Genomic DNA, 144,179 nt, shown 5'->3' on the forward strand with positions numbered 1-144,179 from the left:
AGCATATGGTTAAGGTCATGCGTCTATATATGTGAATGTAGTGTTTAATTTTAAAGTGAGTATGATAAAAGCTCAACTACGTACTGGTTTTTAGAGGTTTTAAATTTTTATTGTTGCCTTATGTATGTTAAAGTTGTTTTGACTTACGAAACTTGATCTGTAGAAAGAACGAATACGGAAGGGTTGTCTTAAAACTGTCATAAGTCGAGTTCTAGAAATGATATTGCTGTAATTCCAAGTTGAGGTGATAGCTTGTCTTCTTACGATTCTAACGATAGGTCACACGCCCAAAACGACCAAGTAACGAGTGAGATATGACTGTTTTACGAAAACTGGACGGTGCTGAGAACTGCGCCGATACTCGACCGAGTAGTCCCTACTCGGCCGAGTATCTTTTATACTCGACCGAGTATTCCATATTCGGCCGAGTAATCTCTCCGTGATAATACTTGTTTAGCGTCGGAGTCGTGAACTCGGCCGAGTAGTCTCATACTCGACCGAGTAAGGTCTACTCGGCCGAGTATTCCCAATACTCGACCGAGTAATCCTTCTGCGACAATTGAGTTTGCTTCTGGAGTCGAAAACTCGACCGAGTAATATAGTTACTCGACCGAGTACCTGGTACTCGACCTAGTATGTTATGTACTCGACCGAGTACCTGGTACTCGACCTAGTATGTTATGTACTCGACCGAGTACCTCATTGGGCGGCCACTTTGAGTCGGTGGCTATGTTCTTACTTTTGTTTTGAGCCGGTGGCTATGTTTTTACATTGTTTTGAGTCGTAGGGTATATACACATATATGTTTTGGGTCTTAACGCATTCTTTTATATGTGATACGGTCTTGATACGTAAGTTACCGAAAGTTATGACATGGAGAATGACGGCTTATGAGGGACATGTGTTGGGTAAGGAAGACATGTGTTAATGTGGTTGTGAAGGATAGTGGAAAAAGAAAAGGGAAGAATGATAAGCTAATCGAGGTAAAGAGCATGTTTTGTGAGATATGATGAGTGATATAGTCGTGTGTTGAGTAGTATAAAAGTAAGTGTATATGGGCAAGGGTGATGTAAGTGTAAAGAAGCATGAGAATGAAAGATTGAGATAAGGGATACAAATAGTGGTATATTTGGATGTGTAAGGATTTATGGAGGAAGACAGCTAGGATAGAGTTGGTTAAGGATATATGTAATGGAAGGTTGTTGTAAGAAGATAGGAAAGAGAGGTATATAGTGAACTTAAAGGAAGTTATGTCGCGATGTGGATTTGTAGATATTGGCTAAGTTTGGGAAGTTGGAATATCAAGGGGTGAGCCTAGTGTGTAATTCTTTGGACAAACGGTATGAAGTGAATTTTGGTTTCTAGAGATGCGAAAGGGAGATACGACTAATTGAAGAGTAACTGTTAGTGCGTGGACTTGATGGTGACAAGGGTGAGTGTGAAGCAAGATGAGAGATGAAAAATGATAAGAAGAATGATAAGATATTGATATGAATTAATGGAATTAGAGTTGTGGAGCTATGGAAAATAAACAAATGACTAAAGAGTTAGGTAGAAAGAGAAAGGAGATGACTTATTAATTGGCATTATTGAGTAAAAAGAGGGAAAGAGGGATGGAAGTAAGTTGAGAGAACGTTGATCGGAGTTAAGGAGCATAAAGGTAGGAAATTATGAAATGTACGATATCCCCACTAGAGGGTGTGAGTTAATGGTTATATAGGAGAGCAGGACGACGTGTTAGCCGTGAATTTCGAGGTATTAAGGGAATAAGAAGCTTGTGGAGTGTTGCAAGATCTGAGATTTTGGTGGAGAGTTAGGTAGCGATATGATAAAGGATAGAATTGGGAATAGTGTTGAGGTATGTTTTGTTGATGGATTGGATGTTCGTATTTGGGATGATAACCAAAGAGAGGAAACAGATTGTTATATTAAGAAGTGATAGTAAGAGAGTAGTCACATGAAGGATGTTGGTGTCATAGTAGTGTCACTAGTGGCTGAGGATGATGTTACTTTAGGGAAGTTAGTTGTTCTAATGAGGTTGATTTTGTGGAGGTGGTTAGTATGTCTGGTTGTGAGGACGTATAAGATGTGGATATACGAGGTGTTCGTTAGTAGTTGAGTATTAAGGGTATGGTTACATTTGGCAGGGGGTGATGGATATGCGAATGGGAGAATGTGTTATGAGGGGCATACGAGTTAAACTCAAGCGAGAGGTAACCTTTATCGGGGGGTAACTTACGTTATCAGGATTGACTAGTTGGATGTGATTACGGGTCTATGATATGTGTAAATGTTTGTGTGAGGTTCTGACCTCACAAGAAGTGGTATGGTGTGATAATTATAAAGTTGTTATATGAATGTTTTGTAATTTATGTTGGGTACGGTATTCTAATGGAATGAGGTTCAAAAGGTAATAATTTGATTGATCTGGCATGGATAGTTAAAATTTTATGTGTATTGATGATACATGTTTATTCCGTGAAATGGTAAGGATGATGTTCATGAGATTCTTGTCAGTTTATTCCGTATAATATGTTGTGTTATAATCTAGTAAAACGGTTTTGAATGAGTTTTCTTGTTCGAAATGTCATACTGAGTCAGTGTTTATGGGAATTATATGTGATTGTGATGATTATCGATGTGGTTGTTGTGCCTCGAGTGGTGGTCCGGGCATGGTACTTCATGTTGTGATGCGGCCATTTTCGCACTGCGGTGCGGCTGTTGGTGGCGGTGTTGCCATGCCGTCACCGGTTGTGGTGGAGTAGGCGGGATGATTATGATTCGAGTTTCGACAGTACATACCAGTTATACATAGATTGTTGTTTTGTTTGATGTTGCTCCCTGCGAGTTTCAGTTTGTGCAGATAGACAGTTGTCTTGTTATTGATGTTTTCTTTATCAGGTCAAGTTTGGGAATGAGGGTAGAGTATGATATGAAATAGAGTTGTATATGTTTTCGTTGTTGTCATAGTATAGTGATATTCTGTTGATGGGACACGGTTGTGAGAGGTTGTTACAGTAATTTTGATCTTGTTCTAGATAAGGCTTTAGTAGACATGGTAATGGTAAGTGATTTGTAAAACATGTGTGGTAATGACCTGAAAGATGCAGGTGGTTCATAATCCTTTGTTGAGACAGTGAGCGTAGGGTGTTGGGGAATTAGTGTCATGTTAAGTTATGTATGAGTTTTGCGGTAATGAAGGAAAGAACTTGAGGATCTAGTGTGAGTGTACGTAACGAGTGTGGATCGTGAGTTATGCTTTTTGGAGATAGGTGCTTTACATAGAGAGATATGTTGTATTGCAGTAATAATGGAGAGTTAGTATGGTGATTTTGCTACGAGTTTTATGGTGTAGGTCAGGTGGTGTGCCGAATGAGTTGAGGTATGAAAAATGTTTAAGTAAGAGAGCCTTGGATATATACATGACGAGTGTTTAGATTATAGGTGGTTATCTTTGACAAGCGGTGGTGATGAGGATAATGAGACGATATAGCTAAGATTTAGTATTAGTAAGTTACGAGGACGTAACATTTATCTTAAGAGGAGTAGGATGCGATAAAAGAGATTTTGATGGTTGTGCATATGGTAGTATAATTGGAGGTAGAGTGTTGGTGTAGCATAAAGGACGGATATTTGTTTTGATTGATTTTATTAAAGGTCATGAACGTGCTTGTAGTAGTTCGATGTTCAGGAATGAGAGAATATTTCAATAGTGTTGACAGTTGGATGATGATGTTATGAGTGTGAGTAAACTTTGAGGACGAAGTTCCTTTTAAGGATGGTAGAATGTAACATTCTGTTTTGATGGTTGATCTTATTTTGTGGATTATCTTGGTATTGAGTTGCTAGTGAGTGTTATGGAAGTGAGATAAGGTTGGCAACATTATTTTGTGGTTATTCGATAATATTATGGAGTCTATATCGAGAGGATATGTTATCTAGTAAGCGTGGTTGGCGGAGTTAGTGTTAGGTGTTCATGTTTTATAGGTTGGGTTGGAACTTCGGGGACGAAGTTCTTTTTAAGGGGGGAAGACTGTAATACTACGGATTTTATAGGCCGGTACTCGACCGAGTATGGCCTACTCGGTCGAGTAAAATGTGTTGGTATTCTGTTTTGCTTCTGCCTAGGAATACTCGGCCGAGTATGAGTAATACTCGACCGAGTAGATGGTACTCGGCCGAGTATACTCGACACTCGACCGAGTATCCGGTCTGACGGGTAATATTTCAGCGGTTTGATTTGGAGATGATTAGGGTTATATTAAAACGTAAATCAGTTTCTAATTACACTGTTCCACAACATATCACTCAACGACACTCTAATCTTCTCCAAATCTCTCCCTATGGTGTGGATCGTTCGTGAGTCTAGTTCATCTTTCCTTGTGTCGATTGTGTCGGTAAGCCTCTAATTTCGTAAGTTTCATTAATTGGTCTTTTAGGGTTTTGCCCTAATTTGTGATTTGGGGGAAAGGGATTTTGTGCGATGTGGTAATTGGAATTATATGTGATTATTGTATGTAGGTGACGGTGTCATGAGGAACTGCTATTGATTGCTTATGTGTGCTTGGATTGCGAAAAGGTAGGGTTTCTCCTACTCAGTACTATTAATTGAATGAGATTGCATATGTCTTATAATTGTTGTTATCTGCTGATCATCTAAAGTTGGGTGTTGTGGTGACGGTGTTTGTGTGGTTGTGTTGTGACGGTTGTGGTGTTGTGACAGCTGTGATGCTGTGTGTGTGTGATTGTGGTGGAGTCACTTGCGGGAGTGGCTTCACACCCTAATTCGCCCTCCGTGGAACCCGTCACGGGAGGGGATGTGCACATTAAGGGACAGGGATTGTTAGTCGCTCGTTGATGAGCTAGACTTGGTGGGGATGGGCTGCGGTCACCCACTGGCGGAGTGGACTACCTGTTGCGATGGGTAATCTGGCAGGGCTACACACTTTGGTGTGTAGTCGGTTACTATGGAGGATGATCAGTCGGTTACATTGTTTGTTTGTCTTATACTGATTGAATGGTACTGACCCCGTTGTTGTTGTTTTGTAAAACCTGCGGTGATCCATTCGGGGATGGTGAGCAGACTTGACACGTATTGCATTTGGTGAGCTTGGGCAGTCATGGGGAAGTCGTCATCACCAGTTGTAGTATCGCAGCCACGAGTCTTAGCTATGAGTTTGTAGTTGTCCTCAGTTGTATTCACTTTATTGGTTTTGGTTTGGATTTGGATAGTTGTAAACATTAATACTTTATAGTACTTCTAATAAATGTGTTTAGGACGGACGCTTTTGATATATAATAACCTCGGGCAACCGAGATGGTAACAACCTTTCATGCTTGGGTAGTCCTGGTAAGGTACCTTGGTATGAGGGGGTGTTACAGTGACGATCTTGGTGATTGCTGTTCCAGGTAGGGTTTCCCTACTATGTATTAATTACATAATGTGTGGTGATTGTGCTGTAGTTAGTGATTGTTGGTTGATTCAGACGGTTGTGATTTCATATTGTTGATTGTTTCAGACGGTTGTTGATGTTGTATTGTGGTTACTGTTTAACTGTCTGTGTTCTTCGGGGTGCATCCCTGGCTGAGTGGAGTCACTTGCGGGAGTGGCTTCACGCCTTTGATTCGCCTTCTATGGAACCCGTCACAGAAGGGATGTGCACATTAATGAACATGGGTTTATCGCTCGATGGAGATGAGCGGGGCTTAGGTGGGAACGGTTGCGGTCCCCCACTGGCGGTGTGGAGTATCTGTTGCGATGGGTACTCTGGCAGGACTACACACTTTAGTGTGTAGTCAGTTATGTGGAGATTGATTATGGAGACTGGGGTTTGATGTGACGATCGAGCTGTTTGGCATTTGTTTTATTGTGATTTGTATTGTGTAATTAGTACTGACCCCGTTTAATTGTTTTAAAAACTGTGGTGATCCATTCGGGGATGGTGAGTAGTTATTGAGCAGGTTTGATATGATGCATATGGGCTAGCGGGGATGAGTCATCACTTGCAGTTAGAAGAGTCTTCCGCTGTGTCAGACGATGTCCTTAACTGTTCAGTTTTGCTAGTAGACAGTTTTGGATTTGGTTGTATTTTAGTTAACAGTTTTGAGTTTGGACATGTAATCACTTAAACAGTATTTTACCTTTTTAAAGTACGTTTCTTCATTGTCTTATGATGATCATTGCCTCGAGTAACTGAGATGGTGACGTTCCTATACCTGAGTGGTCCTGGTAAGGCACTTGGAGTATGGGGGTGTCACAAGAATTGCCCGTGCCACAGCACGGGACGAGCGGACCGAGGGAGGACTAGCAAGGAGGATCCGCGCATGTCCCTTGGGAGTAGCATTTCCTCAAGTTTTCTTAGGGTCTTAATAGTCATTTAAACCCTTAGTAACCCTAATCCTTGTACTTAATTTTAGTATAAATACCCCTTTGTATTACCTAGATTAAGAGGCAAGCTTATCAACTCTTAATACTCTCTTAATCCTATCATAATTTAGTCTTAATTTAGTTGTAATACATTTCTCAATATTAATCACATCTTAATCTTTCCTTAATTTCTCTATTGTTCTTCCTTTGATTTGGGTAATTAGAAGATTATTTGGGTTTATTTGGAGGATTGACAACCTTCCATCAATCATCAAGTACTTCTATTATTCTTTGCTTTATTATTTGGAATCATCTTCATAGGTATAATTCCTTTTTAGCCTTGTTTAATTATTGTCAAACATGGGGATTGATCTATGCTTAATCTAATATGTTCTCATAATTAATTTGTTTGCTTGTTGTGATTTCAACCTATGCACATGTTATGTTTGATGAAATGCGAGCCTATGAATCCTTACATTTTTTTGTCCATCCCTTATCTCTTCAATGAGGCTTGTAAGATATAAACCAACTCGAGCCTCATTAGACCATGCATAGAGTTGAATAGGAAGGATTAAGTCGACTTGTAGGTGTTGTACAGTCTAGACGACTCGCCTCCAGGAACCAAACCTTCTTAGGGATTGTAAGATATACACTAACTCGACCATATCACAACAATAAGTGCTTGCATCTAATTGAGAACATGTTTGTATGATCTACTCTCATGAATCTCCTATGAACCCATGACACCCTAGTGCCTTTAATCAATTGTTTACAAACCTCTTTAATTGCTTTGCTTTGTTTACTTTACTTTACTTTCATTTTGTTGATTAGTTTAGACTTCTTCTCATCTCAAACCAAATTTGTGACACCTTAAGACATAGCTATTTGAAATTTAGAATCCTACATCAATACCCGTCCCTTGCGATCCGACCTTTACTTACCTCTTTACTAAGAGTAGTTTGTGAAGTTATAAATATTGTTTTAGTTGGTAGCTTTTGACGACGAGTTTGAATCCACACCAGACTTGTGACGATGTGAGTCTTGGGATGTGTGTTACTCGATCTAGCTGAGGCTACTCGATCGAGTAGCTTGGGAACTCCATCGAGTAGTCGCCACTCGATCGAGTAAGTTCGTCACTCGATCGAGTAAGGGGTTTGCAGCGGGGAATTATAAATCGTAAACCGTGAAACCCAAATCATTTCTCTACCTTTCTTCCTAAACCTAAATGCCGTCACTCCTCTTCTCCTTCACCATGGTTCACTTCCTTAAGGTATTTGTGGGTTCTTATACCTTAGGAATGGGATGCTTGAGTCGGATAGCGGTCTTGACGCCGAATTGCTTTGTATAGGTATGTCGTCATTATCATCATCGTCATCCTTGTTTTCAGTTATGGTTGCGGTAGTAGTAATAAATGGTTATGATGGTGGTTATAGGTGGTTTTGCTGGTTGATTGTTATCTTATGATCGGACGCGGAATTGCTGCGGTTGGCTAAAGGTAGGTTTGCCTACTCAGTACTGTTGATTGTCTAGAGGGTCTATCGTTGGTATATAATTGGATTAGTGTCACTGTTGATGATTGGTTGTGGTAGTTGTTTAACATTGTGTTGAAATAGGAGTTGGTGATTGTTGATTGTATAGTTGGCTGTGATTGTTTGTCTGTGGTTCTCGAGGTGCTTCCTCGGCTGAGTGGAGTCACTTGCGGGAGTGGCTTTACGCCCTTGATTCGCCCTCTGTGGAATCCGCCACAGGAGGGGATGTGCACATTAAGGAACATGGGTTTATCGCTCGGATGAGATGAGCGGGGCTTAGGTGGGAACGGCTGCGGTCCCCCACTGGCGGTGTGGATTACTGGTTGCGATTGGTAATCCGGCAGGACTGGACCTTCGGGCAGTCAGAGGTGTGTGGTTGGTTGAAGGAGGTTGTGTATGTATTGTTGTAGTTGTGTGTGTCTGCTTTTGTACTTGTTACCTCAGTTACTGACCTTGTGTGGTTCTGTTGTGTTGTCTTTCTGTGTTGTGTCTGCCGTGATCCATTATGGTGAGCAGTCAGTCTTAGCAGGTTGGTATATGGATCATAGCTGGGTCCTTGGAGGGACGAGTCTATCACGAGTCATGGCAGAGATAGTTTCATCTAGTTGATAGTTATCACGGGTGACATTAGAGACGACAAGTGCGAATGGCGGCGCTCAATTGTATAGAATTAGTTACGCCAATTAGGCTGTCGGAGATGGGCGTGGTGGTCGCCTGATGAGGTTGGTGGTCATGGTGGGTGGCTAACGGTAGTTGTGGTGTTGGGCAGGTGGCTGCTGGTGGAGGTTCACCGACGACTAGCAGCGTAGACGACGCGTAGTTCATATGGCGTAGTTTGGATGAATTTTTCTTTTTCGTTTTTGCTCAATGTAGTACTGTACATTGTAACTGCTTACATTTTACTTTTACTTTGTTTTTCTTGTTCACAAATGTATTCCATAGTATACCAGTACGTTTATGATTGTAGTAGATTTATTTGTAAAATAATTTATTAAAGAAGCATATAATTTATCCAGGCATTGCATAATTATTTGTGGTATGAAAATTATTTATCAATGTAGTACATGCCTACATGGTTAACATGTGAAATTAGAGAGAATAGATTAGACAGAAGTTAGTGAGAGAGAGTGGGAGGGGAAATGAAAGGGTATAATTGTCAATAGTGTATTACAATGAGTAAAATGTGTACTGCGAAAATTAGCCCTCCTTTTAATAAAGATATAATCTTTAATCATTATAATCTTTTTTTTAACTAAATTATAGTCTTTTAATTAAAATAAAACAAAATTAAGATAAATCTAAAATTCTTATATGAAAAATCGATAAATTGATATTATTAGTTTCTATAAAAAAAATTACCACGTACTTAATTCGTATAAAAAAAACTATAAACTAATATTGTTAATTTTGTGACAACAAAAAAAATCTTTAAATTTTTTTGAGCAAAATTATAAATTGATTATTAGTTTTGTGGGAAAAAAAATTCAGTAAGATACACATTTCATAACTTTACTCAATTCTTATCATTAGTTTTCTATTTCATCTTCTTATCCTCATATTAAAATATGAAAACCTAATAATATATCTATTTTAAATCTATAAATAATGCATCCTCAATAAACTAAAAGATTAAGAGTTACTTAGTTTTTCCCACTCATTTGATTGACAAAAAGTGGCCCCACATTGAACAAATCAAGATGCTGCATTGATTGACAAATGAAGTTGGCCCACGTTGAAAATATCAAAGATACTGATAATATATTTTACAAAATAACAAAATAAAAAGATAACATACTGATATTTTAAAAACATTAAGCATCTCTCTAAAATATTTTGCAATAATATTTGTGAGAGATTCTATAATCAAGAGTGAAAGTGTTTTTAAGATAAGACGGCTTTAAATTAGATATGGTAATTTTTTGTTCGTAGCACCTTCGTCACCGTCATTTATTTACCTATTTTTATTATTTTGGGAGGTTTTATAATCAAAGCTAAACAAACGAATGACACGGAAGAAATATAACATTTGCTAATTGTTTTTGTTGGGCTTTTAATCTAAAAGTTTCGAAAATATGATATATAAAAAATTTAATACTCATGACTAACTGTTTAATAATTCGGCTCAATCTGATTTGATATAAATCTCACGATATTAATGCCTTTAATAAATATAATGCTTTTAATAAATATAATGATATAATAACATCTATTTTCTAAAATGAAGTTGACAAAATAATCCAAGTAAAATTCATTTTTTTATTCGTATCAATAATGTTGATCTTTCTATTTTATTTCTTCCAATACGAAATGTTATTAATATGTCCCCTCAACAAAAAATGAGTTGAAACTACTACTTCGTATTTTAGTGCAAACATCTCTAACAATGACATCTAAAAAATACTGTGTTGTACCACGAGAGCTATACTAGTTATAAATTAGGGAGATTTAAAACTATTTTTAAAAATTCAAAAACTAATTATTTATCCCCAAACGTAGAAGTAGGTATTTACTACTTCTACTTTTTAAAAAAGAGTGAAAAAAAAAAAAAAAACTGGACGAAAGTACTTAAGCCAAACATATAAATTTTATAACAAACCGCTTTTACACAGTTCCTCGACTATACAACTGGATGTACAATTTGTAAATCCAAGGTTATTTTAGTCTTTTTTCAATTACTTTTGCAAAAAAAAACGAGTAACATAATCTAATTTTCAATCCAAACCCCCTCCTCTCTAACTGTTTCCATATTTTTCTAACTCCTCTCCATCTCCGTTCCTCCATCATCCAGTTATTAAATCAGCTTCTCTCTTCAATTATTATAATTAATTGACTATGCGTAACAAATCATATGACATGACTCGTGAGCATCATCTTGAAAGAATTATTTAATCCAAAATTTCTAATGCATAAAAAAAGTTGAAACTCGTATTATTTTTACATTAGCTCGTATTTTTTTTAAATTAGCTCGTATTCTTATGTGCTCGTATTTTAAAGCTCGTAATCCTTTTAAGCTCGTATTCGTTTACATTAGCTCGTATTTTTATATGCTTGTGTCGGTCTCGTAAATCTCGAAGGACTAGCTCCGTCTAACCATCCTTTTAAGCTCCGTATTTTAAAGCTCGTAATCCTTTTAAGCTCTCTTTGGTAGACGGCATCTTGCAAAAGGTGTAGAGCCAAGACACTACGATTTTGGTGTGTCTCGGCCGAGGAGAATAGTGAGGAGGCTAGAATCCTAGCAAAGTACCTAAGGACGGCATTTCTAATTTTCGCGGAACATTCTTTCCGCTACTAAAATCCGTCCTCCGGGTTATTTGCCTCCAAAAGGCACTACGGGAAGCTAAGTCATCGTTGGATTGAGCCGGCCTATACCCACACCAAGGACATATTTTGAAATCGAAATGGCGGCCGAAGTCTTCAAAAGTCATACGGCGTGAAATTCCTCCTAATTGAAAGGAGACAGTCGATTCTCTATAGTTAGGAGCGATAACCGCCTCGAAAGTAGCGACGAATTTCGACGCAAGGCCGGGGTATGTTTCGACATTCGCATTAAAACTTTTTGATATACCAATTATACTACAAAGAATTTTTATCTCCTTATTTATGCCCATACTATCCATTGTCTCCCCACAAGCCCAGCGAGTCGGTTCCCATTTCTTTTCCACGAATTTATTAAACAAAGCTAGTCGTTTTTTATCGCTAAAATAAATACCATACTAATTATTAGTGAAACTAGGAGGAGTATTTACCTTTGAACGAGATGATAATGCTCCCTTTTAAAGTGCCCTTTGCCTTGAAGTTGCCATTTGTTACCCTTTCCTTAGCTTGAATAACCAAAAAACTTACTAACCTTGAAGCTTAGACCCCGGAGACGATTATGTAGCCTGAACACCCCGAAAGAACACCAAAAATTTCAAATTTTTCACCCAATGCACCACAATAGCCTTAGAATGGCCACCAAGCAAAGAAAGTGGGAAAAAACTGAGTTTTCGAACGAAGGGTATTTTGGGAAGTAAAAAATCCGAGTAGAGGAAACTCGATTTTTTTTATGGGATCTAAAATTAGAGGTAGTAAGGATCACTTTGGTGAAATTTAGGAAGGATTTGATGAAGGGAAGTTGGCTAAAATTGAAGAAGAAGGTTGAGTTTGGTTGGGTTTTAATGGTGTTTTGTGCTTTTAGGAAAGTGGGAGTGATATGGTTGAAAGAGGTAGGTGAAAAATGAATAAAGTTGAAGAAAATAAGGGGATTAAAGGAGAAAAAAACGGACAAATGGAGCTTGTAGTCGACGGAGTGAATTGTACCCGTTCGGGTACAATTACGCCCGGTCGGGTACAATTTTGCCCAGTCGGATATCTTGCCTTTTTTGTCCGTTTTTCGAATTTTAACATGCAGCCGAGGGAGTTAACTTGACCCGGACGGGTACAAGTTTCACCCGATCGGGTACAATTGTACCCTCCCTGGTATAGTTAGGTCCCCCGGCTTCAAAACAATGAAATTTACATCCTTTGAAGGCAAAATAACACCCTTCTTTAGCAAGTCAGCTTCCTCAATCAAAATTGTAACCCCTCTAGGTCACTTCCACCTATTATGCCTCCTTCTACTTTGCCCTTCAAGTTAAAAAGCAATCACTCGGACTTATGAATGCAACTACATGTGACAATATATTACAAAATAACACACTTTTTTTGTTTTTATGAATGCAACTACATGTGACAATATATTACAAAATTTAAATTCTAATGGAACCTATTATTTCAAGAAGTGGTCTTCGGTTGAATCTTGTGTCGGTCTCGTAAATCTCGAAGGACTAGCTCCGTTTCCCCTTTCTCTCTGCTCTTGAATTTCTTTCTTGAGCTTTAGTGTTCACATTAGGGTTTCTTGGGCCACCCTTAGGGGGTTGGCACCTCCGTTGGAATTCCGAGACAGTATTTCCCGACCAAGACCATGTTTTTGAGATGAAAACTCGGCCACTTAGATGAGGAAAGTGGACCATTTTTGTTAAATGCATTCTATTACTTGCTTATGTGCTTACATGTTGGATGCATTGCATTTTTCTTGCAAGACCCTACTTGCCTTACGAGTCGTGCTTTACCTTATAAGCACAACTACGTGAGTTGAAGGGGGCATTGAGTGCGCTAATACTCATTCGGTTATTACTAGTAGAATAAGTTTAAGCGATGCTTATATTGTGCATACCGCTTCTCTATGCTAAGGACGGTGTGTCCTCAATCTAATATTTACTCGAGGATGAGTAAAGGTCAAGTGCGGGGCGATTTGATAACACCGTTTTACCCCTCATAAATGGATGTTTAGGACCCTTTTTTGTCGCCCCTTAGCTAGCTTAGTATGTCACTTTAACTTGTTTTAGCTAAATCCGTGTCACTCCCACCATGCCTTGCACAAATGGTGTTTTCGAGCTTTGTTACTTGCTTTTGTTGACCTTCTTGTAGGTACCTTGCTCGGGAGCTCATACGGGACGAAGTTGGAGCGGAATTGGCTTGAAGAAAGGAAGCAACAAGGAGGAATTGCAGCCGAGGGAGTTGACTACACCCGACCGAGCACCTCAATACCCGACCGGGCACAATTATACCCGGCCGGGTATCTCTCACCCGTTCTGTGTTTTTAGCGTTTTTAAGCTATTTTTAGCGTTTCACCCGACCGGGTGTACTTTGACCCGACCGGACACAATTGTACCCGACCGGGTATAATCCACTCCCTCGGTAGTAGTTTTCGCCTTTTCTTGTATTCCCACCTACCTTTTTGTACTTCATATATATAGTTAATTTTCCAGAAAATTAGGGATCCAATCCTAATTTGTGAAGAAGATTTGTATGGTGAAGAGAGGAAAAACTCAAATCCTTTTGTAGCTTGTTAATAATTCTTCATCAATCAAGATTATTTTTATTGTTCTTCATTATTATTCCTCCATGTCATAGTTTGGTATTACTTCTTTCCTTTTCCTTTTTCTTCTTTGTTCATCAATTGATTTCATTGCTTTCTTTTAGATCTCATTTGGCAAGTAGTTGTTGGGATTTAATGTTTGTTGGTAGTTTAGTCAAAATCTCTCTCTTGTTTGTTGTTCATGCTTTTAATTGAAGTTCTTCATATAAAGCTTGCACCTTTGATTAGATTTGATAATCTTTGTTCCTTTCTGAATTAATTCATCCTACTTTTAGTTTAATTAATAGATCTCCTTATTTCATATAGTTGTTGCATGTTTAATTTTAGAAATCAAATTGTCACCATGTTTATTGTCAAAGTTTCTATCTTTATTAATTGTCTTGCTAGCACAAACATGAATAATGAGTAATCTCTTCACTAGGGTGTGGTTAGGTCTAGCATGAGTAATTAACATGCTTGATTCCACCTAAATTTGTAGTTAAGGAGGAAATTAGTGGAGTTTCCATTGGAATTTGCTTGTTTGTGTTTTGATTGCGATTTTGGTTGGATGGGTACCCTTGTCCACAAATGGGAATTGATTAGGTGCCTAGTTGACTACACTTTTACATTCCTTGCCAATCAAGGTTGAACCCGGGAGGGAGAACCTTGAAAGGGCGCCTTTTGGGAACCGGGTTGACTTTCACCTTTGGGAAAAGGGCTAGAAAACCCGAGAATTTATCGCGTTCTTAGTGCCTCCTAGCATCGAGTCGTGGATTTTGAGAATGGCGCGCGTTTTCGGGTCTTAGAATTTTGCTTAGGAGAGGTCCGAGTCACGAACCCGGGAGGGAAATGAGTCGGGAAACCTAGTGTATTAATATGCGTCCGTGAGGAAGTTATTAAAGCAAATGAGAGGCGTTTTCCCCCACTAAGCTACCCCTAGGCGATAAATCTATGGAATCAATGTGTTACTTATGAATTTTTAATGACTTAACCACGCCCTAGACCTTTCTTTAATTGATAAAAACCGTATTCAATTGCTTGTTTCTTTATTTTAGAATTTACTTAGTTTATTTACTTCTATTCTCTAGACTAGTTGTTAGAGATAATATCCAAACTTGATTTTATTAGACTTAGCTAAATCGTTGAATTATAACAATAAGTACTCTACTTGCTCCTCGTGCATTCGACCCCTAAGTGCTATAACACACTGTGCGCTTGCGGCTATTTAAAACTTCATCATTTATATATGCTTTATTCTTAGTTTTTAGAATAGAATGTAGATTAGATTTACTTATTGTTATTTACATTTCCTTGAGTATTTCAAAGTTGTATTATAATTTCCATTCAAGCATTTGTTCTTCAATTCCAAGTTTCATTTCCTTTGTTGAGGTAATTCTATTTCTTGTATTGTTTTGTTATTTCCTTTGTCATTTCCATTATTAATTAGTTATCATATTTACCTTAACATTTGTCATTAGTTTAGTTTATATTATGCAAGAGTAGTTTACTTTGTCTAGGGAATAAGGGAGCCATGCATGAGTAGCAGTTGCAATTGTTGAAATAGGATGTTTCAATATCAATTCATTGTTTATTTAACATGCTTGCATTATTTGTTAATCTTTGATAAATGATCACTGTCTTAGATTAAATTTATTAGTTCACTTTTATAAGTCGAGAGGCACGAAATTAAATTAGACTAAGCATGTTTTAGTAGAAAACCTAGCATATCGAGAGCTCGTTCGGACCCGTTCTATGGTTGACAATAAGGCCGAGAGGTGGTTGTCTTTAAGCCTAAACAATTAATGATCTTATCAAACTCTTATGTTTAACTTGAGCATTTACATAATTTGGATGTGTGACCCGACCTCCCTAGACTCTTCCTTTATTATTATTGTTTCATAAACCCAACCAAACCAATCGATAACTGACCTTGATAGAATTAACACCATAACAACTTATATAGCAACTCCCGTCTCCTTGTGTTTGACCCCTATTACTACATTCATTTTTGTCTAGGGTATTTATCTTTGATTAGGTTACGATATCCTATCACACACACACACACACACACACACACACACACACACACACACACACACACACACACACACACACACACACACACACACACACACACACACACACACCTATCTCCATAATAACCTTCACCCACACCCTTCTATAGTTCATAGTTAAAGTCAAAAGCTTAAGCTGGTGGTTGGAGTCTCAAGATCAGTTTTATACTCTAACATACTGCAAGTATTCTTGAGTTTAGTTTACATCTCGCGCGCAACTGAGGCCAAAATCTTCCTCCAAATAATAACACCCCGATTCTACCTTTTTGCGAGGGATAAATTTTAAAATTATGAGATGTTTTAAGCTTAAGACAGGGAGTACGAATTGTAGGTGGTTGTCTTGAGGTACTCTCGTTAATTTGAGCTGCCTTCCATGTCCGGGGGTATGATTCATACTTCGTAATAACACCGTTTTCCATGGACATGGAAAAATGATTTTCTTAGAGCCCTAATTTCCCATTGTTAGAGAATATTACGTAGAATATTATATGATGATATTAAGATATCAGAATAATATTGTTATATGAAATAACATTCGGGTTAATAAAGTTACGAGATTATAGGTTTAGATTAAGTGTATGTCTAAGTACTATATATATGTCGTCTTCTATTATCAATGTAACACGAACGAACTATCAATATTACTACGATAATTACTTTTATGCAATTCTCCTATCTCCGATTCTGATATGGTATCAGAGCCTCGTGCTCTCGAGGACTAAAATATAAACTTCCGCCGCCTGCCGGTGGGCTAATGAGTTACGAAGCTCACCGGCGGATTTTCAATAATTTACTTATTTGTTTTTTTTCGCTTAATTAAAAAAAAACAAGAAATACGAATTGCTTTTTATCCTTTGTCAATGTTACCGTACTTCAGTTCAATGTCCAGTAACCCCATGGCTGTTGGAGGGATTTATGGTGGCTTGTGTCATTTCCATATTTATTGACTAGTGTTTGTTTTGTATTGCTCAAGTATTACACCTACTTCTGGGCATACTGCCTTTATTCCGTATTACTTCCGTTTGATGAATTTTTGGTCTAAGTTCAAAAAATTGCAATGTTCTTAACATTAAAAATCTCAACGAGTTCGAAAAGATGCGACGTTCTCGTTTAGGTTGTATTTTATTGAATTTTGAAGAGTTTGAAAAGAATGACGTTCTCTTCGGATTGATGATTTGTGTCAGGTTCGAAAAATTGCGGCGTTCCTGCCAATGACATTTCAATAAATTCGAAAAAAATCAATGTTCTCGTTTCGCTTGAATTTTGACGGGTTCGAGAAGTTATGACGTTCCCGTCCGACGAAGACCGAAGAAGTTTGAATATTTCTTCTTTCATGTTATTGATATTGTGCAGACCCATGAAAATTTTGAAAAATTACCATGGGTTTGACGGGGGATGTTGGAGAATATTACGTAGAATATTATATGATGATAATACTATATCAGAATAATATTCTTATATGAAATCGGGTTAATAAAGTTAGGAGATTACGGGTTTAGATTAAGTGTATGTCTCAGTACTATATATTTGTCGTCTTCTATTATCAATGTAGTATGAACAAACTATCAATAATACTACGATTATTACCTTTATGCAATTCTCCCCTCTCAGATTCTGATACCCATCATCATGTTCATTCTGATTGTAGTCTTGAAAATGATTGCCATCTTTTACTGTTGTTACCCAGAAAGAAGGTGGAAAGATGAGGAGCAAACTAATTTGGGTAATTGTTGTATTGGTGCAATTAAATGAGGGTAATTTTGTAATTTCTCTTAAATCGTCACTTAACAAGTCGGGAAATAAGAAAAATGATGTTCGGGTAAAAATACGGTGGTAATTGGGAAATATACAGACAACAAATATACAATGAAAGTTGGAAACAGAAGAAACAAATAAAATTTGTTAAAAGCATGACGTGCCAGACATATCAGTCGGAGTTGACTTACATGGTAATTTGGTCTTACTGCATTCGTTTTGTGTATCTCATTTTATTTAGTCCACCATTTTTCTAAGAAGAATAACGATGTTGAAGATGTCGGATGGAACCATATCCGATTCAAAATCTTTCAAAATAACATGGTAGAGCACATTGTACAACTCATTCCATACTTGCGCACCAAAATGGTCAGCAATCAAAGCTTCTGTGTAGGATCTTGTGATTTTTGCTAAGCTTTCGGCTCTTAGTCGGGCGTCGTTTATTTCATTTTCAACGTCATCATATACCACCTCTAGATGTTCAATTGCAAATGATCCCTGTTCTGATACAATTTCTTGAATTTCATCTTTACAGGGGTAATACGTGGGTAGGTCAAAAGAGTCTAGTTTCTCCGCTTTGATCGTTCCCTGTGTACATAATGGAATTATATTTTTATACGAAGTAGGTTTCTTTAACATAGAAGTAATTAGTTGCTTCCATTTTAAAATGTTCTTATCCATTAAAATTATGACCAAAAAATGAAAACAGTGTGAATGCTAAGATGTGAGAATGAAACACCATAACCACTAGTCTACCACCACCCCCACCACTACCACCCCTATAGTTTATGTTAGACCACTAGTCTGATCACTAGACCACCAAAATAAGCTTATCATCATTAGTTTTATTTTATACTAGTTTTCTCGCAATGCATGTATATGTACGTAATACCCCGCCTAAAACCTTACATCAGAAACGGTCAATCAAAGTAAATTTTCAGGCTGTATACTTGGCCAATAGATCAACATGGCTCCTTTCCGGGCATTTTGGTCTCACTCATGAGTATCATGGAAATATTCCTAAGAACTTGCTGATCCCATGACTAATCTCCATCAGATACGTCTAAATGTGATGTTCTTATTCCGGCCTTTTGGGGGGGGGGGGGGGAAGGGGGGTGATAAGTGCATATTTTATATATTTTTACCCCCTAAATTAGCTCCATTTTACATGTCTTATAGCACTTATCATAGTGTTTTGAGCTAATATTTGTCATTCTAGTTGCAATTGCTTGTTTCCATATGTTTTGTAGGAGTTTAAGCTTTTAGGAGCCAAAATCCAACAAAAATGCAAGCTAGAGTGCAATGGCTAAGCAAGACCAAGCATTGGACTAGCATGGAGTATTTGCATGGGTTTTGCATGGAGAAATTGATGGATTAATGTGTGTAATACAAATGTTGTCAACAATCAAAGTCAAGCCCAAATTCAAGTCCAAGTCAAGGTGGAAGGCATAAGATTCCAACATACCTAGGATGCTAAGGATTAAGGTCTTAACCGGGTGATTAATCGCTCAATTAATCACCAACATAGGATTCTACCAAGCAATTAAGTGAGGAAATAAGAGAATTAATCCGGATAACCACGCCCCCGATCGGGGATGGCAACCCTGATCAGGGTTGGCTGTTTCTAGGTTGTTTACGTTTCATTTCCCTCCCCTATATAAAGGGGAGGCACTTCATAGCTGAGGGCATCTCATCTTACACACGTCTTTCATACTTTACAATAGCCTTAAGCATACTTTCTCTCATTAGTTTTTATATTTGTTTTCAATATTGTCAAGCTTGTAGTTATCAAACATTTGGTTCTTAATATATTTCAAGCATTTGGTTCTACTTTGTTTCTTCCATACAAGTTCATTTCCACTACACTTATAGTTATCAAACATTTGGTTCTTAATATATTTCAAGCATTTGGTTATACTTTGTTTCTTCCATACAAGTTCATTTCCACTACGGTATTTCTATTTCTATTTTACGATTTTACATTTCTCTTTAGTTTACGCATAGTTTATCATTAGTACTTTATTTATATTACATTAGCATTATATTTTTATTACATGTTATATCATTTAGTTTATATAATTCATACAATCATGTTTCGCATTTCTTACAACAAAGTTTATAATTTACATTTTGCCATGAGTAGCTAAATTCCTTAATCTAGGGGCTAGGGATGCCATGCAATATCAAATATGAAAATGTTAAAATAGGTTGATATAATATTGTCTAATTGTTTCTATCGCATGTTTGCATCGTCACGTTTAATCTATGTTTAAAAGGCCTTAATCATCGATTAAGTTTGTTCATTCGTTCTAAAAGTCGAGAGGCACGGAATTGAATTAGACTAAGCATGTATAGTAGGACGACCTAGTCATGGACGAGAGTTTATCTAGGACCCGGTCTATGGTTGACACTAATACCGTAAGGTGGGTGTCTTTAAGCCTAAACAATTGACAATGTTATTGATATCGAGTTTGACATGATCATATTTACCTTTGCATGTGTGACCCGACTCCCCTAGACTCCCTTTTATCATATAGTTTTCATATTAATATTTGTTAGTCATCAACAAAACAACAAACGAACCCAAAACGAAATCGACCTTGATAAGAATCTTTCCATAGCATTTCACAACGCAATTCCCGTCTCCTTTTGTTCGACCCCTATTGCTACATTAATTTGTGTCTAGGGTAATTATCTTTGCATAGGTACACGATAAGCCTATCAAATTTTGGCGCCGTTGCCGGGGAGCACGGTTTTATTGCGTTTTGAATTGTCGATTTTTATCTTGTTTTCTTTTGTCTTGAGGAACACTTATTCCTTGAGACCGTTACTTATCATTTTCTAGAAAGTGTTGTCTTATGCCCAGGTCCTCTCGTAGTGGAGAATTACTTTCACCGGATTCCAATCCCGAGAAAACCTTTAGGAGAAGACGACATTTTTGGAAGGAAGTGAAAGAAGCTGCTTCTCCCGAACAACTTGAAAGTGCTAGAAAGTCTTACTTGGACGATCTAAAAGTTCTTGAAGAGGAGGAGGTTTCAAGTTCATCATCACCACCACCATCTCAAACTAAAAAGATGGTGAAACTTTCCGATCACTCAAAGCCCACCGAGGCCATGCTTCCGGCCGGTATCACAACTACTCAAATTACCGCGCCGGACTTCGAGATCAAACCGGCTTTCATTAGCCTTGTGGAGAGGAAGCAATTTGGGGGAAGTCCTTTGGAGGATCCCAATTTGCATGTGCAAAATTTCTGCGATTATTGCTCCATGATCCGTCAAACGGGCGTCACTCAAGCCCTAATACGGGAAATACTTTTCCCTTTCTCTTTGAAGGACAAGGCCAAGCTTTGGATCAATAGCCTTGACCGCACCACCATGGGAATCACCAATTGGGAGACATTGGCTCTTGCTTTCTATCAAAAGTTTTTTCCACCGGAGAAAACTCAAACTTTGAGGAGCCAAATCACCGGATTCTGTCAACAAGCTCTTGAGAGCTTATTTGAGGCTTAGGAGAGGTACAAAGAGCTACAAAGGCAATGCCCACATCATGGGCTAGATGATTGGTTTCTAGCTATAACATTCTACAATGGATGTTGTGCCATGTCCCGAAGGATTCTTGATTCCGCCAACAATGGGCGGTTTGATCAAATTGACACCGATATTTCTCATGCCACGATCGAATCTATGGCGCTCCATGATGCACAATATGTCAATTCCTGAAGTGTGCCACTCAATGGTAAATAAGAATCCTCCGACAACTCCATCTTGCTAGCTCAAATTGCCTTACTCCAACAACAATTGGCGGAAAGAGATGCTAGAGATTCCCTACAACAACTCAATGCCGTGTCTTCAACAAGTGAAATCATTGTTTCTGATGGTTGCGGAGGTGCGGGTCATTACACCGCTCATTGTCGAGCTACTATTGAGGAGGTAAATGCTTTTCATGCTTTTAGACAAAGTTCCTATCGACCGGGTACATTTTTCAATACTTATAACCCGAATTCAAAATTCCATCCGAACTTGTCTTATACTAGCAATAACGTGCTTAACCCTCAACCCCCACCACAACAAAATTCATATGTCCCTCAACAACAAAAGTATAATCCTCCACCGGGTTATCAAAACCAACAAAGGCAACCACAACAAAATTACCAACAAAATCCACCCCCACCTCAAAATGGCCAACAAAATAGCCAAGGAGGAGGTAAACTGGAAGCTATGATGATTCAAATGCAAAGGGATTTTTTGGCACAAATCCAAAAGAGTGATCAAGCTCACAATGCCGCAATCAAGATGTTGGAACAAAAAATGGCTCAACTAGCCTCATCTAGCTCTTCAAGGAAAACGGGTCAATTACCACCTCAAGGTGAGCAACCAAATGCGACCGTTAATTCTATCTCCTTGAGAAGTGGTACAAGCTATGATGGACCCTCCATGACCTTGGTTGACGAGGTGGTTGTTAAAAAGCCCAAGCTTGGGGGAAATGACAAAAAGAAGGCTAGTGAAGAGCCTCTTGTTAAGGATCGTGTACCATTTCCTCATCGGTTATTGATGCTAAAGAGAAAGAGCAAGCTTGATACCAAAGATGTTGAGCCCCCTATGCCCAAAGAAGGTAACGAGGTGATTGTTGATGAAGTCTCTCCTAATGCCAAGGAGAGTGATGCCGTTTAAAAGAAGGTGGATGTTCCCATGGAGAAAGAGAAAGTGAAAGTGAGAGATGTGGAGGATGCTCCTCCAAAGGAAGTTGTTCAATTAACGTTTCCTCATCGTCTAGCAAAGCACAAGGAGGAAGGTAAGTTCGGTAAGTTTTTGGAAGTTTGTAAGAATTTGCAAGTCACCGTCCCATTTATATAATTGCTTAACCAAGTCCCCTCTTACGCAAAGTTTATGAAGGAAATCCTCTCAAAGAAGCGATCCTTCAATGAGGTTGAGACCATTGCTTTCACCGAAGAGTGTAGTGAACTCTTACAAAACAAGTCTCCCCCGAAACTTAAGAACCCCGGTAGCTATTCTATTCCTTACACTATAGGCACATATACCATTGATAAGGCCCTTTGCGACCTAGGTGCTAGTGTGAGTGTCATGCCATATTCTATTTGTGAAAAACTTAACATGGGTGCTTTAAAATGCACAAGTATCACATTGCAAATGGCGGACCATTCTTTAAAGCGACCCTTAGGTATCTTAGAAGATGTGCCCATCAAAGTTGGCAAGTTTTACATACCCGTTGACTTCCTCATACTTGATATGGCCGAGGACTCACAAACCCCAATTATATTGGATAGGCCATTTTTACGCACCGCGGGTGCGCTAATTTATGTGAAAAATGGGAGGTTCACGTTAGAAGTGGGTGATGACCGGGTTTCCTTTAACAAAAAAACACCATTAGAAGCCCAATGTTACAAGAGTCTTGTTATTTATTTAGCACTGTGGACCCTCCTAATGCCTCTACTACGCTTGGATCCTTACTAACGGATCCATTAGAGGATGATATTGGTTTTGTTTGTTTTGTAGGTGACAATGCTAAGGGCACTATTGCTAAGAGTGCCAAAAAAAAAAAAGGAAATTTTATTTGAACAATTTCAAATGGCTACGGAATGCGAATATAGCTATGAAATGGAGCTTGGTTGGTGGCAAGCGCAATGACGAAACTTGATCAAATAGCTTCTTACATCGTTCGGGACGTTAAACCAGCGCTTCTTGGGAGGCAACCCAAGCTTTTTAATAGCTTTTATTTATTTTTGTTTTTAAATTTCTGCAATTTAATGTTTTTCGTAGATTAGTAATAAAATACTCGACTTGACGATGTTTCTTTTTGTGATTTATAGGTGAAAATGAAGAAAGGAGATTTAAAGGAGAATTTGGCTCGCTTCCCCATGCAAGACCCCGTTTGGGGACGTAGTTTTCGAAAAACGGAACGGAATTAAAAGAAATACGGAAGCGAGTAAAAAAAACCGAGGACAGGTCAGCCCCGATCGGGGTTGCCAGCCCCGATCGGGGGCGTGGTTTTCTATTTTCCTGCGTGTTATTTGGAGGAGTAAAAAAAAAAAGAAAACATTTGCTATCAATCTCGTACACCCAACGGTACTCCTCTACTCTTCTCCTCTCATTTTCTTCACATTTCTTCACTCAAAATCACTAGGAAACATCTTGTTCTTCATCATTTTGCAAGATTCATTCATCATTAAACATCAACAAGTAAGTTTTCTTCCCTTTTCTCTTTAATTTCATCCATTTCAATCAATTTAATCAAGTTTTGCAAACCCTAACTCAAATTGGGGGAATTTGATTTTGTGCTTATTTGTACTAGAAATTGATTGTAGAATGCTTTATTCATGTTTATAGTATGAATTAGTTCACTAATTCGTTCTATTATGTCTATTTGGATGAATTTTGGTTTGCCTTAAGATGAATTTTTGTCTTAAATTTCAGAAAAATGGCACCAAGAAGACCTCCTACCCAATGTGCTTCTAAGAGGAGAAGGAATGATGCGGAATCCTCCCGAGCTGCGGAGGATGTGCAAATGGAAGAGGACCCGGAATGGCAAGACCCGGATTTTCCCGGAGTGATTTTCAATTCACAAAAGCAATATGACAGTTGGGTCATCCTAAAGAGCAAAGGTATAAAACCAACTAAATTTATCAACCAAGCTTCTTTAAACAACATTGGAATTGAAAAGAATGTTAAAGCTTTGTTTAAAAATCTTGGTATGAAGCATTGTTATACAATGGATTATAAGACCTTTCCCGAACTCACACTGGAGTTCTTGAGCTCTTTTGAGTTTCATAGGTCTAGAAAACCCGGTTTTGTGCTTTTTGTGACCTTCCGATTGTTTAATGATGACCATAGAATGGACCTAGCGGACTTCGCTAATATCATCCAATTGCCCCATAGAGACTTACCTACCGAATCACCCGAGTCTTATAACCTCCTTTTGACATGGAATGCCATTTCTCACTTTCCCTTTCAAAGTTGGGACCATTGCCCACATCAATACATACATTACCCCGACATTCGGATTTGGCAAAGGAATATGGGATGGACCTTTTTGGGAGAAATGAGCCTCACTCGGTGAGGAAAATTGAGGTAGAGATTTTGGGTGCATTCTTGAATGTTAATGGTGATGATACATGGGGAATAAATATCCCCTACCACATTGCGGTCCACTTGACCAAACAATGTAACCCAAAGAATAGTTGTATTGTCTTAGAAGGTTTGGTTACAAAGATTGCTCACCACTTGTGTCGATTCAACCAAGAAAACACCAACTTGAGACCATTGCTTGTGTCTAGGGAAAAAGGGGTTGGGCTAGATTATGAGTATTTTCTTTCTTGCAATTGGTTTAGGGATGCTCACCCTAACATGGCTTGGAAGATAGGTAGGCAAGACTCCATTCGTCTACCTGAAGAAAAGAAAGAAATTAAGGCTTTAGTTCACACTAAGCCCTATCATGGGAGTGCCCCTTTTACTAGACCGACTTACCACTTGGATCTACGAGGTGAGCCACGTACCACCGTTGAGCGGCGTGAAGGAGGTCAACCCTCTCAAGCACGCCATTCCACCTCTAGTGTTCATTCACCTTCTAGTATGGAAATGATGGAAATGATGCGAGAATTGAACTTAAGTGTTAATACAATTCGTGATGACCAACGACTTGCTTTGCATCCAATTTATGATAATTTTGCTAGACAAGGAGTAATCCAACCCGAGGGGCCACACCCTTCATTTTATACTTATCCTCCGGGTGGATTTCCTCCTCCCATCCCCACTCCCCCTCCTAACATTGATGCAGGTACTTTTACTACATATGCTCCCGGTCCGGATTTTTTGTGGTTCGGATTATGGAGTTGAGGCATTACATGGAGGATATGGTGGATATGGTGGCTATGGAGGGTATGGTGGTTATAGTAGCTATGGTGATAGTCTTGGTAGTGGCCAAAACATTGGTGAGTATGTCACTCCTCTTCAAGAGGATGATTCTAGTGGGAGTGGCCAACAAGGTGAAGCAAGTGGAAGTGGTAAGAAGAAGAAAGGGAGGATGGAGTTCAACTTTTGGCCCTTTTCTAAGTTGAATTATGAAGAAATCCCCCGAATTCATGCTAGCTTTGCGGGAGGCTAGCAAGTCGAGTAAGTTTTATTTGCTTTGCATTTTAGTTTAGGTCTTACAACCCATTAAATATGACCTCTAGTCCTTCTTGTTTTGTGCTTTGAGCTATTTTTATGGTTTAGTTGGGTAATTTGAATTGTTGCCACATTGAGGACAATGTTATGTTTAGCTTGGGGGGATATTGCATTTGCATATAGTGTAGATTGCATGTAGTGTAGAAAATTTGAAAAAATTTTGAGAGAAATTTTGTGCTTTTTGCTTGCTTGTCACCTACTTTCCTCTTTGCTTATCCTAATGATAGCCTTTAGCTAATGATTTGTTCTTATATGATGGGATAATTGCTACATGGGGATGTCTTGACATAGTAGGTGGGAGATGGAAAATGAACCGAATAGGCTTGATCTTGACTTTTGGCAAGCTACAAATTGGTAAGGTAGAGCCTCTTTAGACCGATGCATCCATATCCGGTCTCTCTTAGGTGAGTGTAGGTGTCTCCTTATGATGTGTGTTTCATCAAAACGCACAAGTATGGTTCTCATGTCATCTATTTGTAAGCATGCATTCATTTGTTATAGCATTTTGGAGCCATTCACATGATTACATGAATATATTTGCCTTCTTGACCCCTTCACAAACATTTTTCCCTAGCTACATTATAATTTGCCTACCTTGTTGAGCTAGTAGTTTTGTTTGGTCTTGTTTGGGTGCTCAATTGGGATTTGCTTCAAAGTTTGGAAAATCATGTGAGCTTGGTCTTAATGCTCAAGAAAGAAAAAAGAGGAAAATGGAAGAGAAAGATGATGAAAGAAATGATGGAACATTGAGAAAAAAAAGTTGAGAAAAGAAAAAAAAAGAATGAAAAAAAAGGCATAAAAATGAAATGAAAAAAAAAACGAAGTATGAATTGAAAAGAAAAAAAAAAGAGAAGAAGAAGTTGATGTGAGAAACTCTTATGCATTAATTACATATTTTGGAGAGTTTTCTTATAATTTGAATTGAAAATTGGGTTAGAATTGGGATTGAGCATCCTTGCATTTTGTTGTTGCTAGCTTGACATTAGCTCCACAATCCATAATTTATTTGTTCCCCCTTCTTACCCATTACATATTGCCTTCTTCCTACCCATTTGGCTTCTTTATCATGCTTGCATTTGATTGTTTTAGCTTACTACTTTTGATTGATTACCATATTAGATTGTGGGCACATTATTATAAGTCGAGGATAGTTGAGTGTTTATTCACAAAATTGTCCTTTCACATCAAAATGAGTTTGAGTGCCCCGTGAGAGTCCATAAGTCAAAAGATCATGCAAGAGCTTAAAGGTTCATTTCAAGTTTTCCATGCTACGCCGTCATGTAAATCTTATCCACGTTTTGCTTTATTCCGTGCCCATGTTGTTTCGGGTTTCTAAATCATTATGCTTAGCTTGTTTAGGATATTGCAATTGATGGGATGTGGTTTCTTGCTTGGGGACAAGCAAGGGTTTAGCTTGGGGGAGTTTGATAAGTGCATATTTTATATATTTTTACCCCCTATATTAGCTCCATTTTACATATCATTTAGCACTTATCATAGTGTTTTGAGCTAATATTTGTTATTCTAGTTGCAATTGCTTGTTTCCACATGTTTTGTAGGAGTTTAAGCTTTTAGGAGCCAAAATCCAACAAAAATGCAAGCGAGAGTGCAATGGCTAAGCAAGACCAAGTATTGGACTAGCATGGAGTATTTGCATGGGTTTTGCATGGAGAAATTGATGGATTAATGTGTGTAATGCAAATGTTTTCAACAATCAAAGTCAAGCCCAAATTCAAGTCCAAGTCAAGGTGGAAAGCATAAGATTCCAACATACCTAGGATGCTAAGGATTAAGGTCTTAACCGGGTGATTAATCGCTCAATTAATCACCAACATAGGATTCTCCAAGCAATTATGTGAGGAATTAAGAGAATTAATCCGGATAACCACGCCCCCGATCGGGGCTGGCAACCCCGATCGGGGTTGGCTGTTTCTAGGTTGTTTACGTTTCATTTCCCTCCCCTATATAAAGGGGAGGCACTTCATAGCTGAGGGCATCTCATATTACTCACATCTTTCATACTTTACAATAGCCTTAAGCATAATTTCTCTCATTAGTTTTCATATTTGTTTTCAATATTGTCAAGCTTGTAGTTATCAAACATTTGGTTCTTAATATATTTCAACATTTAGTTCTACTTTATTTCTTCCATACAAGTTCATTTCCACTACGCTTGTAGTTATCAAACATTTGGTTCTTAATATATTTCAAGCATTTGATTCTACTTTGTTTCTTCCATACAAGTTCATTTCCACTACGGTATTTCTATTTCTAGTTTACGATTTTACATTTCTATTTAGTTTACGCATAGTTTATCATTAGTACTTTATTTATATTACATTAGCATTATATTTTTATTACATGTTATATCATTTAGTTTATATAATTTATACAATCATGTTTAGCATTTCTTACAACAAAGTTTATAATTTACATTTTGCCATGAGTAGCTAAATTCCTTAGTCTAGGGGCTAGGGAAGCCATGCAATATAAAATATGAAAAATGTTAAAATAGGTTGATATAATATTGTCTAATTGTTTCTATCACATGTTTGCATCGTCACGTTTAATCTATGTTTAAAAGGCCTTATTCATCGATTAAGTTTGTTCATTCGTTCTAAAAGTCGAGAGGCACGGAATTGAATTAGACTAAGCATGTGTAGTAGGACGACCTAGTCATGGACGAGAGTTTCTCTAGGACCCGGTCTATGGTTGACACTAATACCGTAAGGTGGGTGTCTTTAAGTCTAAACAATTGACAATGTTATTGATATCGAGTTTGACATGATCATATTTACCTTTGCATGTGTGACCCGACTCCCCTAGACTCCCTTTTATCATATAGTTTTCATATTAATATTTGTTAGTCATCAACCAAACAACAAACAAACCCAAAACGAAATCGACTTTGATAAGAATCTTTCCATAGCATTTCACAACGCAATTTCCGTCTCCTTGTGTTTGACCCCTATTGCTAAATTAATTTGTGTCTAGGGTAATTATCTTTGCATAGGTACACGATAAGCCTATCGGGGGGGGGGGGGGGAGTGGGGGGGATTTTCTACATGGTACCCCCGTCTTTTTTCCATTTTTACGTGGTACCCCTTGGTTTTAGAAAACATTATTGGTACCCTTAAATTTAATAAATTGTTCGTAGTATCCCATGCTCATAAAATTTGAATTTTCTATCGGCTAAATTTAGCAAAGAAAATATATTAAAATTGAATGAACGAAATTTATGATAGTAGTTTGACAAATTATTGCCAAAAAATCAATAAAACGTGCATAAATCAGACATTTAAAAACGGCAAGTTATTACATTTTGGGTATTTTAAGAAGTTTTCATTAAGTTCAGGGGTACCACAGATGTTTTCAAAAGATGATTGGTGCCACATAGAATTTAAAAAAAAAAAACAGGAGGGTATTACATAGAAAAACCACCTAAAAAATTACACTTTATTAATATGAGTAATAGTGTAGTATTTTTTAATCCCTTTAAGCATGAGTTATTAAAACTTGTTAACTAACCTTTTTTTTATTAAGTACCTACTTAAAGAACATCTTAAGTTAACATGAATGGAGTATTTACACAATATATATGAATTTTTAATTTTTAGTTTATTACTCACCCATTTAAAATTGAAAGACCTTGTTAATTTTCATATTTCACCATATTGTATTGTGATTTGAAAAAAAAAAGAAAAAAAAATAAATCTCAAAACTAATCAAGAAAATTAAATAATACATGAATTATATATTTAAATAAAAATATTTTTGTGACCTCAAAGCTAACGATTTTACTTTATAAATTTTCCCAATTTTTTTGAAAGAGTTTTTTTTGTCACGAAATTAGTAATACCAGTTTGTAGTTTTGTTTTAGATATTTTTTTCAAATACTACCTTATATTAGGGGTATTTGTAAAATAACTATCTTTCATTTTATATTTAGTTTTATACAGCCATTTCATTTTCATTTTTTCACCGCAACACTAAAAAGCCAAGTTTCCAACGTTATCTTTCTTCTATTTTATAAAAAAAGCGATCTTACTTTACTCACTTTTCTCAGACAACTACTTAATGCTCTTCTTCTTTGTGAAAAAAATACGAGTACATAACTTATTTTTACTAGGGAATTAGGGATGAGCAAAAATATATGACACAATTCACGATAAGATATGCGGTTTCACTTAAACAAATTGTCGTATATACGATACAGTTTATATAAAAACCGTATCAGAAACGTATCGACAAAATCAAAAACCGGATACACAATATTTATGAGTTCTTCTTAAAAAGAAAATACAGGTGTGTAACCCCAGAATATCGTGTATACCAATAAATCGGTCTTATTTTTAATTTTTTTTTTGATAAAATGTGAGAAATTTCATTAATAATAATCACCAAATACATTTTACAACTATCAAAATGGTTTTAGTTAAGCATATATGCCATATTAGCTTATATCCCTAGTTTATGAAGTCAAACTTGAGAAAAAAACTTAGTCTTATTTCTTTTATATTTATTTTTAAGTTATTTACTTTTATACTCGAGTACATGTGAATACTCTTTAAAGTATTAAATAAAAACTATAAAATCACAAAAAGAAATCTAAAAATAAATATAAATTAACACAAGTGAGATTAAAAACCAAATATCGTATATACGATTTTTGTATATACGGAAAAATCGGATATACAAGAACCATATATATATATATATATATATATATATATATATATATATATATATATATATATATATATATATATATATATATATATACGGAAAATCTTTCTCGGATAAAAATATACTTAAAAATGTGATTCTAAAAACCGAATATCCGACACGATTTGATCTAGAAATATATTCTTATGTTCTTTCATATGCTTTTACACCCAAATTGATTTATGTACTAGTATAGATGCATGCGCGGTATTTCAACACCATTTAGTTTATAATGTATTATATTTATAGATTTAAAATTGATAGATTATTAATTTATATTTTAAGAAGGATACAAAATTGAAATGGAAAACTAATCAAAAGAATTGAGTAATATCATAAAACGTATATTTTAATGAAATTTTTTCACCACAAAACAAACGATTTCAATTTATAATTTTCTCAAATAGTTTTACAGAATTTTTTTGTCAAGAAATTAATAATATCAGTTCAAATTTTTTTTATACGAATTAAGTACGTGGTAAGTTTGTTTTTTTATACAAAACTAATAATATCAATTTATACTTTATAGGATTTTCATATACGAATATTTAGATATATATCATTATTGTTTTATTTTAATTAAAAGATTATAATTTATTTAAAAAAAGATTATAATGATTAACAGATTAAATATAACTTTTTCATTTGAACTATTCATATTAGAAAGTTTGTATGCCAAATTATAGTTGAATGAAAATGAGGTAAAATCGATAAAAATAATTAAATTAGGGAAAACGAAATGGCATATATAATGCAATATTATTTTATGAAAATCAGAGAAGTAATTTAGGAAAATAAAATATCCAAATTAGATTAAAATAATAACATAAATTGAATCAAATGAACACATAAATAAGCCAAATTAATGAAATAATGAATAAAATCGATAATAAGATAAACTGAGGAACAAAGAAGAGAATCTAAAAGTGAGTGAAAACTTAAATAAAAAAATAAAAAAAATATATGGCTATTAAATGAAAAGAAAGAAAATCAAATAAATAATAATATCAATAAAAGGAGAACTGAAGGGGGAATAATAGTGTGAAAATGAGAGGTAGCGTAAAGAGGAAAAAAAAGTGTAGCTTAGAAGAAAATAATAGATTTGGTAGGGTTTTGTAAAACTAGGAATGAAAGTTAGATTCTAGCGACTCAATATCGAAATATTGACCAAAAGTAGTTGTACTAACTTATTTGGTAGTGTTGCAGCAAGAGATACGAACATATGTTAGTATAAAAAAAATGAAAGGTTGTCGATTTATAAATACGTCTACATATAAGGCTCGATCAAAATCTAGAGAATTAATTAAAAATCAAATGTCGAAAGTTGGGTAGTATGGAATTTGGTGCCTCGATCAAGTATGGTCAAGCTCGATAGAGGAACCTACCTGGACCGGGTTTTGTGCTTTAGACCGGCTATTTCTTCCCTTATTTTTTCATATTATTATTTGCTTTCATTGTTATTTCCGTCTCATACCGCATTCATTCTCTCATTCATATTCAACTCTTCATCTCTAAATCTTCATATCATCATCAAATCTTCATCCTACTTTGTGCTAACTTGCTTGCTAGTGGATTAAATCACTCCTTTGTGCTTATTTGTGTATTTCATTTCTCATAATCACTCAAGTAAGTCCCGTTTTTTTGCCCTTATTGGTCCAAAAATTTGAGATTTTATTGCTTAAATCTTGTGTTTATTGCCTTGAATCTTCCATTGCTTATATACAATTGCTATTTCCTTACTTTTAGCCCTATAATTGATGAATTAAAAGTCTAAGTTCGAATATTTGGGAATTAGGGTTCATAATTCCGGGTTGATATTTGGCATTAAATTGGTTAGAAATTGTGTTTATTTGCTTGGAATCTTCACTTTTTGTTATATAATTGTAATTTCCTTGCCTTTTACATGTTTTATGTGTGATTTTCGACCTCAAAATCGAATTTTCTGACTCATGTGGTCTTAAACACGTGGACTGTTTTGGCAATTAAATTGGTTTGTGATTATATACCTATATTTTTACAGATATGTCGAGTAGTGGACAAGGTAGCAAGAGGCCACGGGAGAGGCGCGCTCCCGTTCGTCAGCCGGTGGTAGTAGAGTCTTCCGAGGAGGAAAAGGAGGAGCTTTTACCAATAGACGAGTTTCTTTTTGTTGAATTTCGCGATAAGGAGCAAAGAGATAAATTTATGGAATTGATGACTACAAAAACCATGCTTCCAACTAGGTGTGTGAACCGGAAGATTTTGCGCATTATGGGTATTGAACAGGCTGTATATGATATGTTCTATCAAATTGGGTTGCAAGGTCTATTTCTTCTCTATGAACTCTCTTATCGTGCTTTGACACATGAGTTTCTAAGCTCTTATGTCTACTTACCCTAAGACCACTTGATTCGATTTCGATTGTTAAATGTTGAACGTTCCATGACGTTTGATAAGATTTCTGAGTACCTAGGCCTAGATAAGCATTCTGATAGAGATTTATATAATGCTTCTGGCTTATCTGCTGATGCGTGTCATTTATATGATGTTTTACACCTTATTTTACACGCATTTCAGAGCTCAAATATGTAGTTTATGCTGCTATTTTCCCTATTTCCGTCTACTTTCGTGTTTTTGTGTAATATTGCAGAAACGTGAAGAATTCAGCGGAAATCGAGCCAAATCCGTCCCCGAGTGCTTGGCATAGGATTTGACATGAAGTAGTGACTCGAGGGATGAACTTGGTGCGCGTTTCAAGGCCTAAAAGATAGCAAAAGCATGGTTGCGTACAAGTTGCAAAGCTTAAACAAGCGAAGAAGTGCTTCTCGACATTGCATGCTGCTTAAAATGGCTATATCTCTAGTTCTAGATCTGAGAATCGAGTGATTCTAATTGGAGGTGAAAGCTTATCCTCTTAGCTTTCCAACGCCGCGTAGAACACCTGATTTGACCAAGTAACGAAGAAATGGCAGCTGTTTTAAGATCGGTGCGCGCTGCAGAATTCGTCAGAATGCATGCTGTACAGCACCATTGGTCGATCGACTGGTCTCTGTGGTCGATCGACCACATCACGACTCTGACGAGAGATTTAAAAGAACGAGAATTAAAGGATTTTAATCTAAGCCCATTTGTAATTAGGTTTGGAGAAGGAGTTACGTGATATTTTCTATATAATGTAACTCTTCCTGCTGCTTAAAGATCCATCATTCATTAGTTTAGTTTAGTTTTCGTCAATAAAATTTACTTTTCGCATTAAGCTTTGGTTCTTTCCTCTTCAGTTCTTCGTACGGTATTCTTCTGTTTCTTTGTTAAATTTCATTGCTTTAATTCTTCCGTAGTTTAGAATTGCTAGATAGGATCCCAAAGCCAATTTATCGTTTCATGTTAGTTAATTATTTAGTTAATTCAATTAAGAATTCAATTGCTTTAATTGTTAATCTTACTGTTATTATTATCATTATTATGAGTAGCTAAACACCCTTTGCTAAGATGTAGGGGATCTATGACATAGATGGCGTTAGAATAGGTTACCCCGAATTAGGGCTTGGTCGATCGACTGGCTTAACTAGTCGGTCGACTGAACCGGTTAGTCGATCGACTGAGGTAGCTGGTCGATCGACTGACTTCGTGTCTGATTAGCACCGTATAATTCGTTAAGTGCAATATTTAACAATGAGACCGAGAAGAGACTTGTTAGATGCTTAGTTTTGACCTACCCGTAGATCGAGAGATAGGGAAGGGCATTAATTAATGAATTAAGACGACTAAATTGCTGAGATCGAGAGATAATGTAATTTAGGCTTTAGGAATCACTGATCGGGGCGAGAGCTAGCATTAGTGAGACTTAGGGACTAGTGGCATAGGCCGAAGGGAGCTACTAGTTAACTTGGACCGAGAGGACTTGTTTTACCCATCCCACACGACCGTATTTCGGACTTACCTAGGATTATGTGCCATCGCAGCTATAGTGAACCGATCGTCTTAGCATTTCTTTTATCATTATTTACATCTTTTGCAACTTTTATTTATTTATTTAGTTTTTGTTATTAGTTTTAGAATTAATTCACATCAAAACCCCCCTCATTGTTACCGTTAGACTAGAATTAATAACAACTATTATCTCCCTACCTCCCTGCGGATCGACCCTTACTACCGCTTGCTAGTAGTAGTTTGGTTTTATAAATATTTTTTTTGATACTCACATCGACAGGTATCAAATTTTGGCGCCGTTGTTTCTTATGCAGCGCTAGTTTTAGTTGTTTTTAATTTTAGTCTTTCTTTCTTTAGTCTCAGGGAACTTCAGTTCCTTGAGACCATTCTCATGTTTCATGTTCTAAGTTTTCCACAGGAAGAGGATGAAATCTTTGGTGCTTATTTAGCCAGACTTTGGGAGTTTATTGAGCCCAGACGAGATGCCTTTTCTGATCTCCAAATATGCTACACTATTGTCCGGCATATGAATGATCTTACGCGAGCATACCTCGAGTCTATAGGTAAGTGGGATTTCGAAGGAATCCCCGTAATTGAGGTATTAGAATTATTTAATTGGTTTGCTACTGAATCTCTTAAACCTTCTTTTTCTCTTCATGTTGACTCAGATGAGGGGGTGGGTGAGACATTAGAAACCAATCTAGGAAATGCTGACGGAGACATAGAGGAGACCATTAGCGTGGTTGACAATCATTTTTATGAGGGTAGTCTAGAACCCCTTTATGATTCTTGCAATGTTAGTGAGGACGATTTGGAGGCTCTCTTTGAGAACCTCCATCTTGACGAGTCTAGCGATGAGGAGAGTGATAGTCTAGAGGTTAAATGAGATACTTATGATGATATCGATGATGAGCCTATTTTAGGAGACCCCATTGACCCATTTGACTTTACTATCACATGCATTTGAGACGATTATCCACCTTCTCCCTTAGTTGACCAGACTCCTCCACCTCACATTTCATACCCGTCAGAGTATTTTAATTCTACTCGCGTTATTATTGAGTCCAATGCACCTGAGTTCGTTAATTCTCCACCTGTGGTTAACTTGAGCTTTTATATTCCGCCCTTAGCTGGAGGGCAGAATAGCTTTGTGGACAATTTTGGGAGATGTCATAGGAAATTTGTTAGGCTTAAATGTTTTTACATTTTGATTTCCTATGTTATTTCTATCTTATGGTGCTATTTACAGTTTTGTGTAGCACATACGCAGATGTATGATAGGTTGCTGAGAGCCTTGAGTTGTTTTGATTGGGCTCCATTAGAGTAAGCTGCTGAAGAAAAAGAGGTCGGGCGGGACCGGTCTGAAACCAGCGCTAGTCGGGAGGCAACCCGGATGTGATTTGTTTAGTTTTGCGAATAAAATTCGTAGTTGTTTAAAAAAATAAAAATAAAAACTCTTAGTGTGTGCTTAGTTTAATTTCCGTCTTTAGACTGTTACAATTGGGTTTAGCGCAATTTTGGGCGCGTTATTATGTGTATTTGCAGGTTTATAGACCTTGTTAGCTCAATTTATTGAGCTAATTCGAAGAAATCAGAACTTACAGTAGGTTTTCCAGTCGATCGACTGCCTCCTATGGTCGATCGACTGAACTGCGAATTCTAGGAGCTTCTGTTCCTGTTCACTCTGGTCGATCGACTGCCTGCTATGGTCGATCGACCGCCCAGCGCTGTTGTACCTGTTTTCGATCATTCCTCTGCTGTGTTTGGTCGATTTGCGGAGTTGAGGGAGTCTTTTCTCCACTTTATTCTCCGACTGTTTTCTGTTTTCTTCCGTTTCTTTATTTTACACATATTTTTGCGTTTAATAAATTGTTTTCTCGGATTTACGCGCGGTACTTTTGTTTGTCTTTTCAGGTACCTATGGTAGCACTGCTGGCTACTGAAACCTCCTAGCTTACGCTGGTTTGGGGAGGTTTCCTTCTACGCTTAAAGTCTTGTGAGTTTCCGAGTTTAATTTCATGTCTTATTTACTTAATTTATTGCAAATTCCCGTTTCCCTTTTTATTTCATTATATGATTTTGCACAATGGGGACATTGTGCGATTTGGTTTGGGGAAGGGTTTTGCGTTGCATTCATTTTGTTTTGCATTCACGTTTAGTTTTCGTCTTGCATTGTTTTTTTCATTTCCTATATATACAGAAAAATCCAAAAATTCAAAAAAATTGAAAAAATTCAAAAAATGCACGTTTATTTCAGCATATAGGTTGAGTCGGAACGGTAGTATTTCAATGATGACATTGCATTTGCATCTGTTTATGCCTAAGCCGTGCTAAATTGACATGTTATTAGTAGAATCATATGCATAGTCTACGAGTTTTCGTTAATTTATTCGCTGAACTTGAGACTTGACCTGAAATTTTGGCAACCTACTTATAATTTCTAAGGATTAGAGCTCATATAACTGGTGTCATTTGTGACCGGTTTCATGTAGATTGTGAGTAGTTACTCCTTGCATATCATGTATCATTAATTTGCACATTTATGAAATTCAATTGCTTTTTGCCTGCATACATTCGGGTTAGTGGTTGGTGTCACATGCAGGGAGGTGCTTACAATTTCGCCTTTATTTCATCTTTACCCATTGAACTCCACATTAGCCAAATTTGCCTGTTGACCCTTAGCTACATCCAAATTTAGCCTGCCTTGTCAAGCTAGTATTATGTATGCTTTTGCGGTATATAATTTATTGTGCCAAGTTTGGTCTGTATTGCGTTATTTGGAGATGGTAGAAAAGAAAGAAGGAGGATGAAAAAATAATTCAAAAAAAAAAAAAAAGAGTTGAAAAAATTCGGAAAAAAAAAAGAAAGAAAGAAAAATGATGAAAGAAAGAAACCGTGAAAGGAAAAGATGTTGTTTGTAGACGGTTTCACTCCTATGCTTTATTTACATTTATTGAGGAGTATTTTCAGTTCGGTTTGGTGAGTTTTGTGCCAAATGAAGGGCATTGTGCTTAATTCTATAGTTGAGTTGGAAATGGATGCTGTCATATGGTTTTGTTTAGGTACTAGCTTGATCACCTATACCTTCACATTTCCATAAAAGTTTTGCCTTTTCTCACCCATTGCCTCACTTTACCATATTTTTGTAAGCCCTCGGCTGTGATAGGACCTTGTTCGGTTGGAATGTATGTACGGTAGTTAGAATTGTCTATCATATTAGTTGCATGCATGATTATGTGGGTCGTAGTCTAGGTGAGCGGCTATTTCTCTTCTTCTCTTACACATATATGCTTACCCTTTGCTTCATGAGAGAAGAGTGACCCGTGAGAGTTCAATTTTAAAGGTCTTGCAAGGTCGACAGTTCAGCAATTTTTAACGACTACATAACTCGTTTGCATGATTCATATTGCTAATTGATTGTTAGTTGTTGCATTAAATTGGTTTAGGCTATTCGGTTTGCATTTCGCTCTGAGATTGAACTCGTTCCATTTGGTTTTAGGATCGAGTCTAGTTCTTGCTTGGGGACAAGCAAGGGTTTGGTTTGGGGAAGTTTGATGCGTGTCATTTATATGATATTTTACACCTTATTTTACACGCATTTCAGAGCTCAAATATGTAGTTTATGCTACTATTTTCCCTATTTCCGTCTACTTTCGTGTTTTTGTGTAATATTGCAGAAACGTGAAGAATTCAGCGGAAATCGAGCCAAATCCGTCCCCGAGTGCTTGGCATAGGATTTGACATGAAGTAGTGACTCGAGGGATGAACTTGGTGCGCGTTTCAAGGCCTAAAAGATAGCAAAAGCATGGTTGCGTACAAGTTGCAAAGCTTAAACAAGCGAAGAAGTGCTTCTCGACATTGCAGGCTGCTTAAAATGGCTATATCTCGAGTTCTAGATCTGATAATCGAGTGATTCCAATTGGAGGTGAAAGTTTATCCTCTTAGCTTTCCAACGCCGCGTAGAACGCCTGATTTTACCAAGTAACGAAGAAATGGAAGCTATTTTAAGATCGGTGCGCGCTGCAGAATTCGTCAGAATGCATGCTGTACAGCACCATTGGTCGATCGACTGGTCTCTGTGGTCGATCGACCACATCACGACTCTGACGAGAGATTTAAAAGAACGACAATTAAAGGATTTTAATCTAAGCCCATTTGTAATTAGATTTGGAGAAGGAGTTACGTGATATTTTCTATATAATGTAACTCTTCCTGCTGCTTAAAGATCCATCATTCATTAGTTTAGTTTAGTTTTCGTCAATAAAATTTACTTTTCGCATTAAGCTTTGGTTCTTTCCTCTTCAGTTCTTCGTACGGTATTCTTCTGTTTCTTTGTTAAATTTCATTGCTTTAATTCTTCCGTAGTTTAGAATTGCTAGATAGGATCCCAAAGCCAATTTATCGTTTCATGTTAGTTAATTATTTAGTTAATTCAATTATGAATTCAATTGCTTTAATTGTTAATCTTACTGTTATTATTATCATCATTATGAGTAGCTAAACACCCTTTGCTAAGATGTAGGGGATCTATGGCATAGATGGCGTTAGATTAGGTTACCCCGAATTAGGGCTTGGTCGATCGACTGGCTTAACTAGTTGGTCGACTGAACCGGTTAGTCGATCGACTGGGGTAGCTGGTCGATCGACTGACTTCGTGTCTGATTAGCACCGTATAATTCGTTAAGTGCAATATTTAACAATGAGATCGAGAGGAGACTTGTTAGATGCTTAGTTTTGACCTACCCGTAGATCGAGAGATAGGGAAGGGCATTAATTAATGAATTAAGACGACTAAATTGCTGAGATCGAGAGATAATGTAATTTAGGCTTTAGGAATCACTGATCGGGGCGAGAGCTAGCATTAGTAAGACTTAGGGACTAGTGGCATAGGCCGAAGGGAGCTACTAGTTAACTTGGACCGAGAGGACTTGTTTTACCCATCCCACACGACCGTATTTCGGACTTACTTAGGATTATGTGCCATCGCAGCTATAGTGAACCGACCGTCTTAGCATTTCTTTTATCATTGTTTACATCTTTTGCAACTTTTATTTATTTATTTAGTTTTTGTTATTAGTTTTAGATATAATTCACATCAAAACCCCCCTCATTGTTACCGTTAGACTAGAATTAATAACAACTATTATCTCCCTACCTCCATGCGGATCGACCCTTACTACCGCTTGCTAGTAGTAGTTTGGTTTTATAAATATTATTTTTGATACTCAAATCGACAGGTATCATCTGCTGTTCGATATTTTCCTTTGTTTACTGGTTTTGAGGATGCGGATGTCAGCTCTATGGCTTTGCTTGATGTGCAGCATGTCTACCTTAGGCTCTTATTGAGGTACTTGAGTTATATATTATTTGGGAGGCATGACAGGAGTAAGGGTCAGTCCTTAGAAGTGTCGATTTTGGCCAGTTACTTAAACCCTTATCAGGAGGAGATCTTCCAGTTTAGTCCACTAGCCCTTATTTGCCATGCCTTAGACCGCATGTCTGGGAAGCATGCAGATTTAGATTGTGGGGCTATTATTACTAGGATTGCACGCCGTTTGTGTGATTTTGTGGGAGATGCTTCTTATGAGCCTATGGAGGATCTTGAGCCCACGGTGGATGACGACTATCTACGTTATGGTATCTCCTACATTGATGTTCTTGGTGGTAAAGACCACTACTGGAAGGTGAGGGATCACTTTTACATGTTATTACCTAACCCTCAATTGCCAGAAATTTCACCTCTAAAGGAGAATGAGTCTCAGCAAAGACCTGCACCCGTTACTTATTTGATTGCAGATGAGCTTTTGGTTACTTTACCTGGTTCTAGCACTACAACTACCACTGGAGGGCGCCGTAGACAGCGCCGTAGACCTCCTACCCACTTGCCTGGTTCTTACCAGCCACGTCCTTCTGCTTCTTCTGTTGCTTCTACTTCCCACTATGGTTACCATTTCGATCCAGCTATTGAGAGAGAAGTGAGAGTTCACGAGGGTATTAACACCGCTTTGACACAGAGGCGGTTATGGGAGCAGATGGATGCTATCACTCTTTCTAGGGGTGGTCAGTATACGGGTACTACTCCGAGCTTTTACACTACACTTGGTGATGACAGTCGTGTTTTTCATCTTTATGGTATTACTCCTGCGGAGTATGGGCAGTTTAGTAGGGAGTATGGTGCTCTGGATCGACCATTCTACACTCCTATTCGGCCTCACCAGCTTTCTAGTGTGTTTCCTGAGGATGTTGGGGTCCCTATTTCTCAAAGAGGGCCATTTGGCCAATTTGCAACTTCTTCTTCTGCTGCAGCAACTGTTCCTAGAGGCGGCTGTGCTAGAGGCCGTAGTCGACGAGGTGGCCGTGCTAGAGGCCGTGGTGGTCGTGCTCCTGATCCTGAGTTGGATGCTATGTTCGCGGAGATTGATGGGTTTGATGAGGCCATCCATGGTGGCAATGCTGATGATGATGGAGCGCAGTAGTGACAGTTGATCACTACATCCCTCACTTTCCAGCTGGTTTGGGGGAGCTTTTGCTACACAGTTGGTACTATCGTTCCTTGTATTTATTTCCTTGTATTTCTTATTTCCCTCTACCCTTTGTTAGTAGTGTCCTTTAGGTTGCTGGATTTTTTGTGTGATTGCTATGCTCTAGGCGTCACAATGAGGACACTGTGAAATTTAGGTTTGGGGGAGAGTATTTATTTATGTTGTGTGATTTATTTTCAGTTGTGTGTTTTATTTATGTTGTGTGTTTAAAAAAAATTGAAAAATTTATAAAATACAAAAACATGTTTTTATTTATTTTAGGTAGAGTCTTGGTGAATTGATTAGCAATGATAATAATTTGCTTTGTATTTGCATTTGAATCCCACTTAAGTTATCCATGTACATTGTTTTGACATGTTAGCTATGAAAAACAAAGGTCATAACTCAAGTCTTGACCGTGACAATATGCCTTATGCCAAGTAAATTTAACAATATTATGTTGGTAAACCACTTAAATTTCTGGGGTCTATAGAGCTTTCTGGGCCAGGAATATTAATAAACTGGTCTCATTTGTTATTTAGGCTAAAGAGTGTGGTCTCCTTGTGGAATGTGTAATATCAAACTGCATAAGTGTGACATTAGTTTCTTAACTTTTTGCGCGTTCATATGATTAAGTACATGAGGAAAGGCGGTTCTTACCATTCAAATAAGCCATACATTACCTTGTTTTGTTAGCCCGTTTGAACCTTGTAGCCATTTCATATCTTATTTCATAGCTACAATCTAGAATTTGCCTACCTTTTCGGGACAGTCGCTGTTGCTCGAGTCTCATGTTATTTTAGCTACTTTGGTTGAGATTGAGACTTTTATGTCATGTGGGTTGTAGCTTTAATTTTGTTAGCAATTGTGTTGATCTCCAATGTTGGAAAAAAGAAGAAAATTATGGAACAAAAAAAAACGAAAATCAGAAAAAAAAGAAAAGAAAAGAAAAAAAAGAATTGCTTCATTCAGTTTTGTTAAGAGATCATAAGTGGTGTTTACTAGAGTCTAATACATTTTTGGAGAGTCTTTCATATTCTCTCATATGTTGTCAAAGTTGAGATGATTTCTTTAGTTGGGATCGTCATATTCATTTTCATTAGAATTGGTTATTGGTTTAGCGCTGCGACTACCGTCTTAGCCTCACATATCCATACGTGCTTTAGCACAAACCACTTCTATACCCTTGCCCATTTGCCACCCTATTATCCTTGATACATGTACTTAGTCTTTATTGTGAATGCGTACTAGTTGGAGAAATTACTATCACATTAGATTGCATGCATGTTTCATAAGTTGAGTGAGTGTCTTAATTCTTTCTATCTTACATATATCTCACCCCTTATGAGTGCATGAGTGAAACCACGAGAATCCAACTAATTTGTCTTGCAAGATTGAAAAGTATTTGACTGAGTCACGGTATCATGTCACATCTTGAGTTGAGCTGCGTTATTCTATTACCCGTGCCTTTTAATTTGTTTTATTGGCACAATTTTTGGTCATTACTTTGTTATAAATATGGATAGCTTGGGATTTGTATATGCTTTGACATTTGCTCTGAGTTATTCATTCACCATTTTTATGTTTGTCTTTTGTATGGTTTGGTTGCTTTGCTTATGGACAAGAAAAGGTTTGGTTTGGGGGAGTTTGATGTATCACTTTTATATACACTTTTATAACTCCTTTCATGTTGTTTTGATACCGTTTTTGTGCCTATTATATCATTTAAATGCCTTTATTAGTGAAATGTCGGTACTGCCGCTACTTTATGTTTTAATGCAGAAATGACGCATTACGAGGTTAATCAAGTGAAGATGAGCATTGCGATTATGGTATAGTGGAATACACGGGACATGGCACGAGAAACGAGGAGACTTCAAGATAAGAAGAGAATAGAAGACGAAGTCAAGTTGTTGTACCTGCTTCCTCGATCGAGTAAAGAAGGGCTCGATCGAGCAACCGGTCCTCGATCGAGTATGCTGAGGCTCGATCGAGGATCCTTTCTGATGAGTTTATTTCCGTATTTTCCTAAAACACGTCTTGTTTGTAATATATATTCTAAACTAGTAGGGTTTATGTTTTTATGCTTTTTTTTACTTTCGTACGGCTGAAAATACTCCAAGCTTTTGATACTTTGGATCTTTAATCTTTCCTCATTAATCATTAAGGTACTAATCATTCTTCATAATTTATTGTTCAAGTTTTATGCTTTTAATTCATTATTGTTATTTCAAGTCTTCAATTATGTTTTCATCCATCTTTATTGTTGTTGATCAATTCACTATGAGTAGCTAAATCATTCATCTAGGATGAAGGGGATCTAGGTTGATTAGAAAGGGGATTATTCATTGATTGTTAGTAATATCGTTTAAACTATCGTTTGATTATTGTTCTTCTTCTAATTATATGATTTAAGGCCTGCGTCTATAATTAGTGTAGCGAATTAATGCTTTCACCGACAGGGTTAGAATTAATATAGGTTGCGATAATCAGATAGATTGTGTTTAATATTAGCGATTGCATGTTAGACATAATCTAAAGGGCGTAATAGAATTAATCAATCTTGTGATCTTAGGTAGTTTGATTGACCTAACAATTGATTAAGATAAACCCCATATAATTGACCTAGTGAACCGGAATCCTAGACTCTTTAATATTATTGTTACACATCTTTTAATTTACTTGCTATTAGTTGATAGAAAACAAACAAACAAAACCCCCATAAAATTGTTACCTTTAAGACACTTTAAATATTAGCAAACTGAATATTACCGCCTCCCTGTGGATTCGATACCTGTCTTAACACTAGCTATTTTGTTAGTACTGAGATAGATTTATTTTGATTAGGTGATACAACTTTAGCCTTATCAGCGTCACAACTGGTGGTGGTGGTCGTACCGGTGGTTTAGGGTAAGGGTAGTGAGGTGGTGTTTGGTGGGTAAGTATTTAGAAAATAGGGAGGGGTAGGATAGGTATAAAAAACCAAACATTAGGCGGGGAAATTCAAAAACACCTAAAAAGTGCGACTTTCCGGTGAATTGGTACTATTGGTATATCGGAGTTAGAATATTGGTACTGTTTACAAATTAATTATTATTATGCTGGTACTATTTATAAAAAACGGTCCTTATATTGGCAATGTTTATCAATTTACACTTAATAAAATGACATATTTTTTTTTTATCATATTGTGTTTGAACCATATGTGATAAGTCCATGATTGAATTGTCATGTTTGACATTAGAATTTTAGTTTATAACAATAAGAATCAAGTATTAGATAGTTTGATCTAAAGATGATCATGGTCGAAGGGTTATCAAAAGCGAATATGATGATACAAATAGACCAATATAAGTATATTTGTGTTCATTGGATGAGTATAATGGATCTCATTCATTACGTTGTATAAGGGATGAGCATATGGAGATATGATCACAGAACTGACCGAAACGAGATTTCCCAATGGTTGTTTTACCTATATATGGTCAATGGGGAAATTCTCATAAGGAGTAAGTATAATTCGTTTTCCTTTGACCTTAGATCACCATTGTAATTGTAATATTACGATTTTCTGTTGTTCACTTATTCGGTCCAGTAGTCCATACTCGGTCGAGTAGGTTGTCGAGTGTTTGTAAACAGGCTACTGGTTTGGGAACACTTGCCGAGTTGTGAGAAACTCGGCCGAGTACGTCGTACTCGGCCGAGTACCCGACCGAGTACCTGGTCTGACGGGATTAATTTCCGCGGTTTGATTAAGATCATTAGAGATTATATATATTTCTTATTACCAGTTACAAAATCATTTTACGAAAACCTAAACTACGTTTATCACTCCTCTAATCACCCTAATCACTCCCAAGGCTAATTGATCGATCGTGAGTCCACATTCCGTCTTTTCGTACCGGTTTCGTTGGTAAGTCTCTAGTGCTTTGTTAACCAATTTGTGGTTGTCTTTTAGGGTTTACCCTAATTGAGTAAGTTAGGGATAAAGGTTGATTAGTATAGTTTATGATATAATATTGTTGTTATTCTTGCTAGGTGACGAGTTCGTAGAAGAACAACTCTAGCATCATTGTTGTTGTTGATTTCAGATTTGCGAATAAGGTAGGGTTTCCCTACTCAGTTGATTGCGTAATTGATTTGATATTGTTTATGATTGATTGATTAATATGCTGCGTTGGATTGAGATTGGTTGAGCTGATATTGTGATTGGTATTGTTGTTATGGGACCATGTTCGGGAGATGGTTCACCCCATGTTCGCCTCTTGTGGCTCCCGTCACAAGGGGATGTGCACATTAATGTTCTGGGTGCGCTCGTTGCGATGAGCGGGGCTTAGGTGGGCAAGGCTATGGTCCCCTACTAGCAATGAGGGTTACTTGTTGCGATGGGTAACCGGGAAGGGCTACACACTTAGGTGTGTAGTCGGTTACTGGATACAAAATTGAGTTTGGAGAATGATACTACAATTGGATTGGTTTTATTGATTGTGTTTGTGAATTCCTATCTTGATTATGCAGTTGACTGACCCCGTTATTGTTTTCAAAACTGTGGTGATCTATTCGGGGATGGCGAGCAATTGATTGAGCAGGTATGGCTGTGGATAGCTTGCGGGTTTGGATGGGGTCGAGTCACCACCGATCGCTTAGCTAGCTTCCGCTGACATTTAAACTTTAGTTCCTTTTTGGTTGTTTTGGTTGTAAATAGTTTTGGCTAAACATCAGTTGTATCTTTGATTTAAAGTTCGTTATCTTTTAATAAACTTTCTTTGATGGTCTATTTAATATACTTTACCTCGGGCAAACCGAGATGGTAGCATCTTGATATGCTAAGGTGGTCTTGGTAAGGCACCTTGGTGTATGGGGGTGTTACAAAGTCGTATCAGAGGGACGATTTTGGAACCTAAAGCCAATGAACAAAATGAACATAGGGTGTCTAAGTAAAATGAACCCGGGTATGAGTTGTATGGAGCCACCGCAAAGGCTTGGGAGACGTCCTAAGGCCGCAATTTGGCCCTTAGAAGTTTAAGCTGGTTACTACAGGGTGGCAAGGGAGTCGTTACATGTGTTGTGTATGTTTCTTATAATAGTGTTGGCTGGAATGGATGTTTATGTGAATAGGATGAACATGGAGAAGTAGATGAATTGATGTGATATAGATGGAATGAGGGATGTTTGAGTGTTATTACTTGGCTTTTGATTGATAGTAACATATTTAACAAGTTTTATACATATATGTATGTTGATAAGTTGAAGAGTAGATCGTTTTTTGCATGATTCGGACGAGCTGGACATGTACTCGACCGAGTAAAGGGCACTCGGCCGAGTAACCAGTCACTCGACCGAGTGGAGGGGATTATGTTTTTATGCAGTAGCTAGTGGAATATGACCACTCGGCCGAGTAGGGGAGGCGTTCAACCGAGTATGTAGGGTACTCGACCGAGTATGCTTTATGTGTATTTTTGATCAGCTACTGGAGTCGGAGTACTTAGCCGAGTAGTCAGCATACTCGATCGAGTAGCTTGTACTCGACCGAGTACCTCTCTGGTGCATGTGATATTTGTTTTGAGCCGTAGGCTATGTGATTACATTTGTCTTGGTTACATCAGCTTAAAATGCCGTAAAAGAGATCAGCTGCATATCTTCAGGCCTCAAATATGTGCCTCGAAGAGGTTGCTAGGATGATTGCGCAGCAAGAAGTGCTCCTGGAGGCACTTAAGAATGTGGGGAAAGGGGAAGGGAAACCGGTGGATGCATCCCATCTGAGCAACACCATTTCTCGCTTTAACCCTACTATTTATGAGGGCACTGGTGAGCCTATGCTGCTTGACAACTGGCACAGGGAGATGGAGAGTGTGTTAGAGGTGGTTCGTTGTCCGGAGGAGATGATAGTAGAACAGGTTGCGTTCTACCAAAGGGATGAAGCTGGGGTATGGTGGCACAATGAGAGGGAAGGAGCTCGGGCATACTATAGGAATCTGGGTCAATATGCAATCCCATGGGCAGTGTTCAAGAGGGCAATGAGGGACGACTTCGTTCTGGAGCACATCCGTGCAAAGCTGAGGGCTGAGTTTGATACATTTTCTATGGTTGACAACATGATCGTCACTAAGTACTATCACATGTTTATTGACCTATCACGCTATGCGGAGGACATGCATCTGAGTCAACGGAGTTTGGCTCTTCGCTTCGAGACACAGTTAGCACCGAAGATTATGGAAAAGTTACCGGCAGGGGTGATCTCTGATCTGAAAGATGTCTATGCGAGAGCGGGGCAAGTTGAGTGGTTGGTTAACATGGCCAAGGACGCCAAGGAAAAGGGAGCTAAGAAGCGGAAGGCTGAGAGCGAGGGTGGCAACCAATCAAGTCACAAGAGGGGTAATCACAACCAAGATAGAACTTTTTCAAGAGGGTCTAGCTATGGCAGGGGATGTCGTGCATGGGAAAGAGGCGGCCGGAGTACTAGTGAGAACTCCACTCAACAATGCTTCAACTGTGGCAGAACAGGCCACAAATGGTATGAGTGTACGAGTGCTGTAAGGGGAGGAGGAGGCTTTTCGAGATCATATCAGGAGAATTACTCGCCAGCTGGGTCATGAAACAACAAAGGAGGCCAAGGCAACAACAATGGCGGCTACAACCGCAATAATGGTGGGTCTATCAGCGTCCGAGCAATAGTGTGACTCAGAACTCGACGGCTAAGCCTACTACTTCAGCGACCACGGTCCAGGGTCGGGGTCAGAAAAACAGCGGTAAAATCTTCATTATGGGCAAGCAGGAGGCTGAGCAGGATGCACATGTGGTCACCGGTACTTTCCTTATTAATAATACGCCGTCTTTTGTTTTGTTTGATTTAGGGGCAACCCATTCGTTTGTGTCTAGGGGTCATGCCTTATCTATGGGTTTGGGGGAGTATGAGTCGGTGAAAGATAACGTGTTTATACCGTCGGGAGAGTCAGTGTCTTGTAACAAGTTGTATAAAGAGGTGGCCATGGTGGTTGGGGAAGTGGATTTACCAGCTAACCTGCTTAAGTTTCCTATGGATGGGTTTGAGGTCATCGTCGGGATGGATTGGTTGGGTAAGTATGGGGCCAAGATAGATTGTCGTCAAAAGAAAGTGTCTTTAAAGGGTCCTAAGGGAGTCAAAATGTCAAATAGAGGGTTTGTTTAAAGCCCAAGATGAAGTTGATTACAGTGATGACTTTAAAGTCATGTTTGAGGAAGAGGTGTCCGTTGAACGAGTTGTTGGTTAAGGGATACATTCGACCTAGTGTATCTCCTTGGGGTGCACTAGTTCGGTTAGTGAAGAATAAACACGGTAGTATGATATTGTGCTTTGATTACAGAGAGCTAAACCATGTTAGCATGAAAAACAGGTATCCTTTGCCGAGGATTGATGATGTTTTTGACCAGTTGAGAGGAGCTGGGGTGTTCTCCAAGATTGATCCGAGATCGGGTTATCACTAGCTGAAGATTTTAGATGAGGATATTCCTAAGAAAACTTTCCGATCGCGGTATGGCCACTATGAGTATGTGGTGATGCCTTTCGGGTTGACTAATGCACCGGCAGTATTCATGGATCTTATGAACATGATCTTCAGTCCATTTCTGGATAGATTTGTGGTGTTTTTCATTGATGACATCTTCGTCTATTCTAAGACTAAAGAAAAACACATGGAACATCTGAGGTTGGTACAACAAACCTTGCGAGATAATCAGTTATTCGCCAAGTTATCCAAGTGTGAGTTTTGGTTGCAAAGAATGGCTTTTCTAGGTTATGTGATTCAAAAGAGGGTGTGTCGGTGGATCCTAGTAAGATCGATGCGGTGTCAAACTGGGAAGCACCGAAAAACATTGTTGAGATCCGGAGTTTCTTGGGTTTAGCTGGCTACTACAGGAGGTTCGTGAATGATTTCTCTAAGATCGCTAGACCTATGACAGCTTTGATGAGGAAAAAGACCAGATTTCATTGGGATGAGAGTTGTGAGACGGCGTTCCAAACATTAAAGGAGCGTTTGACTACAACTCCCATCTTGGCTTTACCTGAGGGAAGTGAGAACTTTGAAGTTTATAATGATGCTTCGAAGAATGGGTTGGGTTGTGTTTTGATGCAGAATGGAAAGGTCATTGCTTATGCTTTGAGGCAGTTCAAGCCATACGAGGAGGACTATCCTACTTATGACTTGGAGCTGGGTGCGATGGTATTTGCTATAAAGATTTGGAAGCACTATCTATACAGGGAAACCTTTAAGGTGTTTTCAGATCATAAGAGTTTGAAGTACATCTACACTCAAAAGGAGTTGAACATGCGGCATAGATGGTGGATGGAACTGATTGGGGACAATGATATGAAGATCGTCTATCATTAGGGAAAGGCTAATGTGGTTGCAGATGCTTTGAGCAGAAAGAGTGTGCATTCGCTATGCACTGTCGTGTCAGTGATGAAATTGAGGGATGGGATGACTAAGATGGGGATTCATATGATTCGCAAGGGAGATGCCATCGGTGATTTGACTATCGAGCCTAAACTTTATAATGATATAAAGAGGAAAAAGGAACTTGACCCCAAGATTCAGAAGTAGAAGACAAGGGTGGGAGACGGTACAGTTTCGAGATTCTCTATCCATACAAATGGGAGTATTCGCTTCGATAGGAGGCGGTGTGTACCTAGTGACGTTGACTTGAAGAAGTTGATCATGACGGAGGCACATTCGGTACATCCGGGCGGTGATAAACTCTTTAAGGACTTGAATAAGACGTTTTGTTGGCCCGGTATGAAGAGATATGTCGAAGAGTTCGTGGGTAGGTGTTTGACTTGCCAGAGGGTAAAAGGAGATCAACAGAGACTACAAGGTAAAATTCAGTCACTTGAGGTACCGAAATGGAAATGGAAATGGAAATCGATTTCTTTGGATTTCATCGTGGGGTTACCAAGGACTCAGCAGGGTAACAACATGATTTGGGTTATCGTCGATCGTTTGACAAAGTCAACTCATTTTATTCCAATGAAAGATACGTTGAGTAAGATTAAGTTGCCTTTCTTGGGTAGAGAATGCATGTGGTACGGTTACACGGGGTACCAAAAGATATATGCGAGGTTTATATCATGGTTTTGACAAGAGTTTCAGGAATTGATGGGGACTACCTTAAAGATGAGTACGATGTTTCATCCTGCAACAGATTGTCAGACGGAAAGAACTATCGAGACTTTGGAAGAGATGTTGCGATCTTGTGCAATGGAATTTGATGGGAGTTGGGAGGATATACTAGATATGGTAGAGTTTTCATACAACAACAGCTATCACTCGAGCATTGGGATGCCACCTTTTGAGGCATTGTATGGAAGGAAGGGTAGGAGTCCGGTGTGTTGGGATGATAGCGCTGAAGTTGTGGTTTTGGGACCACAGATGGTACAAGATATGGTTGAGCAAGTGCACTTGATTCGACAGAAGATGAAAGCAGCTCAAGATCGGCGAAAGAGTTATGCGGATCTACATCGCAGAGACATAGAGTTTGCAGTGGATGACAAGGTTCTCTTAAAAGTGTCACCTATGCGGGGCGTTATGAGGTTTGGCAAGAGAGAAAGTTGAGTCAGAAGTTCATAGGTCCTTATGAGGTGTTGGATCGGGTAGATGAAGTAGCTTATCGGCTAGCTTTACCACCATCTCTAGATCGGGTGCACAATCTGTTCCATGTTTCACAACTTCGGAAATATGTGAGTGATCCGTCACATCTGCTCGAAGTTGAGAATATCGAGTTGGATGAAGCTCTAACTTATGTGGAGATACCAAAAGAGAAATTGGATCGTAAGATATGCAACACAAGGAATGGTGAATCGTCTTGCTTAAGGTGCTATAGTCTAATCACAACGTGGATGAAGCCACTTGCCATAGGAAGCTATGAAGGAACGCTCACCATACCTTTTTGAGCAGGTATGTTTGGTTACGAGGTCGTAACCGTTGTCTTTTAAAGGGGTAGGAGATGATCGCATGTGTGTTTTGGGGTAGTTTTGAGGTCGGTATGATGGTGCTTCGGTTTGTGTGAACAATAATTGGTTATAGTTGGGTTTTGTTAGTGTCTTTTGAGTTAAGTAGGTTGGTTTTGCATGTTATTTTGGGTATGGTATTAACTTCGGGGACGAAGATCGTTTTAAGGAGAGAAGACTGTAATACTACGATTTTCTAGTCTTAGCTTACTCGGTCGAGTAGTCCATACTCGGTCGAGTAGGTTGTCGAGTCTTTTTAAATAGGCTACTGGTTTGGGAACACTCGGCCGAGTTGTGAGATACTCGGCCGAGTATGTCGTACTCGGCCGAGTACCCTAGGTACTCGATCGAGTACCCATGCTGAGGGGATTAATTTCCGCGGTTTGATTAAGGTGATTAGAGATTATATATATTTCGTATTACCAGTTACTAAATCATTCTACAAAAACCTAAACTACGTTTATCACTCTTGTAATCACCCTAATCACTCCCAAGGCGAATTGATCGATCGTGAGTCTACATTTCGTCTTTTTGAACTGATTTTGTTGGTAAGTCTCTAGTGCTTTGTTAATCAATTTTTGGTTGTCTTTTAGTGTTTGCCCTAATTGAGTAGGATGGGGATAAAGGTTGATTAGAATAGTTTATGATATAGTATTGTTGTTATTCTTGCTAGGTGACGAGTTCATAGAAGAACAATTCTAGCATCATTGTTGTTGTTGATTTCAAATTTGCGAATAAGGTAGCGTTTTCCTACTAAGTTGATTGCGTAATTGATTTGAGATTTTTTGTGATTGATTGATTAATATGCTGCGTTGGATTGAGTTGACATTGTTATTGGTATTGTTGTTATGGGACCATGTTCGGGAGATGGTTCCAACCCATGGTCGCCTCTTGTGGCTCCCGTCACAAGGGGAAGTGCACATTAATGTTTTGGGTGCGCTCGTTGCGATGAGCGGGGCTTAGGTGGGCAAGGCCGCGGTCCCCCACTGGCGGTGAAGGTTACCTGTTGCGATGGGTAACCTGACAGGGCTACACACTTAGGTGTGTAGTCGGTTAATGGCTACTAATGGAGTTTGGAGAATGATTTTACAATTGGATTGGTTGTGTTGATTGTGTTTGTGAATTCTTATCTTAATTATGCAGTTGACTGACCCATTATTGTTTTCAAAACTGGGGTGATCCATTCGGGAATGGTGTGCAGTTAATTGAGTAGGTATGGCTGTGGATAGCTTGCGCGTTTGGATGGGGTCGAGTCATCACCCATCGCTTAGCTAGCTTCCGCTGAAATTTAAACTTTAGTTCATTTTTGGTTGTTTTGGTTGTAAACAGTTTTGGCTAAACATCAGTTGTATCTTTGATTTACAGTTCGTTATCTTTTAATAAACGTTCTTTGATGGTCTATTTGATATACTTTACCTCGGGCAACCGAGATGGTAGCATCTTGATATGCTAAGGTGGTATTGGTAAGGCACCTTAGTGTATAGGGGTGTTACAGTAATTAATAAACTTGGTATACTTTGATGCCTGACTTATAGTGTGTAAAAATACTAAAACGGTTATTAGGTATAATTGATAAGTACTTATGTGGTTAATGGTGAGTTAGATGAAGTCCATGAAATCGAGTTAATGAGTTTGAATTCTATGTTCTTATTAATCATATTGGTTGTATCAAAACCTTAGCGAGGGAAGATAAATGGTTCAAGAAATGAGTTTCTTGAAGTTAATTCGCCAACCATAATGTTTGACAAGGAAGATAGTAGTTATCCAATAGGGTTTGAGAGTTTAATCATACCCTCGGATGATCCGGAGTTGGGAAAGATGGCAGAAAATGATACATTACTCTTAACCAGGTTTGTCCTGAACGAATGTTGATATTAACGTTATCTAGTCGTTGAGGAGTGTTGCTAGATGCAAACCTCGATTAGTTATTAATACGAGTGACTCTGGCTGAAGTGGGAGGTTGTCGTTATTGCACCACAAACCCAAACGTTAATTAATACTGGCTGAACCTAGGTGGTCACACATTTACAGGTTGAGGTTTGACACTTAAGATAACTTTATATTATTATATGATAATAATTAAAGTATCTATACGACATAATGTTGTATCAACCGCTAACACAAAAGATACGTTTAATAAAGGAGAAGAAAAATATCCATGGTATTGAAACAAGGAAATAAAATCAAAGAGTTTTATTTTATTTTTTCCTATAAATACAGGGTATGGGGAATTGGAAAAGGTTTGTGTAGAGAAATAATAATTGTATTTAATTGAATTGATTGACTTACTTGAATATTATTGATAAACGAGGGATGCTTATATAGCAATTATAAGGGACAATAACTTGAAACACAATCTAACAATAATATATCTTAAAGATATATATTTAACATAATATTTTCCTATTCTAAGACTATCACAATATTACCATATTGTGATTTCTATTATTAGGTAATATTATATTCCTTATACGCCCCGCAAGATGGACGACCGAATGGGAAGGACAATCTTGAGAACAAAAAGACGGGACCGCAATGTTGACCCATGAAAATCTTGAGAAGAAGAAGACTGGCTGCAAAGTCGTTGAGCCATGAGAAGTCGAAATAGACAGAAGGTAGAAGGCTTAATTTTCCACAGTAAATCATGGGGGAGAAAGAGAGAAATTCGAGGAATCGGAAACAACCAAAGGATGTGTGCGTTGAGTGGGCATAAAGTGAGACTTGAAGAATTTTTAGAAAATAGATTTGTACCGTAAAATTCGTACGGTATGATATGGAGCCGGATTTGATCGTTGAATCATGTCTATTAAAAGAAGAAAAGAGAAATATTTGTGAGATACTTTGTTTTGTGACGAATTTTGGAAAGGTTAGGAGAGATGTACGTATAATTTGACAGATATTGACAGTGGTCAAGAGAAAAACGGTGGCCAATTTTTTAATGAAGACGTGAGTGTCAAAATAATTTATTCGAGAGATGAAAATAAGAGGTATGTGAGGGATTCAAAGAGTAGGATATTTAGAGGGAGCCAGCGAGTCTTACCGTTGATGTTGGGAAGGGAAGAATTTATCAAAAACTTTGTATGGCATTTATCTGACCAAAAACTTGGCCGGTAATTTTAAGATAAAGAACATGAAGCAAAGATAGAAGTACAATATTATTTGAGATGGGAATTACTCGAGGGGTTGAGAAAGCTTGATTTTTCAGAGAGATTTAAGGAGTTGATTGACATATAGCTACGATATTGCATACCATAATGCACGTGGTTAAGCCATGAAAATTGATTGAAAGTGTAATTTAGTGGGGAGACGTGAAGTTGGGATTTACATAATAGTTAACCCAAACTATCGGATAGAAGAATGATCCGTAGTAACTAGGATCAGATTAGATTAGAGGCTTAGGATGGGAGAACATTTGATTTTGAAAAGAGTGAAGGACAAGTAGTAGAGATAGTAGACACGGAGCCGTCGGAATTTGACGAGAAATGAGGGATAGAGTAATTTGGATATTGCATATTTTTGTGAAGAGATGAATTAGACGAATCAAGGAGATTAGAAAAGAAGTTCAATTTTGAAGGGCAGGAAAAAGAGTTTGTGAAGGAAGACAATGAGAGAAACGATGCTCGGAACGGCCCCGAGACGTAGATGTACAACATGAAGAGCCAAATGCATGATAAAGACAAGCTGACCGACGGGCTGGAGTCGTCGACAATAGAGGAGGAATTATAATGTTGAGAGAGAATTAAAAGTGAGACGAAGAGAATTGAAAGTCAGTTTGAGAAGGAAGGACAATATTGTCCGAAACATATGCAACCAAAAGGATCAATTTGAGACATCATAGTTCGGGAAACTTAAGGTAGAGGAGCAAAGCTTGTGAGTAACTCTGATGGACTCATAAAATTGTTGAAGAAGGCTGAGGGAAGAAGTGTAGTTGCGGTAGAAAAAGTCATGGTTGGACATAAAACGATGAACAGGGAAGAGTGCATTAGACTGTGAATATACGACAGGTAGGAATAAGCACTGTTTATTTATGGAACTAAAGTGGAAACTTGGAGACGGACGAGCAATTAATTTGGTGTATGATATTCACGAACAAGTGGAAAGACCGCAAGAAACAGAGAAAACACGAAAAATAGATGTAAATTAGGCTAATTAGTAAGCCCGTCGGAGATGGAATAGATGGCAACCACCTCCGGCCGACAGCGGGAAAAACGTTGGTGGTGGTTGTTTTTGTAGTAGGGTTTGTTTATATGAAGGTCCCTTGGATTTTACCCTTCTGATACCATGTAGAGAAATAATAATAATTGTATTGAATTGAATTGAATGACTTAGGCCCTGTTCTTTTGGACTTAAAATCACTTAATTTAAGTTCATTTCGGATCCTATAAGTTCATTTCAGATCCTATAAGTTCGATTGATTCGATTCGATCCTTTAAGTTCGATTCGAGATCCAATAAGTTCGATTCAAATTTCAGATCCTATAAGTTCGGTTCATTTCAGATCCTATAAGTTCAGTTCAGATCCTATAAGTTCAGTTCAGATCATATAAGTTCAGATCCTATAAATTCAGTTCATAAAAGTTATATACAGAGTATTATTTTTAAAAACCGATACAAAAACATTTGACATTAATTATTCGACACATATATACATTATTATTTTTAAAACAAAATTATCACTCCTCTCATTATTTTTTATCGTAATGTAACCGTAGTATAATGTATGAACAAACCAATGTATATAAAGCAGAAAAATGTTATTATCTTACTTTGTGCTTTAAACTATATTTTCTTATCAATGTTATCTCTTGGCTGCCAACTAATTTCTTGTAAAAAATTTATTTAATCTCAATAAAAAATTGCATTTTAATAATAATAATAATAATAATAATAATAATAATAATAATAATAATAATAATAATAATAATAATAACAATAACAATAATAGTTAAGTTAAATTAAATAAAGTTAATTTAAATTCGGTTTTTATAAGTTCAGTTCAGATCTTATAAGTTCAGTTCAGTTCAGATCCTATAAGTTCAGTTAAGTTTAGATCCTATAAGTTCAGTTCAGTTTAGATCCTATAAGTTCAGAAAAGTTCAGATCCTATAAGTTCAGTTCAGTTCAGATCCTATAAGTTCATTTCAGTTCAGATCAGATCCGTTTCAGTCCAAAAGAACAGGGCCTTACTTGAATATTATTGATAAACGAGGGATGCTTAATTGCTTATATAGCAATTACAAAGGATAATAAATTGAAACACAATCTAACAATAATATATCTTAAAGATATATCACAAAATCTCATTATAGATGGCACATATCTATCTATAACTAAAGACGGGCCAAATACAATACCACATTCCTAATAGGACAAGCAACAAGCGGGGTGGTGGCGGCAAAAAATGTCACCACTTTCAAGCTATTTGACCCGTCTTTAGCTATAGACGGATATATCCGTCTATAGCAAGACTAGCTGAAAATATATATTTAACATACTCCCTCCCAGTCACTATAATGTTCCCTCTTTCCCAAAACGGATTATTCAAGTAATGTTCCCCTTTCTATTTTTAGAAACTTTTACTCTTATTTTATTCATTTCTCTCTCCTATCACCAAACCCCACACAACTCTTTTACTCCTATTTTATTACTTTCCTTTATGTTTTGGCCCCACAATTCTTTATTTAACTACTAATAATTCATCCCTCTCTCCTACCACCAACCCCACACAACTCTTTTACTAATATTTTAATACTTTTTCTTAAGTATCGTGCCCATATCAAAGGGGAACATTATAACGACTGGGAGGGAGTAATATTTTCCTAGTTTAAGACTATCACACTATTACCATATTGTGATTTCTATTATTAGATAATATTATATTCCTTATAGTTTGTTTATTCACTTATTTTCACCCCAAAATATAGAGAAATAAAAGGGTTTTCTCATGAGTTCTCATATCTCCAAGCTGTTTGAAAGGTTGAGGGTATAGATCGCTCCTGGTGTAAATAAACTATAGACGGTGTACTTTTAGAGTTAATTATTGCTAATCCGTATCAAATCTCGGTATGTGATTTTATCCCTTTTATTTACATCAAAATATTGATGCAATAAGTCTCTAAATGGATTGTATAATTATTGTACCGTTGCATATAGCGATCCTCCATGACTACTAATGATTATATAAATTAGGGTTAGAGTCAGAGTTCCATTAAAATGTGAGATATCACAAATACCTTAACATATTTACACGTAACAATTACACAATCAATAATAAGAACACTCTTATAAAGTACTCTTTTCTCTCAAATTTTCTCACTCGATGATTTAAGCATAGATATTAAGTTTACTAAAAAACTCATAGTCATACATCCATCACATGAATGAAAAGGAAACGTAAATAATATGTCAAAATAAAATAAATGAAATAGAATGTATTAAATAATTGGTGAATAGTTTAGTGAGAACCTTTGAAACCAGATTAGCCAGTGCCCGAGAGAGGTATTTCATCGAACGTCGTTCAAAAGGTTGTATAGATGGACGACAAATAGTACCGATAACCATGTAACCATTGTGTACAACTTCACGAGATCGACATTTGAGGAACTTTGTAAAGTCTTGTTTGAATTGAGCATAATATGCTTCAAGTACTTGAAGGTGACTTGTGTCTGACGGAACAATTTTTCCTTTGTTCATAGGGTTGCCATCTTTATCACAAACACCCTTTGGTACCTTAAAATATCAAAGAACACCTTTGTGGAGTCTATTGATCGAATACGAAAGAGGGGGGGTGAATTGAGTATTAAAAACGATGACCGCTTTTTCGAAATATATGATATAAATTAATTACTTGATTTTATTGATTAAAATCAACTAATTAAATTATTAACAATAAATGCAAAATCGAAATAACAATAATAAAGAGAGAGAGAAAGAGAGACACACAGGATTTTGAAGTGGTTCAGTTTCACAAGTCGAAACCTACGTCCACTATTCTCGATTAATAATTTTTAGTACCTTTCTCCGGATTACAAAAATTACCAGTCCACTCGTATAATCAACTATATGATTATAACTCAGATTGAGTATCGCTAAATACTCTAGGTTGCTCTTACGTTAATAAGAAAAATACAACGACAAATACTAATCTCACGTTATGCGAGTGAGTATACTATCCTTGTGTATTTAATATCCAATAACGATTTTTCTTCGAGTGATTGACAAATTTGATGCGTGATTTTTGTATAAGTAAATATGAAAATAAGAATTAAAGCTCAAATGATTTTTGCTTAAATATATTTTTCTCTCTTGAATTATGTAGATGTGTGTGTCAACAATTAATGTTGAATGAATGAGAGTATTTATAGTAGAGAGGATTAGGGTTTGGAATGTTCTGGAATTAGGGCATAGGAATGTTCTGGAAATATCAAACTTGATGAACAAGTAAGAAGAGATAAGAAGGAGGAGATTTGGCCTCCTAGGGTTTCGGCCACCCTAGGGTTTCGGCCGGCCCAAGGCCTCCTCGGTCCATCCTTGCTTCTCTAGCCCGCAACAAATCGAGATAGAATTTAGTTAAAGCCCTAGGTTGCATGACGATATAAATATCGTGTTACAAACCAATAGTTTATTTAACTTAAATTCTTATTAATTAATTCCAACAAAACAAATACTCTCTTATTTTTAAAAACCATTAAAAATATATTTTCCAAAAATTAACGCATCATTTTTGTCTAGCAATGAAGTTATGTCTATTAGTTCATAACTTCACTTACCTTTAAATCAAACAAAGTAAAACCATTACCGAATGACGACCTATACTAACTAATCTTCAGTAGATCTTCAGTACACGAATCGTCTCTTCACAAGTCTCTCATCTTGAGTCTCGTGGTTGTTGTTTGGTCTTGATCTTGCTTGAATACATCGATCAAGTGTATTTGAAGTTGTACCTCCTTGGTCCAAACTTCAAGCTTGCGTCATTGTAATTGTTCCTTTCTAAATAAAGACTTAAGCACACAATTACACGCATATGTTTATATATTAAGTTCACATACAAATCATTACTGTCATTATCAAAACAATTAATTAGGACTAGAGGTCCAACAAATTCCCCCTTTTTGATGATGACAAGTCTCCTATGATTTGTGTCTAAGTCTAGTTCCCCCTCAACATAATACTTCCCAAATATAGAACAGTTGAGCGCAGAAACTAATGATCTCTTCAAAGTTATAACTATAGAACGCCATGAGAGAATTAACTTTGAGACGGTCGCAAATCATAAAAACAATTCCCCCTCTTGGCATCATTGAAAAGATAAGAACAAACATAAAACGACCAGAATAATATATTATGAGACAAGAAATAATCATGAAAACATATTATATTAAACGTAATCTAGTTCTTAATTAGCATAATAATATTATAAACTGAAATCACACAAGGAATAATGCGGAAATGAAAAAGCTAATGTCCATAAGGATGGATTTTTATTTTGAGCAAGGATTTAAAAGATAAGGCTAAGGTGAATGGATTAGGGCAAATAGATCAAGGGTAGCGTGGGCTTGGTGGATTCGACCTAGGACGGGTACGGTACTCCAAGTCCTCGAGTCGCGCATGACAATGGTCTAGAAGTGCAGCTTGAGCAGTTAATCGAGTATCAAAGTTACCAATCCTCAAAGTCATTGCTTTAACTGCTTCATATATAGTTTGCATTTCAGACCTCATCTCCTTCCCAGATTGCAAAAGATCATCACCAAATTTAACCAAACTAGCCATACCTTCCTTTATTTGAACAGACTCAGAGTGAGTTCTTACCGCGGCCTTACAAACACTGTCGAGGCGCGTTTCAAACCGTGACAACACGGTCTTGATGTGAGCATTGCTAACTTCACTTGGTCCACTAGTATCAATTCTCCTTTGCTTTGTAATTAGGTCAAACAATTCTTCCAATTTCTTGTCTTGTTCATTAATCCGTCCAAGAATAGAAGTAAAGTTTGAATCCATCTTTGAATCCAACATATCAAAATTCACATTGCTTTTTCCTTCTTTTTCTCCTTTTTCTCCTTTTATCTCAAAACCTAATTCGTTGCCATTAATAACGAGCTTCATATAAGATAGATAAAGATCGCTCATCTCGTCATTAGTGATAACCCCATAACTCTGCTTCCCAATTACTCCTTTCTTCTCCAAAATTCGAGATATCCAATTCCCATAAGGCAAACTTAAAGTAGAGGCAAAATCTTCCATCTTAGCCGTCACACTAGCTTGTATAATTTTATGAAACACAAGCAAGGGTAGACTAACCTTTTCTCCTTCAAGCCAAGCCTTCATTATAATCATCTCATGTGCCCCAAATTTATCTCTACCTTCTTTTCTAGGGACAATAGTACTCCAAAGAAAGTTCAAAAAGAACCTCAATTTAGGCGGCAACTTTGCAGTCAAGATAGTCTCAGACGAAGTTGCATCTTGTTTGAAATACCGTTTCACTATCAACCTTTTTTCAGGGAACATACCTCCCCATTCTACGCTTGGATTGATCTCAGTTCCTCCTTCAGGAACTCGAGCCAAGTCGCAGAAATCACCAGGTGAGACTTTTATGGAAGTCTCATTGACCACAGCGAATAAATTTCCTTCCTTAAGATGAACAGAAGCATAAAATTGATATACCTCAATAGGAAAGATAGGACCACTTACAGCAACAATATTTTCCCATCCTTGATCTTTGAGAAAATTTCTGAAAAACCCAAGTGCTTTGTATTTCTTTAACCAATCAATCGAATATACTCGTCCTGCGTGAATGCGATATTGAGCAACTTGATTGACATCTCTTCTTTCTCCTTGAGTTAGTCTAAGATTATTTAGTCCATTGTTGGTGTAATCATCCATATGCTATGCGTAAAGAATACGTGAAGAACCATCTTGAAGTTTATAGTTCTCAGTCTTAGAACATACCTCAATTTCCGAAACCGTCTTTCCCTTACCCTTAAACAATTTTCGTCGCTTGATGAGGTTGGAGGGTTGGTCGGCATTGGACCGTGGGGAACGGGGTGGTTCGGCCGGTGAGGTAGAGCGGGTGCGAGGTGGTGATTGGCTTACCTTCTTTCTAATGACAACATGTTTCTTTGATTGAAAACGGGTTGTAGGTTGATTAGTCATTATGAAAATAAAAGATAGAAGGTAATTAGGGTTTAGAGATTATAATTGATGAGAATTATGGAGAGATTAAAGGGGTATATATAACATAAGGAATTTGAGTTAAGGTAAGAATAGGTTTCCTTAAAAGATAGAGAATAATACCAATTTCCTTATTTCTTTAATGCCTTTCTTTTTTTTTTTTTTTTTTTTTCGGCATCTTTCCCTTTTTTTTTTTTTTTTGTTTCGTGCCCCTTTTTTTTTTTCACGACACTTTCCCTTTTTTTTTTTTTTGTTTCGTGCGTTTTTCCTTTTTTTTTTTTCGCACTTCCTTTTTTTTTTTTGTTTTTGGCATTATCTCCTATTTGATATAAGATTAGGAAAGAAAATCTTTGATGGAGTTTAGGTAGGATTTGTGGAGGAATATAATAAGATAGGATTATCTTTATTATATTAAGGCAATTTATTGTAGATTTTGTCGATTTTTGTAAGGAAATGTGATTATGCAGAATATAAAATATTACCATACACATAAGCAAGATATAACACGTAAAATAAATATTATTTAACATAATTAAACTTGCAACAAAAATATACGGACACAATCGTACAATCTTATCTTCCTAGCCGATCATTCAGTTCCCAGACATAATTATGACGGATTTAATTATCACTAATTAAACCAATCTCAAGTCTCAATAACTCAAAGCGTTTTCTAGCTAATGCCTTAGTCAAGATATCAGCCCATTGCCTTTCGATACTACAAAATTCAAGTGAAATGTTGCCTTTCTCTACATGATCCCGTAGAAAATGGTGTCGAATATCTATATGTTTGGTCCTCGAGTCTTTGGCGGGGTTCTTAGAAATTACTATAGCACTCGTATTGTCACACATGATAGGCATACGACCTACATTTATACCATAATCACATAGTTGCTTTGCTTTAACCAAAGTAATTGAGAACATACCGATCCTGCTGAGATACATACTCCCTTCAAAGAGACATTGCAACCGAATTTTGCTTCTTTGATCCCCATGTGATAATACAAGGTCCAACAAACGTTGCATACCCAGAAGTGCTTTTCCTATCTAAAGAACATCCTGCATAATCTGCATCTGAATATCCTACTAGATCGAAATTACACTCAAGTGGATACCATAAGTATAAATTAGATGTACCAATTAAATATCTCAAGATACGTTTAACTGCAATCATATGTGATTCTTTAGGGCACGATTGAAAACGAGCACAGACACATACACTAAACATTATATCAGGACGACTTGCAGTTAAATATAAAAGTGAACCAATCATACCTCGATATGTAGTCTCATCGACACACTTACCATGTTCATCTATAGTCATCTTCTTTTCTGGTACCATAGGTGTATCGTATGATTTTGCATTTTCCATACCGAACTTTCGGATTAGTTCCTTGATATATTTCTGTTGGTGAATCTTTATACCATCCTTTGTTTGTTGAATTTGTAAGCCTAAAAAGTACTTCAGTTCTCCCATCATGCTCATTTCAAACTCAGAAGTCATTAGATCAGAAAAATACTTGCACAATTTTTCATTAGTAGAACCGAATATAATATCGTCTACATAAATTTGCACAACAAGTAAATTCGAACCTTCGGATTTTAGGAACAAGGTTTTATCGACAGATCCTCTTGTAAAATTATTTTGTAACAAAAACTTGGATAATCTGTCGTACCATGCCCTTGGAGCTTGTTTCAAACCATATAAAGCTTTGTCTAGTTTATAAACGTGGTTTTGAAACTTGCTATCTAAGAATTCGGGAGGTTGTTCTACATAGACTTCTTCCTCCAAATAGCCATTAAGAAATGTTGTCTTAACGTCCATTTGGAACAGTTTCATTCCTTTATGAGCAGCAAAGGCAATAATAAGACGTATAGCCTCAAGTCTTGCTACAGGTGCAAAGGTCTCGTCATAATCGATCCCTTCCTGTTGATTGTAGCCTTGGACAACTAGTCGTGCCTTGTTTCTTATAATAAGTCCTGTATCGTCCAATTTGTTTCTAAACACCCATCTAGTACCAATGACAGTTCGATCACTAGGTCGTGGCACTAAGTGCCATACCTTATTGCGTTCGAATTGTTGAAGCTCTTCTTGCATAGCGGTTATCCAATCGAGGTTCAAGAAGAGCTTCTTTAATATTGGTAGGTTCAATGGTTGATAGAAACGAAAAGAACGAGCAGAAATTATTCAAGGACCTTCTAGTTTTAATGCCTTGCTCTAGATCCCCTAGGATTTTGTCCAAAGGGTGGGAACTTTGATGTTTCCACTTTTTGAGAACTCTAGGCTCATTATCATTTGATGGACTAGCATCATCTGCAGACGAAGAATCATGATTTGTTCCCCCTGAGTTGGACTCGGGATTTTCTTCAGAAGCATCACTAACTTCATTAGAAATATCATGATTTGGATCGGAAGTTACAACAACATTAGGTATAACTTCAAGATCTCTTTCTTTATCCAAGGAAGGGTCGATAGTATCATTAACTATGGACTCATCACTTCTCTTAGGATTGTTTGCAGAATTTTCTAGTTCATCATTGATACCTTGAATATCTTCTTCTTCATTTAAAGGCTCATTTCTTGCTAGAAAGAAATCGGGCTCATCTGGATCCTCTTCTTCCTTTCACTTTATCAAGCACATTATCTTCATCAAAGCGAACATGAACACTTTCTTCTATGCGCAAGGTTCTTTTATTGAACACTTTGTAAGCTTTACTATGATCCGAATAACCCAGAAAGACAGCTTCATCACTTCGGGGGTCAAATTTTCCTAAATTTTCTTTTCCATTATTATGAACAAAACATTTGCTCCCGAAGCAACGGAGATGTGATATATTGGGTTTTCTCCCTCTTAAAAGTTCATAGGGAGTCTTTTTCAAAACAGGTCGGATCATAGCTCTATTATGCACATAGCATGCGGTACTAACGACCTTTCGCCCAAAAGCTTCTAGGAAGGCCACTACACAAAAGCATAGTACGAGCCATATCCTCTAGGGTTCGATTCATACGTTCCACGACACCATTTTGTTGTGGGGTACGTGGTGCGGAGAAGTTATGCGCCACACCATTTTCCCGACAATATTCTATAAATAATTGATTGTCAAATTCTGTGCCGTGATCCGTCCGAATCGAAATAAGCTTATTTTCATATCTATTTTGGGCAAGCTTCATTAATACCACAAACTCATCGAAAGTTTCATCTTTAGAGGAAAGAAAGATTGGCCAGACATACCTTGAGTAATCATCGACTAGAACAAATACATACTTTGATCCACCACGGCTTCTAACTCTCATAGGTCCACATAAATCCATGTGTACCATCTCAAGTGGTCGTTTAGTGCTAACTATTCTCTTAGGTTTAAAAGAGGATCTAACATGTTTGCAACGGGCACATGAGTCACACATTGTCTCTTGATCGAAATTAATTGAGGGCAAGCCTTCAACTAAATCCATAGACTTAAGTTTCTTTAACATAGTTGGACTAACGTGTGCAAACCTCTTGTGCCACAAGCAAGACTCATCGGAAGTTACTTTCATACACGCAAAGGAATTTGTATTGACAACATTTAAGTCAATCATATACACATTCCTCATACGGTGACCCTCAAGTAAAACATTACTAGTACCTTCAATTATGATACGACAAACATCGGCATGAAAAACAACTCTATTTTCTTTGTCACATAATTGAGAAATACTAAGTAAATTATGTTTAAGACCACTTACCAGATATACTTTATCAATTGAATGAGAGGCTGAAATTCCGATTTTTCCTACTCCAATAATCGTACCCTTCTTGTTATCTCCAAAGGTAACCTTGCCACCAAAGAAGGGCTCTAGTGAAAGAAAAAGATTTCTGTCTCCTGTCATGTGTCTCGAGCATCCACTGTCGAGATACCATAGATTATTTTCTTTCACTTCTACCTGCAGATGAATCAAATACAACTTTTAGGTACCCAAGCTAGGTTGGGTCCTTTATGGTTAGTAATCTTATATATTTGATCCTTTCTAACCCATACTTGTCTAGTTATTCTTTTGGCTTTAACATTGGGTTGTCTTGGTCTTTGTTTAACAAACGGAATATGAGGTACTCTAGGTTTTGTTCTATCGAAAGTAGCTTTTGGTCTAGTACCTTCATGAGACGCTCTAGGTTTAGAGTTATGAACTTTAGGCTTGAATGTATGCTTTCGATTCTCATTCATTTTGTTTGATTTTGAGGGAACAGATGAGTAATCAAAAGCCATATCATAAGTCCATCTAAACTCATTGTTGCGTTCTACATTGTCGTTAGGTTCGTCTATGGTAGAGACGTCGTCTTCTACTATGAAATCACAAGTCTTAACAGATTCGACATTCTTTCGCTTATCAAAAGCGAGTTTGACACAGTTGACTTGTATATGTCCAGTAGAGCCACAGTAATTGCAAATCAAATATTCTGGAAGATTAACGTATTTTCTTTTTCTGAAATCATTTTCAGAAGGATTGGATTTGCATTTATCATGGTCTCTACGGCTATAGCATTCATGACCAAGTCCCATCTTCATGTTGTTGTCAGATTGTTCAGTAAGGAAGTTTAGAACCTTTGTGCTTCCTTCCCATTTATCATGAACTTTTCGAGCATGTAAAAGTAATTCTTTCAAGGACTCAATTTCTTTTTCACATTTTGAATGATCTACATTTGAATCCTTGGAAGAACTACCTTTCTCAAGGTCTTTACGAAATTTATCAAAACGTTCATTCAAGATACGTTTCTCTTTTTCATGTTGTACCTTAAGTTGAGACATACTTTTACTAGTTTCATCCAATTGCTTAGAGAGAAATACAATTTCTCTCTTGTGTTCGGAAACCACGCTATCTTTGCCATTAAGCTCATCTTTTAAAATCTCATTGACTTTCTTCAGCTCAGAAGTTATAGCATCACTAGCTGTAACTTTAGCTTGAAGATGCTTAATGTTGAGTTTAAGCTCTGAAGTTATGGCATCACTAGCCGTAACTTTAGCTTGAAGATTCTTAATGTTAAGTTTGAGCTCTGAAGTTATAGCATCACTAGCCTTAACTTTTGATTCAAGAGCTTTCTTCTCAGCATTTGTCATGTCCGAAGTTGCAATGGAGTAGCCATAACTTTAGATTTGAGCTTTTTGGCGTTGGCTTTCGAAGTTGGTTTTCCTCAAAGAATATCTAAAATCTGTTCCTTAAGGTCTTTTAACTCTAGACTTTGTTCATGACAGTGATCAAGGGAATGTTCACAACACTTAAGTAAATTATCTTTAGAAAGTTTCCTAACACGCTTTTTAAGGTCAAGATAATTTACCTCATCATCCTCTGAATCTGAATTTCCAACAAGACATCTCTCAGCATTGCTTTCATTGTCGCTTTCGGAGAATAGGTCAAGACTGACGTTACTTAGACAAACGTTGGCAGTTTCTTCTTCATCTTCGGATTCGCCATCTTCAAAGTCCAAGTCTCCCCAACAGTATGCCATCATAACTTGCCTGAATTCCTTCTTTGTTTTGTCACGTAGATTTTTGTCCTTAATTTTCTTCCATGTAGGGCAATCTTTGATCATGTGATTATCATCACCACACTTGAAGCATCCACGATTAGAGAAAGACCCTTTTGACTCAAACGATTTCTTAGGGGTTTGTTTTGATTTGTTATTTGTCTTATTTTGATTTTGAAAGAAGGGCTTTTTCCTAAGACGATTAACAAACAATACAATTTCATCTTCAATATCTGAAGAATCATCAACTTTGCTAGACTCAGCTTGTAAGGCCATCTTTTTGCTTGTGCCAACTTCCTCCTCATCCTGATTAAGAGTAATCTCGTGAGCCATTAAGGTTCCGAGTAGCTTCTGATAGGATAATGAAGTTAGGTCCTTACATTCTTCTATGACAGATACTTTATGTCTCCATCTCATGAGACATACTTCGAGTATTTTTCTAGCAATTTCCTCGGAGTCAAAAGTTTTTCCTAAATTCTTTAGCTCATTGATGATGCTAGAAAAGCGAGAGGACATGCTATCAACTGACTCGTTTTGCTCCATGGCAAACAGCTCGTATTTTCGCATTAGCAATGCCATACGTTGCTTTTTGACAACAGTGGTTCCCTCATAGGCTAATTCTAGACCATCCCATATTTCCTTGGCAGATGAACTGGTTGAGAAACGATCGAATTCGGTAGCAATCATACCATTTTGCAATAAGCTTATTGCTTTTGAATTCTTCTCAGCCTTTTTATAATCCGCCTCAATATAGTCTTCTTCTTTCTTTTCGACGGTAGTGCCATTACTGGTTGCAAGTAAGATCTTATTCGGATCATTCTTGATAATCAACCAACACTCCCAGTCGTTTCCCTTAATGAAGTGGGTCATCATATTTTTCCATAAACCATAGTTCTTCCCATTGAATATAGGACACTTTAGGTGTTTGGAATCCATTTGATAAAAAATAAATGCAGCGGAAAAGACGATAAATAGACTACAAAAAAAACGATCAACTCTAGCTGTTAGGCTATCAAGAGCACGAGGCTCTGATACCAATTGTGGAGTCTATTGATCGAATACGAAAGAGGGGGGGGTGAATTGAGTATTAAAAACGATGACCGCTTTTTCGAAATATATGATATAAATTAATTACTTGATTTTATTGATTAAAATAAACTAATTAAATTATTAACAATAAATGCAAAATCGAAATAACAATAATAAAGAGAGAGAAAGAGAGACACACAGGATTTTGAAGTGGTTCAGTTTCACAAGTCGAAACCTACGTCCACTATTCTCGATTAATAATTTTTAGTACCTTTCTCCGGATTACAAAAATTACCAATCCACTCGTATAATCAACTATATGATTATAACTCAGATTGAGTATCGCTAAATACTCTAGGTTGCTCTTACGTTAATAAGAAAAATACAACGACAAATACTAATCTCACGTTATGCGAGTGAGTATACTATCCTTGTGTATTTAATATCCAATAACGATTTTTCTTCGAGTGATTGACAAATTTGATGCGTGATTTTTGTATAAGCAAATATGAAAATAAGAATTAAAGCTCAAATGATTTTTGCTTAAAAATATTTTTCTCTCTTGAATTATGTAGATGTGTGTGTCAACAATTAATGTTGAATGAATGAGAGTATTTATAGTAGAGAGGATTAGGGTTTGGAATGTTCTGGAATTAGGGCATAGGAATGTTCTGGAAATATCAAACTTGATGAACAAGTAAGAAGAGATAAGAAGGAGGAGATTTGGCCTCCTAGGGTTTCGGCCACCCTAGGGTTTCGGTACCCCAAGGCCTCCTCGGTCCATCCTTGCTTCTCTAGCCCGCAACAAATCGAGATAGAATTTAGTTAAAGCCCTAGGTTGCATGACGATATAAATATCGTGTTACAAACCAATAGTTTATTTAACTTAAATTCTAATTAATTAATTCCAACAAAACAAATACTCTCTTATTTTTAAAAACCATTAAAAATATATTTTCCAAAAATTAACGCATCATTTTTGTCTAGCAATGAAGTTATGTCTATTAGTTCATAACTTCACTAACCTTTAAATCAAACAAAGTAAAACCATTACCGAATGACGACCTATACTAACTAATCTTCAGTAGATCTTCAGTACATGAATCGTCTCTTCACAAGTCTCTCATCTTGAGTCTCGTGGTTGTTGTTTGGTCTTGATCTTGCTTGAATACATCGATCAAGTGTATTTGAAGTTGTACCTCCTTGGTCCAAACTTCAAGCTTGCGTCATTGTAATTGTTCCTTTCTAAATAAAGACTTAAGCACACAATTACACGCATATGTTTATATATTAAGTTCACATACAAATCATTACTGTCATTATCAAAACAATTAATTAGGACTAGAGGTCCAACAACCTTTCTAGTTTAATGTTAAAAGTAAATGAATTCAAAACCTTTATAAAAAAGCTTATAATCTATAAAAAAAAACTCGAAAATTTTATTATAAAATTCAAAAACAACCCAACCAACTATAATTGATTGTGGCGCTGTTTGGTAAACAGCATATTGGCCAAATTTTAGCATATTCAAGGCTTTTAGCATGTTTGACCAATCAATATGCTAATTTTAGTGTTTGGTAAACAGCATATTGAAACAGCATATTTGGGGTCAATATCTTTGTTTTACAATATCTTTACTCCCAAAGATATTGGTTAGCATATTGTAAAATAGGAAATTTTTCTCCATTTTACAAAGAAAACTAACAATCTACTAATCGTAATCTGCCAATTACCAAACACTCAAATCAATTCAGCTAATTATAATATGCTAGTCAAACCTTCTGATAAAATCTGCCATTTATAATCTGCTTTTGCAATCTGCTTATGCTGAAATTAATCCGCTATTTACCAAACAGGGCCTGTATGTATAATTTAGGAACCGCTTCTTTACGGGCCATTTTAAGCAGGAAAAAAAATTGCAACAGGAGAAAAAAAAGAAGTCATCATAGACTTTCAACTCTCCACGCAATTACAAAATAATGCCTTGCAAGTTGCCAGTAGTTATCAGTTTATCCAATTGGTCTCCCTTGTGACGGGTTACCATTTGTGGCGAATATTTTGTGAGATAAAATGGTAACAAAATGGGTTAGTGGAGAAAGGGGACCACATGAACAGTGTTGCAGAGAGAGAAAAAGTGGGTACTTTGTGAGGTAAAATGGTATCCGTCACTCAAGAAAGTGACGGATATGTCATGTCTTCAATGAGAATTTGTGCAGTTTATCAGGCACTATAAAACTTTGATGTCTAGGCAAAGAAACTCAAATCAACATCAAACAGCAAAGGAAGACTATTCAAGTTAATGCGTCAGCCCAACAAGCTAAAATCAAGCAAATGTGCCTTATGTGAACCGTAGATGCATGACTTTAGTATCGTAGTGAGATCAAGAAGATACGTAGAGATTGTAAGCACAAGTGTCTGATATTAATAAAGAAAATTATTTCCTAATTCAAAATTTGTTCTTATAGGCTAATCATTTCACTAACAGTATGTGTGTTTACAAGATGTATGTTAGAGATAAAAAGATAAAAATACTCCCCAACCTCAATCAATAAATTATCTAATTATTTTTAACACAAAGATCAATAAAATAAAGATGGATGATTTTGGGTCACACAAATAAATATGGCTAATTTTATTTCACACAAAATATATAACTCACTCACTCGTGGAAGACGAGTCGTCCAAAAGTTTACCAAAAATGGAAATTGAGAATGATTCAAAAATAACCCACAAAATAGGAATAGACAATTTCATACTAGTACGGAGCGAGGTAGTATAAACATCTTTATTTAACAAAGAAGGAAAGTGTAAGAGTTTAAGGAAGAAGGTTAAACCTGAGAAAGCCAATGAATAGCATAGTAAGAGTGAACAAGATGCAAGGTGTTACTGGGGAAAAGTCTTTCATAGAAGGAACCTGGAGCTCCCATGACAAATAACAATGGCTTATTATCATCGTCTTCTTCCTTTTGTCCGCCTTCTTGTAATTTCCCAACATCTTTAAAGAGCAAGTTGAAATCATTTGAAGGAAGATCGCTCATAAATATTTGTATTTCCGGCATCACTTGATAATCACCCAAATCCCTCTGTTTGTATATTTTTTCAACAATTTCTTGTATTGTTGATATAAAAGTAATTGGAGTTGGACCAACTCCACACCCTAAATCAGCCACTTTTAGTACATTATTACAAGCCCTCATAACTTCTGCTAACATTAGAGGTCTAACCGCCTTCTCTAATAATGGCTTCATCGTGTATGTGAAACTTTTCTGTACACAATCAGGCAAAAATGGTGTAATCAATTAACCTACTTTCATTAGGTAGAAGGTCTTGATCGGATCGTTGCTTTTGTTAATATATGATCCAAAAATATTTGTTAAATTAGTTTCCTACTCCTTCCGATTCTTTGAAAATGCTCTATTTACAATTTCCACAACTAATTTAAAAAGCGAGGAATAGATTAAATTACATGACTTGTGTTGTTGGAAGCATAGCTGAATTCTCCGTCGCCTTTTGTCATGTGAAGCATTTCCTTGGTCTCCATAGCCATTACCAACCTCTCTATCTCTTCACTAATTCTTCTCTCAACTAACTACTTTGTTATACTAGTTAGATAAGAAGAGACTGAAGAGCTTAGGATTAGTACCCAAGAGGGGAGGGGGTGAATTAGGCACTATTTTTAAAAATTTAACTTGATTTTTATTGAATTAAAGCAAGTTGATTAATGATATGAAGAACAAGTGGATACATCAAATCACTACAAGAATTTAAAGCTCGGGCGACTGAAATAGGCGACTGATTTCAGTCGCCAAAGTGAAATTGGCGACTGAAATCAGTCGTCAGGTCTCAGTCGCAACATCTAGTCGCCTTTATAGACACGGGCGACTGATTTCAGTCGCCAAATTTGGCGACCACACTTTTCGTCGCCAAGTAGGAAAATTAGCGACCCCCTCTTCAGTCGCCATTTTTACATTAAAAAAAAGTGCCAGATCTAGAAAATGCACACAAGTTACCCTTTGTTCGTCACTGTTCTTCGCGAAATAACAACAACAACAACACAATAAATTCCTCAAATGTCTATATCAAATTTCTGGAGAGAAATTAAAAGGCCTCTCAAACAAAAAGTTAACAAATTAGTACAAAAGAAAATTAAACAATACAAAATCAATACTAATATTAACCTCGAAAATCTTCTCCTCCGATTATGAACCCACAACAAAAGAGGCAAAAATTAACCACTTCTTTGTCACAAATTGCTTCGAAAACCACAACAAAAGAGCTTATAATTGGCGAATAATGAGACGAATGAAGACGTAAATTGATGATGATGAATTTCTGGCGAAGAACGAAGACAGCAACAACAATCAAATTTAACATTATTACAAACAAATTTAACATAAAACTACCAACAACAACAACAATCTACTCTTTATAAAAGCAGAAGACAATACTGAGCAGAGGACGCGCCACGTCATTATTGCATTTTCTTTTTTCTTTTTTTTTTTTTCGAAAATTGACATTATGGTGGGACCCATGTGCACGCAACGTATTTAATTACTGAGATATGCGTCTTTCAAAGCATGTGCTAAAATCCGTCTCCCTACAAAATCTATAAAGTCGTCTTACGGAATACATCTTGAATTTAACATTATGATAAAATTTTATAGAAATTGAATAATAATTACGCATAATTAATTACAAAAGCGAGTTACCGTAATTGAATTACATAATTACTATACTAAAATTAAATAACAAAAATACAAAATTTCAGGAAAAAATATCGCTTATATAGGAATCGAAAATACATCTTGAATTTAACATTATGATAAAATTTTATAGAAATTAAATAATAATTACGCATAATTAATTACAAAAGCGAGTTACCGTAATTGAATTACATAATTACTATACTAAAATTAAATAACAAAAATACAAAATTTCAGGAAAAAATATCGCTTATATAGGAATCGAAAATACATCGAGATGAATTACAAAATAAATAACAAGTATTTTTGTTATTAACGATTTTGCCTTGTGCAGTAAATTAATTGAAAACATGATTTTTTAAAAATACAGTGAACGAGTATTTTTTTTAAAATATAAATAATTACGAGAAATGAACTTGGAATATAAAACTCGGCATCTGATGTCACGCACACCGAGTTAATCAGTACAAGCTATTTTTAATTTTTTTTTTTTACTCTCAAAATTAAACAAATAAATGTTCATTTAAATTACGAGTGATGTAAAAATTATATTAAATTTTTAGTAATAAATTTTTTTAAAATAATTTACAATACTGCACGGGTTTTTTGGGAATTAATTCACAATACTGCACGGGTTGTGAATTAAGATTAATTAAAATTAAATTAGTATACCCGTGAAATAAAACTTATGCACGGATTTTTTTTCAGATTTTAATAAAAAAAATTTAAAAACGATACGAAAAGTCGAAACACTTTAAAATATGTTTTTTGGAAAATTAATCCTCTCAGATCTGTATAGAAAGCCGTTCATCACCGAGGATTATGTACTTGGAGCAAAAATTCTGGCAATTTAAGTATCAGCCTCGCACTCTGAATTCAGAAGATGGCAATGATAAACTACCGAGTAATTTCTACTTCAACAAGTACGAATTTTAGGCAACGTTGTTATCATCATAATATATACACTTGGACCGTCCAACCATGAAATCCGAAACTGCATAAAATTAAAATAATCAGCATATTCTGAAATTAGAGCATATGCAGTTAAATATGGAATGGCAGCAGTTACAGCAGTTTCAAGAAGTGGGGTTCATGGGTAATGGAAGTAGTGGGGGGTTTAGGGTTTACAAGGGTTGGTATTTTAGTATTTATAGGATTGCAATTATTGAGATTTTCACAGAAACTCAATATAACAAATTCAGTAAAAAACTTGAGATTATGGCCAACATCCAGAGCATTCCAATTTCGAGCATAACAAAAGAAACATCAAGGACGGAGCAATTAACTGTTCGGGTGATGAGATTGTGGTACAGAAAGTCGGAGACAAATCCCCAGGACGTGAAAGGTGTAGAACTCATCCTAATTGATGAGAATGTAAGTCTCTCTTTTCCCCTTTTCATGTTGTCTTTTTCAAATTATTGTCACAAGGTATTAACAAATATGAATGAATGCAGGGAGACACAATTCAGGCATCGATGAACCGTAGGCGACTCGACTTTTCTTAGAGCACCTTAATGAAGGGAGCACTTACAAAATCAGAAGGTTCAGTGTATCATCAAACCGTGTGGGACTTGACATGGCAACAATTCACCCGTGCAAGATTTGGTTCGAGTATAGCACTAGGGTGGTACCGATTCCAAATGTAGATATTCCTCTTTCTACCCATGTTTTCTACACTTTCAATGAGGTCGTGTTTGGAGCAATGCCAAATAGACTTTATATTGGTAAGCAACAATGGCCTACAATTAATTTTTCATATATGCATCCTAAATGTTAACTACCAACCTGAAAAGTACAACTGAAAATTTACGTGATGATTTAATTGGAAGGTTGGAGCATATTTATCCAATTAGAGAGAGCAATGGAAAGAAAAGGCGGACTATTGTTTTGGGCAATAATTTGTAAGTCGACCATATTCTATAAACAATATGCCAAAATTAACACCATATCAAAAATAATCATTACATACTTTTTTTTTTCAGAACCAAAACATGTCTTTGCTCATTGTTTGGGGATTACCTTGACAAAATTGCGAAATTGAGCAAGAATTCATGAACAAACCAAAGCCAACATTGGTCATGCTTTTCGTAAAACGATCAGTTTATGAAGGTATAAAATTCTGGTGATTCAAATATCTTTTTCAGCATTACAAACAGTTTGATGAGTTACAAAATTTAAGAAAAAAATGTTGGAAAAAAATTCTCATTATTTCCTACTATGCAGGGGAAGTTAGCATAACAACCACATGGGGTGCAACAAAAATATTGGTCAATCCAGATATGAACGAGGTGAAAGTGTTCAACAATGAGTTGACCAGAAATGGCACAACATGAATTCTCAAGAAAACGACCACCAAATGAAGCAGTCGAAAACCGTAAAAATTTTTTTTTGAAAAAAACAGTCCAAATAAAATCCAGAAACATTTTGAGTTCACAAATTTTTTATCATTACCAATTCACCTTTAATTAATTAAGCCGTTTTTCTTACCAGTTTTCCAGATGATGATGAACCCATCTTTGGGGCTCCAGAAACTCCTGGGTACCACCCTCCAATCCTCGCAAGTGCAAACATCAAAACACTATCAGAGATACCAAATGTAACCAAAGGAGGGGCATATGTCACAATAGCCAAGATTATTGAGTTAGATACATCTGGTAGTACTTAGTACTACTACTCTTGCAAAGAATGCAGATCAAAAGTGAAGCAAGGAGAAGATGGGTTGTGGTATTGTGACAAGGAAAAATTTAACAATAATTGCACAATGAAGGGTGTGGGGGTGAAATCAGCAATACCAAGGTTTCAAGTTAAGTTTATTGTGACATATGAAGATCCAGACTCGGTTGAGTTCATTATTTGGGATGATGTAATGGTTGATTTGCTTGGGAAAACATCACAAGCCATCCTTGACGAGGATGAGGTAAACTAAAACTCATTTACATACAATTTGCAATAATATCTAACCAACGTATAATGTTACTGATTAATGTTTAAATATCATTTCAGATGTACAAAGTGTCGTCCCTCCCCCGCATTTCAGGCCCCTACTAGACAGGACATTTGTGGCAAAAATTCGAGTGACTGATTTATATAATATTCAACAAAAATCGAAGTCATTTGGGGTGGTCAGTTTATGTGATGACCCAAGAACAATTGCTAAGTGGGATGCTATGAATAATGCAAGAAAGGTATAAGACCAATTAATCACTAACATTTGCACACTTCATTTTTTGTATGTTTGGTTTTACTAATAAATATTGTCCTCCTTTAGGAACAAGCAATATCAACTTCGACAAGGGACACTTCAAAATCAGATTCAATAATGGTGAATTTAATTTTAACTTGAACTAATTTTTTTGATACTAATGGCTTTTTAGTAACAATTAATTTTTTGTTAGGAGCAAATGAGAGAGATGATTGAGTCTGAACCTGTGCTGAATTCCCAAGAGATCACACCACAGAAAGTTGTCGTGGAGACAACTGAAGCATCTGACAAGTCATCTGCCACAAAAATGAAGGAAATTAAGTTAGGCAAGCAGCCTATGGAGTTCTAAGAAACATTTAAGCAATGCAGCAATTTCTGAACTTTGTTAAGAGACATTTCTGTTTTTGTTTTTGGACTGTTGTTTTATGTTGTATTTTGAACCAAGGTTATTTTAAGTTGTAATCGAACAATTAAGGTCGTCATATTTAAGATAGATTTGTAGCAGGTTTAATATGCAGCCAATCAAGAAGCTAAAGGAGAAAGGGATGGCACAACACTTCAAACATGGAGCTCAAAGGAAAGCAAAGATTGGATGCGGTTTTAAAGAAGCAACATCGACGATCTTTATTTATGTACTACGTTTTTTACTATTGTATTTCAATTCCCACAAAGAATTAATGAAATTTCGTCATCATTATGAAATTTAATTCTTTCATTTCCAGTTTACGAGACATGTCATTAGTCAATAATAAGCGAGTATAACCAAAGAGACACGGTTTTTTACAGCCAACAATAATAGAGTACATTTAATATCCTACGAATGAGTAAATGTTAAAAATCATGGAAAAAAACAGATGAATGGAAGGGCATAAATTTAAAAGCAGAGTCACGGAATGTGTAAGCAAAAACGTCTTAAATATAAAGGTCTAAATTTTTTCAGCTTAACTGACGGTTTAAACAGTTATGGTAACTATCCATGATGCGCTACTTGCAGTTTATAAGTTAGTGGCCAATAATTGAATAAACAAAATGAAGTAGTTGTAGCATAGTGACGGAATGTGCAAGAAAAAACGTCTCAAAAATGAATGTTGAATTTTATTCAGCTGAATTGACGGTTTAAACCATTATGGTCAACTATCCATGATGCACTACTTGCAGTTAAAAAGTTAGTGGGCAATATGTGAGTAAACTAAACAAACAATTTTGTAAGTTAGTGGGCAATAGTTGATTGAAGTAAAAGTAAATCAAACACATATTTTGTTTACCAGTTTTATTCGATGAATTAAAAAGAAAACCAACTAGAAACTGTGCACAATTTTTGCATCATCTTCAGAAGCATCAAAACAGAGGTGGGTTGAACATGGAAAAGGGCAATTCAAGTACAAGCCAAAAAAAAAGGAGAAGAGAGCAAGGAATGGACAACGAAAACAGTAAGTTTTTTAATTTATTTCTACGAATTAAAATCAGTTACATTGTGTTATTGCTTACTTAACTTTTTCGAACTTTGACGAACAATATGCATGCTTCGAATGTTATTGGTTACTTAACTTCTATCTTTGAGGAAGAATATGCATGCTACCAATGAACCTGCATTTTAGTAACATATTTTCATCAGATTAAGTTCATAAAAATTTTACTGAATAACATATTTTCATCAGAAATCAAAGTAAAACTTAAAAAGGAAACTTTTTTAAAGAAACAAGGACTGAATAACACTTAACTTATTTTTTTGAAACCTTCCCTTCAAAATGTTTCTACAAGGAGCGATATAAAAGTATTAGTAAATTATGTTCCGAAAAGGGGAAATATGAAATTGAAAGGTATATTAGAAAAGAGATTGAAACTTAAAGGTATATTAGAAAAGGGAATCACTAAATATACTAAACTTTTCACATGTTGATAATTGATCTGCAATGATTGTTCTGCAAACAATTGTAGAACAATTACAATGATTTGTATACTATACAACACATCTCACAACTGTTAAATCAAATGAGTTTGAATTCAAAATATGTAACAATTTGAAACGTGAGTGTGAATGACAACAGTTGTATTGGTTGATTTGTGGTAGGACCAAATCATGCGTTGGGTTAGGTCACTCTAGGTTGGGTTAGGTCAGTCTGGGTTTGGTTGGGTTGGGTTAGGTCAGTCTGGGTTGGGTTGGGTTGGGTTAGGTCAGTCTGGGTTGGGTTGGGTTGGGTTAGGTCAGTCAGGTTGGGTTGGGTTGGGTTGGGTCGATCAGGTTGGGTTGGGTTGGGTTGGGTCGGTCCGGTTGGGTCGGTCCGAGTTGGTCGGTCCAGTTGGGTCGATCCAGTTGGGTCGATCCGAGTTGGGTCATTCCAGTTGGTCGATCCCTGTCGAGTCGATCCAGTCCGGACAGCAGTAATTGGGTCAGGTCCATTTATTTGGGTCAGGTCCATTTATTTGGGTCAGGTCCAGTTATTTGGGTCAGGTCCAGTTATTTGTGTCAGGTCCATGTATTTGGGTCAGGTCCATGTATTTGGGTCAGGTTGGGTCAGTCAATGTAAAATGGTCAGTCAATGTAAATGGGTCAGTCAATGTAAATGGGTCAGTCAGCGTAAATGGGTCAGTCAGCGTAAATGGGTCAGTCCATGTAAATGGGTCAGTCCATGTAATTGGGTCAGTCCATGTAATTGGGTTGGGTTAAAACCCGGGTAGGATTGGGTCGGGTTAAAACCCGGGTAGTATTGGGTCGGGTTTAAAACCGGGTAGGATTGGGTATGGTTAAAACCCGAGTAGGATTGGGTCGGGTTAAAACCCGAGTAGGAATGGGTCGGGTTAAAACCCGAGTAGGAATGGGTCGGGTTAAAACCCGGGTTGGTTTGGGTCGGGTTAAAACCCGGGTTGGTTGGGTCGTGTTAAAACCCGGGTTGGATTGGATCCGGTTAAAGCCCGGGTTGGATTGGGTCGGGTTATAACCCGTGTTGGATTTGGTCTGTTTAACGCGTGTTCCATTGGGTCGGGTTTAAACCAGTTTAGATTTGGGTCAGGTTAAAACCATTATTTTCAATAATATAGATAAATTATACTCAGATTTCCAGATTTTTAACCATTATTTGTGACAACAACAATGAATCTAGATTTGGGTCGGGTTTCAATTAATGAATCTAGGGTTTTAATTTCTGACAACAACAAAAACGCAGCAATCTTGAATGACAACGGTTCCTATACTCGATTTCCGTTTTCTAACCATTATTTTCAATAATATAGATAAATTATGAAGACTAACATAAAAACTCCATTAAAAAAATTGAACATATGAAAACAGATTGAATTAACAGATCTATATTACGAAAAACATAACCATTTTTTTTTACGATATGATAAATTTAACATATGAAAACAAATTGAATTAAACCCGTGTATTGAACATCATCTTTAAGAGGCATAAAAATGAACAAAAACAAAACGCGGATCGTATATTGCATTAATGAGATCCGTATTTAACATATCTATATTACGAAAAAATTGCAAAAAATATTAAGAAAATATTATTTGTCGATTTTCTAATGACCATGAACTCAAATATGTCATAAAATTTATAGATCTGACATTATAAACAACCATTTTAATTATTTGTTCATTATCTAATTACCGTCAACTCAAACATGTCATAAATTGATAGATCTAACGATATATAGAACGAATTTATTTTAAAAATGTCGAAAATAATTAATATTTTACTTATTAAGTGGCGGAAATTAAAGTAAAGAATAAAGTAAAATTAAACTTACCATTAATACATCTACAATAAGCGCTCCTAAAAACAAGACTCCCTTCACCATGTTAAAGATTGACCGTGTGCATGCGCGGAAAACAGATCGGAGAATAGGGTTAGTAATCGGATTAAGAACACACAAAGGACGAGATGGGAGGTTTTAGTGAGAGATCTAATTTAGTAGTGAAGTTGTTTGTGTAATATGAGGATCGTATGTGTAAAAGAGAGGATATTTTGAGCTGCTTTAGTTTTAGGTTTTTAGTGAGATAGTGAACTGAGAGAGAGAGGGAGATAAAGACGGAGTGTTGTAAGGATATGAGACGGATTCTAGGGTTTTCTGGTGGGGGAGGGGTTATATATAGGTGGGGTAATTATTAGGGTTTTCGTCATTTGGGCTGGACGGGGAATGTGAAAAGGTTGGGCCCAAATTCACATTTCTATAACCCCATTTTTTGTACTGTTTGTTTTTTAATTTTTGTTCTGGAATTGGGCTAGACGGGAATTGGGCTACACGGTTTTGGACCCAAATTAGTATAAGCTAGGTTAGTATTAGGGTATTTTTCTTACTTGGGTTGGATAGGAATGAAAGAACTCGTGAGCCCAAATTTAAACATTAATTATGTACATTGTTGATTTAGACCATTTAGATAGGTACAATAGAAATGCAAAAACAAATAAACATTAAAAAAAATTCATTCTGGCCCAAATACATACCCGTGCAATTTTGCACGGGTTTAAAACTAGTTTGAATAACACAAAAAACCAAATTTACATTATTACAAGCAATTAACCAGTTAAAATTGAGATTTTTGTGGGTTTGGGTAAGATTTGGTAAAGGATGAAGAAATGGTAAAAGTAAAAAATGATGAAGTAAGTTGTGGATTTGGTAAAGAAGAAAACAAAAGTAAAGTACAAAAAATGAGGGAAGTAATAATGCATAAATAACATTATACCTCAAGTGGTACAATAGCATCATACAACCAAGCTATATCTTATCGAGCTTATGTGTAATTTTTTTGAGCTTTCTTAAAGTTAATTTTTTTTATGTTTAAGTGAGTAAGTTCAGAAATTTTATGGTATAGCTCGACTTCTTTAAAACAAAACTCGAAAACTTTATTATATAACTCGGATTCTAGAGCATACAACTGGTTGTAGGATTTATTAACTGGTAATAATGTGGGAGAGGTGGGAATGTGGGATTGAACGAGATAATGAAAAAGCCAAAGAGGTGAGTAGTTTGTGTAAGTAATTATGTGGGGGAGGTGGGATCTCTTTTGGTAAAATAAAAGGGCTGGTGAAAATGGCGACGGAATATATTGCAGTCGCCAAAATGGCGACGAAATTCAGTTGCCCTTGTCTATATTTCAGTCGCCACATACAATTATTGTACGGAAAAGAGTCGTCGCCGAAATAGCGACGAAAATCAGTCGCCCGAATTATTTCTCAGTCGCCATTTTGGCGACCATTATTTTCAGTAGTCTATTTTGGTCGCTCGAGACGGGAATTCTTGTAGTGAATAAATCGATTCATTAAGAGTGTATCACGTTGCTAAGAATGATTTCTGAATTGTAAGGCAACGGTTGATCTCACTGTTGCTTGTTTTGTCTTAGCACACGAGATTGAGGCTAATGACCAAATGCAACCGTATTCAGAACAGTTGTTAAATAAAAACGTAAGTGAAGAACAAGTAAGATAAATGCAGCGGAAAAAGTAACGAGAGATCAACACGATGTTTTTGAATTGGTTCGGCCAACACTCTAAGGGCCTACATCCAATCTTCTTTTATTAATAAATGAAGTGATCTACTCCGACTATTTAAACACTTACAATAAAAGGACCAACAACCTACTCCGGTTGCGACACGAGTTCTAAGACTACTCCGTCTAGAAACTCAAAACTCTAACTAGAATGTTTACAAGAACAAGTTTCCTCAAACTGATTCTATGAAAGAATTGATAAGGACAACTTATTGATCAAACGATTCTAGGCAAGAGAATGCAATACTTAAGGCTACGGTAGTGAAAACTGTTGTCACTGGAAGACTTAGAAATATTTTGCAAAAGAAGTAAAAAGCTTTGAGTTCTTTAGAAAATAATTTTGCAAAACACTTTGAAATTCTCATGAAAGTCTTAAGAAATGAATGAGAAGAATGCTCCTTTTATAGGGAAGCAAACTAGGGTTTAGAGGTCAAGACATATGATAGAAAACAAATTTTTTTTGCCTTAGCCAAGTTTGCAGAAAAGGGGCATTCTTCCAAAGGTTGAAGAAAAAAAAGAAGCTTTGTTATTATCTTTAAAAGGTCTTTGAAAATCAGTCAAGGCAAGGTTGACAACCAAGTGAGGACATTTTTAGAGAAACAATTTTGGAAAGAAACAAGTTCTTCTTTCCAAAAGCCATGATAAAATGTATTGTCATTTTGAGATAAAACCTTTTGAAATATGCCATTGAAATATTTTTTTCTTAAAAAAACAACCTTTCATAAAATTCAAATACCAGAAATGAGTATTTCAAAAATAAAAGTTTGTATTTGGAAATATGAGTATTTTTGAAATTAAAGACTTCCTTCAAGTGACACGAGCTAAAGCAACAGTCTTGCTTACTGTTGCCTTAGAAAGCAGACCGTTGTTAAACAACAGTCCTGCTTACTGTGGCCTTATTACCATACTCTCTTACCCTTACATAAATGACTCTCATTACAACACAATTCTTGGGTAGCTTAATCAACACTTCTTGACCTTGAACCACTACGCCAAATCTGGCAATCAATAAGGAGCGTATCACAATGGTTTAATGCATTTAATAACGACACTTAGATTACTGTTTTCCAAATATTGGCGGAAACCTAGACCGCGCTAATAGGAATAACGGTTTCCCTCGAAAACTGTTCTTATTATAATTTGACAACGGCTGCTTAACAAACCGTTGTCAAAAACTTTTAACGGTTTCCAAAAACTCGTTATAGAATCACTCTTATCAACGGTTGTTAGAAAACCGTTATCAAAAGATATTTGCATTTCGAAAACCTTTACTAAATTAACACCAGCAACGGTTTTTGTTACCCGTTGTTATGTTATAGCTACAGATTTTTTGCAACCGTTATTATTTTCTATTACGAAATAACGGTTTTTCAACTCAACCGTTATCAGTATTTGATTAGATTTTTCAATTTGATTACTGCATTCAAAACTGAACTTTAATAAATATTCAATTTGACCAATAATATTCAATTTGACCAAAATAATTCTATAAATATGTCTTCATAATATTTTAGGTCAAATTCTAAATTATCAAACATTACTCTTTAATTTCTTTCTAAATTTCTCTCTAAAAAAAATATGGCTGGTGTATCGCAGCTACAATTACATTCTCGTTACGCACGGCCTTTTACTTGCATTCTCCATAATCTCCCGGTTCATTATGGTGTGAATGAAAAGGGTTTAAAACCTAATTTTGGTTGGTTGACGCAAATGCTTCATAACTCCGTTTTCACCGCGGTTAAAAAAGTGTATCCTGTGTCTACAAACTAGCAAGCTTTTGTAGGCTTCGCTTTTATCGTGTTTGACGAAGCCAACTGCCATGATAGTTTTTGTCAGGCAAGAAAATTAGGGGCTAGATTTGCGGGGGAAGATGTGGGGAAAGAAGACTTCTATTCGGATGATAAACAACAAGGCCCTTATCTATGGGTTGCGACCCATCTTGATCATCATCTGCTGAAACATTGTAGGAAGCATCACATTCTTGCTACCGTGCCTATGTCATGGGAGAAAGAGGTCATTCAACCTGCGCTTCCCGGTGATAATGAAGGGCTGATCTACGATTTTCTCTATACCGAAATTCATAATGAGTATCCTAATACTTCATCAGATTCTAATAATTAAGTCTTTAATTATTATCTGGCATTGTAAGTTGTATTTAGATTATGGTGGTGGTTTGAATTAAAGTTTAATTATTTATGTTTTTCGTTACTTTTTTTGTTATCCCATCCTCTGGAATTCAGAGACAATATCACCAGAAAAATATCTCACTTTTATTATAATGACTTAGGTTTTTAGGAGTACATTAAAATATCAAGCTAAAGAAAAAAAATGGCGTAAAACAAGCGTTGACAAACGTGAAAAAGAAAATGTGTAGTGTGGAGTTGAATGGAGGGAGTATGTTTTTTGTTACTCCATCCTCTGGAATTCAGAGACAATATCACCATATATGTCTCTTTCACCTTCAGCCCAATCCACACAGTCGTTTTCCCATTCCAACGACACTGTCCCCTGCTCGGCAATGCGACCTTGGCGGTGCAGAATCGGAAGTAGTAGGAGACGGTCAGATTCATTCACAACCCATAAATATGGGCCTACCCGCTGTTCATCCTGATCAAACCAGAGTCTCGAAGAGTCATTGTTATAGAATGCTCACTCAAGTGTGCGAGCCTGACGAAAGCATTCCCGCACCTCACCCCCACCAAACTTGATGAGGGCGCACCGCCCGAAACCATCATGCGCATCATTGTCCGGGTAGATAGTTTGAACCAAATTCAATCCGGCTAACCGAATCAAACCTATTAACCAGTCAAGGCTATACGAGAGTATAGCCTTTCCATGCTCGTCCTCTGTATACGGGAGATTGTGAATAATGCACGTAAAGGCTTTAGCGTACATAAATCTACTTGGGGGTCCTACAAGAGATTCATATGATGCTTCATCATCATCATCATCAGCGGATGAATAATATGAACCACTCTAAGTTGATGAACTTGACGACATAATCGATGTGGAAAATTAATAGAGGACTTAACAAGTTAAGAATTAGAAAGTGCAAACGGTACAAGTTAAGATTGTGAAAATTATAATTCTACTTATAATGGGTTTGGGTTGTATTGGAAACGGTATAATAAGATGGTAAGAATTGGAACCGGTATAATAATAAGATAAAAATTGGAAACTTAACAAGTTAAGAATTGGAAAGTGGAAGCGGTACAAGTTAAATAAGAATTGGTCAACTCTACCGTCTTAAACATATTAGCTTACAACGGTAATCAAAAAACCGTTGTCCAATGAGTAAAAACACAACGGTTATCAAAAAACCGTTGTCCAATTAGTAACAACAAAACGATTATCAAAAAACCGTTGTCCAATGACTAAAAATACAACGGTATTGATTTGACTAATGCATGCCTTGTAATATTTACTTTTTCTTATTCAAAGTTGCAGTATTGCGTGTTTGACCATATGTATAACACAAAATGATAACGGTTCTTTGTTAAGACGTTTTTCATATTACATATATCAATAACGGTTAGACAGGGCCTGTTTTAAAAAAAATTGTTTAATTATCTGTGATTTTCTAGTGTTTGTGATTTGACTAATACATGCCTTGTAATTTTTACTTTTTCTGATTCAAAGTTGCAGTATTGATTGTTTGACCGTATGTATAACACAAAATGATAACCGGTTCTTTGCTAAGCCGTTATCATATTTCATATATCAACAATGGTTATTGTAAATCCGTTGTCATATTACACCAATAAACAACGGTTTTTCTTATAACCGTTGTAAATACAGATCCACTGTGAAAGCTGAAAAGTTTGTGGTTTTACCAATGCATGCCCTCTTATTATTCTTTGTTTGACCATTATTCACCTCATGCATGCATGCACAATTAATACAAGTTTGAATGTAACGTATGGATGAAATTAATTCAATTAATTATAGCTTTATTATACTATAAATAGCATCACATTTCAAGTAACAATAAGAATCACTTTATTATTACTAACCTTTCTACTTCACTTTATAAATAATCTACATATACATACATATCATAATTAAAAGAATGTCGCCGCCTTCATCATCCGCAGTCCCACCTCCTCAGCAATCGGTAACCCGCTATATCAACCCGATTACGTGCATAATTCACAATCTCCTAGTCATACGCGATGCTGCTGGGAATCCAGCTTCTAAGTCTCTTAACCCATTGAGGGACGTCCTCATTGAGAATGAGTTTTCAAATGTTAGGGAAATCTACCCGGCTTGGATTTCTGGTCGTGGGTTTTCTTGGATATGCTCTGATCGTGTTTCGAGGGGATGGTTTTGACGATTTTTGCCAAGCAAAACAACTCGCTGCAAGGTATGCATCACGTGACCATCAAAGGGGCAAAAGTGACTTTTATGGCGACGACCCTAAGGATCGTTATGTTCACGCTGGGTCTCACTTATGGGTTGCCACCGCTGAGGACGCTCATCTGATGAGAAGGTTCATTCCGTACAATGTTATTAATGTACCGAAATCATGGGAAGATGAAGAAGTGCCTCATTTTGATCCCCGTCTTGATGCCGATGTAGTACGCTTGATTTATAATCAAGTTTATCCCCAGTACCCACCTTCTAGTTAAAATCATGTTAGGGTGTTTGATTAATGTAATAATTAGTTAGCTGTTTGTTTTTGTGGTTTTTTTTATTGCGTTTCCACTTTTTTTTTTTTTTTTTTTTTTTTTTTTTTGCGCCATTGTATAATATGCTCGTTTTAATATATAGTTCTACTCTTTATTACATGCAAATGCTTATTAACATAGATTTTAAATAACATGCGAACAGACAAATGAATGAAACAATAACATATAATATAATGACAACGGTAGTGCATAAGAACCGTGTTAGATCATAAACAATAACATATAATATAATGACAATGAAAATTGGAAGATATTAATAAGATAATTACAATGGTTCTTATAAGAACCGTGTTAAATTATGCAATTGCTGAATAACCTTCTTTCTTTATCTATTTCTTCATTTCTTTCTCTCTCTCTCTCTCTCTCTCTCTCTCTCTCTCTCTCTCTCTTATTACTCAAATTATGTCAATTGGTAGCTCTTCTTCTTCCTCTATTTCAACAGGGACATATAATTGCTCAGTTCCAGCAGCATTGCGGACTTCTTGGACTTTGCAAAATCCGGGAAGAAAGTTTCTTACTGGCAAATTCTATAATTCCGAGACTAAAATGCGTGGATGCAATTACTTCAAGTGGGTTGATGAACCAATGACTGGGTGGCAGAGGAAGGTTATAAACAGGTTAGTGAATGAGAAACACAGCATGGATATCGAGATTACTCTAGTGAGAAGTATACTATATCAATTTCAAGAATCGAAGCGGGGAAATGACAGTGAAATATTGAAGGCAAAAGAAGAATGCAAGAAGTTAACCATGGATATCGTAGAACTCAAAAATAATGAGGCATGGCTTATGTTAATTGTCAAATTTCTTCTTCTAATTGTTATTTACCTAGTTTATTATGTATGGTGGTAGTTTTTACTCTTTATGTGTAAACTTGTAATCCTTTAAATTAATGGAAATAAGCAAGATTTTCTAAGAAACATATTGTAATTAGCTGGCATATACCAAATGATACTTTATTTCTTGGCGGTAAAATCAAACACAATGAAATATAAAATAAAACGGTTATACCCAAACTGTTGTTAATGATGTATACAGTTATAACGGTTCAGGCCGTTGTTATGTATATAAAAATGATGCTTTATTTCTTGGCGGGAAAATCAAACTACATGAAAATATTACAGACAACGGTTATTTCTAACCCGTTGTAGATAGTACGAATCAATTACGGTTTCAAACAAAACCGTAGTCTGTTTGGAAACAAAATATAACGGTTTTTCTTATACCGTGTTTATTACTTTCCAATAAACAAGGTCTTACAAGTGTTGTATTATTCACACATATATACTCTGAGCTTCCCCTCCCTCACATAATATTCTCAAATATTGAGCTTCCCCTCAACCACCAGCCTACCCCATCGCCGTCGCAGTCATCATCATCATCGCCATTGCCGCCGCCAGATCAATCCGGATTCTCCTCTTTAAAGAAGTAATAAACCCTCCTCTCGGTAGATTTGTTTGGTTTTATAAGTATGCATTATTATTATTTGTTTATTAATTTCTGCTTTAGATATGGTCCAAAAGCGGAAAAGAAACGATGGAAATGCGTCAGGCGACGACTCAGGTGATGAGAACAATTTGCAACACACTGCGGGTCGAATGCATCACAGGGTTTTCCTAGAAGCAATAAATTCAAAGATACCTAATCCTTTACAATGGGATAAAGATACGGGGCTGCCATATGGTGAGTATGTCGGGTATTTTGCGAGTTGGATTGGTTGTTGTGAAAGACAGTATGTGCCTCTCGGTACGCCGCGTATCAGTGAACTAAGTAAAATACGGAACACCATGCTAATAAACAAAATAAAGGTATGTATATACAATAATAAATGTTTTTGCTGAAATTAAGTTACTACTTGATATGTGTATTATCCGAAACACTTGTACCAACTATGCTCATCATATATGCAGTTAGCTTACGTTGTCCCCGAAAAGTATGATAAGTACCTAAAAACAAAGACAGGGGAAGCCCTCAGTTCTTGGAAGTTAAAGATTGCTGAGAAGCACTTGTTCAAAAAGGAAACCGGGGAGATGATCAGACACCCACCAACAAAGAAGTATCCGTATGTCAATCAAGACCATTGGGATAGCTATATCGCTTATAGGCAGTCTGACAACTTTAAGGTAACTTAATAATAATAAGTAAAGAAGTATACTTAGTTTAGTGTTTGGCCATGCTTACGTTTCTTGATACAATTTATTTGATGAAGGCTATGAATGAGAGGAACAAGGCGAACATTTCAAAGAAAAAGACCGTCTTTTACGGCTCCCGAGGTGGTTATAGATTGATTAAGAAGAAACTTGTAAGTAGATAATTCTTATAGTATTAGACTATTAGGTGTTTTAGCCGGATGTTATATATGTTCATAGTAATCATACATATTTTGAGAGGATATCAATGTGATGAATGAATTGTAGGCAAAGCTTGGAAAATTCAGTCGTCACGACGTTTGGGTGGAAGGTCACACTCCTAAGAATGGAAAAATGGAAACTGAATATGATAAGGACATCAAAGAGAAAATTGTAAGTTTGAATAAATATGTCACTCCTACCACTGGTAGTCGGAGTTATATAATTGTGTGTTGCTTAATGGTTTTATGTGTATGTAGAGGATCTGTGAGAAGGAGGTACATGAAGGAAAATGAAAGCCTGAAGAACGTGATGACATTCTTGCTAGGGCAATCGGCAAAGCAGAGCATCCAGGTCGTGTGAGAGGGGTATCGACGCATGTTGGTATCACTAAGTATTTTGGGAAAACTACTCGAAGTGGTGATGATTCCAAGAAGGTAATCTATAAATACTGTATTTGAACCAACGTAATTTATAACTATATATGCTAACATTAATTTCTACTACACAGCTACATAAAATAGCCAGGTTGATGATGAGAATGTTGGAAACTGGGGAAAGGCCATCAGAAAAAGAGTTGGATATGGTTCAAGAAGTCATAAAGGAAGCAGAGGAGGAGGAGAAGGAGGAGGAGGAGGAGGAGGAGGAGTAGAAGGAGGAGGATGAGGAGGAGGAAAAAGAGGTAATAATATTTATGTCTTATATATATATATACAATGTGTTATATGATTTGGAAAATCAATACGTGTTATATGGACAAGTGTTAATGTACAGAAGGAAGCCGAGGAGGACATGGCAAGGGAGAAGGTAATGGCAAAGGAGACTCAGGTGGGAGCCGAGGATCGATACCAGGCAGTTGAAGAGGAAGAGGAAGCCAGGAAGGCCGTGACACATGAAGAGATTGAGGTAGTTGATGATCAGACGTTCTTCTCTACACCGAAAAAGGTAATAGCTGCTAATTTATAATTATTCATCTCAGTACACGTTTTTTACTTATGAAATTTATTAAAGGTAGTGAATGTATGTGTACTAATTGATTAAAGCTGTCGTGAAGGGAAATTGCAAGGTGGCTTGTCGTCTGTTCTATTTACAAGGGAAACAGAAAGTTGATGTTGCCAGGGGATACATGTTCGCTTACGACCGGCTTCAACAAGTTAAGGTTCATGGTATACCCCTTCGTCACAATTGCAGTAAAGTGGAAGTGTCCCAATTATATAAAGACGAGTATGGGGAAGTAAAAGTACCATTTCCTAATGAGGAGATCACTTATTTGAAAGAAGCCCCGAGCTCTTATGTGCAATGGCCTAACAACCTCATCAATGTTGTCATCCCCGAGGTACCTATACGCAGACGTTAATTATTACTTGTTCTTTAAATATATTAGGGTACGAATATTAACACATCGTAAGTACTTTAATCTTTAGATTTGCAGAAGTTAAGCAAAGCCATGGCGGCAGTTAATGCAATTACTACTACGTCAATGGAAGTTGTTGCAGTCAAGCCTGCTTATGATTCTTATTATGAATCGTGTGAATATAAGAAAAAAATGAAAACTGCTTTGCTGATGGCTTTGCACAACCTGGCTGTAAAGAAGTCACCTAGAGGGGATGTAGTCATGATTAACATTGAAGAGGAAATTATGGGCGCAGCTGATATAGCCGTACTGGACCCGAAGTAACTAATGGAATTTGTCGACCTTGACAATTTAGATGTTGTTCACATTTTGATTTGGATGAAGTAAGTTTTATTAATAAAACTATTTAGTCATTTCCATTTACGAATAATGATATTTGTTAAAATTATTAATTCGAATAACATTTTTCGTTCCATGTGGCGTAATAGGTACCTGAATAATCAGATCGCTGAGTGAAAGTTCTCAATTCATGCCTACGGATTCTTGAGTCCTAAGGCGTTCTCTGTGCACAGAATTTCATACGAAGAACAAATCAATAGTATCGCTCGTCGGTTGATGTCATCCAAAAAACTATGGCTTGCCCCCTACAATGAGAATATGTATATATAGTACGTGATTATTGTAATGAATCACGGTTCTATAAATTTATTATTAACATGCTTAAATGCATGTAAATGAACTAACAGTTAAATGTTCCAAATTGAATAGGAAGCATTGGGTGCTACTGGCAATCCAAGTGGAAACAAAAACAGTGTACTAGATTGACTCTCGCGAAGGCAAACCCTCTGACAGTTGTGTAAGGATGATAACTGAGTAAGTTTACAACCTTCAATAATGTCATTTGTTATTGTATGACTTGAGACATATATATGCAAATAATAATGGCATGTGTGTATATTTATGATTTATTGTTTTTGAAGCAAAAAAAAGATTATGTCCACTTGGGAAATATGAAAGCAACGTTGTTCCCAATTTTATCACGCCATTAGTAAGTGTATTCTTAATAATTACTCGTATCATTTAATTAATGTTTATGCAAGAGGTTGATTATCTAATTCAGCTGATTTGTGTGTGATTTATATAATAGTCTCCTAAAGCACCAGACGACAAACGATGCGCCTTTTACGTTTGTCAGACCATGTGGGAGGTTATCAACAGAAAACTATCTACCATTCCGATACGGGTTAGTGTGATTTAAAAACTATTTCAGACGTAAATTCAGTTTAATTCTGTATACTTCCATGTATTATATCTATTTTGATTATGTATATTTTGAATTGTAGTTTCCACTAATACTCAACAAAGCCCTAGAATATTCGCCAGAGGACATCAACCAGATGAGAAATATGTGGGTTAGTTATGTTGTTTCATAAGCGGACTCTCAATAGTTTTCTCATGCTTTATGTACGAGTGTGTATATATAGATCTATTGTGTATTGGTTTCTTTTGTTTTTTCTGAGGAAGTTGTTTTTTGGCTGTTGATCATCCTGTTTGTACTGTTTTTAAACTGGGTTTAATTGATCGCGGGGTGTAATATTTTGATACAGGATTGTATTTTTGCACTTTGTCAATTTCTTTGGAATGCTATTTTTCAAAATGCTACAAACGCTATTCTTGAAAAAATAGCATTTCAAAGAAATTTGCTAGAACAGGCTAAAATCATTTTTTTTTAAAAAAAAATTAAAAACGATAACGGTTAAGAACAACCCGTTGCAAACAATTATTTGACAACGGTTTTATTTAGATAAATAACCGTTGACATATTTTCCCTCCCATTCAAACCGCCAAAAATATAAGATAACGAACGATAACCGTTGTCGAGTTCAAAACTTTTACAACGGTTTATTTAAGCAGAACCGTTGTCAAAATTTCATCAATAAAAATAGATAACGGTTACATACCGTTGTCAAGAGTTGAATATAACAACGGTTTTGCACGCAATAAAGCCGTTGTTAAATTTTGAAATTCAATTAAATAAGATAACGAAATGAACCGTTATCATATATAATATTTAACAACGGTTTTGGAACGATAAGACGTTGTCAATAGTAAACTACGACAACGGATTTGAAACCGTTCTTAAGATTTAATAACGGTTCTTGATGTTATATAACGGTCGCGTGTTATTTGTACAACCGTGGTATATATTTAATAACCGTCGTTGCAATAACGGTCCCGTGTTTCTATTTAAAAACGTAATTGCATTATTTGACCGTTATTGAATGTCTTATTTGGCGTAGTGAACATTGATTAATACTTTATTGGGGAAGAGGGCTAAATCCTGAAATGGAACATCTTAAAGCATGGTTAAAGTAGGCATGTCATCATCAACAAAAGTGTTATAACAGAGACAGGGTATAAGGAATATAATAGTATAAGGAATATAATATTTCTTTAATTTGTGTCCTCCGACTTGTCTCATTGAAGACGGGGACTATCCGTCATAAGCTGAAAACGGATAGTGTCCCTCTCATAATATCATAAGTGAGAAGGTAAGTGGGGGTGCTCCATTTAATTCTCACTTAATTTGCCACTTGTATATTGTTTTTTTTTATTGTTTTTTTTGTGTAGAGAAAAGCGAGGTAAAACCCAAAAGAAAGTACAAAGCGAAAAAGCTACTAAACTACGATACACAAACTTAAGACAAAAGAGACGGAACTACACAAGGCCAAGAGATTCCACCTACATCTTGTTGCACTAAACGAAAAAATACATCAGGAATGTTGCTATGATCGTAAACAACCAATGATCCTGTTGATACCTGTCGAAGTGAGTACCAAAAATAATATTTATAAATTCCGAACTACAACTAGCAAGCGGTAGTAAGGGTCGATCCGCAGGGAGGTAGGGAGATTATAGTTGCTTTTAATTTTAGTCTAACGGTAACAATGAGGGGTTTTTTATGTGAATTATAACTAAGGCCCTGTTCTTTTGGACTTAAAGTCACTTAATTTAAGTTAACTTCAGATCTTATAAGTTCAGTTCAGTTCAGTTCAAATCCTATAAGTTCAGTTCAGATCATATAAGTTCGATTCGATTCGAGATCCTATAATTTCGATTCGATTCGAGATCCTATAAGTTCGATTCGAGATCCTATAAGTTCGATTCGATTCGATTCGAGATCCTATAAGTTCGATTCAGATCCTATACTCACTTAATTTAAGTTCGATTTCGAGATCCTATAAGTTCGATTCGATTCGATTCGAGATCCTATAAGTTTAGTTCAAATCCTATAAGTTCAGTTAAGTTCAGATCCTATAAGTTCAGTTAAGTTCAGATCCTATAAGTTCAGTTCAGATCCTATAAGTTCAGTTCAATTCAGTTCAGATCTTATAAGTTCAGTTCAGTTCAGTTCAGATCCTATAAGTTTCAGTCCAAAAGAACAGAGCCTAAATCTAATAACATAAACTAAATAAACAAATAATAGTAGCACAAGATGTTGATAATGATAAAAGAAATGCTAAGACGGTCGGTTCACTATAGCTGCGATGGCACATAATCCTAGGTAACTTCGACATACGGTCGCGAAGGATGGGGAAAACAAGTCCTCTCGGTCCATGTTAAATAGTAGCTATCTCTCGGCCCATGCTACTATTCCCTAAGTCTCATTAATAGTAACTCTCGTTCTTGATTAATGATTCCTAATGCAAACTAAATCACGTTATCTCTCGATCTTAGCAATTTAGCCGTTTTAATTCGTTAATTATTGTCCATTCCTATCTCTCGATCTACGGGATGGTCAAGTTTAAGCATCTATCAAGTCTCCTCTCGGTCTCATTGAAAGATAAAGCACTTAACGAAACAAACAAAGCAAAACCAGACGCGTAACCAGTCGATCGACCATGGGTACCGGTCGATCGACCATACCGTGAATCAAAATCGCCTATAATTCATGCCATCTACGCTATAGCTCCCCTACATCTTAGCGGAGTTGATTTAGCTACTCATGATAATAACAACAATGAAATTCGTAATTAAAGCATAAGAATTCATAATTGAAATACTAGAATAATTAAAGTGCATAAAACTAAATCTAGGGTTCCGGGATTCTAACTACACAATTCTAATACTAACAATGAAATAAAGCAATACTGAAAATAGAGAGCAAGAAAGTACCGAATTGAATAGCAAGAAAGCAAATCCGAGAGCCAAACAAGAACTTTATTGAACAAACTAAAATAATGAATGTATATGAAACCTAAAGCAACGTCGTATCAAAACTAGATGCCTGATAGAGGAGAGTTGTGTTACGTTATATATAAGAAGTAACGTAACCAAATTTCCTAAACTTAAGTACAATGGGCTTCTCGACTTTTAATTCACGCATCAGCTCGTGGGGTGGTCGATCGACCACTTGGACCAGTCGATCGACCAAGAGTGCTGTACAGAATTGCATTCTGACGATTCCTGCAGCGCGCACCGATCTTAAAACAGCTGCCATTTCTTTGTTACTTGGTCAAATCAGGCGTTCTATGCGGCGTTGGAAAGCTAAGAGGATAAGCTTTCACCTTCAATTGGAATCACTCGATTATCTGCTCTAGAACTTGAGATATAGCCATCTGAATCAGCCTGCAATGTCGAGAAGCATTCTGACGGTCTATAGACCATGTAGGTCAGTCTATAGACTGCTATAGCTGGTAATTCGCTTCTGAAGCTCTCGTAAATTTGTCTTTCAGGCCTCGAAACGCGCACCAAGTTCATCTCTCGAGTCACTACTCCATGTCAAATGCAATGCTAAATACTTAGGGACATATTTGGTCCATTTTCCGCCATATTCTTCACATTCCTACAAAATCGCACGAAAAGGAAGAAATACACGAAACGAGGGAAATAGTAGCATAAACTACTTAATTGAGCTCTGAAATGCGTGTGAAATGAGGTGCAAAACATCATATATTAGACACGCATCAAACTTCCCCAAACCAAACCCTTGCTTGTCCCCAAGCAAGAACTAGACTCGATCCTAAAAACTAATGGAACGAGCTCAATTTCAGAGCAAAATGCAACAAGTAAAGCCTAAACCAATTTAATGCACAACTAACAATCAATTAGCATTGTGAATCATGCAAACGAGTTATGGAGTCGTTAAAAGCTGCTGAACCGTCAACTATAGAGACTTATCAAATTGGACTTTCACGGGTCGCTCAAATCACTCAAATAAGCACAGGTGAATATATGTAAAGATAGAAAGAAGTAATTTGGTAACGACACTCACCTAACTACGACCTATAAGAACATGCCTGCAATCTAATATGAAAATAATCTCTACAACCGTACATATGCATTCCAACCAAACAAATGACCATGACACATGCCGAGGTAAATATGGATATGTGAGGTAATGGGTAAGAAGGGCTAAGATAAATTTGGAATAGAGGAGTTAAAGCCAAGCTAGCAACTACCAATACCAAATTATAACAACATCCAACTTTTTGCTCCAGATAAATCAATACAAAACGGTGCTAATGAGTAGCACTAATCTCACAATCTCCACAAAAAGTCAACTACCCAAATGATAATGATAAAGCATGGGAGCAAAAATCGCCATTTGATAAAGACTTTGAATTATGCGATTTTGATTTTTTTCTTTTCTTTCTTTCTTCTTTTCATTTTTTTCTTTTTTCTCTTTTCAATTCTATTTTCTCTTTCTTTCTTTCCTCCTTTCAACATTCCACCAACCTTCTCATACAGAGCAATATAACCAAGATGCAATAAACACATTCCCACAACTACCAATACTAGCTCGGATAGGGTAGGCTAAATAATGGTATGTAACTTATGGGACAAAAAGGCAAATTTGGCTATGTGAGGCTTATGGGTAAAATGAAAAAAGGGGAACTCTACCACATGTGTCAACAAACCACAAACCGAATGCATACGGGTATTAAGCAGATTAAGTTCATATTTATGCATATTGATGTGACATGTCTTATAAGGAGTAACTACTCACATCCTAAATAAACTGGTCATAAATGTCACCAGTTATAAGCTCTAAACCTCAGAAATATGATGTAGTTTGCCAAAAATCTAAGTCAAGTCTCAAGTTCAGCAAGAAATGTAACGAAAACTCGTAGACTATGCATATATGATTCTACTAATAACATGTTAATTAGCAAGGCTTAGGCATAAAACAGCTGAAAATGCAATGTCATCATTGAAATACTACCGTTCCGACTCAACCTATATGCTAAAATAAACGTGCATTTTTTGAATTTTTTTTGAATTTTTTCAATCAAATTTTTTTTGAATTTTGATATATATATATAGGAAATGAAATAACAAATGCAAACTGAAATAAACGTGAAACGGAAGTGCAATAAAACATATGAATGCAATGCAAAACCCTTCCCCAAACCAAATCACACAATGTCCCCATTGTGCAAAATCATATAGTAAAATAAAAGGGAAACGGGAATTTGCGTTATTATAACTAAATAAGACATGGAATTAAACTCGGAAACTCACAAGACTTTAAGCGCAGCAAAAAGGAAACCTCCCCAAACCAGCGTGAGCTAGGAGGTTTCAGTAGCCAGCAGTGCTACCAATAAGTACCTGAAAAGACAGACAATACCACGCGTAATTCCGAGAAAGCAATGTTGAAGCGGTAATTATGTGCAAAAATTAAAAAAAACTGAAGAAAACAGAAATATGTCGGAGAATAAAGTGGAGAGAAAACTCCCTCAACTCCGCAAATCGACCAAATACAGCAGGGGAATGATCGAAAAACAGGTACATCAGCGAAAGTGGTCGATCGACCATAGCAGGCAATCGATCGACCAGGGTGAACAGGAACAGAAGCTCCTGGAATTCGCAGCTCAGTCGATCGACCGTAGGAGGCAGTCGATCGACTGGAAAACCTGCTGTAAGTTCTGATTTTCTTCAAATTAACACAATAAATTGAGCCAATGTCGTCTATAAACCTGCAAATGCACATAATAACGCGCCCAAAATTGCGCTAAACCCAAAGTAACAGTCTAAAGTTTATGAAAATCTTAAGCAAACCAAACTAAGCGAAGTTTCGCGCACACGAAAAACGATAAATAGTCTTAAAGCAATAAATTGGTCTTTAAACGGTCCAAGAAACGCATAGATCAACGGAAACTGCGGAAAATCTCCGACCAAGGCTTCTGTCTACATGAAGTAGCTTCCGCAGTGCTCATCTCAGAAGCTGGACTCCACTCTACTCCGCCTGGAATACTCAACGGATCATCTCTAGCATCTTCCCAAGCATGGCCATCATCTTCTAACTCCTCGCACTCAAGATCCGACTCCGAAATTTTGACTGGCTCCTTCTTCTTGGGCTCCTCATCTGGCTCCTCGTCAGTTGCATAGCTCAGACATCCCAAACCGCCTCTTTGAACGATTAGCTCCTTCACAGCTGGAGCAATCCGCGGTTCTTTCTTCCCCAAACCAATTCCTGCAACAGTCAAAATAGAAGAATCTTCCTCCAATTTGCTCCCATTCTGGGGCGGAGGTGTCATAACAGGAATAGGCACAGGGGCAGGCACATCAGAAAGAACAAAATAAGATTTTTTTTCAGAAATCATATTACAGGTCATGGGCCACATGAGGTATTTCTTCCTAGGGGACTGGGCAAACATAATAGAGTGCTTCCCTACCTTAAATCTCAAAGTTCTTTCCCCTACATCAATTATTGCACCAGCAGTGTGCAGAAACGGTCTTCCCAAAATAATTGGGGTGTTGACATCTTCAGGAATATCCAAAACAACAAAGTCAACAGGGAAAAAGAATTTTTCAATTTGAAAAGGCACATTCTCTAAGACCCCTAATGGCTGAACTGCAGAACGGTCAGCCATTTGCACAGTCATGTCAGTAATAGCAAATCTAGTCAATCCCAATTTCTTAGCCAGACTCAAGGGCATAACACTGACACTAGCCCCTAAATCACATAGTGCCTTCTCAATTGAGAAGGTACCAATATTACAGGGACAGAGAAACTACCCGGGTCGAGACGGTTTACGGGCAGCTTTGTGAGTTAAATATGAACTAGACTCCTCAGTTAATTGGACAGACTCGACAACATTCAAAGACCTTTTCTTAGCTAGCAACTGTCTCATAAACTTCATATATGCAGGTACTTGATTGACTAGCTCTAAGAAAGGTACTTGCACATTAAGACTACGCACTAAATCTTTGAATTTATCGAACGTTACCTCATCTTTGGTTGGCACTAGTCTTTCTGGATAAGGAGCTGTCAGAAGTAGCTTTACCCTCTCCTCTAGGTCTCTCATACCGGCATCAGTGGAATTAGGCTGAAAATCCACTACTTTATCCTTGTTATAGCTCGAACCTTCTTCAGTCCGTCTCAGGAATGAACCATTGACCGTCGTAGGGTCATACTTTGGAATCGGAACGGACCCATCAACCTCTGGATCTTGCCTTGATAACTTTGGAGCTGTCGTACCCCGAAACAAGAAGTCCCTCGAGTTGTCTGGCATTAGAGGATGGAATGGTTCGTCATCAGCTGCTTCCTCAGTCGATCGACCATGTTGGTTAGTCGATCGACTGGTTTCAACAGTACCAGGAGCTATGTCATTTCGCGGACTGGTCGATCGACTGGGTGATGTGGTCGATCGACCGTGGTTACTGCTGATCGTCTTTTTCTCGCCCTTTTTCTTCTTCCCTTTTTCAGCAGCTTTCTCGGATCCATCAAGAGTAGACCCGCTCCTCAGCGTCATTGCATGTACGGTCTCAATACGTTGATTCAGAGAGTGAAATTGACTCGGTATCTCAGCTGCATTCTTATCTAATGTAGCAATTTGAGATTTCAGCTCCATGATTGAGACCTCAATTGCCGCATTACTTTTCTGTACCTCTACCATAAGCAGCTGCACTAGACTTATCAACTCTGGAACTTCATTATTTGACTCTTGCTGTGATGGAGTGGATGGTGGTGGGGCTTCATAAGGAGGCACATATGGTTGATGCGGTGAAGTAGGAGCGTAATTATACGAATTTTCGAGCTGAAGTTGATGAAAAGCAAACATCTTCTCCTTAGGGTGCCTGCATGCATCAGCTGTGTGTCCCGCTCCGCCGCATCTCCCACAAAACGGCACCTGTTGCTCCTGAGAATGGAACATGGGTGAACCCTTCTGAAGTACTGTAGATAGGACCTGTAGGACCTAACAAAACAACACTAGAGGAAATGGTAAGAACTGCCTCAAGGTACTCAGTCTTCCCTTGAGGCGAAACACAGACTAAAATAAAAAAACAACTAAAATTAGCGCTGCCTCCCTGGCAACGACGCCAAAATTTGATACCTGTCGAAGTGAGTACCAAAAATAATATTTATAAATTCCGAACTACAACTAACAAGCGGTAGTAAGGGTCGATCCGCAGGGAGGTAGGGAGATTATAGTTGCTTTTAATTTTAGTCTAACGGTAACAATATGGGGTTTCTGATGTGAATTATAACTAAATCTAATAACATAAACTAAATAAACAAATAATAGTAGCATAAGATGTTAATAATGATAAAAGAAATGCTAAGACGGTCGGTTCATTATAGCTGCGATGGCACATAATCCTAGGTAACTTCGACATACGGTCGCGAAGGATGAGGAAAACAAGTCCTCTCGGTCCATGTTAAATAGTAGCTACCTCTCGGCCCATGCTACTATTCCCTAAGTCTCATTAATACTAACTCTCGTTCTTGATTAATGATTCCTAATGCAAACTAAATCACGTTATCTCTCGATCTTAGCAATTTAGCCGTTTTAATTCGTTAATTATTGTCCATTCCTATCTCTCGATCTACGGGATGGTCAAGTTTAAGCATCTATCAAGTCTCCTCTCGGTCTCATTGAAAGATAAAGCACTTAACGAAACAAACAAAGCAAAACCAGACGCGTAACCGGTCGATCGACCATGGGTACCGGTCGATCGACCATACCGTGAATCAAAATCGCCTATAATTCATGCCATCTACGCTATAGCTCCCCTACATCTTAGCGGGGTTGATTTAGCTACTCTTGATAATAACGACAATGAAATTCGTAATTAAAGCATAAGAATTCATAATTGAAATACTAGAATAATTAAAGTGCATAAAACTAAATCTAGGGTTCCGGGATTCTAACTACACAATTCTAATACTAACAATGAAATAAAGCAATACTGAAAATAGAGAGCAAGAAAGTACCGAATTGAATAGCAAGAAAGCAAATCCGAGAGCCAAACAAGAACTTTATTGCACAAACTAAAATAATGAATGTATATGAAACTTAAAGCAACGTCGTATCAAAACTAGATGCCTGATACAGGAGAGTTGTGTTACGTTATATATAAGAAGTAACGTAACCTAATTTCCTAAACTTAAGTACAATGGGCTTCTCGTCTTTTAATTCACGCATCAGCTCGTGGGGTGGTCGATCGACCACTGGGACCAGTCGATCGACCAAGAGTGCTGTACAGAATTGCATTCTGACGATTCCTGCAGCGCGCACCGATCTTAAAACAGCTGCCATTTCTTCGTTACTTGGTCAAATCAGGCGTTCTACGCGGAGTTGGAAAGCTAAGAGGATAAGCTTTCACCTCCAATTGGAATCACTCGTTTATCTGCTCTATAACTCGAGATATAGCCATCTGAAGCAGCCTGCAATGTCGAGAAGCATTCTGACGGTCTATAGACCATGTAGGTCAGTCTATAGACTGCTATAGCTGGTAATTCGCTTCTGAAGCTCTCGTAAATTTGTCTTTCAGGCCTCGAAACGCGCACCAAGTTCATCTCTCGAGTCACTACTCCATGTCAAATGCAATGCTAAATACTTAGGGACAGATTTGGTCCATTTTCCGCCATATTCTTCACATTCCTACAAAATCGCACGAAAAGGAAGAAATACACGAAACGAGGGAAATAGTAGCATAAGCTACTTAATTGAGCTCTGAAATGCGTGTGAAATGAGGTGCAAAACATCATATATTAGACACGCATCAAACTTCTCCAAACCAAACCCTTGCTTGTCCCCAAGCAAGAACTAGACTCGATCCTAAAAACTAATGGAACGAGCTCAATTTCAGAGCAAAATGCAACAAGTAAAGCCTAAACCAATTTAATGCACAACTAACAATCAATTAGCATTGTGAATCATGCAAACGAGTTATGGAGTCGTTAAAAGCTGCTGAACCGTCAACTATAGAGACTTATCAAATTGGACTCTCACGGGCCGCTCAAATCACTCAAATAAGCACAGGTGAATATATGTAAAGATAGAAAGAAGTAATTTTGTAACGACACTCACCTAACTACGACCTATAAGAACATGCCTGCAATCTAATATGAAAATAATCTCTACAACCGTACATATGCATTCCAACCAAACAAATGACCATGACACATGCCGAGGTAAATATGGATATGTGAGGTAATGGGTAAGAAGGGCTAAGATAAATTTGGAATAGAGGAGTTAAAGCCAAGCTAGCAACTACCAATACCAAATTATAACAACATCCAACTTCTTGCTCCAGATAAATCAATACAAAACGGTGCTAATAAGTAGCACTAATCTCACAATCTCCACAAAAAGTCAACTCCCCAAATGATAATGATAAAGCATGGGAGCAAAAATCGCCATTTGATAAAGACTTTGAATTACGCGATTTTGATTTTTTTCTTTTCTTTTCTTCCTTCTTTTCATTTTTTTCTTTTTTCTCTTTTCAATTCTATTTTCTCTTTCTTTCTTTCCTCCTTTCAACATTCCACCAACCTTCTCATACAGAGCAATATAACCAAGATGCAATAAACACATTCCCACAACTACCAATACTAGCTCGGATAGGCTAAATAATGGTATGTAGCTTATGGGACAAAAAGGCAAATTTGGCTATGTGAGGCTTATGGGTAAAATGAAAAAAGGGGAACTCTACCACATGTGTCAACAAACCACAAACCGAATGCATACGGGTATTAAGCAGATTAAGTTCATATTTATGCATATTGATGTGACATGTCTTATAAGGAGTAACTACTCACATCCTAAATAAACTGGTCATAAATGTCACCAGTTATAAGCTCTAAACCTCAGAAATATGATGTAGTTTGCCAAAAATCTAAGTCAAGTCTCAAGTTCAGCAAGAAATGTAACGAAAACTCGTAGACTATGCATATATGATTCTACTAATAACATGTTAATTAGCAAGGCTTAGGCATAAAACAGCTGAAAATGCAATGTCATCATTGAAATACTACCGTTCCGACTAAACCTATATGCTAAAATAAACGTGCATTTTTTGAATTTTTTTTGAATTTTTTCAATCAATTTTTTTTTGAATTTTGATATATATATAGGAAATGAAATAACAAATGCAAACTGAAATAAACGTGAAACGGAAGTGCAATAAAATATATGAATGCAATGCAAAACCCTTCCCCAAACCAAATCACACAATGTCCCCATTGTGCAAAATCATATAGTGAAATAAAAGGGAAACGGGAATTTGCGTTATTATAACTAAATAAGACATGGAATTAAACTCGGAAACTCACAAGACTTTAAGCGCAGCAAAAAGGAAACCTCCCCAAACCAGCGTGAGCTAGGAGGTTTCAGTAGCCAGCAGTGCTACCAATAAGTACCTGAAAAGACAGACAATACCACGCGTAATTCTGAGAAAGCAATGTTGAAGCGGTAACTATGTGCAAAAATTAAAAAAAACTGAAGAAAACAGAAATATGTCGGAGAATAAAGTGGAGAGAAAATTCCCTCAACTTCGCAAATCGACCAAACACAGCAGGGGAATGATCGAAAAACAGGTACAGCAGCGAAAGTGGTCGATCGACCATAGCAGGCAATCGATCGACCAGAGTGAACAGGAACAGAAGCTCCTGGAATTCGCAGCTCAGTCGATCGACCGTAAGAGGCAGTCGATCGACTGGAAAACCTGCTGTAAGTTCTGATTTTCTTCAAATTAACTCAATAAATTGAGCCAATGACGTCTATAAACCTGCAAATGCACATAATAATGCGCCCAAAATTGCGCTAAACCCAAAGTAACAGTCTAAAGTTTATGAAAATCTTAAGCAAGCCAAACTAAGCGAAGTTTCGCGCACACGAAAAACGATAAATAGTCTTAAAGCAATAAATTGGTCTTTAAACGGTCCAAGAAACGCATAGATCAACGGAAACTGCGGAAAATCTCCGACCAAGGCTTCTGTCTACATGAAGTAGCTTCCGCAGTGCTCATCTCAGAAGCTGGACTCCACTCTACTCCGCCTGGAATACTCAACGGATCATCTCTAGCATCTTCCCAAGCATGGCCATCATCTTCTAGCTCCTCGCACTCAAGATCCGACTCCGAAATTTTGACTGGCTCTTTCTTCTTGGGCTCCTCATCTGGCTCCTCGTCAGTTGCATAGCTCAGACATCCCAAACCGCCTCTTTGAACGATTAGCTCCTTCACAGCTGGAGCAATCCGCGGTTCTTTCTTCCCCAAACCAATTCCTGCAACAGTCAAAATAGAAGAATCTTCCTCCAATTTGCTCCCATTCTGGGGCGGAGGTGTCATAACAGGAATAGGCACAGGGGCAGGCACATCAGAAAGAACAAAATAAGATTTTTTTCAGAAATCATATTACAGGTCATGGGCCACATGAGGTCTTTCTTCCTAGGGGACTGGGCAAACATAATAGAGTGCTTCCCTACCTTAAATCTCAAAGTTCTTTCCCCTACATCAATTATTGTACCAGCAGTGTGCATAAACGGTCTTCCCAAAATAATTGGGGTGTTGACATCTTCAGGAATATCCAAAACAACAAAGTCAACAGGGAAAAAGAATTTTTCAATTTGAACAGGCACATTCTCTAAGACCCCTACTGGCCGAACTGCAGAACGGTCAGCCATTTGCACAGTCATGTTAGTAATAGCAAATCTAGTCAATCCCAATTTCTTAGCCAGACTCAAGGGCATAACACTGACACTAGCCCCTAAATCACATAGTGCCTTCTCAATTGAGAAGGTACCAATATTACAGGGGACAGAGAAACTACCCGGTCGATGGTTTTCACGGGCGACTTTGTGAGTTAAATATGAACTAGACTCCTCAGTTAATTGGACAGACTCGACAACATTCAAAGACCTTTTCTTAGCTAGCAACTGTCTCATAAACTTCATATATGCAGGTACTTGATTGACTAGCTCTAAGAAAGGTACTTGCACATTAAGACTACGCACTAAATCTTTGAATTTATCGAACGTTACCTCATCTTTGGTTGGCACTAGTCTTTCTGGATAAGGAGCTGTCAGAAGTAGCTTTACCCTCTCCTCTAGGTCTCTCATACCGGCATCAGTGGACTTAGGCTGAAAATCCACTACTTTATCCTTGTTATAGCTCGAACCTTCTTCAGTCCGTCTCAGGAATGAACCATTGACCGTCGTAGGGTCATACTTTGGAATCGGGAACGGACCCATCAACATCTGGATCTTGCCTTGATAACTTCGGAGCTGTCGTACCCCGAAATAAGAAGTCCCTCAAGTTGTCTGGTATTAGAGGATGGAATGGTTCGTCATCAGCTGCTTCCTCAGTCGATCGACCATGTTGGTCAGTCGATCGACTGGTTTCAACAGTACCAGGAGCTATGTCATTTCGCGGACTGGTCGATCGACTGGGTGATGTGGTCGATCGACCGTGGTTACTGCTGATCGTCTTTTTCTCGCCCTTTTTCTTCTTCCCTTTTTCAGCAGCTTTCTCGGATCCATCAAGAGTAGACCCGCTCCTCAGCGTCATTGCATGTACGATCTCAATACGCTGATTTAGAGAGTGAAATTGACTCGGTATCTCAGCTGCATTCTTATCTAATGTAGCAATTTGAGACTTCAGCTCCATGATTGAGACCTCATTTGCCGCATTACTTTTCTGTACCTTTACCATAAGCAGCTGCACTAGACTTATCAACTCTGCAACTTCATTATTTGACTCTTGCTGTGATGGAGTGGATGGTGGTGGGGCTTCATAAGGAGGCACATATGGTTGATGCGGTGAAGTAGGAGCGTAATTATACGAATTTTCGAGCTGAAGTTGATGAAAAGCAAACATCTTCTCCTTAGGGTGCCTGCATGCATCAGTTGTGTGTCCCGCTCCGCCGCATCTCCCACAAAACGGCACCTGTTGCTCCTAAGAATGGAACATGGGTGCACCCTTCTGAAGTACTGTAGATAGGACCTGTAGGACCTAACAAAACAACACTAGAGGAAATGGTAAGAACTGCCTCAAGGTACTCAGTCTTCCCTTGAGGCGAAACACAGACTAAAATAAAAAAAACAACTAAAACTAGCGCTGCCTCCCTGGCAACGGCGCCAAAATTTGATACCTGTCGAAGTGAGTACCAAAAATAATATTTATAAATTCCGAACTACAACTAGCAAGCGGTAGTAAGGGTCGATCCGCAGGGAGGTAGGGAGATTATAGTTGCTTTTAATTTTAGTCTAACGGTAACAATGAGGGGTTTTTGATGTGAATTATAACTAAATCTAATAACATAAACTAAATAAACAAATAATAGTAGCACAAGATGTTAATAATGATAAAAGAAATGCTAAGACGGTCGGTTCACTATAGCTGCGATGGCACATAATCCTAGGTAACTTCGACATACGGTCGCGAAGGATGGGGAAAACAAGTCCTCTCGGTCCATGTTAAATAGTAGCTACCTCTCGGCCCATGCTACTATTCCCTAAGTCTCATTAATACTAACTCTCGTTCTTGATTAATGATTCCTAATGCAAACTAAATCACGTTATCTCTCGATCTTAGCAATTTAGCCGTTTTAATTCGTTAATTATTGTCCATTCCTATCTCTCGAGCTACGGTATGGTCAAGTTTAAGCATCTATCAAGTCTCTTCTCGGTCTCATTGAAAGATAAAGCACTTAACGAAACAAACAAAGCAAAACCAGACGCGTAACCGGTCGATCGACCATGGGTACCGGTCGATCGACCATACCGTGAATCAAAATCGCCTATAATTCATGCCATCTACGCTATAGCTCCCCTACATCTTAGCGGGGTTGATTTAGCTACTCATGATAATAACAACAATGAAATTCGTAATTAAAGCATAAGAATTCATAATTGAAATACTAGAATAATTAAAGTGCATAAAAGTAAATCTAGGGTTCCGGGATTCTAACTACACAATTCTAATACTAACAATGAAATAAAGCAATACTGAAAATAGAGAGCAAGAAAGTACCGAATTGAATAGCAAGAAAGCAAATCCGAGAGCCAAACAAGAACTTTATTGAACAAACTAAAATAATGAATGTATATGAAACCTAAAGCAACGTCGTATCAAAACTAGATGCCTGATACAGGAGAGTTGTGTTACGTTATATACTAGTTTAGGACCCGTGCAAAGTTGCACGGGCGTGTATAGATTGTATATATAAAAATGTTCATAAATTCTTAGATTTACAACATTGTTTTGGTTTCTTATTTGAGGTAATTGATTTCCCATATGTTACATGGAAATTATATACTTGACAATTACAATTACAAATACAATACTTCTATAACAGTATAATCTACATATTTAAATTATAGTATTAATTTTTTTTTTCAAAATAACATTAGTATTAAGAGAGTATTAATTATAAAAACATAGTTACACTCTTGTTGTATATCATGCTTACACCCGTCGTATCTCATATATTTGATTAGAGCATGCATATGCCGACATGTTTACACCTATGTTAAAGCATGTTAATTAATTGTAAAAACATAGTTACACTCTTATTATATATCATGCTTACACCCGTCGGGTTGGGTTAGGGTTGAGACAAATAACCCGTTTATGTAATTGGGTCGGGTTAGGGTTGGGTTGTGATTACCCGTTTAACGTTGACACGAACACGAATACGACACGACCTGATCTGTTTGCCAAGTCTAAGTATAGATAGTTAGATTGAAAGTTATGAACACTTGAACATGACTGGCCACTTTAACAATTAGCTATTCACACCGGTTAAAAAACGTAAAACGAATGATTTTGAGACTAACGATTATCTAAATTGCATGATTAAACAATATTGTCTAATCGAATAAAAACATGATGCTTGAAAAATTTAAATTCATGCCAAACAATTGTATATACTATATAGGATATGATTTTAAAAAAAAAGCACAAAATTCTAAAACTAATTATGATATTATGGAGACTTTAGAATATAGAGAATTTAGTAAAAACAACAATAAAATATGGCGGTATAAATCTTATGCTAACAACAACAACAACAACAACAACAACAACAACAACAACAACAACAACAACAACATCAGAGCCTTAATCCCAAAATGATTTGGGGTCGGCTAACATGAATCATCCTTTCGAACCGTCCATGGGTGAACGCACGCCTCAAAATGCGAATAAAAAAAGGGAAGATGAAAAACAAAAAGGAAGAACGAAAATGTAATGGAAAGTCAAGGTAAACTTAGGGGTTTTAAAATCGAATTCCGTCTTTCTTTTATAAAAACTTAAAATTTAAATCGAGAGAAAAGATTAAAACGATTTTTAAAAACCGAAATAGAGTTAAGGATCAGGAATGAACCAGGTAAAATCTATAAGAAAGTGGTTGGTGAAAAAGTGTAATAAAGGAGAGAAAAATAAATAATTTAATTTCTTTAAATTAAATAAAAAAAATACTAAATCTGTCAAAAAACATCAAATACTAAAAATCCACATGTATCCTTTCCCTCCATTGTGCCCTCTCCGTCACCATACTCTCCTCAAGCCCCAGAACTCTCAAATCTTATGCTAACAACATAAAAAAAAAATTATATATTGGGCTATTTAGTTAGTGGCCTTATTTTTAAGGAATCTTAAAATCTATGTTAAATGTGGAACTCTGGAAGTGAGGTTTTGGAGGGAAAAAAAATATGTTATGGTTGTTGTTTTATTATTTTATATAGATTTAAATTCATGCCAAACAATTGTATATACTATATAGGATATGATTTTAAAAAAAAGCACAAAATTCTAAAACTAATTATGATATTAGGGAGACTTTAGAATATAGAGAATTTAGTAAAAACAGCAATAAAATATGGTAGTATAAATCTTATGCTAACAACATAAAAAAAATTTATATATTGGGCTATTTAGTTAGTGGCCTTATTTTTAAGGAATCTTAAAATCTATGTTAAATGTGGAATTGTGAAAGTGAGGTTTTGGAGGGAAAAAAAATATGTTATGGTTGTTGTTTTATTATTTTATATAGATAAGAAGTAACGTAACCTAATTTCCTAAACTTAAGTACAATGGGCTTCTCGTCTTTTAATTCACGCATCAGCTCGTGGGGTGGTCTATCGACCACTTGGACCAGTCGATCGACCAAGAGTGCTGTACAGAATTGCATTCTGACGATTCCTGCAGCGCGCACCGATCTTAAAACAGCTGCCATTTCTTCGTTACTTGGTCAAATCAGGCGTTCTACACGGCGTTGGAAAGCTAAGAGGATAAAATTTCACCTCAAATTGGAATCACTTGATTATCTGCTCTAGAACTCGAGATATAGCCATCTGAAGCAGCCTGCAATGTCGAGAAGCATTCCGACGGTCTATAGACCATGTAGGTCAGTCTATAGACTGCTATAGCTGGTAATTCGCTTCTGAAGCTCTCGTAAATTTGTCTTTCAGGCCTCGAAACGCGCACCAAGTTCATCTCTCGTATCACTACTCCATGTCAAATGCAATGCTAAATACTTAGGGACCGATTTGGTCCATTTTCCGCCATATTCTTCACATTCCTACAAAATCGCACGAAAAGGAAGAAATACACGAAACGAGGGAAATAGTAGCATAAACTACTTAATTGAGCTCTGAAATGCGTGTGAAATGAGGTGCAAAACATCATATATTAGACACACATCACCTGTGAGACTCCCAAATTAGCAAGCCAATCCGCACACGAATTAGTTTCATGATAAGTATGATGTATCTCAATTTTCCAAGGTGTGTCACAAATAAAGAATTTGCAGATATTAACCAAATGAGAATGAGCCGATGTGGTATGAACCTCTACTTGCATTAGGTTAATGACGGTCGTAGAATCCGTTTGTATGATAAGCTGCGAGACATTATGTTCCATAGCCAACATCACGCCTCTCCGAAGGGCCATAAGGTCAGCCCTCGTCACTGTTGCTAAACCCAACTTTTCCGCATAAGCCCAAACCACGTGTCCCGAAGAGTCACGAAGCACTCCTCCTGCTTCCGCGAAGCCCAGATTACCCTTCAATGCCCCATCAATATTTATCGCAAACCAATTAAATGGTGGAGCAAGCCAAAGAACATATATCTCCTTCTTGTTATGGAGTTTAGTTTTTAGAAATATATCAGTTGGTTCCTTCGCCTTCAAAACCTCCCATATCCTCGGCTTTAAAAAAGTGTAGGAATTCGGCGCTACATCATGCGCTCTCTCGAAAACGTGACAGCTCCTCCACCTCCACAACCACCAAACTACTATTGAAAAAGTCGAAGGCCACGTTTCTGGACCGTCTACCTTGCCTTTCAACAAACTGCCTATGACCCATTGTTTTAAATTAGTTATTATCGCAAAATGCTCAATGATAAGATTGCAAAATGCTCTGAAAACTCTATTCATTTCATTTCAAAATATTGTTAACCACATTAAATAGATTAACACTTTTACATTAAATTCCTTCATGCCTTACTGTTGTTTATAGTGTAAACATTTCATGATAAAAATGATTACAGAATAAACAAACAACTAAATTGGCTGATGTAAGAAAAGAGGCACACTAATATCTTCTAAATTTTCATCCTTCTTTGCTTCATTTAAATAATGTAGCCATTCCATTACAATATCTTGATCTGCTTCTAAATTTCTTGGCAAAGTCTCTGCCAACCTTTATGTTTTCTTACCCAAATGTGGCAACTTGAAGTCATTATGTCCTTTGCTTTGCATTACCTCTAACATGACTGCTTGTACACTAAGCCATACATCTCCTAAACATAAAGGAGGCTCTTCCTCCCAAGCTTAAACAATATTGAACTCCAATTGTTCCACTGCTTTTGCTCTTTTTCTAGTCTGTAATGTTTGAATTGATCTAAAAAAACTCAAATCTAACACATTCAAATCAGGTGACTTAGGAGGTTGTTGTTTCAAACTGATGTTGAACCCATCTGATGTTGCTGCCATTAAAAAATCATTATCATTGCATTTAAGATGTGGTTTTGCATTGTCTTGTTGGATGACAATATTTCTTGACATAGATTCTGGCAATTTGCTGTTAATGGCTAGAATAATCTTGTTAATTAGCAACTATTTAACAACTTGTTTGGTGATTGAAGGTATCGATTTTGTTTCTAAAGTTCCAGCCCCCCACTTTGTTTTTAGAGTTTCTCTTGGCTGGATCTTGGAAGGTAAATGGGAAAATCGATTTTCCCATCAAATACAAGTGTTCCATTTCCATCATGCATGGGCCTAGACACATCTGCCATAAACCTTAGTGATAAATGTTTTACTTATACACGACTTATAGGGATTTAGTTCTTCACTAAGGAGGAAAAACTTTGCTTGATCTTGTGTAATGTAAAACCATTTTTTATCCATATGTATATCACTCGACATTTCTTTAAACTTCAAAGAATTTGAAGTTCTATCATACCTTAATTGAGATAATGCAAAGTGTAACCTTTTGTACCTGTTCTCATCAGTTAAGGTTGGTTTTAAGGATGAGGTGTGGCATCTTAGTTTACCTTCTTTATCCCATTTGAAAATTGTGCTTGCTGAAACTCCTATTGCCTTACTAAATGTGTACAATGACCCTCTTTCTCCCATGAGTGTTGCTAGTATTCTATCGACAGGAACCTCCAGTATGCTCCTGCCTTTCTTCCCCTTTATTTTAGATTGTAAATGAAGTTCCTCACTATTCTGTCTTTGATGCTTTGCAAACTCTCCATATTTCAAATATGTTTCTTCTGTCTACATTAAACATTGCAGCTAGTTGTTGCATTGAACCTCTCTATGGTTTGCTATTTATTGTGTTTTCGAATAAAATACTACCAATTCTATGCCTTTCATCATTTGTGAGGTTTGGACCACGCATTTTGATAATGTGATGAACAAGTAAGGTTTCTTTTTTATTGTTGATGTTGGATTGTTGTACTAACACTTGTTTCTAGTGCAGTTCCATGGCCAACATTAAATAAAAAGATGAAAGAGACGAAGAGAAAGGAAGAGATTACAACCAATATGAAGAGGAAACAAGAAATGGAATGTGTAGTGAATGAAGTTGTAATTTTACTTAGTTAATATGTAAAAGAACAAAAATGGGGGGAGATGTATTGGGGAACAATTATGATTTTTCAAAACTCCCTCTTACTTGTACTTTGGTGGGAAATTCTAACCCAACCCACTTGTAATATGTACGGTTGGTTTATCTTAGCATTATGTTAACCACCTGCTATTTTACATTACCTTTTTCATTATTGTTTAATAGGAACCCTTCATCCTTGTGTAAAAAGAAATGAGAAGAAGATAGAAATGTGGAGGGAGTAACATCATTTTATTAAAAAGGAAAAAAAAAAGGCAAACTTGAATCAAGGGGTAATGTGTCATTAATTGAAATGAAGGACTAATAACATAAAAGTTGCAGTAGAAGAAAGAAACAAATTTTGTAAATAATACGTGGCTTACTTATCAGTCGTAGTGACATATACTGCATGATATGTAGTATTATTAAGTTTGTTTTGTTGGAGTACTCATAATTTTAAGAGCTAGTCTTACTTGTGACGGGCTAATCCCATCACAAGCTTGTGACCTCTTATAAAAAGGGAGAGGGGACAAGGTGGAGCACCCCCCATGTGCTTCTCACTCACTTCTCAATGGGCATTTTGTGAGTGAAAACGGTATCCGTCACAAGCTTGTGACGGATATCGCCCGTCTTCAATGAAATTTTGTGTTATTTTAATCTATCATTTTCCTAAGAAAAATAACGATGTTGAAGATGTCTGATGGACCCGCATCCAATTTAAAATCCTCCAAAATAATATGGTAGAGCACATTGTACAAGTCATTCCATACTTGCGCTCCAAAATGATCAGCAATTAAAGCTTCGGAATAGGATCTTGTGATTTTTGCTAGACTTTCTGCTTTTAGTCGGACATCGTTTATTTCATTTTGAACTTTACTTATGACGACGTCCAAATGCTCAATGGCAAATGATCCTTCTTCTGATACAATTTCTTGAATTTCTTCTTTACAAGCGTGATACACGGGTAGGTCAAAAGAGTCTAGCTTCTCCTCTTTGATTATTCCCTGTAGGGATGACGGAATTATATTTTAGTTAGAATAGGTTTTTTTGTACACTCACTCACATGATTCATGTGAAAGTGATCTTTTATATTCATTGGTCACCACTCACCACAAAAATGATTCATGAAAAGGAAATGTAAACAACTTCCATTGTGAGACTGACTTTCTGAATGAAATACTCCCTCCATCCCGGTTATTTGTTTATTTTATTCGTTTTTGAGTGTCTCATTTATTTTGTTTATCTTTCTATATTGCTTTTCATGTGTAATTTGATCTTCTTGTCTTACTGCCACTTATCTTCCAATAGTACCACTACTTACAAATGGCCTCTTCCCCATCTCCTTGGTATTTGGTAAACAAAGGATGGGGACGGACTAAAAGATATCAGAGGGATGAGTCTAAAATACCTTAGAAACAAGACAAGCAAGTGCCTGAGAGAGGTATTTCATGGAACGTGGTTCAAAAGGTTGCATAGATGGACGACAAATAGTAGCGAGAACCATGTAGCCATTGTGTACAACTTCACGGGAGCGACATTTTAGGAATTTTGTAAAGTCTTGTTTGAATTGAGCATAATATGCTTTTAGTACTTGAGGCTCACTTGTGTCTGATGCAACAATTTTGCCTTTGTTCATAGGTTCGCCAACTTTATCACAAAGACCCCTTGGTACCTTCATAAATCGAGTACCAACATATTATTAGTAGATTCATTTAGGGGTCGTTTGGTTACCCTCTGAATAGCACAGGAACAAAAGTGTGCAATAGAACGAACACAAAGAATATCATTGCTCCATCTCTCAATAACTCTTGCAAATTGCGAGATCAGTAAACATCTTCATTTAACAACGAATAATAAAGTGTAAGAGTTTAAGGAAGAAGGTTAAACCTGAGAAAGCCAATGAATAGCATAGTAAGAGTGAACAAGATGCAAGGTGTTACTGGGGAAAAGTCTTTCATAGAAGGAACCTGGAGCTCCCATGACAAATAACAATGGCTTATTATCATCGTCTTCTTCCTTTTGTCCGCCTTCTTGTAATTTCCCAACATCTTTAAAGAGCAAGTTGAAATCATTTGAAGGAAGATCGCTCATAAATATTTGTATTTCCGGCATCACTTGATAATCACCCAAATCCCTCTGTTTGTATATTTTGTCAACAATTTCTTGTATTGTTGATATAAAAGTAATTGGAGAAGGGCCAACTCCACATCCTAAATCAGCCACTCTTAGTACATTGCCCGGCCTCACAACTTCTGCTAACATTAGAGGTCTTATCGCCTTCTCTAATATTGGCTTCATTGTATCTGTGAATCTTTTCTATAGACAACGTCGACCACCACGGCCACAACAACAAGAAAGCCTTAGTTCCAAAATAGTTTGGGCTGGCTAACATGAATCTTTTCTATAGACAACATTATAACTTTGAAAAACAAAAGATTAAACAGTCCTTTGTTTTAAATAAAAAATGCGGAGTACATAAAAATTAACATTGTTGGATGAAACTCCATAGCATCATTTTCGTATCAGAGATTAGTCTTAAAAAGTAAGTTGTATAAAACATAACCGGCGCCTAGCTAAGAAGTAAGAAACCTGATAGTTCTCCAAATATTATGCAAAATTTATGTAAATTAATAAGATTAGAGAGAAAGTATTACGTGAGTTGTGGTGTTGGAAGCATAGCTGAATTCTCCGTCGCCTTTTGTCATGTGAAGAATTTCCTTAGTCTCCATTCCCAACATAACCTCTCTGTCTCTTCACTTATTCTTTTTTAAGTCCTTTTGGTAAAGAGTTGCGTACAAGTAGAAGAGATGGTTTTTCTATAATTTGGAAGGATGTCCTGTTTTTACAACCTATAAATAAGGGTAGCCCTGAATACACGGGGTAAAGCTACGGGGACACGGGATTTTGGTGCACATGACAAAGATACCCTCAAAGAGCCCTTTTGCCAGCTTTAATCTGATATTGTGGGGCCCACTTGTTTAGTCCAAATGCAAAGAAATTGCGTGTCCCGGTACCTTTACCCCGTGAATTTATGGGGACCCATAAATAATGACTTGAAATTTCAGTGATAGCAGCAAGAGTTCTCTTATTTCAACAATGAGGTTAGGGATTCGATTCCAACTAGCGTCTGGCGACATAGTGAAGTCATTTGAAACAAAAAAAAAAAAAAAAAAAATTGTCAGTGATAACTTAAATAAAACAGTCAGAAACTCATAACCAAAGATTCCAACTAGCGTCTGGCGACTTTATTTATAAAATACTCCAGTAGGGAGGCAATGATAGAGTAATGTAGTGCCTAAAATCAAAAGAATGAATATAATAATATCGTGTCTGTGTTTCTTAAATCTGGCCTGCAATCAGTAGATGAAGTAATATACGGAGTAATCTAATTTGAATGTGCCCACCCCAGTCTTGACAGTCATCTGAAATTGTCTTACTTGAAATCCGATCTTAATCTTGAGTGCCCCAATATTGACCCGATCTAATGTGACGTGACCCAAAATCACCTAAGCCTTAATTCAGCTGATGCGAAATTATCCGAAGTGAACACAAATAACTTGAAATTAATAGTTTATTAAATTATTTTAATATTATATTCCCTCCGTCTCGGTGATTTGTTTGACTTTGCTTTTCAACAGTCAACACAAAGATCGAGGAAAGAAGAGAGAACCAATTATTAAATAACAAGTGGATCGAATTTAGTGTGGAGATAAAATTGTCAATCAAAAGCATTTTAATATAATAAAAATAAACAATTGACTGACAAATCCCAAAATAAATTAGGTAATCAAATGATAACTACGTTATTTGCGTGCTTCACCTTCCCTTATAGCTCACTTGTATGCATGTTATGTGCATATTCATGTTTTAATTGTCCAAGATGCTCAAAACCAGTCATTTGGGTGTTTGGTTCGATTTTACTTGTTTTGGTTGCCTTTGAAGGAAGTATGGAGGCATAGCCAACATTACACCAACTTAGGAGAGGCCCACAAGCCAACAGCATGATCCATGGCCCAACAAATGAAGAAATAATGACCCAAAATGAAGAAAAATGGAGTCTAGTGTGAATCTTGGAAGCAAAGTGCGCATCTCATCCATGGAAGAAGGAACCGTGCCAATCTCACGGTGCCTTCCTCAAGTGGTTAGTGCGCACTACCTAAAGGGAAGGCCAAACCGTGCCTTCCTTAACTCAACCGTGACCAACTCTAGATTTGCGTGCATCTTCCCTTAGCTTAAACGATTTTGTTTTATTCGTTTGACTTGTTTTGTAACCTACTATATAAGCATAAATTCCAAAGATTTTCTCTATCTACCTTCATATTGTAACATTTTAGTGAGAGAAAACACATTTCATCTTTGTAATTTGTCACCAATTATCCATCTTTTATTCAAGATTAAACATTTTTATTCCATCTTGTTCTTCCTTGTTCATTGTTGGTATTATCTCTCTTCTCATTCCTTTTTGTCAATCGTTTACATTTTGTCTTACTTAAAGTTTGAATATTTTGTTTGTTTCTTCATAAAGGTTCATCCTTTATACTTAGTTGATGTTAGAATTTGGTTTTATTAGCTTTTCATCATCTTTATTTTGTTAATTACATGTTATTTAGTAGAAATTTTAATCTCACCATGTTTAATTGTAAAGATTCCAACTTTATTGCTAATACTAGTTTAACCCCCATGATTAGTGAGTAGTCCCCTCACTAGGGTGCGATTAGGCCCCAACATGAGTGATTTACCTAATTAGTTTCAGTAAATTAGTTGTTGAGAGGGAATATGTCGGGTTTAAGTAAGGGAGTTGAATTGTTTATGCTCTAATTAGGATTATAGTTGATTCTTAACCCTTGACCATCAATAGGAATTGATTAGGTTGAGATTTTAATACCCTTTTAATTTGTTTGTGGATTTGGGTTGAACCCGGAAGGGAAAACCCAAGTGGGGTGCTCTTACTTAACGGTTTGAAAGTCACCTTTGGGAGAAGGGTCAGGATGACCGGGGATTATCGCGGGCTTAAGCCTTGGCCTTTGTGAGAGGTGAACGATAATGGGCCCATTTTAGTCAGCCTTGAACATTGAGTCGATAGTGCTAGCGTCCTTTTATGAACCCGAGAAGGAGATAATAGGCGACCTAGAGGCGTTTCCACCCGAAAGCCTACCCTTTGACAACTAATTGATGAAATAAATGGTAAATTATGATTGTTGGCGGTTGATGTAACACTCCCATCTACCAAGGAGCCTTACAAGACCTTTCCTAGAAGATAAAAGCGTTACCATCTCGGTTGCCCGAGGACAGTAATAATCAAATGTCGATAAAAGAACAGTTATATTATTTACAAGTGATTTAAACCAACAGACGATACAAAAGATACAACTCAAGACTACTATTAGCTATGTGAAACTATCTCTTCCATGACTCGTGGTAGACTCGTCCCTTCAAGCACCCAACTATGATTCATACATCAACCTGCTAAGACTGACTGCTCACCATAGTGGATCACGGCAGACACAACACAAGAAGACAACACAACAAACCACACAAGGTCAGTAACTGAGGAAACAAGCACCAAAAGCAACCACAATACCATTACAGCAATATACACACACCATCTCCTCCAACCAACCACGCACCTCTGACTTCCCGAAGGTCCAGTCCTGCCAGTTGGGGACCGCAGCCGTTCCTACCTAAGCCCTGCTCATCTATCCGAGCGATAACCCATGTTCCTTAATGTGCACATCCCTTTTGTGGCGGGTTTCACAGAAGGCGAATCAATGGCGTGAAGCCACTTCCGCAAGTGACTCCACTCAGCTGAGGACGCACCTCGAGAACCACAGACAACAATCATAACCAACTGTACAAACAACAATCACCAATACCTATTTCAACACAACGTTAATCAACTACCACAACCAACCATCAACACTGACACTATCCAATTATACAACAAAAATAGACCCTCTAGACAATCAACAGTACTGAGTAGGAGAACCTACCTTTAGCAAACCGCAGCGATTCCGCGTCCGATCACAAGATAACAATCAACCATCAAAACCACCTATAACCACCGTTATAACCACCTATTAATACTACCATAACCATAACTGAAATCAAAGGAGACGATGATGATGATGACAACATACCTATACAAAGCAATCCGGCGTCAAGACCGCTACCCGACTCAAGCATCCCATCCCTATGGTGTAACCACTCTCAAAGGCCTCAAGGAGAGGAACTATGGTGGAGGAGAATTGGAATGACGGCACTTAGGTTTTGGAGAAAGGAGAAATGATTTGAGTTTCACGATTATTCGATTTATAATTCCCCGCTGCAAAACCCGTTACTCGGTCGAGTAACGCACTTAATCGATCGAGCTCCCAAGCTACTCGATCGAGTAGCCTCAGCTAGATCGAGTAACATGCACACAAAGACTCACATCGTCACAAGTCATCACTCTTAAGGTTTCCGAAGGTCAAGGAAGATGTCTAAGGTCAGTCAACGTCGGTCAACGGGTCCCTAAAAGGACGGGTATTACAGTCTTCCCCCCTTAAAAAGAACTTCGTCCCCGAAGTTCGACTCATCCTCCCCCACGACACAAGGTCAAAGGAACTAAGGTAAACTACCACTACTCATCCCGATACAGGTCAACACAATTGTTCATGAATACCACCCCGATATGAAAGTTCGTCAACCATCATCATCACCTACCTTAGCACACATTACGCAACACGACTTCTTATCAAATCACCAATCACCCATTGTATAAAAGAACGACCAACTCGACTATCACTTGCACTCATCTCATGTTATTACTCAAATATAAACCAACACAACTATCAATCTATTCCTCCATCAATTACTTGTCAACAACCATCAGTTACAAAACACCCAAAAGCAACGGTTATCGATTACTGGTACACAACAACATATCATTCATTCCACTAATTCAGATTAATTCTTTTAACTCATCTCTATTACTCAATCGTGCAACAACAATTCTATTATTTAACCACTACAATTCTATTACATGACAACATTGTGAACAATTACTTGGAAACGAGATACAACAACATGCTAATTTATTCAACAATTGCAAACTACCACTCAATTATACAATAACCACTACTAACTTACCCAAACAACCATTTAAAATACTATAAAATTATCATGATTACGTCATTTTCCCATGCGACATTACTCTTCCCTTCTTAACAGGAACTTCGTCCCCGAAGTTCACCATCAAAACACTTAATTAAAACACAAGGCGATAAATTCTTATTCCATATTGACATTACGAACAAATCATATTATACATTTGGACTCATATCAACCACGATACTTCCTTGGCATTACATAACTATAAATCAGTTGTATGAAATCCATCGGCATATTGGACCACACAATTACACATTCGGCCAACCATTATTATATATGTTATTAATAATATCTTATGTGACCACACAAAATATGCAACAAGAACCATAACTACCTGTGGACAGCGGGCCGCCCACGGGGGCGCTTGGTGAAGGTCGAAAAACAAGCGTTTGCATTTTGTATGGAGTCTCCACCAATTTTTATGGGAAATTGGAACCGTTCGAATACCTCGTGTCATGTCAAGACACAAAGTAGTGACAGGAACACTAAGCAATCGTTACCCTTAGCATTCTATGTCTAGAATGACTCTCGTGGATGCCAATGAACACGGGTGCTCACGGAGATCTGGAGTAAGGGGTGAGGGTATGTATTAGGAAGCTCTTTTGATCGAACACCTAATCCCGCCCGCCTCGATAGCGGCCTCTACTAATGATTAGGGAGTTTATTCGTACTTGATATATCGTCGGCTATATGCATGCAATGCAACATCCATAGATTAATCCTAACATGTGAGAATTGAACTAAGTCGGTTGACACACGTAATTAGCATACAATTGGGTCGAAGTTGGAATTTAATGTTGATTTACATATGAAAACATACAAACAATAAAAGAAATACAATAACTATAAATTACAATAATGAAAATTACAATAATTACAAAGGGTTAGGCGATTTATGTCGAAAATACCTTTAAAAGGGATAATTGGAGAAAAAGAATAAAAGAATAAAAATTAAAAGAATTAACGAACAGGAATTAGCGATATTACGAATAATAGTTAGTTAAAATGTAAACTAATTAAACTAGGTCAAGGCAGAAACGGAGTTCAGGGACAAAACGCCTCCTGGAACAGTAGCAGCGAGAGATCGCCCTGCGGAAGAGGCGCGGCGATTCTTGCGTCATTCCCAAGGGTGAGTTCTCGGCGTGAAGCGGAATCGCAAATCGTTAATGTGAATTGATGAATTTTAAGGATTGATTAGATTATTTGACTCGGATGGAAGTGTGATTAACAGGTTATTTAACATATGAATGGGTCGTGAAAACAGTAAAACATGAATAAGACGGAATAATTACATGAACGAATGATTTAAACTAATTAAACAAATTATTTAGGTTAAAAACGATGGATGAACTAATGATGAATATATGACAAAAGACAGGTTAGAATGTATCAATTACGAATTCCAGAGATTCAATATGAATGAATCGAACCTCCAAAACCCGGGTTTGAATTGAATGACGAAAACCCGCAAATATGAGATTACTTGGGATTTAAGTCGGATTTATGGTAAATTAAGACATATTAACGATGATGAATTATATACATGTGATTATTATACTATCATGACGAAGAATTAAAGAACAAACGAATGAAAACAAAAGGCCTTGACGGATTACAGAGGACGAAGGAAGAAGAAAGGAAGCGAATCTGCGCCCTCACGAAGAGGCGCAGCAGAATCGCGCTCGCTCCTTCAAGAGGCGCGGCGATTCTTTGCGTCCTTTCTCGACAGTCGATCTTAAAAATCCGTAAAAATAGGTTTTAAAGACGGTTTTAGAAATCGGTTTTAAGAGGTGTTTTCGACATAAACCTTACAATTGTGATACAATAAATAAATAAAATACAATAAATAAAAGAGGATTATACACCCTCAGACTTACATGTTGACGAAACGAGATGAACTAAGATATCGACTAGTGATGCTCGACGCGAATTCAAAGAGAGTGCCCTCGTAAGAGGAAAACGATTGAAACAAATTGATTAATTAGATTGATTATTGTGTAGTTGGTCAAATTGGTCGGTCATGCAACGGAGAGGTCGGTACCGGAAGATCCGAGCTTACGTGGTCGGAAGTCCAAGCACGTAGGCGCCAATTAGTAAGAACGAAGTCTAGAATGCAAAGGGAGAAGAGAAGGGCGGACACTCGCGTGAGAAATATGAGGAGCGAAGGCTCCTATTTATACTAATCACGCGGAGGAATTATGGTAAGACTAGGATACGGAAGGAAAGATCCGGAAATAACCGACTTAGGTTAAAACACGGAAACTTGGACAAAAAGAAAGCCCTGGGAAAAGGCGCAGGCGAGATCGCGCGTCCCTTGGAAGAGGCGCAAAGACTTGCTGCGTCCTTTCCCGGTAGGTTCCTCTCGCGCGTAAAAACGCGTTTGACAGCCTGTCGTATTTTAGGCATAACTTTCTCTACAAGACTCGTATTTAGGTGATTTCGGTGGCGTTGGAAAGCTAACAAAGAGATCTAGAACTTTATGTGAAATAGGCCTGACCCACAAAAGTCGTTATGACCTCGTAAAACGGGCCTAAAGCTCGGGTTGTCAATTTAACTAAATGAAATGCACATTTTGTAATGTAAACTTAAAGTTTAGCCTAATGAAGTGACATGGGACTCAAAATGAGATATAATCTCAACATTTTATGACATCCTAACCTTAGGTAGACAAGCACATTGCTTTGACTCGGGATTTTGACGGTTTTAGGAAATGAAGACGGTTTTTGACCCGGACTCCAAATGTACTCTAATTACTGTCAAAACGACCGTAATGGGACGTAGATGACAACTAAGAGGTCGACATTAATATTTGAGCAATCACTTGACGATAATCTTACGAACTGTCACAAATCGTTCCGTATACCAAACATGCGGCCCAATCATCACCGGGTGGCTTGCGGGAGGTGCAGAAACGAGATGTCTACAGAGCCCCCACTTTGACTGAGGCTTGGACAAGGCGAAAGTCAAAGTATAGCCATCAGGTCAATCGAAGATTACAACCTGACGACTATGGCGACGCGAGGCGGTTCAAGTGGTCTGAACCAAGGACCTGTCGTCGGGAACATTTTAGAGTCTGTCGACTATCGGGGAGGGTCGTTTAAAGTCCATTAGACTACGTAAGGAGGCTCGCCAGCCATAAGAAGGGACCATACCTGAGACTTCTTCCTGAGATGCTTCCGGAGTTGCGTAGGAGCTAAGGGTAAGCGTAGGAGCTAAGGGTAAGACCTAAAAGATATATAAGGATTATGCTAGGGTATGGGGCCCTAAAGGAAAGCATCGGCGGGAAGGAGGTCAAATATAAGTTCAACTTAAAGGGTAACCAAAGTTTGGGTGTAGGAACTCTAAGAAAAGGTGATTCTAAAGGATGTGATCCTACAAGGAAAAGGTGATGAACTCTAGGGAGTTTGGGAACCTAAAATAAGCTAGGTGTGTGAACCTGGGTGTATGAACCTAAAAGGACGGCTGGTATAGGAACTTAAAGGCTTGTGAACCTAAGAGGAATTGGGATCCTAAGGTTAAGTTTAGGAACTACTGGGTTATTAATTCTTGTTTTAAACGCGTGCGCTCAAGCTTTCTGAGGGATACGAGAACTCCAAAAGGATTTATGGGTTTATGAGCCTAAGGTCGTTGGTGTGGGAGCTTAAAGGTTTATGAACCTAAAGGAAGCCATTTTGGGATCTAAGAATCTAGGGGTAAGAATCCTAACTTTGGGTTTACGAACTTAAGGAAGGAGGCTTTGGTTTGGGAACTTCTGGAGAACGACACCTTTGCCGAACTCCGCGTGGAAACAATAATGTTGGGGGTAGCAGGACGTCGGTAGAAACTGCTAGGGAATCTGCTTGCGTTGGTCTCAAGCGAACTCTGGCAAAAACTTGAGGTTGAATCTGCTTGCGTCGGTCTCAAGCGAATTCTTGTTGGGGAATATATTGACGATTAGGAACATCTTGATCGCCATGGAAGAAATCTTGAGTGAGCAATCGCAAAATATCGCTCTTGTGGGGACAAATATTTTGACGACTAGGAACATCTTGATCGTCATGGAAGAAATCTTGAGTGAGCAATCATCAAAAATCTCTTTGCTGCTGGGAGAATGAAGACTTGGGTGAAGCCCCCAGTCGGAGCGAGCACTGCTTCTGATACTTACCTGCATGGTTAGTAGCCACACAAGAATGCGATCCAATAGGAAAAAAAAATAGCACATAAGCACATATGCACGTAAGCAATTATCACGTAGACCTCGAATGAGGAAACACATAGGTTTTGCAAAAGTTTTTTTTTTTTTTAAAAGTCGTTTAAAACTTGTGTAAAGGAATTTGTCGTTTGTAATGCGTTATGCATATTCAATGGGCTTTACACATAGGACTTGTCATGACACAAACCTCATATGGACGTGACACGAAATGTAGACTTAGGTTTGACTGACGCGACATTAACTTAGGTTTGACGCGACACAGGGATGACTTTGACAGACTTTGCTTAAGTATGCGCAACCCCTAGCCAAGTGTGGGTGACAATGCGTATCGATTCCAAAGGTAGAATAATTGCCAGAATGATGATGGCATATAAAAGCAAGGCATGAGCCATGGATCATCTGTTTACTTGGACATCTGTCACCATCGTTTGCTGTAAAAGAGACCCCTCTTGAGGCACGATGACTTGGAGAATTGATCTAAGATTTTTGTCATTGTCCGGACCGAGCACTAGCTAGACTCAAAGGAACAAAGGAAGGGTGGCATCTCGGAAGAGAAGCCCCCAGGATGAGAATATGGCTCTGGACTTTGGTAAAAAGGAGGCTGGGCGACAATAAGGAGCCCCCAGTATAGAGGTGTTGGTTGTGGAAAGGATGTTAATTTGAAAATTGGGATGGTTGATAATTGAGGTTGGAAGTTGATGGTTGAGATTGAAAGTTGGAAGTGGGGATGGTTGTGGTGGTTGATAATTGAAAGTTGGGATGGTTGGGTCCTTGAGGACTGCCTACGTATTCACGTGAAGTGAAATCAAACCAGATCGTAGTTCTGAGGTTTTGTTAATTTTGTTTGGGTGTTGTGGTTGTATCCTTCTTGTGTAAGAAAAGACTGCCTACGTATCCACCTGAGGAGGTGAAATCAAACCAGATCTTAGTTCAGGTGTGTGCCTAAGCTATGTTGTTAGGACCTTAAAGTGCAGGGGTCGCAAGGGTAATATTCCTTTGGTGACTCGAGGAATCGATTTGAGATAACTCCCTCTGATCATAGACCAAAGAGGTATAATTAAGTTTGTAAAAATTTCCTTGTCGTGTGAGCACACTTAGTGGACCCTAAGGATGAATATGGGTATGTCCCATTCTACGTAGCAAAGTATTGAAGACTCCGTGTATGGGTCAAGGTGAAATTGGATTGGATATTTGGAATGTGGAGCTCAGTAACAAGAGGCTTTGATGAGCAAATCTCTGGAGCTTGATTTTGTGGAGTTAAGGCTTGATGGGGTTATGGCTTGTAATGTGGCTTGGAAATGGAGTCTCTTGGCTTGATGTAGCCTGAGCACATAAAGGTAGGTTAAAATGACGTGGGTTCAAGTTTCCATGTCTTGGCCCTAAATGATGGGTATACTTGACGAGCTTGAGAGGATTCTCAAAATTCCTAACTATCTCCCTGTAACGGTCTCGAGAAGGACTTAGGGTGTGATGTGTGATAGGCTAAGTGAGGGTGCTAGCTGACCATCTTGATTGATGTCTTGAGTCTACCTAGACTTCAGCAGTATTCTGTATAGCATTTGATTTCATACTTGTTCTTGATTCAGACTCAGATTCTTGGTCTAGAATATATCTCGGCCTTTGCTCAGATTTTTGGTTACGGTTTTGAAGATAACTTTGACTTTGGGTATCGACATTGACTTGCTTGATTGAGCCTTTTTCTTTTGACTCTTTTGTCTTGGATTACGCACATAACTGTGGCCTTAGATATTGATCTTGGGTTCTCTTGATTGAGCCTTTGTCTTTGATCATGGCTCGTATCGTCTTGGATTTTCTTGCTACCATGGATTTGGGTCAGACTAGCACCTTTGGTGTGAAACGGGTTGGTCGTTAGTAACACGGATTGTTTATTGTGGGGAATAGGCTTGCCTTCCGTCATGGATCGTAAACAAGGGAGACGGTCTGGATTCGTCCTAGAATCTCTAGAGATAGGCTCGTGCTAAACTAGGGTTATATTGTGGTTTCTATTGCCAGACATGGAATAGGTAAGGAAAATAAACACGGAGTTTCAGGTCCTCTACAACTTGGAATGGACCATCATCTAAGAGCACTCACATTGACTTGGCATGCATTGTTGTTGTTGTTCATTTTAAAATGTCTCAAACCAATTCTTGTTGTCACAGGAAATGGTAAAGGAAGAGACAGGATAGAATATGTGGATTGAAAAGCGTGCTTTTATTGAAATGAATAATGAATGTATTTAACATAGACTCGAGAAGACACGTGACTCATGGGACAGCCCCCAGATTGTCACTAGAAATGAAGAAAGGCACTAGAACAAAATATGAGATAGAAGGCCTAAGACTCGGACTCGGACCCAGACTTTGACTCGATCTTAGATCTAGACTCGTAATCATCGGCCCATGATTGAACATTTCCTCTTCCAGCAACTGGCTTCGGCATCTGACTTTGAGCATTCACCCATTTGAGCACCTCGTCCTCATCATTGGGAACATTGGAAGGATAACAGTCAAGAAGAGTTTCTTGATAAGTGGTATATCCATGAGGATTGTCCAAGCTACCTTGTGGGTTAAAGGTTGAGAGGGACAACCTCCCACTCTCAAACATATCCTGAATGACATGTTTTAATTTGTAACATTTCTCTGTATCATGCCCTTTGCCTCTATGGTACTCGCAGTATGAGTTCTCGTCCCAGAACTTGGATTTCCTTTCTGGTTTGGGTGTAGGTCCTATAGGCTTCAACATTCGTTGTTCCATGAGTCTCTGAAGGGCATCGGCGTATCTAATACCAATGTTGGTAAATTTCCTAGGAGGTGTGCCCTTATTTTCGGAAGCCTTTGTAAATAACCTTGAAGGGTTGTTAGGTTTTTTTGACGAAGGATCCATGAGGATGCCTTTATTGATTTTGATTCCCGGATGACAAGAACTAAGAATAGATTGTCCACTTGTTGCTTTCTCCTTAGGACTGTCAAGTTGAGGGTTTGTCTGGATATTTTTCATCTCAAGCTTCTTATCCATTTCATCAAACTGTTTCTCCATGTTGGAAAGCCGAGAGTTTAGAGTATCAATGGCTCCTTCTATTTTGGAAAATTTATTGTCAAAGGCCCTGGAAAGCATGAGCATTCCATTTTGGATATCGTCGTCTTCAAGCACATTGATTTCTTTGTCATCACGAGGATCGAGGAGATGAGAACAATCCAGGAATGATTCTTCATCATGTTTAGTGATATTGGACCCAAGAGGGTCGGTCTTCTTGGATTGGCTGACAGAAGGTGGCTTAGGAAGCTTGCCCTCTTCGATCATATCTTGGATGGTGTGTTTCAAGAGAAAACACTCTTCGATATCATGACCTGTACCTTGGTGATATAAGCAGTATTTGTTGCCCTTCCAGAGGTTCACCTGTTTCTCTAATGGTGGATCCGGAGTCGGTCCTATTGGATGTAGCTTACCTTGGGCAGAAAGTCTCTTAAAAGCATCGGCATAACACATGCCTAAATCGGTAAGCACCCTTTGATGCCTCCCAGGTTTCGTTTCAGCTGTTTTTGGCTTTCTAGGACGATGATTATTGCAAGAGGCAAGCTTTGGACGACCTAGACTAGAGGTTTCTCTAGGTGGGATGTTCTTTTCCACCATTCCATTTTCAAGGGTGAGGACGCGAATGCTCAAATTTTCCACTGTAGCTTGAACTCGTAGGACCATGGCGTAAACGTCCCGGAGAGACATGGTGATTGTGGCTTGAACCGCTTCGTGACCTTGCTGATTGACGGAACTTGTTGGATTCCTACTCGACAGAAATGACGCGCATTACAACTTGATTTGACATGGGATCACGCATACTAAGGCAAGCAACAAAGGAAGGGATAAGATGACACATCTAGACTTGACTTGTGAATTCATGAAATGTCGTGAGCGACTTCTCGTGTTTGGATTCACGGTGTTTGACCTTGACCTTTAGACTCGAGTGTTGACTTTGACAGAGTGACCCTTATATGATTGACCTTATTGACGGGATTGATGACACATGTTGATTCTGGACTCGAGGTTTGCTTATATGTGTTAAGAAGACTCTTGTAGTTTAGACTCAAATATGAGGCCCATTGAGACTCGTGTGTTGAGCCTCGGAACGTGTGACTCGAGTGTTTAGATCCTAACTGAATTGGGGTAGGGGGTCCAAAATGACGGCGTGACGCCTTAGGACTTGACTTGAATTTGAAAAGACCCAAAATATAAAGGAGGACGGGTTTATGACTCGAGAGAGTTCCGACTAGGACATAGTCGGGTTTGGATTTTGACTCTAACTTAGCCCAATTGAATTTACATATTTACATTTACATGGTTTGAAAATATTTTGGTTTAAAATGTTCTTTTTGGTTTTTTTTCTTTCTTTTTTTTTGTTTTTTTTGGACTTTTTTTTTTTGTTTTTTTTGTTGTTGTTTTTTTTTGGACTTTTTTGTTTTTGTTTTTTTTTGTTTTTGTATTTAGTTTTGAAATGGGTTTTAGGCCCGAAGTTTGACTCGACAAATGGACAGAGTTTCGATTGGGTCTTGTGCTAATCAATGGCCTTTTTTCGAAATTTTGATTAAAAGAGGGTTTTGATTTTTGCAAAATCGTCATGGTTTTGTTTAGAAATGGTGATCACGTAAGGTACAAACATTTATACAGGCATTATAACGGATGCTGAGTGCATTTAGAAGGGTTTTGGTTTAAAGGGTAGGTTGCCATACCGAACCATCAAACCCGAAGTCTGTGGAGAGGCTCGTGCCAAACAAGAGTAAGGCCGATTCCTAGTCCATTTCCTCAAGTAGTGAAGGCCCTTGATACAAACAAGAGTAAGCATCATGGTATGGATGACGTCAATCGCTATCCATCCTTAGGCCCAAATAAGAATTAGGACCGTTTAGACGGGACGATTGGTTGAATGGGTTGGGTTGGGCCTAGGAAGGCCGAATTAAACGGTCTAGGAAGACCGAGTTATGAAAACCGACAATTGTCTTGTACAAACCATTCCCTAACCTTGTTCGAGTTTCACCCTAGCTACACGTAAGTGTATATCCCCAGTGGAGTCGCCAAACTGTGGACAGCGGGCCGCCCACGGGGGCGCTTGGTGAAGGTCGAAAAACAAGCGTTTGCATTTTGTATGGAGTCGCCACCAATTTTTATGGGAAATTGGAACCGTTCGAATACCTCGTGTCATGTCAAGACACAAAGTAGAGAACACTAAGCAATCGTTACCCTTAGCATTCTATGTCTAGAATGACTCTCGTGGATGCCAATGAACACGGGTGCTCACGGAGATCTGGAGTAAGGGGTGAGGGTACGTATTAGGAAGCTCTTTTGATCGAACACCTAATCCCGCCCGCCTCGATAGCGGCCTCTACTAATGATTAGGGAGTTTATTCGTACTTGATATATCGTCGGCTATATGCATGCAATGCAACATCCATAGATTAATCCTAACATGTGAGAATTGAACTAAGTCGGTTGACACACGTAATTAGCATACAATTGGGTCGAAGTTGGAATTTAATGTTGATTTACATATTAAAACATACAAACAATAAAAGAAATACAATAACTATAAATTACAATAATGAAAATTACAATAATTACAAAGGGTTAGGCGATTTATGTCGAAAATACCTTTAAAACGGATAATTTGAGAAAAAGAATAAAAGAATAAAAATTAAAAGAATTAACGAACAGGAATTAGCGATATTACGAATAATAGTTAGTTAAAATGTAAACTAATTAAACTAGGTCAAGGCAGAAACGGAGTTCAGGGACAAAACTCATCCGAACAGCGCAGAGAGATCGCGCCCTGGAAGAGGCGCGGCGATTCTTCTGCGTCTGTTCCAAGGGTGAGTTCTGGCTGTGAAGCCGGAACTGCAAATCGTTAATGTGAATTGATGAATTTTAAGGATTGATTAGATTATTTGACTCGGTTGGAAGTGATTAACAGGTTATTTAACATATGAATGGGTCGTGAAAACAGTAAAACATGAATAAGACGGAATAATTAAATGAACGAATGATTTAAACTAATTAAACAAATTATTTAGGTTAAATACGATGGATGAACTAATGATGAATATATGACAAAAGACAGGTTAGAATGTATCAATTACGAATTCCAGAGATTCAATATGAATGAATCGAACCTCCAAAACCCGGGTTTGAATTGAATGACGAAAACCCGCAAATATGAGATTACTTGGGATTTAAGTCGGATTTATGGTAAATTAAGACATATTAACGATGATGAATTATATACATGTGATTATTATACTATCATGACGAAGAATTAAAGAACAAACGAATGAAAACAAAAGGCCTTGACGGATTACAGAGGACGAAGGAAGAAGAAAGGAAGCAGGAACTGCGGCAGCCTCACGAAGAGGCGCAGCAGGAACTGCGCTCCTTCGAAGAGGCGCAGCAGTTGCTGCGTCCTTTCTCGACGGTCAGTCTTCTGAAAATCCGTAAAAATAGGTTTTAAAGACGGTTTTAGAAATCGGTTTTAAGAAGTGTTTTCGACATAAACCTTACAATTGTGATACAACAAATAAATAAAATACAATAAATAAGAGAGGATTATACACCCTCAGACTTACATGTTGACGAAACGAGATGAACTAAGATATCGACTAGTGATGCTCGACGCGAATGCAAAGAGAGTGCCCTCGTAAGAGGAAAACGATTGAAACAAATTGATTAATTAGATTGATTATTGTGTAGTTGGTCAAATTGGTCGGTCATGCAACGGAGAGGCTGGTACCCGGAAAGATCCGAGCTTACGTGGTCGGAAGTCCAAGCACGTAGGCGCCAATTAGTAAGAACGAAGTCTAGAATGCAAAGGGAGAAGAGAAGGGCGGACACTCGCGTGAGAAATATGAGGAGCGAAGGCTCCTATTTATACTAATCACGCGGAGGAATTATGGTAAGACTAGGATACGGAAGGAAAGATCCGGAAATAACCGACTTAGATTAAAACACGGAAACTTGGACAAAAAGAAAGCCCTGGGAAAAGGCGCAGCAGGCACTGCGTCCCTTGGAAGAGGCGCAGCACTTGCTGCGTCCTTTCCCGGGTAGGTTCCTCTGCGCGTAGAAAAAGCGTTTGACAGCCTGTCGTATTTTAGGCATAACTTTCTCTACAAGACTCGTATTTAGGTGATTTCGGTGGCGTTGGAAAGCTAAGAAAGAGATCTAGAACTTTATGTGAAATAGGCCTGACCCATAAAAGTCGTTATGACCTCGTAAAATGGGCCTAAAGCTCGGGTTGTCAATTTAACTAAATGAAATGCACATTTTGTAATGTAAACTTAAAGTTTAGCCTAATGAAGTGACATGGGACTCAAAATGAGATATAATCTCAACATTTTATGACATCCTAACCTTAGGTAGACAAGCACATTGCTTTGACTCGGGATTTTGACGGTTTTAGGAAATGAAGACGGTTTTTGACCCGGACTCCAAATGTACTCTAATTACTGTCAAAACGACCGTAATGGGACGTAGATGACAACTAAGAGGTCGACATTAATATTTGAGCAATCACTTGACGATAATCTTACGAACTGTCACAAATCGTTCCGTATACCAAACATGCGGCCCAATCATCACCGGGTGGCTTGCGGGAGGTGCAGAAACGAGATGTCTACACTACCATACACTATATTACTTGAGGTCATACGATTTAGCATGTGAAAGTAGATAAACGACACCTAACTTGTATAAACTCCACAAATATTTACAATCGTATAAACCACACTTGGGACGCGACAATAATGTCACCCACCCAAAACAAGAAACATTATCACAAGAACCACCAGCTTGAACATATAAATAAATGTGTAAACGAAATAAATATCATACAGGGGCACTCGATCGAGTTTGGCAGGTACTCGATCGAGTTGACGTTACTCGATCGAGTTCGACAGCTACTCGATCGAGTGCATCGAGATCAGAATGCATCCCAAAGTCACTCCTGCAGTTACTCGATCGAGTGAGGGGCACTCGATCGAGTAGCCACAGGTCAATATCCCCCAATTCACCACCTCGTGAGGCCAAGGAAACATGTACATAAGTCGGAAATTCATTCTCGATACTAGCAACCTGCATAAAAGTCTGAAAAACATCCAAAATGCGGCCTTATGGCCAAATACAAATCGAAAGTGTAATAAAAGTACTAACAATCCAACAAACAACCAAACCAAGTACTAGCTATGACAAATCCACGGAATCAAGTATACATAAAACAAGACCAAAGAAACTAGCATCACTCAATGGCCTGATTGTCCATCTCCTCATCGCCACCACCGCCTCCGGACGTGCCCGCCCAACCATACCCGCACCCGCGACATCACCTATGCCAGAATCTGCTCCCACTCGCCATGGAGCCAAGCAACCGTAGGGTTAACTCGGAGGCTCTCCCCAAGTAGTCCGGTCCACACCGAAGGAGTGAAAGACTCCGCTGTCATCCCCAACACCCCTCTACCACACCGGCTGGGCCGCCTCGGTCCCGATGCCCTGAACATAAGCCATCTCATGGACGTTCCGGAGTGTCAAAGTGGCAGACACTCTCTCCGTGAGCTCACACACCCTCATCTTAGGACTGAAGAACACAGGATAGCTGGGAAACTGATGCTGTGGGGGCACTGGCTGCTGTGGCTGAGTCTCCGCGACTCTCTCCCTTACCCGTCTCGGACCCCTCCCCATCCTAGGTTGCCAGTCCTCTGGTCTAGCCTGATCCCTCTTTATCGGCTCAGGCATCACCTCCAAAATATCAGCATCAATGAGGTAAAACTGTCGAGTAGGGACCTCCTCCTCATCATCAGAATCTGCTGCCACTACTGCCGCCGGTAAAGGCTCGGTCACGGGAAGGTGCTCGGGGGCAAGTATCCTCATCCAACTCATCCCTCAAACTCTCCCGGCCAACCCACCACCCTCCAAAGTTCTCAACCATTTCTGGTCGAGGAAATACTCACGGCCAAGGTAGGCACGGACGGGGCCATGGGTGTAAGGGCCGAGGAGGCCTCAAAGGTGGTCAGTCTCTCCGACAACCGTGTGGCAATGACACCACAGCTCAAGAAACGGGTGTCAGAAACGGCCATAAACGCTAGACTAGCACAGACTATGGCCGGGGCACTGTAAGAAATTTTCAGGACTTAGGTGGGGTTAAGGTAGGCAACAAGCAACATCACCTCATGTGAGTTAAGCTTACTCACATATTTCTGATCATACAGTAAACAAGTCAAGGCACGAATAAAGATCTTCAAGGTGACATGTTGAACATCGTTTATCAATATGTTGCTAGAGGTGGGGGCACTCTTACCGGTAAAGCAAGGCATGAAACTACTGGCTCCACACTCAGTTGGGATATCCCTAAGGGCTCCCTTCTCTGGTCGGGCAAGGCCAAGGTGGGTGGCAAACATATCCATGGTCAAAAGGAAACTAGTGTTCATGAGACGAAATTGGACGGTCTTAGCCGCCGCATCGTTAAGAAAAGAACTCATGAACTCCAAGGTCAAGAAGGCATAGGAATGTTTCCTAAGACGGTATAAACCGATCAAACCCAAAGTCTCAAAGATGTGCCTCACATCCGTCTCAACCCCTAGGTCCTCTAAGAGTGTGGTGTCGATACAACGGATAGGTTTCAAAAGACGCTTTTGTAACTCAACAAAAGCATCTATTTGCTTGAAATCAGCAAAGAAAATGGTAGGGTACTTAGGCACAGGTGGGACCGTGGGTCCCTGACTCCCCTCACCAACCTCAGGCTCAGTAGCCCTCCCCCTCTTACTTTGACGGGTACCAGCTGCAGGTCTCGGCATCTGTTTCAACATATACTTTAGGCACACAAACGAACACTTACTTGAATATACATAAGCTTTCATGCATAGCTATAAAAGAAAGGATAACTATATACACACTTTCACCAAACAATCCAAAAAGGTTCAAGTATACAACTTTCAAATTCTCGTCGAGTCCAATTTCTAGTTAGTGTTAAATTATTACATGTGACTCCTTCTTCTTATGAAGAGGAAGTGTTGTATGGTTTAAACAGCTGCTAATTGCTTTCTAGTGGTTCTACTTTGTAAGATTGGCCTTCTTATTCCCTTTAAGGATGAATAAAATTGGCTTGCTTTTCTTGCAAAAAAAAAAATTCTCATCAGACGGTCTTTACAGCTATCAAAATTATGAAAAGTATAACATCAATTAACACATCAACTTAACAAATTTAAAGTATTAAACTTTCAAAATAGCTTCCCAAATAAGTAACCATCAAAAGGAATTGGGGCGATTTTCAGTTTGGGGCACTTTTAAGACGGAGTATTAAGACAAAATTTTGAGCCAAACCCATCAAAATCAACACTAAACATGATACCCATAACATACATTACTCAATTTTCCCCTTTTTATATGCAAAAGACAAACATAATTCAATTTGAATCCCCAAACCCTAGAAATTTCGGTCCATTTAAACCCCCATATTAGTTCGATTTTTCTACTTCTAGCATCAATAATCAACCAATTAAAGCAATTATATCATGTTACAATAATTATAAGCAAGAATACATGTATATAAATCGAATTTTCAGAAAACACCAACACTTTATATGGTTCTAGTTGATTAAAACATAGAAAAGGATGAACATTCTTAGCTTGAATGATTAGCAAATGGAAAGGACAAATTAAACAAGAAGGAACAAGGAACTCAAGCACTATAATCACCAAGTATAGAGAGAAAGAGAGAGATAGAGAAGAATTAGGGTTTAGTGAATGAAAGAACAAAGAAGAAAAGGGATTGGGAAATGTATATGAGTCCCGTATAAACCCGTGTACTGTACACTTACTCAATCGAGTAAGTAGGTTACTCGATCGAGTTAGAGCTACTCGATCGAGTTTTCGCTGGCAGTTCCAACTTTTTCGATCTTATAACTCCTCAACTAGATCGAGTAAGGTCTACTCGCTCGAGTAGGCACTCGTACTCGGTCAAGTAAGGCTAGGTACTCGGTCAAAAGTTATAACCTTAGTTATCGATTCCTGCAAAACAACAACTCGTGTAGATTCCAAAGTACATTTGCGAATCGTCACAGATGATTTCATCCAATTACGACACATTATTACTACTCAAATGTAACTCAACCATTTTACTTAAACGCTACACCATCATTCCATCCTACAACAAATATTACGCAAGACGATTCGCTATACTATCAACTTACTCACATATACAATCAAGACATTACTTCACATTTACTTACGCATTTACAAATTCAACTATCCAACCTCTATATACACTACACTAAGCATTCCCTATCACTAAACCATCATATATTATTTATGTTTGCAAAAAAAAAAAAAAATTCCAATCATGTCACAACAATTCATCAACCATATATCCGACTTAATTATGCCATATCACAAAAGTACTCAACAAATTCATCCATCGCAATTCCAATTACTACTTGACCAACACTACAACTAGTACAAGACTTACAACTTACTATTATCATCATATACAAAGACTCACAATTCCTTTATAAACTAGTACGCATACAAAGACTTAGAGCTCATTATTATCACCACATCACCCAATACTATCATGCAACTATCAGTGCTTTCACCATCTCTACTACATCCACACACACTTCCACTCAACCACAACCTTCACAATTCATCATTTCGAATTACACACACTAAACATTACCATAGACTCCATCACAACTACTCCTAACTCGTCTATCATACACACTAAGCACATAATTCCCGACTCGATATTCCCATACCCGGTGACAGGCTTAAGCATAATGGGGCCGTGATTTTGAAATGAGGGCGCCTACTCACCAAAAATCAAGCATCAGCTGGGGGTCCCAATATACATACACCAGGTTCATTTTATTAGACTCACTACGTTCATTGGGCTCATTAGTTACAGGTTTCAAAATCGTCGCTCTGATACCACTTTGTAACACCCCCATCTACCAAGGAGCCTTAACAAGACCTTCCCTAGCAGATAAGGGCGTTACCATCTAGGTTGCCCGAGGACAGTAATAATCAAATGTCGATAAAAGAAAAGTTATATTATTTACAAGTGATTTAAACCAAAAGATGATACAAAAGATACAAATCAAGACTACTATCAGCTATGTGAAACTATCTCTGCCATGACTCATGGTAGACTCGTCCCTTTAAGCACCCAGCTATGATCCATACATCAACCTGCTAAGACTGACTGCTCACCTTAGTGGATCACGGCAGACATAACACAAGAAGACAACACAACAAACCACACAAGGTCAGTAACTGAGGAAACAAGTACCAAAAGCAGACACAATACCATTACAACAATATACACACACCATCTCCTCCAACTAACCACGCACCTTTGACTGCCCGAAGGTCCAGTCCTGCCAGTGGGGGACCACAGCCGTTCCCACCTAAGCCCCGCTCATCTATCCGAGCGGTAACCCATGTTCCTTAATGTGCACATCCCTTCAGTGGCGGGTTCCACAGAAGGTGAATCAAGGGTATGAAGCCACTCCCGCAAGTGACCCCACTCAGCCAAGGACGCACCTCGAGAACCACAAACAATAATCACAACCATCTGTACAAACAACAATCACCAATACCTATTTCAACACAACGTTAATCCACTACCACAACCAACCATCAACAGTGACACTAATCCAATTATACAAGAACAATAGACCCTCTAGACAATCAACAGTACTGAGTAGGAGAACCTACCTTTAGCAAACTGCAGCGATTCCGCGTCCAATCACAAAATAACAATCAACCATCAAAATCACCTATAACAACCGTTATAACGACCTATTACTACTACCATAACCATAACTGAAATCAAAGGAGACGATGATGATGATGACAGCATACCTATACAAAGCAATCTGGCGTCAAGACTGCTGCCCGACTCAAGCATCCCATCCCTATGGTGTAACCACTCTCAAAGGCCTCAAGGAGAGGAACTATGGTGGAGGAGAAGTGGAATGACGTCACTTAGGTTTTGGAAGAAAGGAGAAATGATTTGGGTTTCACGATTATACGATTTATAATTCCCCGCTGCAAACCCGTTACTCGATCGAGTAACGCACTTACTCGATTGAGTGGCATCTACTCGATCGAGCTCCCAAGCTACTCGATCGAGTAGCCTTAGCTAGATCGAGTAACATGCACACAAAGACTCACATCGTCACAAGTCATCACTCTCAAGGTTTCCGAAGGTCATGGCAGATGTCTAAGGTCAGTCAACGTCGGTCAACGGGTCCCTAAAAGGACGGGTATTATAGTTGAGTCGTACCATAGGTCTTAATTAATTTGAATAAAACCATATTATATTAGCTTGGTTTCTTATTTTTAGCATTTGCATAATTAGTTTCATTTACTTGTTAGCTAATCTAGTTCTTTTAGATAAATAACATTTCATGTTGCGTTTGACTTAGCTAAACTTTAGAACATAAACGATTAGTACTCACCCATGCTCCTTGTGAATTCGACCCATAGTTAGTGCAACGTATCTCGTTCACTTGCGAGGTTTAAACTTAGACCATCAAGTGTTTGGCGCCGTTGCCGGGGAGCATAGGCTAGATAATATTAATTGTTTAAGTTCTAGTTTACAGTAAGTCCTTTTGTTACTACTAATCCTCTCTTTCAAGTGTAAGCTTTTGCAATGAGAAGATTGAGTTGAATTCAACAAGTCCATGAAGGCTCCCTTAATGAGTGGCTGTTGTTATAGAGTGGACGTGTTGGAGGTTACTATGAAAGAGTGTTTGAGTGAAGATGGCTCAAAAGAAAATAAACACTAACTTGATAATGAGATTGAATTGTATTTGAGCTATCCAGATTTTTTTTTTTTATCTATAGGCTCTTTTAAAGGTACACCTTGGTTGGATAACTCTTCAAGTGATTGGGAAGCTCAAATTGATGCCTTGGAGGCGGCTCTTAATGAAAATAGATCGGTTCAGAAGGAGGGTCAAGAAAATTGGGATATGAACGATAGCATTATGGACCTCAATGTTGAGAAGTTGACCCCTCCATCTACTATTCCCTATCGATTTCCTTGCCTTGATGACCATGAAGAGAATTCAACAAGTGAAGCTTATGAAATTCCGTTCCTCCTACCGCCTAGCTACCATTCGAAGATGAAGGGTCCTAGTCACCAAGAGGACTCGAGAAACGGTACTAAGAAGGGTAAAAGGAGCCATGAAAAGAAGTATTGGGGAAAACGTTGGTGGTGGTTCACGATAGTTTGCACTACTTGTGCCTATTTGAAGCTTTCGCTAGAGCCTTTGACCAACTCCTCCGTGCCTTGAGTGACATGGATCATGCCACTTGGAGATTCAATCAACAAAATTTTGAATGAGAGGTTCGGTGAGGTCCCTCAAGAACCACCAAATTGTATACATTCTTTTTCCTTGCCTTACTTATACTTTACTTGCATTTTAATTCCCTCCTTAAATTTGTTCCATTGAGGACAATGTCACGTTTTAAGTGTGGGGAGGGGATTCCTTATATAAAAACCATAAAAATTTGATTTTTTTTGAAAATTAAAAAACATGTTATTTATTTTATTGCACCTTCCTTTAAAAAAAATGAATATTTTAAAAAGACAAAAACATGTTAACTACCTTATTAGTGTAGAATTGTATATACGTATGCTTTTGTTCTCTTCTCGCATAGGTACATCACTTCAATTGAAATATCACACGGGAATGTGAAGACGCCGCGGTATGATCGTTCTAAACCTTTCCCTTCCATCTCTTTTAATTTGTTACATTTGAGGAAGGGATAGGCTTGTATATTGAGGATATGAAGTGTATTTTGGAGAATATGGCAATTTTGTGCCTATGTGTTGTAGGAGCTTGCATTAGTTCATGTGGCATGTAGATGGTAGAGAACATGTGCATTAGGATGTTCATATATAGTTTGCATCATGGCATATAGTTACATTTAGGTAAAATTTTGTGAAAATGCGTAATTGGGAAACTTGACAAGTGTATATAAGGTAATTGTAGATATTTTTTCCTTGATACTTCGTTTGCTAGAATACGTCCTATACACCCTAGATTGTATAATACTAGTATCTTTTGTCCTAAGGCCTAGTCAAGGGTTTGCATGTGAGTCACCTATCCAACCCTATGAAGTGAACGTACTTGGTTAACTTTTCTAGGGAACCTTGATTGACTTGATGGTTTGGCAACCCGAAAATCATTTTCATTAATAAGTTTGAAGTGCTCATTTCAAAAGTTTTGTAATGTGGAATCATTTTTAATTGGCTAAGAAACCTCAAATATTTTGAATTGTTGAATTGTCGAGGAATTTGATGGAGGCGTACCACTTCGATGTGCTTGGGAGAGGGATCCATTGAATTGGGCCCCTACACGGTTGTGATCTCAACCGCCCATACATTGACTATCATCCCGAAAAGCTATTGTCTAGAGATTAACCAGTTGCCTAATAAGCGATTGGCGAAAGCAAAGGACATTAAAAAGGAAGGGACAAACCCCATCTTAAGTTTTGAAATGTAAAATGCGGAAGTTGAAATAAGGTCAAATTTTAAATGCTAGTCAAATCCACTCTCTTTTGTTGGATTTAATTGAGCATTTCATTTCCAAAAACGTTTTGTTATGCCACCTTGTTGAGCTTGAGACTAGACCTGGCAAATGGGTCATTCGGGTCGAGTTCGGGTCGGGTTGCATCGGGTCGGGTCATTTTCAGCTCAATAACTTATTTGGTCACTTTCGGGTCGGGTCATTTTTGGGTCGAGTCATTCTGGGTCGGGTCATTCTGGGTCGGGTCAATCAGGGTCATTTGGGTCATAATTTTGCCTTAATTAGGTCATTTCGGGTCATTTTGGGTCATTTTGGGTCACTTAAGTCGGGTCACTTTGGGTCGGGTCACTTCGGGTCTATCGGGTCACTTTCGGGTGATACATTTCGGGTCATTTTCGGGTCTTGGGTCAGTCTTATTGGGTCGGGTCATTCGGGCCGGGTCGGTTTTGCCAGGTCTACTTGGGACGATCCTTGACCTTTACATTTGTAGAGAATCTGAGATTTCATGTCATATGCCACTAACATCATAGGGATCATCCTCCGACCGCCCTTGACGAAAACATTTTGCGATTGTGGACGAAAGCAGCCTAGTTTTATACCACTTGGAGGTGACTTGTTGGTATCCGCTTGGAGTTAGTGGCTTGGAGAAATAGTATCTATAGTAGAGTGTGTATCCTTGAATTGTTTTCCTTTTAGTTGATTTCCGCCACTTAGATGAGGAAAGTGGCCATTCTTTTTGTAGATGCATCCATTGCTTATTTGTGTGCTTAATGATGAATGTATCACCGTTTTATGCAAAACCTTACTTGCCTTGCGAATTTTGCCTTTCCCTCATAGGTGAAACTACGTGAGGTGAAATGACGTTGAGTGCGCTAATACTCATTTGGCTTAGTACTTTGAATAAAAGTAAGTGTTTCTTATAATGTGCATTCCGCTTACTTAATAAAAGTCTTCTTTTTGTATAGTTTTGAGCATAGTTTTGTTTACTCGAGGACGAGTAAAGGCTTAGTGTGGAGAGATTTGATAACAACGTTATTTGCGTGCTTCCCATGCCTTAAAACCTTCACTTATAGCTCACTTGTATGCATGTTATGTGCATATTCATGTTTTAATTGCCCAAGATGCTCAAAACCTGTCATTTGGGTATTTGGTTCAGTTTTACTTGTTTTGGTTGCCTTTGAAGGAAGTATGAAGGCCTAACCAACATTACACCAACTTAGGAGAGTCCCACAAGGCAACAACATGACCCATGACTCAACAACTGAAGGAATAAAGACCCAAAATGAAGAAAAAAGGAGTCTAGCGTGAATCTTAGAAGCGAAGTGCGCATCTCATTCAGGGAAGAAGGAACCATGCCAATCTCACAGTGCGTTCCTTAAGTGGTCAGTGCACACTGCCTTTAGGGAAGGGCATACCGTGCCTTCCTCACCGTTCCTTCCTCAACTCAACCGTGCCTAGCTCCAGATTTGCGCATATCTTTCATTAGCTTAAACGACTTTGTTTTATTCGTTTTACTTGTTTTGCAACCTACTATATAAGCATAAACTTCAGAAATTTTCTCTATCTACCTTCATATTGTAACATTTTAGTGAAGGAAAACACACTTCATCTTTGTAATTTGTCACCAATTATTCATCTTTTATTCAAGATTATGCATTTTTCTTCAATCTTTTTCTTCCTTGTTCATTATTGGTATTATTTCTCTTCTCTTTCCTTTCATTGTCAATTGTTTACATTTTGTCTTACTTAAAGTTTGAATATTTGGTTTGTTTCTTCATAAAGGTTCATCCTTTATATAGTTGATGTTAGAATTTGGTTTAATTAGTATTTCATCATCTTTATTTTGCTAATTGCATGTTATTTAGGGGAAATTCTAATCTCACCATGTTTAATTGCAAAGATTCCAACTTTAGTTCTAATACTAGTTTACCCTAATGATTAGTGAATAGTCCCCTCACTAGGGTGCGATTAGGCCCCAACTTGAGTGATTTACCTAATTAGTTTCACTAAATTTGTTGTTGAGGGGGAGTTTGTCGGGTTTAAGTAAGGGAATGGAATTGTTTATGCTCTAATTGGGATTATAATTGATTCTTAACCCTTGACCATCAATAGGAATTGATTAGGTTGATATTTTACTATCCTTTTAGTTTGTTTGTCGATTTGGGTTAAACTCGGAAGGTAGAACCCAAGTGGGGTGCTCTTACTTAACGGTTTGAAAGTCACCTTTGGGAGAAGGTTCGGGATGACAGGGGATTATCGCGGGCTTAAGCTTTGTGAGAGGTGAGCGATAGTGGGCCCGTTTTAGTGAGCCTTGAACATTGAGTCGGGGAATCAAGTCATGAGCCCGGGAGGGAGTTGAGTCGATAGTGCTAGCGTCCTATTATGAACCCGGGAGGGAGATATTTGGCAACCTAGAGGCGTTTTCACCCGAAAGCCTACCCTTTGATAACTTGTTTATGAAATAAATGGTAAATTATGATTGTTGGCTTGCTTTCTTATTTTTAGCATTTTCAGTAATTAATTTGAGTAATATCGTATTATATTAGCTTGCTTTCTTATTTTTAGCATTTTCATAGTTAATTTCATTTACTTGTTAGCTAATCTAGTTCTTTTAGATAAATAACCTTTCATGTTGCGTTTGTCTTAGCTAAACATTAGTACATAAACGATTAGTACTCACCCATGCTCCTTGTTGATTCGACCCTCAATTATTGTAATGAATCTCGTTCACTTACGAGGTTTAAACTTAGACCATCAACAAATGACGAGGACAGTGGAGTATATATACATTTATAAGTACAAAAAGGTCAATATTAGTACTCCATAATAAATAATACAATTTTGTTTGTAAAATACTCTTCTTTTATCAAGTTAATAAAATGAAAAAACAAAACCAAACAATAATTTTTGTTTTTTAATAGTTTGGAGAATGGAAACTGAACTTTCTTACAGCTCCTCCCGAAAATGACCCTATTTATTTCAACCTATAGATCATACTATCCATACTCCTTAAAAAGTCTAAGGTGTGGTTACTGTTCCCATAACAGTAATTTTGTGCGTTTTGGACCATTTTGCCCCTGACTCTTCTATCTTCTGATTTCACGTTGCTTTCCTTCATTTCTTCTACATTTTCTCCCTCTTTCTCTTTCATGCGATTTCATTCTACATTTTTTCGATTTCCTTCCTTTTTACTCATTTCATCTACAACAATTATTTGGGTTTGTTCTTGCATAGGGTATCAAATCTAAGCAATTTGGATGTATCATATCCCAGGTTTAATTTCCATTTTATTCGATTGTGTATGGATTATATACATTTGCATGCCTCTGATCGGAGGAGTATCGGTGGTAGTGAGTGGTATCTGAAAGTGGCGGCCCTTATATTTGGTATTCTTGTAGTGATTGTGAAGGATGGAGGTCGGAGATCTTCGGTATCACGAGGAGGAACACCAACGATTTTTTCTGTAAATCGTTCGCCATTTCAACAAGTAGGGTTTCGATTTGGTGAGCTTCTATTTTCTGGTATTCATTTCTTATTCTCTTTCTCCCTTTTTCATGGAAATATGGGTTCCTTTTTCGATGTTAAGGTTTCGTTTCAACTTCATTTTCAATTTAATTTCCGTTATTTCTGCAATTCTGCTCATTTTAAGGGTACTGCTATTGTTATTTTCGAATTTTTATGGATTATGTTCGGCCAATTAGGGTTATAGTGACGAAAAATCACATTTTGCAATCCTTTGTTTGTGTGCCACTTTGTATTTTGTAGAGTTCGGGATTGCATTTGATCTAAATTTTGATTTTTACGTGTTCGATCTACTGCTCAATCATTTTGTCTTTGTTTTTGGGGGATGCACTCCAAGTGTTTGATGTTTTGTCTAATTCGGGTCATGATGCATGCAAGTGTTGGTTTGGTTTGCTGCCTTTTTGGAGTGACTTTGCATATGTCAGGGTTTATTTTCGGTTAAATATATAACCATTTTAAAGGTATCTTAGATTTGGTCACTTGAAAATTATGATTGTTAGTAAACAAACTACATAGTACTTTGGTGGTTGCTATGATCTACTACATTGGTAGTCATTTTATGAAAAATGATAGTTTACTGCGAACCACTCTGCAAATCATGACGGTGTCCAATGATCGTAAACTAGCAGGATATGCCTTTGGGGATAAAAACCCGAAAATATGTATTTTCGCAGAAAAGTGCATCTACCGCTGGGAACAAATAAATTTGCCCTTCTGAGCATAGCAGTCGATTTGCCAGTAAGCATTCCTTAGCTATCCGCATTTAGTTACCAAATATCGTTTTTTATATCATTCTCACAGCATTTCAAACATTTGATTCCTGAAGAATGTGGGATGACATCTTGGGACATGAAACAGAGGACTTTTGGGTATAATGGTGCTAAATGATCTTGGTAAAGGCCACCAAAACTGTAATCTCAAGTCTTTATACATCTTGTCACCACCAGGATGAATAGAGTAAGGAGAAAGGTGAGCTTCGTCAAGGATCTTCTTCCTCAACTCGGCTACTCTCGGAACATACATCCTACCTTGGTAACGAAGGTATCCATCACTATCCACCACACAATCCTTAGCTTGCCCAAGTTGGATTTTTGCTTGAATGGACTTGAAAGTAGCATCCTCAGGTAGGCAAGTACGGATCTCACGGTAAAAGTCGGGTTCTGCACTCAAGGCACTAAGATAGTCAAAGCCCTTCCCAACAAGGCTTATCCCTAACTTTTGAAATTCCGTGGTAAGTTCATCAGGTAACACACGGATAGTGCTCAAAGAGTGACTAGTCTTCCTACTCAAAGTATCGGCCACCACATTTGCTTTCCATTCATGATAAATCAACTCGGCATCATAATCATTCACCAACTCTAGCCATCTTCTTTGCCTCATATTCAATTCTTTCTGGGTAAAGATACACCTCAAACTCTTATGATCGGTATAAATGCGGCAATGAAATCCAATAAGGTAATGCCTCCATGTCTTCAAGGCATGTACCACGGCGGCTAATTCAAGATCATGAGTCGGAGAATTAGACAACAAGGAAACGCCAGATAGTCAAACCTCAAATAACACAACAATCTTAAACGGTTTCTAAAGCTTCCTAATAAAACAAATCTCACAACCATATTACCTCCAAGGATTCCTCAAGATAACTTACGTCACTCTACATCCAAGCTATTCCATGAAACAAAGTACTTTACTACGTTTGTGATTCAACAATTCCCAATCATTAAACATCCACAACGACTTCCCCAAAACAAGACCAAAAATACAAACAAGGCTACACTCATATCCAACAACGTCAAAAGGTAACACCAACCTATGTATGGTTATCAACATCCTAAAGGTATCCCTTTCCAAACACAAATCATAAACATTACTCCTAAGGTAGCAACGCTCAACCTACTAAGTCTTCAAATCCTAAATATAAACAACAAAGCCAAGTTCTATAACTCTAGTAACATAGGCAACTCACTCTTAACACACAGAATCCACCAATCAATTATACTCACTTTATCAAGGAACTAGGTATAGGAATCACCAAGTGTGTCTCATCATCCTACCTCAGTCTTCCTAACATCATAACCTCTCAAAACCAGGGTTATGGGTCAACCACAAACAATCTTCTCAAAAGTCGAATTTTCCAACCAAGGCCAACATTTCTCAAAAGAAAGAGTACTATCAAAAGGCGTTAAGGGAGGATAAGCATGGAACAACGGACAAGTTAGGAGGGTACAAGAGTAACTTTCAAGGAAAGAGAAGAGAGAGTTTAGAAGAAGAATAAGCGCCACGAGATAAAGAATAAGGCAAGGTACACAAAGAATGAGAAACATCTTCGAGGAAGTAGAAGCATTCCTCAAAGGTAAACAAATCTTCAGTCCTCGGCAATAGGCACCAAATCTTGATCTTCATGTAAGTAAGCTCGCGGTCATTGATCCACGGGTACAAAAATAATTGATAATCAACAAACATGTTAGAACCTACCACGAAGCATACACAAAGAGACTACAACATAAGGTCCTAAGTCTACCCATCCTACCCATCTCTCGAGTTTATTATTTGAAGGTCAAGTTATTTATATTGGGGTGCACAAACGTGCGTCGGGAGCAAATATGCTCTGATACCAACTGTGACACCCTCATTCATTGCGGAAAAATAAGCACGTAATTCTAGAATAAAACTCCATGAATATGTTTGTAATAGGTTCATTTGGGTAAAAACCTGTAATTTTTAAAACCTAAACCTGTTATAAAAGTATCCAAATGGGAAGGTGTCAAACATGCAAGGTCTAAAATAAATCTCATAATAAAACATCGCTAAAGTCGCGAAACAAAGTTATACAACCCAAATATGATAAAGGGAGACATATGTCCCTAAAAAGTATATAACATAAAAAGTGTTTAAGGGTCACAATAAAATAAAGCCAATCTAGGTCCCAAGGTTACTTTGCTCGCTAGCTCGTCCATGTACCCCATATATGAATCACCTACCTGTCAATCGCATTTTAT

General features: G+C 37.6%; 3 protein-coding genes and 1 non-coding gene across 5 annotated transcripts; 1 reads left to right on the forward strand and 3 right to left on the reverse strand.

Annotated features, from left to right (window-relative positions):
* Positions 1-17,569: 17,569 nt before the first annotated feature.
* On the reverse strand, positions 17,570-71,346 carry LOC141643042 (putative caffeine synthase 2). Of its 2 annotated transcripts, XM_074452064.1 has the most exons (4): positions 71,084-71,346; positions 70,452-70,883; positions 57,386-57,649; positions 17,570-18,192 (listed from the first exon to the last, which is right to left on the reverse strand). In XM_074452064.1, exons 1-4 carry the CDS (start codon positions 71,162-71,164, stop codon positions 17,842-17,844), a joined length of 1,128 nt encoding a protein of 375 aa, XP_074308165.1. In that variant the 5' UTR covers positions 71,165-71,346; the 3' UTR covers positions 17,570-17,841. The 2 variants fall into 2 exon arrangements, with proteins under 2 accessions (XP_074308165.1, XP_074308166.1); XM_074452065.1 differs by lacking the exon at positions 17,570-18,192 and having other exon boundaries at positions 57,179-57,649.
* On the reverse strand, positions 21,051-21,157 carry LOC141644800 (small nucleolar RNA R71). Its single transcript, XR_012544407.1, has one exon. It is a non-coding gene; the product is annotated as a small nucleolar RNA R71 (small nucleolar RNA).
* A 17,507-nt stretch (positions 71,347-88,853) lies between the features above and the next one.
* LOC141630430 (uncharacterized) lies at positions 88,854-90,067 on the forward strand. The gene is made up of 4 exons (XM_074443253.1): positions 88,854-88,960; positions 89,109-89,390; positions 89,487-89,791; positions 89,897-90,067. The coding sequence occupies exons 1-3, from the start codon at positions 88,865-88,867 to the stop codon at positions 89,730-89,732; spliced, it is 624 nt and encodes a 207-aa protein (XP_074299354.1). The 5' UTR covers positions 88,854-88,864; the 3' UTR covers positions 89,733-89,791; positions 89,897-90,067.
* A 20,965-nt stretch (positions 90,068-111,032) lies between these two features.
* On the reverse strand, positions 111,033-113,604 carry LOC141630437 (putative methyltransferase ICS2). Its single transcript, XM_074443260.1, has 4 exons — positions 113,406-113,604; positions 112,639-113,067; positions 112,160-112,423; positions 111,033-111,755 (listed from the first exon to the last, which is right to left on the reverse strand). The coding sequence occupies exons 1-4, from the start codon at positions 113,487-113,489 to the stop codon at positions 111,405-111,407; spliced, it is 1,128 nt and encodes a 375-aa protein (XP_074299361.1). The 5' UTR covers positions 113,490-113,604; the 3' UTR covers positions 111,033-111,404.
* Between the last annotated feature and the right edge of the window lie 30,575 nt (positions 113,605-144,179).

Source organism: Silene latifolia, chromosome 2, assembly GCF_048544455.1.
Source record: "Silene latifolia isolate original U9 population chromosome 2, ASM4854445v1, whole genome shotgun sequence".
Lineage (NCBI taxonomy): Eukaryota > Viridiplantae > Streptophyta > Magnoliopsida > Caryophyllales > Caryophyllaceae > Silene > Silene latifolia.

Coding starts and splice junctions, on each gene's coding strand:
- LOC141643042 (XM_074452064.1), bottom strand. CDS start 71,164: ATGGCTATGGAGACCAAGGAAATGCTTCACATGACAAAAGGCGACGGA. Junction 57,650..70,451: donor CTATTCATTGGCTTTCTCAG/GTTTAACCTTCT, acceptor TGATATTTTAAG/GTACCAAAGGGTGTTTGTGA. Junction 18,193..57,385: donor TGGCTAATCTGGTTTCAAAG/GTTCTCACTAAA, acceptor TTATGTACACAG/GGAACGATCAAAGCGGAGAA.
- LOC141630430 (XM_074443253.1), top strand. CDS start 88,865: ATGGCAAAGGAGACTCAGGTGGGAGCCGAGGATCGATACCAGGCAGTT. Junction 88,961..89,108: donor TGACACATGAAGAGATTGAG/GTAGTTGATGAT, acceptor GCTGTCGTGAAG/GGAAATTGCAAGGTGGCTTG. Junction 89,391..89,486: donor TCAATGTTGTCATCCCCGAG/GTACCTATACGC, acceptor TTAGATTTGCAG/AAGTTAAGCAAAGCCATGGC.
- LOC141630437 (XM_074443260.1), bottom strand. CDS start 113,489: ATGTTGGGAATGGAGACTAAGGAAATTCTTCACATGACAAAAGGCGAC. Junction 113,068..113,405: donor CTTCCAACACCACAACTCAC/GTAATACTTTCT, acceptor CGTTGTCTATAG/AAAAGATTCACAGATACAAT. Junction 111,756..112,159: donor TTGCTTGTCTTGTTTCTAAG/GTATTTTAGACT, acceptor TCATCCCTACAG/GGAATAATCAAAGAGGAGAA.